Here is a 133,115-nt window from a genome sequence, read left to right as displayed (position 1 = left end):
ACAGGATGGCAGCTGTCAAAAAACATAGGAGACAACAGGTGTTGGAAGGATGCGGAGAAAGGAGGAACTTGTGCACTGTTAGTGGGAAAGTAAAAAGCTACAGCCACTGTGGAAAATGGTACGGTGCTCCTCAAAAAACTATAAGTACCATGTGATCCAGCAATTCCTCTCCTAGGCACGTACCAAAAAGAATTGAAAGCAGAGGTTCAAAGATTTATCTGTACACTCATGTTCACAGCAGCCAAATCATGGAAGCAGCCCAAGCGTCCATCGATGAATGAACGGATAAGCAAGATGAGGTCCATCCCTATGATGCAATATTATTCAGCCTTTAAAACGAAGGCAGGTCCTGACACAGGCTACAACACAGATGAGCCTTGAGGACATTATGCTGAGCCAGTCTCGAAGAGACAAGTACCGTGTGATTCCACTTACAGGAGGTTCCTAGAGGAGTCGAATTCGCAGAGACAGAGAGCAGGCGGTGGGTGCGGGGAGGCGGGTGGGAGAGTTCCTGCTTAGGGGGCCGAGTGTGTTTTGCAAGATAAGAGGCTCTGCAAACGGACAGGGTGATGGCTGTACAGCGATGAGATGTGTTTAGTGCCAGAGAACCACGCACTTAGAAATGGTTACAGTGGTTCAGCACCCATGTATGAGTCAAACTCACCAGGAGGCGGGCATAGAAGGAATGCACTTCAGCATAACAAAGGCCACGCGTGGCCGCCCACAGCTAACATCACACCAGAGGTGAGAAGCTGAGAGCATCTCCTCTGAGATGAGGAACAAGACAAGGGTGCCCACTCTCACCACTTCTAGCCAACATGGCACCGGAAGTCCTCGCCGCAGCAAGCAGACGGGAGAAAGAAAGGGAAGTTCTCCTGATTGGAAAGGAGGGGTTGAAACTGTCACTACCTGCGGATGACACGGCGTGACACTGTACGTAGGGAGCCCTAAAGATTGCACTAAAAACCTAGCAGAAGCACTAAATAAATCCAGTGAATTTGCGGGGTGTAAGATTAGCATACTGAAATCTGTTGCATTTTACACACTAACAACAAACCGCCAGAAAGTGAAGGTAAGAGAACAACCCATTTACAATTGCATCAAAAAGAATAAAATACCCAGGAATGTACTTAACTAAGGAGGTCAAAACCTGTACTCAGAAAACTGTCAGACACTGTTGGAAGGAACTGAGGATGACACGGACAGATGGAAAGACACATCATGCTCATGGACTGGAAGAACTAATATTATTAAAATGCCCGCGCTCCCCAAGGCAGTCCACGCCGTCAATGCAGTCCCTACCATATGCCAATGGCATTTTTTACAGAACTGAAGCAAATACTCCTAAAATTTGTATAGAACTACAAAACACTCTGAATAATCAAAGCAACCTTGAGAAAGAGGAACAGAGCTGTAGGTCTCCCATTCCTTGACTTGAAACTATGCCACAAATCTGCAGCCATCAAAGCAGTGTGGGGCTGGCCAGACGCAGGCACAGTGCTCCGGGCTGCAGAACAGTGGCCAGAGACAAGCCCACACCCTCGCGGTCCCTTAGTCTGTGACAGAGGAGGCAAGAACACACGATGGAGAAGCGACAGTCTCTTCAGTGGCGGTGCTGGGAAACGGGACAGCTGCCTGTAAAGGAATCAGACTGGACTACATTCTCTCACCATATCCAAAAATACACTCAAAGTGAACTAAAGGCTTAAATGTAAGACCTAACACTATAAAAATCCTAGAAGAAAACATAGCAGAATGCTCTTGGACATCGGTCTTAGCCATATGTTTTTCATCTTTCTCCTCAGTCAAGGGAAGCAAAAGCAAAAATAAACAAATGGGACTACGTCAAACAAAAAAGCTTGTGCTCAGCAAAGGACGCCGTCAACCAGGCGCAAAGGCAGCGTGCTGACCGGGAGAAGGACCCCGCAAAGCTGCGGCAGGCAAGGGGTCGGTGTCGGACACACGAGAGCTCGTGCAATGCGGTACGAGAAGCAGCCAGTCTGGCTTAAAGGGGAGCAGAGGCGCATGAAAAGACCCTCAGCACCGCCGACCATCAGGGAAGCGCAAACCAGCAGCACAGTGGGACCCCACTCACAGCCTTCAGAGCGGCCCCCCAGCACTCCAAGGTGGCTGCCCCCTCGGGCCACCCCCACGCGCTCCCTCCTCCGCGCCCGCAGAGCCTCTGGTTCCTCCAGGTCCTCCTCCGCTCCTGCCTCCTCCTTGCTGACAGCTCCCTCCACGCCCCAGCCGTCCTTTCCGGGGGCTCCTTCTCTGAGCCCCTGGGTCTTCCCAGGGCCAGGTCCCTGAGCCTGGGCGCTGAGCCCTGCAGGCTGGCTGGGTGGGGGTAGAGACCAGGAAATTCCTGAAATCTGGGCACTGCTGCGTCCCCAGGAAACCCTGCCCATAGCAGCCGCCATCTGCTGTTACAAGATGCAAAAACGTAATTTCTTTTTCCACTTAAAAGTGAAATGGGTTAGGACAAGAAATTGTGCAGAAGGAAGTACAGCTGAGGGTGCTGGCACGTGGCTTTTTCTCAGACACCGCTACTCGGAAAATGCCTGTTGGTCTTCAAGGATGACCTTGAGACCGGCTGGGCTGGGCAGGGGTCAGCCTCGGGTGGCCCTGGACAGCCCCTCCTGCCTAGAGTGAGCCGGGTGGAACCACCTCAGTGCTGCAATGGGCCAGCGGACAGAGAGGGTGCTGGGCCCAGGACTCACGCTCCCCGGAGTCAGAGACCACGTGGTCAAGAGCATCTATGGAGCACCTGCTGAATGCATCCTTTGCTTCCTGCACTTGGTGGGTGGTGCAGGGGAGAAGGCGTGGCCATGCCCTGAGCCCCTCAGGGACCTACCAGACGCAGGGGCCTGTTGGGAGCTCTGACAGTCCAGTGGCTGGTCTGTGCTGGCTGTGGCCCTACTCCAGACGCCTCCTCCCTCAGCCCCCCAGCCCAGGAGCTGGAGAAAGCAGCTCAGCTCTGTCCGCTCCGCCAGCCGGAGCCAGACAGCTGGGGCTGGGACTCCCTCCTTGACATTCAGAGCTGCTAATTTTTCATTGCAGGGTGGGTTTGACATTTGCATTGGAATCAGTCTGTGTTAACTTCCTCCCTGAGGCTGGTGCAGAGGCCAGATCCTCCTGGCTGCCCACACCGCCTTGAGGAGGCTCAGGCCCCACCACCCAGGTGCTGCAGGTCACCCGGAAGCTCCGGCCTCCACCCAGCCCTGCCCCCGCCCTGAGCTCAGGACACGGCTGCCCGTCCTTCTCTGGCCGTGCTCCAGGGCGGCCTCCTGCTTCAGGGCCCCACTGAGCCCTGGTCCTGGGGCCGTCTCCCCTGGCGAAGCCCGAACACACCCGCTCACCATTGCCGCAGCGCGCAACCCCCTTAGGTCAGAGGTGGCTCCATTCTTTCCTCCCCAGCCCAGCGTCAGCACGAGGCAGGCGTCCCCACAGCCCCCAGTGCAGCCCACCGAGGTGCGGGTCCCTGCAGTGCCTCGGCCTGCACGCTCCACCACCCTCCCCAGGGTTCTGCAGTGCACACACCGGGAGCAGAATGGGTGCCTGCCAACTCCCGGGCGCGGAGGTCTCCCCTGTCTGGGAGCAGGAGCCAGCTGGACGCTGGAGGCTGAGGCTGTGGGTGTGCTCGGGGGAGCCCCTCTGGGCCTCAGGAGACTTCCCCTGGAGGCACCCAGCCCCATGCCAGCCTCGCCTCTCTCCAGGCAGGCGGAGAGTGGGGCTGGGGTCTCTGGCTTGGGGTTGGAGGGAGAGGGCTGCCTAAGGAGAGGGAATTAGGTGGGTGCAGAGCAGGGCTGCCCGAAGGCCTTGCAGGTGGGGGTAGGCTGGGACGGAGCCCTCTGCTGAGGGGCCAAGACCGGGACACCCCTCCCCGAGACCCCAGTCCAAGACAAGTCCGCCTGCTGGAGTTAGCTCTCTATTTGCCACTTGGCCTGGGCTCCCAGGTCCCCGCACCCCCTCCCCATTTAGGGGAGGAAACCGAGCTCTGGGAAGCCAAGTAACCTGGCTGGAGGAGGCCCCGGGAGACGGCAGGGTGGGTCTGAGCGGCCCTGCCCTTGAGCCCGGTTCCCCTGACTTCCCGGAGGGCCGCCCCAGCGGTGTGGTGGGGCAGATTGTTTTCCGGAAGAATGTGTCTGTGGGGTCTGAGGGGGTTCCCGGCAGGCCTATGCCTGTCTCGGGGCTGTGGGTCTCTGCCTTTGGCCAGCCAGGCCATCCCTCAGGACCCAGAACTTGAAGTCAGCAGAGCGGGGGAGGTGGAGGAGCCCAGCTGGGGTTGTGCGAGGGGCCTCGGGGCCCGGAACCACCCCCTTCCCCGCTGTCCCCCTCCTCCAAGGGCCAGACTCCGCGCCGATGCCGCCTGCGTTCCTCCGTCTGCGGCTGGGAGACCCACCCCCGGGCTGGAGGGAACCTGAGATGCCTCCCCTGTGCGGTGCTGACGGGCACCCCAGGCTGTAGCCTCCTCAGGGAAGGGGTCCCTGTCAGAAGGGAGGAGGGGCTGGTCTGGAGCCCCCAGCCCAGAGCCTCCCTACGAGAATGCTCAGAGCCCAGGAACCATGGTTGTTTACGTCATGTGAGCCGGCAAGACAGGGGTCATCCAGGGACGGCCACACCACCTGCCACGTGCTCCTCGCACGCGGGACACTGGCCTCTGGAGCCCAGCCAGGGCCACACGGGGCCCCCAGGAGGCAGCTCTAGCCGACAGCCAGCACCAGCACTGACCTGTGAGTGAGGCCTTCAGACGCCCCCAGCCCCGGGGAGGCCCGGATGCCAGGGGCAGAGACCTGTGCCCCCTGGGTCCTGTCCGGAAGCTTGGTCCTTCAGAAACAGGGCAGATGATAAACAGCGTCATCGTTTTCAGCCATAGGTTTTGGGGCAACTTGTGCAGCAGAGGATGCACAAGCACACATCGCAGGGCGTGCAGGATGCGGACCCCACCAGACAGATCTGCGGTTATGTCACCACTTGGGGAGTGAGCCACGGCACAGCGAGGTGGCCGGGCCGACTGCGAGGGGGGCCCCGTGGCCAGACCCCTGGCCAGGCAGGCACCCACCGTCTGCTGGGACCATGTCCAGTAGTGGCCGGACATCCCCCCAGGGCCGAAGGGGGCATGGCTGCAGAGGACACGAAAATAAATGATTTCTGTCAGACAGCAGGAAGGGATCAGGTGAATATTTCCTGTGCTTTTAAAAAAATTTGGATGCGAGAGGCCTCTGCTCTTCAGACAGCCCTGGGGGCACTGACAGGGCCGGTGATGTGGAAACCGGCAGGCAGGCCACAGCGCTAAGCCCTGCCTGTCACCCACCCACTCCCCAGGGCCGGGAATCGGGTGTTTCTGGCTGCAGGGCCCTCCTTGAAGGGAGTTTCCAGGTCAAGGGCAGACTGGACATCCCGGTGGGAGGGGCCTACCTGGGTGACAGCTAACGTGGTGGCCTGGGCCAAGGGTCCAGCTGCCCATTTTCCCACATGACTTGGGGGCCAGGGCTCAGATCACAGGGGTCTCTCAGGTCCCGGAGACCCTCACTGCTGGGGATTGCCTTCCCTGTGAGCAGATGGCGGATTCCTGGTCCTGCCCAGCCCCTTCTGTCCCATGTCACCCGGGGCTGGCGGGAGTCAGGTCCCTGGGGGGGCCGTGCTGCCCTCCCCCTGCAGACAGGGCCTGAGCTCAGACCAGGAGGGAGTCCCAGCCCCGGGACAGCCGCCCTCCCATCTTGACAAGGCCGGGAGGGCCCATCTCTGGTTCACTCACCTTCCTTCCAAGGGCCCCACTGACTCTGCCCAACACATGCTCTTCAGCACAAGGGCACAGAACACCTGGGGGGCTGGAGCCCCATTTTAAAGATCAAATAGAGGACCACCACCGCCACCACCCACCCCGGGGCCACCAGCACCCGGGAGGTGTCCAGCAGGAGGTGCTGTGGGGCGGCGCGCTCCCAGTTCTGCTGGGGGCTTGGTGCTGCCTGGGGTGGGCTGGGTCAGCGTCTCCCACCAGCAGCCCTTCCAGAGGGAGCATGTCTGCAGCTGCCTTTCCCAGGAGGGGAGGACGAGCCCCAAGAGCCTAGTGGGAAAACCCGTCTTCCTCCCTGACTTGACACTGACTTCTGCTCCACTGGCGTCCAACCTGAGCCAGACCACCGCTCGGGAGGAGAGGACACGGGGTCTCGTTGCAGGGCCGCCCCCAACAGAGGGTGCTCCCCAGGTCAGCCCTCCCCTTGGCGAGGGGGAGCCCCCTCCACACTGTCATCCCCCAGGAAGCACCTGTCCTGTCCGGCCTTGCAGGGGAACCTTCCCTGGCTCACCAGGCAAGGCTTGAAGGGGAGGGGCTGGTGCACGGAGCAGGGCCCCTGGGGTCACGCAGGAGGCGAGGGCAGGGGCTGGGGGGGGCCGGCTGCTCCCTCTCCGTCTCCTGGTCTCTCTGAACTGAGCCATCCGTCCACGGAGGCCAGGCCAGGCCAGACGCTCTGACTGCTGGGGTCACGTCTCTGTGTCTGCCTTTCTCTTCTGTCTCTGGTGACCGTCAGGGCCACTGTGGAAATGAGGATGACTCCCTTCCCGAGACACAAATGAGTTCGAGACTCGGCTCGGACGACCCAAAATACGGCGTTTCATGTCCAGAGGGCCACCGTCCCACCAGCCCCAGTGTCCCGGGCCGGGGGTTGTGGGGGGACAGGTGGCTCCCTTTCTTGTTCCCCAAGTCAGGCAAATTCCAGCAACTTCTGTGGGCCGAGAAATGTGCATCAGAAACACTGATTTCACTACCAAAAATTGAAATGCAGAACCTGGTGTGTCTGAGATGACACTTGTTATGCAAAAGCCTGAGGGAAGAGCCCCCACGAGCTTTCCGGTTGCCGTGGTCGTGGGCCCAGCAGGACGGAGGCCCCTGGCTGGATAACAGCTGTGCGTGTCCCATCTAGGACCTGGGCGGCCCCTCTGCGGAGATTTGCTGCCCCCCGCGGCCCGGCCTCTCTGCTGGGCCCTGGGTCTCTCCCAGGTGCTGGAAGACTGTGCGCCTTGCGTGCCTTGCCGCGAGGGGGCGCCTGCCAGACAGAAAATCAGCTGCTTCAGAAGGTTTTGGGCACCAGGGCCGACACTGCCCCCAGCAGGGGCGGGAGGCCTCCCACTCCCCATTTACCGGCAACCTCCCCAGGCTCCAAGCAGCAGGAGGGAGCAGATGCGGGAGGCTCCTGCCTTGACCCTACAGGGACTCGGGGTGAGAAGAGGGCAAGGGAGGGCTGAGGCCGGCCGAGCACCTGGCCTTCCTCTCCCGGACACGCCCTGCTGGGACACTTCTCATCGGTGTCTTCTGTCTCCTAGAGGCGGGACGTGGTTTTCACCAGTCAGCAGGACCCCCTCTCACACTGTAGCTGAAAGGGAAGGTTTCCTCTCTCTGGGCCTCAGTCTCCCCATCTTCCAGGCGGCTCTGGAATGACTGAGGTCACGGACCTGAGGTAGGAGGCGCAGCTCCGTGTCTGCAGGAGGCACGTTTGGTTCATAGTGCGCCCCTCAACTGCCTGCTCTTGTGAGCTGTCCAGGTCAGGGCCTGCGCCTTCAAAGAGCTCACGGTCTGATGAGATGTGACCAGCAGAGCCACCCGCTGGTTGCTATGGAGACACACTCGGGCTGGGGGCTGGGGGATGGGCCGGGGAGGGTCTCAGATGAGCTGCTGAAAGATGAATGAGTTTTTGAGCCCAGCAGGGCGAGGAGGGGGCGGGGGAGAGTGTCCCTCTGGGATGGAGGAGAAAACCCCACACACGAGGTCACTCAGCTTGGCCCTCACCAGGCACCTCCTTCGTAAAAACCTCAGCAAAGCTGTCGTCTTTGGGCTCAGGCCACGCTGTCTTCTCCCTGGTCTATGTGTGTGGACAGAGCCGCGGTGATGCCTGGTCACCTGCCACCTCCCACGTGGAACTCTGCACAGACGCCTGCGCTGGAGAAGCATGGGTGCCCCGGCTGCCAGCGAGGCCACACGCTGAAGCGTCCAGGTGCCAGGCTCCCTACCCACCCCCGAGAGCGTCCTCCGCGGCCCCAGGCCTGCTGCCGGGGTGCACCGGGCGGGCCTCCGCGCGAGCACACGAGCTCCCTGCACTCGAGGTGCTTCGTTACCCTGCCGAAGCCCTGCCAGCTCACCCCGGGCCAGTGGGGCAGGGCCCTTTCAGGCGCAGCCTCATGGAGCGCCCTGCCACATCCTGGCCTGCGCGGGCCCCTGGCAGACGCCAGGGAAGAGGCAGCCGTCCCGCTGTAGTTGGAGCAGAGACTCTCATCACGGCGGCCTCAGCCCACAGGTCGAAGGTGGGGAACGCACCTCCCCAGGAACAGCCTGGGGTCATCTCGCAGGACTGCCGTGGTAACGGGCAGGGGGAGCCCGCACCTGCCCCTGGCCCTGCCCACCACCTGGTTTCAAAAGGCAAGCATCCTTTGTAGCTTTGCCCTGTTTAAAGGGGGCAGGGCCCCAGAGCACCTGGACAGGGCTGTGGTGGTCTGGGGGAGAGCCTGGGAGGGGCCTCTTTGTGCTCAAGTGGACCGTTTGTAAGCTCTGTGGGCTGGGACCCTGCGGAGACACCCCCGGGCCGGTGCCCTCCCTGCCAGGACCCCAGCTCCCTGATGTCTGTCCAGCCCCCCCGGGCCCGGGGCCTGTCCCCAGGGCTGCGCTCCGTCTGCTCCCCGGACACAGTGCACTCGCAGACTGTGGAGGGTGACTGAACGTTCCCACCGAAGGTGCCGCCTCTGACCTTCCCGTGTTGTCCTTCTCTGCCCTGACCCATCAGCTTTAAATCATAACAGTGCGAGAGGAGCCAGACCCCCAGGCCTTCGCGGGCAAGGTCACCCAAGGTTGCCTCCTCCAGGCCAGGCCCCGGGCCTCCTTACTCTGGGCGGGGGCGGTGTCCTCCCAAGATCCGAGTCTCGGGAGGTTAGGGTGATGCTCACGCCATCCCATCCAATGCGGAGCTGGGCGGGCTGGGGGCCCGCGATAGAAGCGGGGCTGAGATGGGGCCTGGGCGGGGCCCCAGGCCAGCACTGCCTCCTCTGCCGGCCCTTGCAGAACGCATGGGGAAGCTGGCTGGGTGGAACACCCAAATTTCACATTTTGAGGACCGCTTCTAAGGGGGGGGGGGACATGAGGAGGGGTGGCTGAGAGCGCAGCGCAGGTGCTGGCGGATGTGTGGGGACCAGAGCCTGGAGCCCTCCTTGGACCCTGGAGAAGTCTTGGCCTGGGGGCCCCAGGAGTCCTAGGCCCATGATGTGCCTCCTGGATCCGGGGCAGAACCAGACCCACTGTTATCACAGCCTCAACGTCCAGCCCCTTCCGAGGGGACTCCGTGGCCCCACGGCCCCAGCTCTGCATTCCCATTAGCATGGGTGGCATGCAGACCACAGCCGGGGCGGGGGTCACGAGGAGCTCAGCAGGGTGGCAGCTCTGAGACGTCTGGTCGAAGGAAAGCGCTGATTTCTTCAGTCAGGATCCACAAACGTGTTTGACCAAAGGTCGCTCGTCCAGAAAGGCCCCCCCTAGCCGCCTGTGGGTGTCTGGCTCACGCAGTCCTGCACCTGGGCTGGTTCTGACGCTGTTCCTGCTAAGGGTGACGCTGGGTGGATGGCAGGACCCTGGGGGGGCACCGGCTGCAGAGCACGCAGGGTGAGTCGAGGGCTAAGCACAGCTTTCAGCCCAGGCTGCTAATGAGGGAGCTCAGCCTGGGTTACCTTTCTCTGAGGGCTGGACTCGAACCTGGGCCTCGGGGACAGTGGTCTCGGCTATGGTGCTGACGTCTCTCCCTTGGCACCACCCTGGGTGTTTCCTTTAAATCTGTATCTCCCAGGCTCCACCTCTGGCCCACGGGTGGTCTGTGGGGTGAGGCCCAGGAGCTGGTCTTTCCTCCTGGGCTCAAAACATGTGGCCTGCAGTGCCCACCTGTGTCCATCTGAGCTGGCCTGGGGGGTGGGTCCCCAGCGGAGAGGCAGGCGGGGAGAAGTGGGACCAGAGCGGCCTGGAGTGGGGCGCCCTGCTCAGCCTCTGGTTGTGTCCGGGTGGGGAGGCAGGGGCTGCTGTGACCTAATGCCCTAACTGTGCACGGCTGAGGATTCAGCTCCAAGGAGAGGGTGGGCTGCCAGGGAGGAGGGGTGTGGCCTGCCCTGGGGCCCCGCCCCTACCCCACCCTTGCCCTGGCAGCACCTGCTCCAGGTCTGCTTCCTTGGGCGGAAGTTTGACTTGGAGGAGGACAGACAGGGAGCTCCTCCTCTGGGGAGGCCTGGGCCTGAGCTCTTGGGCTCAGAAACCCACCTCCAGCCTGCACCTCCCACCTGCAGGGCTCTGGGTCTCTCCACGTCCTTCAGGTGTGCAGCCTGAGAACCTGGCGACCCCTAATTCCAGGGAACAGGGGGATGGACACGTGGCGGGCCCTTCCTCTGGACCTGAATTTTGAAAGGTCTTTTGGCTTTAACAAGCAAAACTGTGGATTCGCCCGACCCTTGAGGTTCTAAGTTCTGGAGCCTGGCGAGCCCTCCCTCCCCTGCTGTGGTCACCACTGAAAGGCCAGCCATGGGCCTGCGGTGATGCCTCCACTGGAAGCTGAAAGGATTTGCCCAAAGTGGGGAGGGCAGGCCTCTCCCTGAGCCCTGGACCTTGTGGTGGCCTCGGCCTTTAGACCCCAGGCTCTCCCTGGCGGAGCCCCTGCCCAGCCTGTCCAGCCCTTGGCTAGCGTCTGCCCAGCCTGTCCCTCATCTCCCTGGAGTCGCTCTCAGGCCTGATTCTGAAGACGGGCTCTTTTCAGTTTCCCTCTCCCCCACCAGGCTGCGCCCACAGAGAGGGAGGCAGCAACAGGGGTCTCCGGGAGGGAGTGGGGCTGCACGTGCTGGCAGGAGCAGAGGACAGACAGGGACATGTACGTGCCTCCAGACAGGCCTATCCAGATGCGGTCAGTGGCTTCAGTGAGCCAGTGCGGGTCAGCAGCGGGCAGAGATGAGACAGCAAGAAGGCCTCAGGAGATGGTGGCTGGGACGCAGTGCTTCCTGCACGGGCGCAGCTGAGGTCGGGTCTGCAGCAGGAGGAGGCTGCTGGGGCGGGGGCCATGCTTGAGGGTCTGGGGACCTGGGGCTGCTCTGGGAGGCAGATCTCGCTGGAGGATGGACGAGGGCTGCGGTCAGCACGTGGCTGTGGTCTCCTCGCCCGTGACCTTAAAGGTAGATGCACCCCTCTCAGCCCAAGCAGGGTCTGCGGAAATGGGGTGCAGGCCCCACTGGATGGGGTGTGGGGATGAGGGGCTGTCAGGGCCGTTGGAGGAGAGGCTGCCTGGCCAGTGGGGTCAGAGAGTGCTCGGGCTCACCTCACCATGAGCTCTGCCCATGCTGGTCACTCCATGAAGGTGACCATCAGGGAAGCAGGGGGTTGCGGGGTGACTCCCTGATTCCAGGCCCAGGGTGTGTGGAGACAGACCCTGGCCCAACTGTACAACTGCTATCTGACCGTCCCTCCTGGGCCGGAGGAGCCCAGCAGTGATGTGAGACGCCATGTCCTGGACCTGGGGGGACCCCGGCGGTACCCCCCTCACCCGGCCTGCATCACAGTGGCAGCCGCCTGAGGGCAAAGGTGCGGGGCCTGCATCTTCCAGCTTCCACGGGGGCCTGCCATGTTCCAGGAGGGGTTTGCTGGGTGGAGTGGGATGTTTGCAGGGCAATGGCTCCCTGGGTTCCTGGCGGCCAGATGGCAGCCTGTTCTGAGGGTCCTGCATTCCTGCTGTGTGGCCAGCTCACCTCAGCTCCGGCGCCCGTGAGGCTGTTTTTACAGAGACGGATGCTGCTGCTCTGAGTGAGGTCAGGACGGGGGCTTTCAAACCTTCCAGACCTTCCAAACCTGCATCACTCTGCAGCACCTCCGCACAGGTGGGGAGTCTAGGGCAGGCTCCCTCCTGCCTCCTGGTGCCCCAGCCCCCTGCCCCTGGAAGGAGCCTGCAGGCATGGCAGCAGGAAGGGCCAGCACAGGGCTCGTGGGGGCAGGGGCGACCCTCCCCCAGGGCAGATTCTGAGAACCAGGTCCCAGGTACGTGCGGTCCATGCCGCGCTCGGCGCTGGTTGCTGGAGTAGAAGGAGCCGCCGAGCCCCTCAGTGGTGGAGACGCTGTCCCGTGGGGCTGGGCCAAACAAGGATGCAACCCCCTACCCCCATAAAGCGCCACAGCCAAATCTATGTTTTCGATGCTGAGAAAACGTATTTAAACTCTGCAAACGGACGTCAGGGTAATTATCTCCACCCGGGACTGGGACAAGGTCCAGGGCCTCCCTGAGAACAGGCCAGGGACGTGTCAAGTGCTGGAGAGAATGAGCTGGAATGGGGTGCTGGCACCAGGACAGCCCAGATACTGGCCCTGCCCAGGCACGGGGAGTGAGGCTGAGGCAGCCCCCGCCCGCCACGTCTCGAGGGACTGGGAGGAAAAGGAAGGTCGCGGAGAGGGGGCAGAAAGTGGAGGGACTGGAGCCTGCAAGGCAAGCTGGGTTGGCTTAATTCGAGATAACTGGGAAGCCGCTGCGAATACTCATGAGCCTGCAGCCTTGCCCAGGTAGCGGGGGCCGGGCTGGCGCTGCTGTGTTGGCTCCCGCCTCCTGGGCTTTGGAACTGAAAGGAGCTATTTGCAGACGTGCCTTTGTCAACAGGAAGCAGAGCTGGGTCCCCCGAGCCCTCCCGAGCATTCAGCCCCTGACACATCCTGGGAGGACGGTGAGCTGGGGCAGCACAAGGCTTGACTGACAGGGACATGGGATTCTGGGAAAAGGGGTGTCGAGGAGCTGTGACGCTGTGGAGGGCCTTGGACTCGGGGTCCGGTGGCCCGGCCCCCTCCTTGGCCGAATGACCCCAGCTGTGTCTTTGTGGGAGTGACAGGGTAATAGGGACACCCTGGATGTGGTCACCATTGATCTGGTACAGCAGACATTAGAACATGCAGTAAATTGATAAGCACCCAACGCTGCAAATGAGCCCCCTTTCTCCCCACCTCTCCAGCCCTGAAGAGATGGGCTCAGAGGCCCGGAGGAGCAGTGCTCCTCCCCTCCCCCGCAGGGCGGAGGGCAGACCGCACAGGCACCTGTGTTGGGTCTAAACCAGCTGGTGGTCAGTAAGGGCCGAGACCTGGAGTCCTGCAGAGCCTCCAGGACCTGGTAGAGGTGCATCTCGAGCGCCTGGGTGTCCCACGAGGACAGGGTCAGCAGCCTCCTCCATGGGTGTCCTCCAGCCAGCACGGGGAGCGGCGCCCTGGTTTGCTGAAGGCTCCTGAGCTGCAGGCCATGGTGCAGGAGCGGCCTCCCCCGCAGGGTGGAGGACACCGAGCACGCCTGAGGAGGGCCTGCCCCACACGCTTCCCCAGGAGGGTGCTGATTTGAACGTCCAGCCGCTGGCTCAGGGAGCCTCCACTCTCTGGAATCAGCCCTGGGCCTGGGGACTGGAGTGCCTGTCGCAGTGCCCCCTTCCCGGGATGCAGGCGGGCTGCTGGATGTCCAGGTTCTGCCTTCCCTGCCGGGTTCCCTCCTGGGCAGGACAGCTGGCCACAGAGACGGGGCTGGAACTGGGCAGAGCAGGCCAGGTCCAGGGCCACAGAAGGCGTGAACTCAGCCTGTTCGCTCCTCCCTCAGTGGGGCCAGTTTCTGAGGCACAAGGGCTGATTTCCACCCCCAGGAGGGGCTCCTCCATGCCCTGGAGGTCCCTGGGCAGCGGCCAAGAGTGGTCTGAGCAGGACAGCCTGGATGCCTGCCCAGTGCCTCCTCCGGGATGTCCTGCAGCCACCTGCCTTGAGGGGCTCTAGATCTGGTGGGGGAGACGGACACCCGACCAGAGATTTCAGGCCAGCCTCCCCACATGCACTGCTGTGCTCACAGAGGGCGGGTCCCAGGGTGTCGGGGTTGCCAGCGTCAGGTTGTCCAGACGTGTGGGCACCCAAACAGGAGCAGCAGCTTGGGGCCCGGCCGCATCCTGCAGGAGGAGCCCTGGGAAGGTACTGGCACTGGCTCAGGGGCGCCTGGCCGGCCGCAGGGTCTCCCGTCTCTGCAGGGGTCAGGTTCAGGGACCCCGAGGGAGGGTGAGGTGACTCAGAGGTGAAGGAGAAAGAGGAGGACTTTCCAGGGGGGCTCAGCATTCCCCTTGGAAGGTCACTAAGTCCCCCACTGGTACTGCCCTCCGTCCACAGAAGAGCAACTCAGCATGGCCCTGTCCTCCCTCTCTGACCCCTCCTCTGAGGGACGCTGACCCTCTGGTCTTCCAGGCTGGAGCCATATTGATCCTCCAGATGGCCGGAGGGCTCAGGTGGCCAGCTGGCTGGGACAAAGGGCTTTTCTGTGCCCAAGGCCTGTCCGGACATAATTCTTCACAAACAGCCTAACGTCTGCCTCTGGGGCGGCTGCCAGAGGGGCCGGCAGGCGTCCGGAGACCTGCTGCTCTGGTGCTGGGTTAGGCCACGGGGGGCGGAGCCCCGTGTGGGGGTCCTCAGTCCCCGAATTGGGAGGGATGCCCTGGGACACTCTGCAGGCCCTGGGGCAGGTGGCAGGGCCCACAGGTAGCAAGGAGAAGGCCCTGTGTCTGCACCGCAGCTGGCCTGGCCCCGGGGGCCCTGAACTGGGACTCTGGGCACCTGAGTTGTGACCCCTCTGGGACTCTGGGCACCTGAGTTGTGACCCCTCTTCTAGCTCTCAGCTTTTGGCACAGGACCCTCCCCTGAGAGATAAGCTATTGTCAAGAGGTTATTGAGAGTAATTTTAGCAGCAGATGCCAGAAACCAGCCAGCCCCCCAACACACCCACCCCATGACCTGGGACAGTTACTACCTCATGTAACAGCTAGGGAAATGGAGGCTCAGAGAGGTGCTGCTGGCAGGGCCACCTAGGCGCCCACGTGCTGGCTGGGCCAGTGGAAGGAAGACCTGGGAACAGACTCGAGGGCCAGGGAGCTCACCTCCCCAGCCGCTTCCTCACCCTGCAGAGCGTTTTGCCCTCCTCAGGAGCGTGTTTACAGATAATTAACTGGTGAGCAGAGGTGGGGGGCGGGGCGGAGGCGCGTGGAGCTGTGAAAATGGAGGCCGGCCAGAGGCAGATCAATACCTTCTAAAAAGGTGCTGCCTGGTGTCGGAGGACAAAGCCCCGCTGTGGCTGGGTGCTCTTGACGTTCGGGGAGCAGGGCTGAGCCCCAGCCAGACTGGCTCCAGGTGGGGGGGCCCTGCACAGCCCTGGCAGGAAGGGCCCCTGTGAGCAGCCCTGGCTGTAGACAGCACATTCCTCCAGGCCAGGGCTGTGGGACGTCAAGGACGCTGGCCAGGAGGAAAGCTGCTGGGGCAGCAGGCCCTGAGCTTGGCACAGCACAGCTCCGGTTCATGGCTTAAGTCTAGACCTTGGAGGATGAATTGCCAGTGACTTGGGGAGGGCCAGCTCTTTGCTTCCTCTGAGCTACTGTCCACTCTCCCTCCCCCTGCAAGCAAAGCATTTGATGATTTTTAGATCGCGAGGCCTCGCAGCCACCCTCTCCCCCACCCACCCCTCATCGCAGCATCTCTGTGGCCACCAGCTGGGCAGCAGGGACATCTATATAAGGGGCCTGGCTGGAAGCATCTGCAAATGGGGAACGACCAGCACACGTCCTCTTTGGAGAAATGGCCCCAGTTCTCACATTCCTCCTGCACTTGGTGGCTCTCAAAACTTTTGCTAAAAGAAATGGGCAAAGACAGGAACTCAAAGATGGGCTTCCTCCCAAGAGGCCCAGGGAAGGCATTTGGTTGCAGGAGGCTGGAGTGGTGGAGCGGGGGAGCTGTCCGTGGTGCTGAGAGCAGGGAGGCCGCTGGGAGATCTGGGAGGGGGCCAGCCTGGGTAGGTGGCCCAGGAGTCCTCTGGCCCAGGACAATACTTGTTCCCATGTAGTGGTCAGGGTGACCTGAGGACTAGACACAGTGCTTCTCCCTTGGGGCCTCACTGGTAGTGTGTGCTGGACCAGGACTCCTGCTGAGGGATTCGATCCCAAGGCCAGGCCAGGATCTTCCTAACAGCCCCAGAGAGAGGGCAGCCTGAGCCAGCCTGGGGCTCGGGGGTGGCGGGGTCCCCTGAGCATGGGGTGGGGGGTCCCACCACAGGACCGGCTGAGGGTGTGCTTCAGGGGTGGGCATGACCCCCGACCCAAGGGAGGGTAGGGTGGTCCTGCCAGGCCCAGGGAGGCAACAGCACTAAATTCGCTCCAGCTCCATTCCTGACGGATGATGGGAAAGGATGAGGAGGAAGTGACAGCCTCTGAAACCTCCCCAGGTCCCACCGTCCATGCCCTTGCTGACCCAGCATGGCTGTCACTCCTCCCTCCTAGGTAGCATCTGCCTAAGGCCCAGGGCCAGCCCCAAACATCTGGGCCTCTCAGCCTGAGGGTGTGGGGTTCGGTGGCCGTGTGGGAGGGGCACAGGCAGGACCCCTGTGCCTGGCCGGCTGGGCTCACAGCCCTGCTCCTGGGCTCACGTGGGTCACTGAAGCCCCAATGGGCCCTGGTGCTGAGGAGCCCCCTCGGGTCCCCTCCCAGGCCCACCCTGCTGCCTCTTCCAGGTCTGCCTCCTGACGCCCCCACCCCAGCCTAAGCTCCCACCTTTGATTCAAATCCCCGGTTATCCCGACAACTGGTTACCATGGAAATGTCCTTGGGACAGGGTGGAGGGTGGAGAGGGCAGCGAGGGAGAGGGAGGCCGGTCCTGCTGAGATGAATTTCCGTTTCAGCCAGCGGCCTGGCATTGGCGGGGTTGGGGGCGTGGGGGGAGGGAGGCGGGCTGGGGGGCGTGTGGGGAGGGGTCTTCAAGGAGCCTGTTCCACCTCTCCTCGGCCCCCACCCAAGGTCTCCTCAGAGGACATCAGCCCTGCCACAAAGGCTCCAGGACTCAGCACGGGAACATGGAGGGGCTGCCCCCTAAAGCTTGTCTCCTTTGTGAATTGGGGGTTTTCCTTTCCTCTGAAGCAGCAGTTTCCGGAGCAGCCAGAGGGAGGGGCTTAGTGACCTGGAGTAAGAATCTAATTCAGTGGCTACAGTGATTATTAGGTTCCTGCAAAGAGTATTCTTCAGCCGGGCGCAGGTGGGGAGGGACGACCATGCAAATTAATTAATCTTGCTGCATTAGCAAATCTGCAGGGAAGGCCAAACAAGTCAGGACAGATGTGTGTGAGCGTGTGCTCTGCTGTGTCCGCAGGAGCCTCCAGCGCTGGTGCTAACCCCAGCCTGGCCTCTAGCGCCAGGAGACACGGGGAGGCAGGGCTCTCTGGCTGAACTCTCCTGTGGGAACAGCTGTTGAGAGCCATCTTCTCGACTGTCACTGTGACCAGAGTGCAGGGAAGGGAGGCAGGTGGACCTGGCCTGTGAGCGGGTGCAGGCTCCTGCTGAGAGCCCTGTTCAGACACTGTCCCAGGGAAATGCCAGCACCCGGCCCAGGCCAGGACCCCAGGGTCCCAGCCCTGCCAGGACTGGGGGCCTGGCCTGATCCTCTGTATGAGTCCTTGGGCCAACTCAGCTCTCAGTCTAAGGCCTCCTGCCTTGGGCTTGCGCGGAGGGGGGCCTCGGCCGGGGCTGAATAGTCCCTGAGGTGGGGGTGCCAAAGTCTGGGACTTAAGCAGACTCCCCAGGTGATTCCCTGTGCAGGGCTATGAGTGGACATCCATAGTCCCCCGGGGCTGAATTCCTGTATGCCCCTTCCTCCAGGAAGCCTTCACAGGTTGGCCCCCTCTCTCCTCTTACTCCAGCCTTTAACATTGGCAGGAGGGCCCAGGTTTAACAAGTCCCGAGAGATGAGCCTGGAGGCAGAGGTATGAGGGAGCATCCCCATTTGGAATGTGTGGAGAATGCCACAGGGTGATGGGATTGCCTTATCACAGCCAGTGACAACTGTTCATACCTCGTCTTCCTAGCTCCCCAGAGAAGGTAATGCTGACCTCCGCTTCACGGAGACGCTGAGATCCTTGGAGGAAGCTCCAGATGGGACCTGGAATGTGATCGGCCTTTATCACTAGGAGAAGAATGTCAAATCCATCCAGCCGACCAGCAAGCCAGGTGCCATCCTGCTCTGGGACAGCGCAGAGCAGGGGCCCTCTCATCACGACAGACAGAGAACCCCTCAGGGAGTCACCAGGGCTCATCCCCTTGCCTGGTCCCTTCCCTGCCAGGGCCCTTGGCAGGTTCTGGACCTCATGTGGCAAGGGCCCTGGGGAAGACAGGCTTTTGCCTGCTGCGTGGGGAGGAGTGGTCCAGGAGAGACGCGGGGGTCGGGGTTGCCCTCCTCACCCCCCTGCACCCACTGAGCCGTGGGCAGGGCCTGTTCACCAGCTCATGGTTCAGTCCAACTTTTCAGCTTAGAGGACTTCTGGCTCCTGGTACTTATCTGGCTCAGGGAAAGGGCTTAAGAATGTGAGGAGCTCAGGATCTGGCACCGGGGTAGGGGTGAAAAGAAGGAGGGAGTGAGAGGGGGACTGCCTGCAGAAGTAGGTCACAGACCAGAGCAGGCTCTGTGCCTGTGGGGTGGTCCAAGAGAGGGCCAGGGGCTGGGGCCCTGTGGTCTAGTGGTCTTCCCCAGGGCAGGCCTCCTGGCTCCAGGAAAGGGCAGACTGTAGAGTGGCACCAGGTTAAATCTGTAGAGGCACAGGCCAGGACATGCTCTCCCTCAGTCTGGAGGGGTCAGGGTGCAGACCCTGAGGCCAGACGGCCCAGCTGGAACCCCGGTACTAAATGCATCACCTTGGCAGGTGGCATAACCCCTCTGTCCGTCCATTTCCTCATTGGGCCCCATGGGTAACAAAAGAGCCCACCTCACAGGGATGCTGTGGGAGCTGCATCCACGTGGCTCAATGGCCTGGGCCAGCAACTTGGACAGGGAGTGACCCACCTTCACTGTTGAGACTGGGCACTGCTCAGGACCAAGCATTTTGAAAGCTCTATTTGTAGGTACCTCCAAGAGTGGACAGAGAGCTCCTGTGAGCAGAGCCCTAGAGGCCTCAGAGCGATTGTGTGTGAGGTGTGATGAGCTAGACCTGGGGCCAGAGTGCAGGAGCACTGGAGGAGGGGCAGGGAGGTGGGGAGGGGCAGGGAGATGGGGGGCAGGGAGATGGGGAGGAGAGGGAGATGGGGAGGGCAGGGAGATGGGGGCAGGGAGAAGGAGGCAGGGAGATGGGGAGGGCAGGGAGATGGGGAGGGGAAGGGAGATGGGAGGGGGAGGGAGATGGGGAGAAGGGAGATGGGAGGGGAATAGAGGTGGAGTGAAGGGAGATGAGGGGGGCAGGGGAGATGGGGAGAGACCAGCTGGGAGGGCCAGGAGCTGGGGAGACAAGGAGGGGCAGGGGCATCGCTGATGGAAGCTGCTGAGGAGGCGATGGCTCCAGCCCCTGCTTCTCTACCCGCATTCCAGACCCGAAGTCTCCCTTTTGGGCTTGGTCCCCCTGCAGAGCTCCCCACCGGAGGCGCGCAGGGATGGTTGCGAGTGCCACGTTCCCGCCGAGTGGCGCCCTGTGAGCACCGCAGACTGTGGCTCCATCCGCACAAAGCTGCCCCTCCCGCCCCCTCCTCTGAGCACCTGCTGCTCGGTCAGCGGCTACCTCGACCCACCTGAGGGCGGAGCCCCTGCCAGGGCACCGCGCGCGGCTGATACTGTTCAAGACTAGTCCGGAGGCGCCGCGGGTCTATCCTCCAGTCACCTGGGCCCGAGGCCTTCCGCGGCCGCCCCTCAGCTGCTGCCCACCGCGCGTGGGATGGGGTCTGCGCTCACGCTGGCGCAGCCCACCGGCTCGCAGGCTGCGCAGAGGTGGGGGCAGCGGACCCTGGCCCAGGCCAGACCCGGAGGCAGCAAGAGGCGGCTTCGCCCTGGGCGGGGGGGTTAGGGTCCTCCCTTGCCCAGGAAAGGTGGGCCGCGGGGCCTAGGCTCCCCTGGACGCTTCCCGGTGGTCCGCCGGGAACAGGCTGATAGCGGGTGGGCTCTGTCCTAAAGGCCTCGCTGGAGAAGACCATGAGGGACTGGTAATTTCCAAATTGCAAAGCCGGGTGGGGGTGACGAAGTTAACCAGACCGTTGCAGGAGCCCCGCCCCGCTCCCGGAGTCCCTCGGTGTTCGTCCTCCCTCCCGGAAGGTGGCGGGGCGCGGGGCTGGGGCGGGGGTCAGTGTCTCCGGATCCTCAAACCACTCCGCGCTGGGATCCCCCAGCAGCACGCAGTGATTACGTGGTCCCCGCCCATGGCTCGGGCACGTCCCCAGCCTAGGGAGGTCGAAGGAAACTTTGCCCTGCGCGGGCCAAGCGCAGCCTCCGCGCCCCGTCTCGGCTCGCGGTCCGTCCCCCCTCCTCCTCCCCTCCGGTCCTCGCCCTCCCTCCTGCTCCCTCCTCCTTTCCCTCCTCCCCCTCCTCCTCGCCGGCTGGAGGCGGGCAGGTCCGGGCGGGGCCGCGCCGCTGAGCCCACAGCCCCTCGCTCCTGGCCGGGCAGCCGCCGCCGCGCCAGGCAGGAGGAGCGGCCGAGCCAGGCCCGGCGGACGGAGCGGCCCGCGCGGCCCGGGGGACATGAAGTTGGGCGCGCACGGAGCTCGGGGAGCCCCACGCAGGGGCGCGAGGTAGCCGGGAGCCGTCCGCATGTAGAGCCGGCTCCGTGCGCCATGGAGCTCGGGGGACCGGGGGCGCCGCCGCTGCCTCTGCCGCCGCCGCTGCTGCTGCTTCTGGGGGCCTGCCTTCTGCCCGGTGAGTTTCGGGGCACAGAACGGACGCCTTTTTGCCCCGTTCAGGGCGGCCTCAGACCTCTGGAGCCAGAGGAAGGGAGGCTCCTGGCTGCGGTCCCAAGCTGCGGGTGCGCGCAATGGGGCAGCCACAGACGCTCCCCCAGCCTAGACGCAGACTCCTGGGGCATGGGCTGACCCAGGCAGGGAAGGAATTAACTCGCTTGTGAATTCAGGGAGAGGGGTTTGGGTGGATGTGGGGGGATGCTGTTTCAGGAGATGGACCCAGAAGATCCAACTTGGATGGGGAGTGGTGGGGCCTATCTTGCCCCCGCCCCAATTTATCCATTCTGCCAATTTCTCCTGAAGACTCCCCCATGCCTGCTCCCCCCGCCCCTGGTTTGGGGGATCAGCCTCGCGGCTTCTGCCCTTAGCAGGGTCCCACCTGCACCTTTTCTGCTCCCCAGGCTCACTGGGACAGGGGAAGTTCCAGCCTCCCTCCCCCATCCCCTGGGAGGCCGCCTTGCTATTTAGGGTTAGTGGAGGAAATTTAACCCTCCCGCTCCCCAGTGAGGAGTGGGCCGCACCTCCTACCAGAGGGACCAGGAAGAACAAGGTGGGACTTGGGGCTGGGAGTGAGGGGTCTTGGGGCTCTGGGACTGACCCCAGGGGTGCTTGTGAACCCCTCCTCAGGTCCTGTCTGCAATTCACAGGTGAGCAAGTTGGAGTTCAGAGGAGCAGGGAAGCTGGGGTCTCCCGTCCCCTTCCTCTAACCCTCTCCATGCAGTGGCCCCAGTGCAGGTGCCCAGGACAACAGGAAGTCCTCAGATGACAGATTGGCTGATGGGCTGGACTGAGTGAGGGGGGCCTCCCCTAGGTTTACTCCAGACCTGGTCATCACAGGCAGGCTGTGTGTCTGTCCAGGAACACAGATGCCAGATTCACTGCCAGAGTCTGCACTTGAAATGCCCCTTAGGTGTCAAGGCACGGTTCTTCCTTGGTGATAGCTTGGGGTTTCTGCAGCCACAGGCACCAGACTCTCTGCGGCTGGACCCTCCCTCCCCTTCCTCCATCGCCCTGCCTGGGCCTGCCCCTGCTACCCTCCATCCCCTTGTGCCCTGTGGGTATCCCCACCTTGTGCTTTGAGGCGAGGTTCTCAGCACTCTGCTAGCAGCTGGAGATACAGCCCTTCCCTCTGCAATCACAGTATGATGGGGAGACTTCCGAATCAGCCCTTATCTCATCAATTGTTTGCTTTCATGGTGAGAGGCAGTGTGCTAGGAAGGCTTCTCTGGGGAAGTGACACTTACAAACCCAGGGGGTAGAGGAGAGACTGAGGCTGGAAATAGGGCAGCATGTGCAAAGGTCCTGAGGTAGGAGGAATGTGTAGTGAGGACGTGGAAGTAGGCCCAGGTGCTGAGCATGGCCTGGCAGGAGGCAAGAGAGGGCAGCCTGGATGGCCACTGTCCCCTGCTCCTGAGCTGCTTGTCCCTGCAGTGAGCAGCCACGTGGAGACCCGGGCCCAAGCAGAGGAACGGCTGCTGAAGAAACTCTTCTTTGGATACAACAAGTGGTCCCGGCCCGTGGCCAACATCTCGGATGTAGTTCTTGTCCACTTCGGCCTGTCCATCGCACAGCTTATTGACGTGGTAGGTGCCGGGTGGGGTGGGGGGCGCTCTGAGCCTCGGCCGTCACACTCAGCGACAGAGGGGAGGGCCAGCCTGAAGGAGCACTTGTGCCTGGGAGGAGGCGGGCCTGGAGGTGGCCTGCGGGCCGGGGGAGCCTCGATGAGCCACGAGGGCTGCCATCAGTTTTGCACACTGGCCGCGTGTGTCCTGGCCCTGCCTGAGTCCAGCACCCACACTGAGAAAGTCAGGAGGCAAGGCAGGTTCTGTGCCACCTGATCCCAGGCCCCAGGCCCTGCCCTGTCCTCCCTTCTATGTAGAAAAGCTCAAAGTGCTGGATTTGCAGCATTGGGTCAGGGCTGTCACCTTCAGAAGCAAAGAGCAGAAAACATGTCTGTGGGGCGGTGAAAGGCAGGACTGTGGTGGCTTCTGTGCAAGTTGTGGCACCGGGTGGGGCAGCAGGGACTCTGAGGTGCCATGGCAGGACCCTGACCCTGGCCTGGTTCAGGAGGTCCCCACTTGCACTGGTCTGCGATGGGGGGTCCTGTCGAGTCTTGGACAGGTGGTTTGTCGGGGAGGTGTTTACCTTCCTGGCTGGGGACCAAGGAGGCTGCTGGGAGGAGGCCAGGAGTCTGGCCTCCAAGTGGCCGTGGCTATGGAGGGGCTGGGGCACCATGAGGGGGCCCATCCTGTGGGACTGACTGGGTGGTGGCTGCACAGCCTGGGGCAGGGTCCCAAGGGCCTTGGGGACTGGGCTCCTGCCTGGTGGGGAGAGCTGGTTGGGGGCTGGGCTCACGGGCCACAGAGGAGGTCGGAGGCCGGCTCGGCTTCAGGTGGGGTTTCCACACTAGGATCCTGGGCAGGAGCTGGAACTTGTAGGTATCTCCAAATGCCCACCCACTCCCTGCCAGAAGCCCAGCCCCGGCAGGTTCAGCGAGCGGGGAGTTTGGAGTCTGGAGGCCCTGGTTCCGAGCTAGTGCTGGACGTGCTAGGTGACCCTAGGGGCCCTGGTCTTCTCACCTATAAAATGGAATGTGTGACAGCTCCATCCTGAGCCGGCAACTTCTGAGGGGCTTTGGGAGGTGGGAGGGGCTGTAGCCATTTTCACACGGACAGAAAGGGCCGGACGTGGGCCCCATTAGCAGAGAGACCAGGTCAGGCACCCGGTCCTGGCCTGTGCCCTCAGGCCTCCTGGAATCAGGCCTCAGATGCTTCCTGTAGAAGACTCCTGGCTGGAGTGCAGCCAGAAGGGAACACAGGGTGGCAGGGGCCCCAAGCCGCTGCATTTGCAAACACCAATACCAGAGGCGGCTGCGGCTCAATGTTCCGGGTCACCTGCCTCACGGCCTGGCCTCCTGCCTCAGCTCCCGGGGCTGTCCCATCCCCCACCCCCACAGGGCTGCGTCTCCCCAGTTTGCCCAGGAGGGGCTGAGCCTGGAGCACTGCAGCTCTGAGACACCTGAGGTCCCCACCAAGGCCGTGTGGCAGCGCCGGGCCGGACGGGAGCCACTCCCAGGCTGTGCTGTCTGCAGCCAAGCTGGCCAAGGATATGCCTGCTCACACGTGTGCCGGCTGTTTGCAGAAGGGGGTGCCTCCCACTAGGCTGCTTTCTGTCCGCTAAGGTATTTGCTGCAGGTCCAGTGGCGAGCGCTTGTGTGAGTTCACGCCTGCAGGGGAGGCTGGGATCCCCAGCGCTCTGGGGCCCTGGGCTGATGTTTCATGCGCCTGAACATACCAGAGGGCACTTCACACGGGTGCCTTGGGGAACAGCTGCATAGGACGGGCTGACATTCGGGGAAGGAGGCCAGGCCCTGCCACCTTGAAGCTTGTTCTGAGCCTGGGGGCGGGAGATGGGCAGGGCAGGGCAGGGCAGGCTGCCTCCAGAGGGAAGGGCAGGGCCGTGGTGGTGCGGGCCACTCTGCAGGGCTGCACAGCCTGGGTCCTTGGACGTCGTGTCTGGGCCCTGCTCAGGTCACACAGATCCTCAGCATCCTCTGGGTGGCCTGTCTCAGACAGCCCCAAGGGAGAGGAGGACCAAGGGCAGTGGTCCCTGCCTGACCTGGCTGACTGGGGGCATGAGGGAGAGGCTCCCAGGCCTGTACCTTTGGGTGCAAGCCCCCACCCCCAACCCTAGTCTAGGTGCTGGGCACTTTTCTTGCTTGACCATCCTTGGGTTCTTTGGCCTAAGCAGTCCTCCGATGGCCTGTGTGTGCCTGGTCTGGGGCGGATGAGGGAAAAGCCTGGACCACTGGCGAGTGGGAGGAACTTTGTGCAGGCGGGGCTCACAGCACCTGCCCCCAGTTGGGACGGAGTGCTGCAGGTGGGCAGGGCAGCGCTAGTGCCTGGGAAGTGCTCGCTTTCCTTCTGGAAAGGTTTCAGGGGGCCTTGTCCTCACAGTCCCAAGTCCCCTCAGGACCTGCCATCCTGGGCTTGCTTGTCTCCAGAGACGAGGCCCTCACTCCTTCCCAAGGTCGTCCACTCCCCACATTCAGCCATGGACTGTCCTTGTGGGTGTGGAAACTTGGCCAGAGAGATGTGCCCCATCTGTCCCCAAGGGATCACCACCTCCCTTCTCCTTCGTGTCCTAGGATGAGAAGAACCAGATGATGACAACGAACGTGTGGGTAAAGCAGGTGAGTGAGGGGGCCCCACGCCCTGCCCTCTCCTCTCCCCCACCTCTCTCCCCATCCTGCCCCTCCCCTCCCCCCGCTCCCACCCCTCCCCGTCACTGCCCAGGCTCTCCCCCCTCCCCCAGGAGTGGCATGACTATAAGCTGCGCTGGGACCCTGCCGACTATGAGAACGTGACCTCCATCCGCATCCCCTCTGAGCTCATCTGGAGGCCGGACATCGTCCTGTACAACAAGTGAGCTGGGGGCCTTAGGGAGTGCGGGTGGCCAGTGCCAGTCTCCCGTAGGGCAGGTCCACCAAGGCCGGTGTGAGCAAGAGGCCGGCAGCATGTTTGGGCCCTGCCTTGAGCCAAGGCTGAGGTCAGGCTCCAGAGGAGGAAGAGGGAGCGAAGGAAGGTGTTGGGGGCAGGGGTGGCCCATCGGCAGGCACGCTAGGGAGGAGACGGGGCTCAAGGGCAGCGTGGGCGCCTGGGGCTCCGTCCCGGCCCAGGCCAGCCCGGGGCCTCCGTCGCTTTCTGGGGAGAAGGGATCTGAGCCCCTCCCTGGCTGACTACAGGCCCCGCAGATGCTGCCCTTCGGGCTGGAGTTGGTTTCAGCATCACTGCCTGGCTGGCAAGATGGCCCCGTGCACACACCCCTCACTGAGTCCTGGAACACAGGTCGGGAGGTGCAGGAGCTCCAGAAAGGAGAGAGGGAGCCCCCAGCATGGCTGCCCCTCCTGGCGCACTGCCCCCAGTCCTTCCGCCACCCCTCCGCTGCTGCTTGCACCCTCCCTGCACAGACGTCACCAGAAGTCCCCAAACCCCGGCTCATCGCACTCAGCAAACAGCCTCTGTCTGGGCCATGCGTGTGTCCCCAGCTCCGGGGAAGCTGAGCTGAAATCTGGTCGTCTGGGGGATGTTTCTGCGCTGGGGAGCCAGGGTTTCATGGGCATGGCCGTAGCAGACGGTGGGCTCGCCCGGCTGGCACCCTTGACCTTGTCCTTCCCCGGGACCCTCATGGGGTCCCTGACCTCAGGGCCGCCTGACGTCCCCCTGTGTCCCCGTGTCTCTGCTGTGTCATCGCTGGGACAGCTCCTCTGAGCTGAATCCACACCGGCAGATTCAGGCCCGGCCCAGGCCTTGGCGGCTTGCACCGCACATACAAATAAAGCAAATGGAAGCCCTTGGTTCCCTCCGGTCCCAGCCATCTGCCCACAGCCCGCTGCCCCCACCAAGACCCTGCAAAGCCCTGCACAAAGCCCCTCTCAGGCCCCCAGGGTCAGACCTGACCTACAAAACGCTGCTGTTTGATTAAGAACGATTGGGCTCCTTCCCAACTTAATTGATTCCAGCCATGGCAGCAGGAAGAGCAGCCGCGTGCGAGGGGGACGGTTTGTGGGGCAGCACGAAGGCGCGAAGGGGGCCCAGCTCGGTGAGTGGAAGGTGGGGCGGGCTCTCTGTGCTCCCTCTGCAGGCCGCCTGGGCCGACCCTGAACCCTGGAGTCCTCCAGTTCCCCCTGCCCCGTCCCCCTGGGGTTCACACTCAGCTCCCCCAGCTCCCCGTGCCCCAGGACCTAGCATCCTGGGCTAAGTCAGGCCAGAGGCCGTGCTGTCCACTGGGGGGCTCCCCTACGTTGGCCCCTCGGGCTGGGGATCTTATGTGGATGGGCATCTCTGGAGCAGGAACCTGGACTGCCCAGGACCGGGTCCTCCTTTCCCGCCCGTGCTGGCCACAGCTCCTGTGGTAGGTCCGGAACAGGCTCACAGTCGGGCCGTTCCATCCTGACGTCCACGCCCCCTGGGCTTTCCGGGGGCACAGCCCTGCTGGGAGTGGGATGTGGGACCAGGCAGTGTGGAGAGGTGCTTTGTCTCCGCTGGCATGGTAGAAGCAGCTGCGGGAAGAGGAACGAGGACTGATGCGGTGGTGACAACATCCCTCGGGGAGAGCTGCTCCTTCCTGGGGCTCTGCCAGGCGGCTGGCTCCCTAGTACAGAGCGAAAGGCCAGCTCCGGGCCCTTCTGAGGACCTCCTGGGGCCAGATGCACCCTCAGCACATGTCGTGGAGACAAAGAAGCGTGATGACCAGCGTCCAGTGCCTCAGTCCTGGGACCAGCTGTCTGCGGGGATGTCCTGGGGGGACGAGAGGAGGTCTCCAGGCCACGTTTCAGAGCCGAAGCTGGCAGGGGGATGGCTGTCGCCTCCGTGTGTCTGTGGGCACCACACCCGGAGTGGACAGCTCAGTCTTTATGGGGAAACTGAGGCTGACAGAGTGCCCCTCCCCGCCCCCCAAGGTCCAGGTTACACCCACTCAGGACCCAGACTGGGGGCCAGGCGCATCCAGTGCAAAGGAGAGAGTGGCCCCCTTCTGGAGCAAACGGGACTCTTGGGGAGCTGTGTGTGGGTGTCCCTGTGTCCCCACAGGCTGGCTGCCTCCCCTCTCATTGTGCTGTGGCCCTCCCCTCTGTGGACATCTTTGGTGAAGAAAACTGAGGTGGATGGCACTGTCAGGGAGGCCCAGCACCAGGGCTGCGGGCTGGGTGTTCTGCCCGCAGCAGGAGGGCCGGGGACAGCACCCCTCACCCTGCCGCCCACCCCGGCCTGTGGACAAGGCCCCCGGGCTGAGGGGGAGGCAGGAGGGCTGACGGCCTGGAATGTGATGGGTGGTGTCCATGTCCCACTCAGGAGGCCTGGCCTGGTCTTTGCCTTGTCGGGCCCCAGAGTTCTCACCTGTGCAGGAAGGGGGGTCCTTCCTGCCTCAGGTTCAGGGAAGGGTCAGTGGGGGAAGGCGCTGAGTGCTCAGCGTCACTGGCACGCACGGTCTGAAGCAGGAGAAGGTGGCCAGATAGGTCTCACTCCAACTTTGGCCCAGCCCCGAGTGACCGCAGGGGATGAGGCATTCTGAGTGCTGCCCGGGGGCCACTTGTGCGTCTGGAGCTCTCGACATGGCTGCTTCAGCCCAGATGACCACTGTCATCACCAGCAGCAAGCGTGGGTGTCGAGTATGGTGTGGATGGCGGAGACAGTCCCCGCCGTATGTCGGCCCCGGCGCAGGGGTGACAGCCGAGGTGGGCCGCAGGCCCAGCCCAGCCCCACCCCACCCCCGGCAGAGCCACCGGGAGGTGGGGGTGCACTTGCGGCAGGCGGGGATGTCTCACCACGCTCTCTCTCCTACCCAGCGCGGACGGGGACTTTGCTGTCACCCACCTGACCAAGGCCCACCTCTTCCACGACGGGCGGGTGCAATGGGCGCCGCCCGCCATCTACAAGAGCTCCTGCAGCATCGACGTCACCTTCTTCCCCTTCGACCAGCAGAACTGCAAGATGAAGTTCGGCTCCTGGTCGTACGACAAGGCCAAGATCGACCTGGTGCAGACGGAGCAGATGGTGGACCTGAAGGACTACTGGGAGAGCGGCGAGTGGGCCATCGTCAACGCCACCGGCACCTACAACACCAAGAAGTATGACTGCTGCGCGGAGGTCTACGCGGACGTGACCTACTACTTCGTCATCCGCCGCCTGCCGCTCTTCTACACGGTCAACCTCATCATCCCCTGCCTGCTCATCTCCTGCCTCACCGTGCTCGTCTTCTACCTGCCGTCCGAGTGCGGTGAGAAGATCACGCTCTGCATCTCCGTGCTGCTCTCGCTCACCGTCTTCCTGCTGCTCATCACCGAGATCATCCCGTCCACCTCGCTGGTCATCCCGCTCATCGGTGAGTACCTGCTCTTCACCATGATCTTCGTCACACTCTCCATCGTCATCACGGTCTTCGTGCTCAACGTGCACCACCGCTCCCCGCGCACGCACACCATGCCCGCCTGGGTCCGCCGCGTTTTCCTGGACGTCGTGCCGCGCCTGCTCCTCATGAAGCGGCCATCCGTGGTCAAGGACAACTGCCGGCGGCTCATTGAGTCCATGCACAAGGCGGCCAGTGCCTCACGCTTCTGGCCGGAGCCCCAAGGGCAGGCCCACCTCGAAAGCAGGGGCCCCTCCCCCTCCCCGTCTTGTGGCCCAGACCAGCCAGTCAAGCCCCAGCCGGCCTGCCAGTCGCCCTCGGACCAGGTCCCCACTCTGCAGCCTTCAGAGGCTGGGACAGCTAGCCCCTGCCCTTCGCCTCGGCCCTGCCGCCCACCCACCAGCACCCAGGCCCCAGGGCTCATCAAGGCCAGGTCCCTGAGCGTCCAGCACATGTCCAGCCCCAACGAAGCAGCAGAGGGCGGCATACGGTGCCGGTCTCGGAGCATCCAGTACTGTGTTCCCCTAGAGGATGCCGTCTCCCGGGGCGACCGCCTGGTGGACAGCTCCCCCATCTCTGTGACAAAGGCCCCCTCAAAGACCCCCTCAGCCAAGCTCCTGCCCCCAGACCAGGCCTCCCCCTGCAAATGCAAGTGCAGGAAGGAGCCGGCGGGGACCCCAAAAGCCACACTCAAGGCCCCCAGCACTAGAGTGCCGCCCCCGCCCCCACCCCTGTCGCCAGCCCTGATGCGGGCGGTCGAGGGTGTCCAGTACATCGCAGACCACCTGAAGGCAGAAGATACGGACTTCTCGGTAAGTTCCTGGCACAGCTGTGTTGGAAGGGCCCCCGATGCCCTGTCCACTCCAGAGGAGGGAGTGGCTGGGAAAATCCCAGAATCCGGGGCCCAGACCCGGCTGCTCAACCTGGGGGCCCTGGGTTGCCTGTTCCCTCCTCCCTGAGCCTCTGATGCCTGCTGGGGGTCCCTGCAGTGCCCAGTGGCTGGCAGAGAGCAGAGTGCCTCTCGGGGTGTTCCCTTCAGGCTTCAGGGTGCAGGGAAGCTGCAGGCAGGGGTGGGGGCCCCCAGCCCCATCTGTACCTGGTGAGCACCTCCGTCTGGCCTTGCTGAGTGCCCTGCCCCATGGGCCCCTGGGGAGGGACTTGGAGGTGTCTGGGGTTGGGGTGAGAGGAGATGGCATGGGATTGAGCAGCCTCTGTGGCTCGGCGGAAGGAGAGGAGGGTTCAGGCCTGGGACCTGTCCCTCTGGCCAGCACCCCACACCCCTCCGAACCAAGCTGGGGAGAGGGAGTGTGGGATCCAGGTGGGCGTGTGAGGGGGGTGCTCAGATGCGGCCTAGGCTCCGAGACCCCGAGGCCCAGGCTGTGCCAGCCACGTCTCGGGGTGCCTGCGAGGGTGAGTCCAGGCTGCTGGCTGAGCCTCAGTTCAGGGCACAGCCGGCGGAGGGGGAGGGCAGGGCAGCACTCAGGCGGGTGGGGTGGGCACTGGTCAGTCTGCGTGGTCAGTGCTGGCTGCTCAGCCTGAGCATTGGTCGTGGTGCACCAACCTCGCCCCGCGTCCGCCTCCTCCTGCCCTGTGACATGGGCCCCTGGTGGGTGTGACACTGCTGTCCCTTCCCCCACCCTGGTCCCTTTGCCGCCTCGGAGACCAGCCCGTGAGTGCTTACTGGGCCCGGTGATCCTGGGGACTGTGTGTCCTGTGGCTGAGCCCCCCAGCAGTGAGCCGGTCTCCCAGTCGCCCCCTGAAGCCCAGGGGGTTCCTGGAAGGTTCCTCCTGGAGACTCGGGCTCTGGGGCTGCTTTACTGCCAGCTCAGAAACCGGGAGAGCTCTGACTCTGACGTGCAGGCCTCGGGGGCTGCTGAGCAGAGACGACGCCTTTGCGGTGCCACCAGGATCCTGGAGGAGCCAGTGGTCCTCAGCACAGGGCCGGCTCCTCGCCCCCAGACCCCTCCACCCTCATGGTGGCCTGGCAGTCGCGACCCGGTTCTGGTTCCTCGTGTTGTTGCCGGGCTCCGGGGAGCGATGTGGACTTCATAAGAGCCCACCTGGGATCAGGGCGGCGCAGCTTTGTCTGCGAGCCGCTCATTCTCAGAGGGGAGGTTTGAAAGGCAGAGCTGAGGAGACGCCGCGGGGCTGCTTCCTGGAACAGAGGGTCCCGGCGCTCGCTCCCTTATAAGTGACCCCGTTTGCTCTCGTTCTTGAGAACAAACACGGCCCTTTCAGCTTTGGCTTAAAACCACCATGATGTCTCTGATTACTTTAAAAAATCAGGGCAGAAAACAGCAGCGAACAGTCCTCTCCCTCGATGCCCCTAAAATGGGAGAGCTGGGCCTGCCGGTCCCCAAGCCAGTCTGACTCATCAGTGTCCGGCTGGCCCAAGCCAGGGGGCTGCGTCCTTTCTGGTCATTCAAGTGCCAACAGCTGCCCACCCAGGACCCGCCTGTGGCCTGGCCAAGCCACCTTGACCTCCCTAAGCCTTTGTCCTGGGGCTCCCCAGGGGGAGACCAGGACCCGCTCCCCCAGCGTAGACACGTAACAGTGTCCAGCACCGCTCTGGACCCCAGTGTCCCCATCTGTAGGCAGGACAGTGAGGCCACCTTCCTCATTGTGTCCAAGGGAGCAACTGCAGGTAACACGGTCATCATGTTTCACATGTGCTCCCAGTGCCCCTCCCCACCCTGGCCTCAGTGCCGGCTCCCACTGTAGCCCGGGGGCCCCTCCCTTGCCCCTCTGTGGACCCTCCCCCGGCAGCTCCAGCTCAGAACCTGCTCCCAGCACAGGGCTGTGTGGCTCTCACGTGTGACCCTCACCCTCAAGGGGCTTTAGGAGCAGAGCTGAGAGACCCCACTAAGCCATGAGGGGCCTCGGGCCACATGAGCAGCCTGCCCGAGTGCTGCCCCTGCAGCAGTGGGGCAAGTAGGGGGCAGTCAGGCCTCAGCTGTCTCTTGCCGGACGCTGCCCCCCACGGAGCCCACGCTGGGGCTCTTGTGAGAGGTCAGGCCTGTTACCCAGGATGTACCTGCACAGCCAGGGGATGTGGGCGCCCTTGTCACCTGCCCCATCTGCACGTGGGGGTGTGCTCATGGTCTCCACGGTGCCCGGCTCTAGCAAACCCAGAGTGCATCTCACCATGAAACATCCTGGTGTTCCTCCAGAGGCACTCCCATGGCTACCTCCCTGGAGTTGACACCTGTCAGGCAGGTGAGGTCAAGTGGGGCCATGATGCCGGACCCCTGTCTCCCACGGTGGCCCTGCTGCCCGCCCCCTGTGGAGGGTGTTGACTCCTGCAGCCCAGAGTGTTTCTGAAGCCAGACTTCATCTGGACACATCATTTCTCTGTGCCCCCTCCCCACCCATCAGCTCACACAGGTGTGCCTGCAACCCTGGTGACCTTGGTGGCAAGGATAGAAGCAGGTTCTAGAAGCTTCTCACTGCAGCCTGGAGTGACTGGGTGTGTCTCTCCACAGGTGAAGGAGGATTGGAAGTATGTGGCCATGGTCATCGACCGCATCTTCCTCTGGGTGTTCGTCATCGTCTGTCTGCTGGGGACTGCTGGCCTCTTCCTGCCGCCCTGGCTGGCCGGCATGATCTAGGGGCCAGAGGCCGGGCGTGGCCCAGGCATCTGCAGGACACGGGCAGCGTCTGCGGACAGCTCACTGGGGCTGTGCCTGCCTCTCTGTGGGACTCCCTGAGGTGTGGTCCCCTGTGGGACGGTCTTGGAAGGAGCTGCCTCCGGGGGACCTGCCCCAGGTGGGAAAGGGCCTGCGAGGCAGTGTCACTGCTTGTCTTATTAAAGCTTACCTGGAGCATGGCAACACGACGGCCTTCTGCCCAGGACCTGCGTCTGACTGTCCTCGGCAAACGTCCCAGCAGCCCCGACTGTCCCTGGACCATGACCGTGGCCCCCCTTGGCCCCCAGGCCCCAGGCACTGAGCCAGGCCTAGCTGCTTCCCACCCGGGTCCTGCTGGGTCCTGCTCTTTCCGACTCCAGAGACAAATCAGCAAATATGCGAATCTCATTTTCCGGGGGGGGGGTCCAAGCACAGGTTTGATCTTGGTTGGTTCTGAGTAAATTAGTGAGAACCCGGATTTTGTGCCCAGGGGCCCTTGGGGAATGGAGTCGTTAGCCCTGGTCCCACTTGGAGGGATTTGGGTGGCAGGTCTCCCGTGGGTGAGGGACCCTTGGCCCCTGGAGCCCAGACACCTGCCTTATAGGGGTTCTGGGGGTCTTAGGCAAACACTTTGCAGGGGCCTGCTGATGCCCCCAGATCCTCTGTGGGCCCTGGTAGCTTGTGGGGGACCCAGAGGCATGTCCAGAACTGGGTCTCCCTTGGTACCTCCCATGGGTTCCCCTCTGCTCACAGCCCGGGGACCCCTCTGGGCACAGAAGTAGGAAGGACTTCCCTGACACAGTGGCCACGGGGAGCCTGGGGATCCCCGAGGACAACTTGCCTGGGCTGACTTGGGAGCCCCCTGGAGTGTGGTCCCTGGGAGTGGGGGTACCCTCCACAGGCCTCCCGGCCTCAGACTTGTCCTCCCAGGGACAGCACAGGCTGAGCACCGGGGGGCACCCACAGCGTCCCCTGTGATCCTGGGAGAACACTGGCCCTGAGGTGGTGTGGGGGTGGTCTGTGCTGCCCCACCCCTGCTCTCCCGATTCTTTGGAACCTTCAGGCTCCAGGTGCCAGGCAGCGGTGGGGCAGGAAAGTGCAGGCCCTCCCCCAGGAGCAACATCTGGGTGGAGAGAGTGCCCCCACTCCATGCCCCTCAAGGAATCACTCCTCTTATGATGGTCAAACTCCCACCTCTCCAGACCCATCGGTCAGAGGTGTGGCTGGCAGGTTGGAGCCCAGCCTGGCGGTCCTCGTTCTTCCTGCCTAGACAGTGCCCGGGTCCCAAGGTGCCTGGGAGAATTGAATGAATAATTGAGTGACGCTCAGCCCAGCACAGACCAAGTGCCTAACTGAACGGTGCTGCAGAGGTCCAGCCAGACGGCAATGCTGGTTGGAGGAGACGGGCTAGGGGGCTGCTGTCCTCACCCCATCGCCTGTGACGGCTGGACTGGCCCCATCTGTTGAGCTGTGATCAGCACCTGCCTCCTGGAGGCCATCTGGGGCCCCAGTCACAGGATGCTGGGGACAGCCCAGGAGGGGAGTTCACCAGAACCCAGTGACTGGGCAGTAGCCGGACACTGGGCCCCCGAGGACTCAGGTGGGACGCAGATTCCAGATGTAAGCACCTCAATCCTGCTTACGTAAGCAGGTCCAGCACCAGATGTGGGGCAGCTGTGGGGGTGCCTGGGGGGGCCAGCTCAGATGTGGGGCAGCTGTGGGAGTGCCTGGGGGGGACAGCTCAGATGTGGGACAGCTGTGGGGGGGCCTGGGGGGAGCCAGCATCAGATGTGGGGCAGCTGTGGGAGTGCCTGGGGGGGCCAGTTCAGATGTGGGGCAGCTGTGGGAGTGCCTGGGGAGGCCAGCTCAGATGTGGGGCAGCTGTGGGGGGGCCTGGGGGGGCCAGCTCAGATGTGGGACAGCTGTGGTGGGGGCTGGGGGGGCCAGCTCAGACGTGGGGCAGCTGTGGGGGGGCCTGGGGGGCCAGCACCAGACGTGGGGCAGCTGTGAGGGGGCTGGGGGGGCCCAGCTCAGACGTGGGGCAGCTGTGGGGGGCCTTGGGGGGGCCCAGCTCAGATACTCTCTTCTGGATCTGGAGAGACTGGGAGCCCAGAACTTCCCCTTTCTTGTTTTCATTTTTCTTTTTTTAAGAGACAGAAACAAGTCAGAAAACCCCCCAGCGCACAGAGCACTGACATTCCCACCACATTAACCACGAGCACTGTTTTGGGATATTTGCTCCCAGGGGTCTTTTGATTGAGGTAAATAAAATTCACTGATGACAGACTACCTGGTCTTAGGCCCTCAGATCAGTGAGTTTCACTAAGTTTGACGCCTGGGTCCCCGCCCCCCAGAGCTGGCAGCCCTGCCACCCCGTGCTCCGATGTCCCCCCAGAGGTGGGCACCGCCCGGCCCTGACCCTGGTGTGAATGGAAGCCCTGTGGCCCTGCCGGTCCTGGGCGCGGTGTGGTGCAGACCCACCGCGACCTTGTCTCCATCCGTAGACGCTGTCTGTCACCCTTGGCTGCCATGCCGCGTTCTGTCCTGGATAATCTAAACCACGTCTGTCTGTCTGTCTGTCGCCTGTGCTGGCCTCTGTCCGGTCACTCTGACCCGAGCCGCCGCACGCAGGTCTCCGTGGGCCTTCTCGTTTCTCTGCGTTGACCATGTTTCATTTCTGCTCCTTGTGGTGCCTCGACCTCCGGGAGGCCTTCCAGACTCCCTTACTCTCATGCCAAGCCCGCATTTCCTGTCCTGATCACCCAGGGCCAGGTGCCACGCAGCGAGGAGCAGCCCCTGCACCCCAAGGCCTCCTGGAATGACCCCCACTAGCCAGTCCCGGGCTGCCCCCAGCTCAGCACTGCCTCTCCTCAGGAACCCCAGGAGAGGCTCTGGCCTGGGCCCCCCCTCACTGCCTCCGCCCCCGCCCCGGCCCTGCAGAGAACTGCACATCATTCCCCCTTTCTGCAGAAAACCCCCCCTCCTTTCTAAGAGGATCCTGGGTGCTGCGTGACTGGCCTTCTCAGACTTCCGGGGCCTCAGATCCCATTCCCACCGCGTCCGTTTCAGAAGCAGTTCTGCCGGGTGTAAAATTTGAGCTCTTTCCCCCAACACTGGGGTCATGTCCTCCCGTCCTCCGACGTCGAGGGTCTTGCTCTTCTGTGGACAAGGTTTTAAAGAATCTCCCCATTGACTTCGCTCGTTTCGCGTCAGTGACTCTAAGGGTTCGTTCTAAAAGCCGGTCCCACCTGGCTCTCTGAGCCCTTCAGTCGGGGATCTTAAATATTTCTCTAAGTCTCTGATCTTGGAAAAGCTCTCATTTCAACGTGCTGACCCCTTCGTCGACTGTTTCTGTCTGCTCTGAGCCCCTTGTTCGGAGGCAAGGCTTCCGTTTCTATGTTTAGCCTTCCCCGAGCCTCCGGGGGCTTCTCCCACCTTATCCGACAGCCCGGCCGAGGCTGAGCCCGTGAGCACTGAGCCTGCCTCCTTGACCCGCTCCCGTTTTCCTGCCATGTCTCCTCCCACCTGTCCATTTCGGCTTCGTGTTCTCACCCTCCATCCTTCCTCCGTGAGGATATTGTGATTTTTAAGTTAACGGACCAAAGGAGCCTGCACCCTCCTCTCTCTCCGGCGTCCTGTTGGGCCGGGCGTCTGTCTCATTTTCCCCTGTTGACTCATCTCCCAATGCCAGGATGTGCTGTGCGTGTGGATGTGTGGGGCCGTGTGTGCACGCACAGGGAGATGCACGCGTGTGTGTGCATGTGAGGAGAGATTCGGGAGGGACGTTTACTGTCCTGTAAGGGCTTCCTGTAGACAGCTGTGCAGGCAGCTGAGGGCGCAGGTCAGACTGTAAAGGGCCAGGGCCCGGGGGGTCTCTCTCCAGCACCCTGAGCCCCCAGGCCGGGCTGCTGGGCAGGGCGTTGGGAGCCAGTGCCCGCTCCTGCCTGTCTCCCTTCCCACAACGGCGGCTCTCGGGACAGGTGTCACCTGCCGCCTGTACCAGACACTCCCCAGCTCCTGCGCCGTCTCATCGGCCCCTCGCTGGCCATCCGGACAGGGGCTCTCAGCAGGGTCCATGCCCTCCTGCTGCCACCCTCAGCGGCCCCGCTTGGCCTTGGAGACGCACGGGGCTCAGTCCTGGGATGGCCCCAGCCTGTTTCCCTCCTAGGGGCACCAGCACCGCAGCATCCACTCACCCCTGAGAGGGTGGCCCCCACGTGTCTGCCGTGTGAACCCCACACTCGCCAGCTCACCTGGCCCCTCCCCTGCACTGCCTGGCTGATCGAGGGCACCTGGACCTGCTGTCCCCTCACCTTGCCAGGGCTTGGCCCTGCCCGCCCCTTCCAAGCCGTCGTCTCCCCAGTCCGGCTCCCTCCCTCTCAGAGGACGCTAGACGAGGTCCCACTCCCCGGCACCCTGTGGTCTGTTCTACAGGCTGTTTCAACAGATGCCAGGACACAGCAGCCCCTGCTCGGAACCCGGGCAGGGGCTTCCAGTCGCTCTGAGGACAAAACCCAGACCCCCATCACAGGCCCACCCCAAGCTCCAGCGGGCTGCCCCGTCCCCAGCCTGCGCTCGGCTTCCTCCGTCCTCCCAGCCCGGCCCTGCCCAGAACGTCCCATGGTCCCCTACTCTGTTCCTTCTCTGCACCACAGTCACCTCAGGGCCTTCATTGGCCACTGTGTTTGAAGGCGCCCCCGCACCAAATTCTAGTGTTTAGAAAACGACTCGACGTTGAATTGGCCACAGCAGGTGCCGCCCCAGGGCCCAGAGCTGGCGAGACTCCCAGGGGGACCGGCTGGCCAAGGCAGTGGTCACTGCACCAACTGTGGCACCGGGCTGGTGGGCGGGTGCAGGGCGGGGCCGGGTGTTCGGGGGTCGCCGTGAGCCTGAGCACTGGGGGGAGAGCCGGATGCCACGACGCTAGGGGAGGGGCCGCCCACGATGGTCACGTCAGCCTCTGAGGGTGGGTCGGGCACGTCCTCAAAGCCCACTCCTACCCAGGTGACGCAAAGAGGCCAAGGACCCCTGAGCAGGGTCGGAGCTCCGGAGGGACCAGGCAGCACGACCCGGGGCCTCACAGGAAGGGGGTGAGCCCTAAGGTAGCAGGGAGGCCGTGCAGGACAGAGCGGCTCCTGAGCGACGAGGGCGGGGAGCCTGGGACAGGGACGAATGGATGTGGGGCCCAGGAATGCGCAGCCGCTGCCCGTGACAAGCATTCTGGTTTATCTGAACAGGAAACTGAACAGAGCGAAGGTCTCCTCTCCCTCCCCTCCAGGTTTCTCCAGCCGCTCTTGGTGTCCCTGATCCAGGGGGAAGTGCGGGCTCACTTCGGACAGCACAGGGTCCATCCTGTCAGGAGAAAAGGGTGGACAGGTCTGGGGGAGGCAGTGGACAGCTGACATTGTCAGGACGCACCTGCCCAGCATGGTGGACCAGACCCAGGCGTGTCCACATGAAATGTCCCCTCAGGGCACCGCCCCCTCATGCCCCCCGCCCAGGTCCGCACACCAGCCTGGGCCAGGTGTCTGCTGTGGTGCACACCTGCTGCACCCTCCCTACTGTGCTGACCCCCGATCAGGGCCTCCCTGGGTTCCCACTGGGCCAGCTCAGCCTCTTGGACCCAACTGGAGTCCTGCCGGGCTCCCCTGAGGCCATGAGCCTCACACGCCCCGCTGCTGCCCCAACCCCCGCTGCTTTGTCCGAACCGGCACCGTCTGTCCTTACTGAGCAACCCCCCTCACTCCTCCTGCAGGCGGGGCTCACCCATTCCTGCCGGGGGTCCCTGAGGCTCACTCCCAGCCCATCTGACCGACGGCTCCAGGCTCAGCCAAGGGGAAGGAGGGATGTGCTAGGACCCACGGTGCAGGTGGCCAAGGTTTCCTCTCTCAGGGGCCCTGTTCTGATCCCAGGGGAAGATGGGTCCTGAACCTCCTAGGGCCAGCCTTCGGGTCGGGGCTGAAAGCTAGGGGACAGGGGTCTCTGGCCTCAAACAGGCATCAGTCATTGTCTTGGAGGTGGGGGGCAGGAGAGGGGGCTATGTGGGCGCCACGAAAGCACCTGGGCACAGCGAGGGGGCGGTTCTGGCAAAGGCAGTATCTGCGGGACGCTGGCGGGCGCTGATGGACGGGGACCCTCTCCCCACAGAGGCACAGCCCCCGGCAGGGCAAGAGGGGGCCCTCGAATCTCCCCTGCTGCCCCCCACCCCTATCCTCACCCCATCCCGGCCCTCCATGCGGAGCTGTCCTCCTGGCCGGCCGGCCACAGTCCCACTCCAACCCATCTCCTTTCTCCCCCATCGAGGCCACGAGGCCCGTCTCCCCTAATCGGCCTCTCCATCCACCTCAGCTTCCGAGCTGTGAGCAGCACCGCAGCCCTACTCAGACGGATGGACTCAGGACAAGGTCACTGGTCATCCCAGCCAAGGAGGGGGGCGGAGCAGGGAAGGCAGGGGCGGACTGGGCGGGGTAGTGTCCCTAGCCCAGGCTTCCCAGGAGAAGGGGCCACTTTGAGGACCCCAGGAAGCCAGGCAGCTCCGGCTCCGTGTGGGCTCATGGGCCTGTCTCCCCACCTGGAGCCTGGGAGGGCAGGAGGCCTGGTGCAGGGGCTGCCTTGGGCCACACGGAGCAGCCAACCCCTGGACTGGGGGAAGGGCAGCAGTCCCCGCAGACCCCTCCCCAGGGGGCCAGCACCTCTGTCCTCAGGGAGCTGGGCCTCACTATGCGAGCACGGGGGGCCTGGCGCCCTTGTGGATGTGGGAGTGGAGCTTCAGCACGTGTGCTGGTGGGGGAAGGCGGTCAGCAGGAGGTGGGGAGACCCTCCCTCCCTCTCTGGCACATGGCCCAGAATGGCCTCGTGAGGCTGGGTATGCGCATGACCAGGTGCCAGGGAGGACGGAGCTGGCAGGGGTGGGGGGCATGGGAGGCTCTGGGGTCCCCATGAGGAGGCTGGGGCACTCACTCTGGATGGCAGACTCGCAGGCCTGGCCCACGAGCTGGTAGATGGTGGCCAGGGACTGTGGCTCGCCCTGCAAGGGAAGACGGACCACATGGCGAGGTCTCAGCCACCATGGGGGTCAGTGCCTCCCTGGGCCTGGGCCCCAGACACCCCACACTCACCTTCTCTCCTCGCTCGCCCTTGGGCCCCGGCAGCCCCTGAGTGGGAGAAAAGGAGAAATGCCTGGACCCCACTGCCGCCCCCCACCAGACCTCATGCCCAGCTCTGTCTGGGCCGGGTGAAGGCCTCGTGCCAGAACTAATCCAGGGACTCCTCAGTGGGCAGAGGACCCACCTCTCCTGCTTCCAGAAGGAGGCAGCCAGGCCTGTTCCGGCTTCCCTGCCCCCCGGGCCCCACCTTCCTCCACCTGCTGCAGGCCCCCTCCCCGCAGCCTGCAGGCCCAGGCCTGCCCCCAAGCCCCCCAGGCCCAAGCTCCACTCCTGCCGGACCTTGCCTGTCCTGGGCCTGGCAGGGGGCAGCCCTGGGCTCTCTCTGCCCTGAGCTTTCTGCCCGTCCTGGTTTCAAAGCTGCTGGCCATGGGAGGTCCCCAAGGGGTCAGTGGGGACAAGTCCGCACACGTTTGTCCCCCACTTCCAGCTGGCTGGCTGGCTGGGTAGAGAGGGGACTTACCGTGGGCCCCACGGCCCCAGGGGGGCCTCGCTCCCCACCGCTGCCCCTGGCCCCCGCCGTGCCTGGGAGACCCTGCAGAGATGGGTGTAGGGCTTGGCTGCAGCCCCCACGAGTCTCGCCCCCTCCCTCTACGTACCCCCAGCCCTGGACCCAGAGCAGACCCCTTAGCTTGTCCCCAGCCTCCCCAGACTGTGCCCCATACCCACCCAGCAGGCCCTGTGCTCCCCACCCTGTGCCCAGGGCTCCCCCCGCCCGCCCACCCACTGGCGCTGATTCTGCACTGAAATGTCCTGACTGCCGGCTCTACACGAGCTGTCCAGGTGTGACTGAAGCTCAGGCCCCAGGTGGCCTCTGGCAGGAGGGGCAGCCCAGCCCCCCAGTACCCAGAGGCCAATGCCCAGAGGTCTCTTCTGGGTCTGGGCTGCTGGTCCTGGGCCCCCGCTCAGAGCAGCTCCCGGGGACTGAGCTCAGCATATCAGGGACGCAGGCCTTGGAGGCAAGGTGCTTCTGAACGGGGGCAGTGCCCACAGCCCTCCAGCAGGGGGGCCCTAGGCTGCCGGTGGGTGTCTGGAGGGAGAAGGGGGCCCAGGCCACGTCCGGCAGCCAGACTCACTTGTCTGCCCTGCCCACCCTGCCCAGGCCCAACTGGGAGCCCAGGCACCTTCCTGCCGCGGGGAAGTGGGGTGCAGGCATGACCAGGGGCTGCACCAGCCCGCCCCAGTGCGGGGCAGTGGCTGCTGTGCTGCCGGGCACAGGACACTCCCACGCCCAGCAGAGCCCAAGAAGACCCCAGCCCGCGAGATAGAGAGGCCGCCCTGGGTCGCTGCGCTCCGTTCAGCCCCAAAGAACCCTGGGGGATGTGGGTGGGGTGGGCGGGTTCACAGAGGAGGCAGTGCCTACCCTAGGGCCAGGGGGTCCAGGCAGGCCAGATGTCCCCTCCAGGCCTCTCATTCCCTGAGGGCAAAGGAAGGGACAGGCTGGGTGGGGGCACGTAGCCTGTGCACCCCTCCCACGGTGACCCCCCCGACCCACACCTGGGAGGGGTACACACTTGTGCCTAGATCTGAGAACAGAAGAGGCCGGCCCATCTCAGGGCCAGCCCCTCCCTCGGGCGGGGCCACACCTGGCCCCAGTCCACCTGGGTGGCGCTCCCTTCCCCTGGCCAGGCCACTGCGGGGGCAGGACGGGGAGTGAGTCGGGTGAGGGGCAGAGGAGGAAGATCCCCACAGCCTCTGTCCCGAGACCGTCTCCCACCTTTGGTCCCTGGATGCCAACCTTCCCGGGGGTGCCCTGGAGGCCGGGGTGGCCCTGGAATAGAACAGAGGTGGCCAGCCAGGCTGGGGCCAAGGTCAGCAGAGGAGGAGGCCCTGTCCCCAGACCTGGGTCCCGAGCACACGGCCCACATGCCCCGAGCCTGGTCTGACCCACTACCTGCAAGCCGGGGAGTCCATGGTCCCCCTTTTCTCCTTTGACCCCTGGTGGACCCTGGAGGGGAAGATGGACTGGGCAGCAAGAGGACGGGAGAAGAGTGGGGAGGGGGCTGGGGGTAGGCCACACCTACCATGGGTCCCTGGATGGTTCGGCCCTGGGTGCCTGGTGACCCCTGCTGACCTCCAGGACCCTCAGGTCCCATCTGTCCAGGTGGCCCGGGATCTCCCTGGAGGTGGGGTGGGGGTGGGGCTGGGGCTGAGAAGGCACGTGGCCCCTCCTGCAGCCCCTCTTTCGATCCTGCCAGTCGAAGCCCTACCAGCCTGAGGCCCGAGGCCACCCAGGGGCCTTCACCCTCGCTGGCCACCCCAGGAGGGGTCCTGCTACGACCCCGCTCTGTATTTATAGACACCGGAACATTCTGCCGAACTTCTAAGGGACAGATAACACGAATGCCATTTAAACTGCTCGAGGGGGAGGGTATAGCCCAGTGGTGGAGCGTGTGCTTAACATACACGAGGTCCTGGGTTCGATCCCAGTGCCTCCATTAAAAAATAAATTAAAAATAAATAAATAAACCTAATAACCACCGCCCAAAAAACACACTGCTTGATTTGCGGGTTTCAAATAATTGCTGTGAATTAAGCGTATAGGTGAACCTGATCCTACGAGGACAACCACAGGCTTTCCCGGCGGTGACTGTCCGTGCGGAAGCCCTACGCAAGGCGTGAGCGCGGGAAGCCTGCAGCCCGCTCGGCGGCGGGAGGCGCTCGAGGGCCGCGCTGGCTTCTGCTGGAGCAGGAGTGGCTCAGCACCCGGGAGGCCCTGAGCTCAGTCACCAGACTAACAGCTCCAGGAGAGAAGTGATTTGGTCACGTCCCAGCAGTTGAGGAGGCAAGAAGTCTGATCTAATATCCGTTCTTGCATTTGTGAATCTCCTAATCAGGTAAGACCGGGACTTGACCATGGATAATGTGTCTGCCTCCCGGTACCACGCTCCACCGGCAAGCCCTAGAGCATTTCCATGAAGTCAAGGTGAGCACATCCACTGTGACCGTGGTTCTTTGACAAGACTCTGGAGTGTCAGCAACACCAGAAAAATGAACGGGAGTAGTAAAAATCGGAAAGGAGACAGTGAAGTGATGTTTTGCAGGTGATGTAAATTTGAACCAGGAAATTCCCAGAAAACCATCTGAAAATAAAAAACTATTGCAAGTAAGATAATTGAACAAGAAGCTGGGGCACAGAAACAATACACAGAGAGAACGAGGATTTAGGGCAGAAGATGGCGGAGCCGGACGCCAGGAACCGCCTCCCACGCTGACAACAGCCGGCGGGCAGAACCTGGCCCGTCTGTGCGGACGCGGCGGTCTGCGGAAAGCGCGCCGCGTGGAAGACTGCGTTGGAAATGGGGGGGCGGGGGCGCTGTGAGTAAGTGGGACAGATGACGGGGCAGTGGTCTGGGGAGGCTGGAGGGTGGGGTCGTCCTCGGCACCTTAAACACAATAAATTTAGCTGAACCCACATTGCTGTGTTTGAAGGTTCTAGAAACAAGAGGAGAAACCACAAGGAGGTGCACACCCTCAGACTAAGAGAGACCTTTTATAATGGTGCAAAAGCCAAAAGCCTTAGAAATAGACCACGCATTGAGCAAAGAAGGCGGTTTTAAAGTCCGCACGGAGACACACGTGGTAAACCAGGTCAGAGGGCAACAGGGTAAATGCAGCCGCGACTCAGGGCACAGATATTTCCACGAAATGTACAGCTCCCCACAAATGAATAGGAAAGCAACCCAGCGAGCAGGGGGTGGAGGACGCATGTCCAGCAAGAGAGTGGCAGCAGCCATCAAAGGGGCTGGAGCTGCTGGACGGAGAAACGGGCGAAGGCAGAGGATGCCCATCACGGCCAGCCCGCCCACACACGATTCGCAGGGTGGGGCCGTGCAGGGGGCACCGCATCCCGCCTGGGGTTGGGCTGCGTGGGGCCCCACTCCTGCATCCAGGCCCCCAGGACCCCCATGACTTACCCTGGGCCCTGGGAAGCCCTGCTCTCCTGGGGCTCCATTCCTCCCGGGGAGGCCCTGCAGGTGTACAAGCAGGGCTGAGCCCAGCACCCCCCGCCCAAGACCAGGGTGCACATCAGCCCCCCCAGCAATGCCCTGGACTCCAGCCCCCACCTTTAGGTGGAGAAGAGGCAGGGGGTTCGGGGTGAGGGTTTCCTGGTCCCCCCACTACCCACAGTGGCTGGTCACGGCACATGCTCCGGCCTGGGCAGGTCTGGGTTCCTGCCCTGGCCCCTCTCTGGTGAGGTCTGTCAATCACGAGTGGAAGCCTCAGGGTTGTCAGAGGGTCTGGACCTGCCCCACAGCCCAGAGCGCCAGAACAGAGGCTGTGACTCCCGGCCAGCCCAGGACCAGTGCGGTGCTGCAGACCGCTGGGCCTTCCCAGTGGGGAGACGTGGGCTCAAACAGCAGAGAGGGCCCGGCTGGGGAGAGGGAGGCCAGTGGGAAGGAGGGGGTTAGCCAGGAGGGGAGCTGTGGGCCGGGGTGGACAAGATGGCCAGGAGACGTGGGAGGGGGCCACCCTCATCACTATCAGCTGCCCGATGTTGCCAGGAGACCCTGGTCACCCCGGGACAGGAGCTGTGAACTCACCGGAGGTCCCTGGGGGCCCGGGGGCCCAGGGGTCTGCAAGGAACAGGTGCAAGCAGAAGGAAAGGCGGGGCAGGACTCTCCATCCTTCTGGAAGAAAGAGACCCCTGCCATTAAACAGACCCCTCCCCTGGGCTTTTGTACAACCCTGAGCTCTAGGGTATCCACAGACACCGGGGACCAAGGGATCTCCAAACCCACCCCTGGGAGGCTGGGGTGAGGGGTGGGAACAAGGCCCTGGGTGCCCGCCCCCAGGCTGCCTGGCACAGGCCCTGGACAGGACTCCCTCTCTCACTCCCTCGTAGGCCCCTAGCGTGGCCAAGCCCAGTGTGAGCACATGGGGGAGTCAGTGAGGACTCGTGCCCACACCTGTGCCCACAGAAACGGTCAGTGGGCCTGAGTACATGGCAGTGGCCGCTCCCGCAGCTGGGGGCTTCCTGGCCCCAGGATACCCATCCAGCCACGCTAGCTTAGGCACCAGGCCAGGGGCCATCTCCTCCAGGAAGCCTGCCCTGATTTCTCCCAGAGCTGCAATGACCTGGATGGTCCTTCTACCCCCAGACTTTTTTGTCCTCAGTGGCCACTTCCTCGCCTACCGAAGCTGGGAGCTCGCAGCACCTGTCCTCCTCCGCCCAGGAGTCGCTGCACACGATCTGCAGCAACTGGAGCTGGAACTACAGAGAGAGAAAGGGCAGGGTCAGCCGGGCAGTGAGTGGAGGGGGCTCCCCGGCCCCCGACTGACTAGGCTCGGCGGGACGGGGCCCAGGCTCACCGAGGCCGAGCTGCTCCGGGGCCCCCGGGCCTTGGCCAATCTCCCCAGTGTGACGAAGCCGGCAGCGGGCAGGCTGCCGGCCTCCCCGATGGGCCTCTCAGCCACCTTCTGGCAGTCCACGTAGAGCCTGACCTTCGAGTGGCCCACGGCCACGTGCACCTGGGAGATACCACGGTAGGTCCCCCGCCGCCCCGGCAGGACAGGCTCCCCTCCGTGCCCACAAGGCCAGGGCCGTGGCTGGGAGGAGGGACATGACCATCCTGGGGCCTAGGGTCAGGATCCTGACTGCACCCCGTCTTGTGGGACCCCCTTGCTGGGCCTCGGTTTCCCCTCTGTAAAATGGACCAAATGACACCCACCACAGGCCCCTCCCAGGGACTCAAGGGACCCAGGAAGAGGAGTGGATGCTCTTTGACCCTGATTAAGGTGAGGATGTCCAGGGCAGAGTGGACTGCAGGGGCAGAGGCTCTCAAGGAAAGTTCTATCATTCTGGGTGAGCCATGGTGACAGGGGCAGCCTGTGTCCTGCAGAGCCATGGGGTGGGGGTCTGTCCCAGAATGTGGGAGCCGAGAGGGTCTTAGGCCGGGGAGGGACGTGCTGTGGTTCTTCTGGGAACTTCCAGGACCTTGTGGAAGCTCCCAAAGAATATTCTTCTCACTTCAGGCAGGTCGAAGGTGACCTCCTGCAAGGTGGCCCTGGGGTCACGGTTGAAGTAGGTCAGCGACTTTCTGCCGGCTGAGGAGGGGCAAAGAACACGTGAGACCCCTGGGTAGAAGGTGGGGGGGACCCTTCCAGGCCTGCCCAGAGTGGAACAGGGTGAGGGGGTTACGGCCCCACGAAGGGCGTGCAAAGCCTCGCATGCCCCAAACCTCAGAGGCCATGCTGCGGAAGCAGCCCCTGCTTTCTGGGGCGACCTGGGTCCACTGCTCCCCCTCCCAACTGACCATCCAGCAGGACCCCCAGGACGGGCTGGAAGTCCTCGGCCGCCACCTGCCACAACGCGAAGGCCTCTCGGGGCGTCTCGGGGAGCAGGCGCAGAAGGAAGACCACCGTGTGCTCCGGGGGGAGGGCGGCCGGGTGGATGTCACTGTCGGGGCACAGGGAGGGGCAGCTGCAGGCCCAAGAGGAGGCCGGACCCTCGGGGCTGCCGAGCGGGTCCTCAGGGCCAGGCTGGGCCTCTCCTGCCTCCGCTTCCCCGGGAGTAACGCGGGGAGCGCAAGGGTCAGAGCTCCCCTCCCGGGGCTGTCGGGACCCCTGGGGTGGCACGCAGCCCTAAGCCCTGAGCCCCAGGAGGGATGGGAGGCCGTCCCACCACAGCCAGCATCCACGACAATCTATCCTTCAGTGGGTGGGGCAGGTGCAGGTCAAGGGGTCTGGAGCCGGAGGTCTCTGAGCCTGTCTCCCGGGGGTCAGGAGCGCACAAGCCCTTGAGAGCAGCTCACTGGGTGAGTGGTGGGGGTCTGTGCTGGTGCCATGCGCCCCCCGGGTCATTGGAGTCACCCCAAAAAATTGTTCCTAAAGGCCTACAGCCTCCCTGCTTTGCTCCTGGGATAATTAAGAGCCTGCAAAACCCAGCACAGAAGCGATCTTGAAATTTTTTAAGCAAACAGACCCCAGGGCCTTGGCACATGTTGCTGCTTTACCCGAGTGCCCTCCCCTCCCCCATTCTCTCTCTAGTGGCTCCTACCCTCTGCCACCTCCTGGGGAGCCTTCCTGACCCAGGGAGGGACCCTCCTACTCTTAGCAGCCCCAGGTTGCATTCGCGGCAGGTATCGTGATGGGGGTACTCCTGTGCGGGGTGACACACCTGGAGGGAGTGACCACACCTGTGCTGGGTGACACACCTGCAGGACCGTCAGCGCCCACCTCTGGGGCTGTGAACTCCGCAAAGACAAACAGGAAGCACCCATGAGCACTGTGAGGCCCTGGGAGAGCCCCACTCACAGGAGAGGGACGATCGCGGAGAGTCTCTGCAGCGTTTAGCGAGCGCGCAGGGTCTGCTGCGAGGGTGGAGCCAGGCCAGGGGCAGAGGCCGCGGAAGCAAAACCTCAGGGTTCCTGGCAATCAGAGCGACCCACCCGGGCAAAGACCCCAGACCGAGGCTTGGGAGGGAGGAGGGGCCACCGAGGAAGAGGCAGGCCTCAGGCCCCTGCACAAAAAGTAAACCTTGCAAACCAGCCTAAAAGGAAATCAGAACGGGAGCAGATCGTGGGGAACACTCGCAGCAAAGCTCGGGCAAAGGAACAGGACGCCAGCCTGGGCCACACCTGCCACACTGTGTCACGCCGCGTCCGTGGGGAGGCAGCCGGCTGCATGAACCGCCCTGAGTCTTAGTCGTGTGGGGTGGGCTCTGTAGACTTACATGTTTCTCACTTTTCAAATTTCTATTTTAAAGCATGTGATTTACCTTTGCAACTTCAAACATCTTAACTTAGGGAAAAATTATGCTGTGCATGTGGAAGTTCCGATCTGTGATTAAAGACGCCTCTCTGTACACAGAGTGGGGTGGCTCTTAGATGCGGGGTCGTCAAACAAGCCTTTCCGGTGGTTCGTCACTGAGCACAGTGACTCAGGCTATTTGCAGGTTTGTGGAATCAAACTAAAGCACACGGGAGGTAGGAGGTCTCACAAGAGACAGAGCTGGTGGCCCCCGCCCAGAAGTCTGCAGGTCTGATCAATCCCCGGGCCACATGGGGAAAAGGACCCCTGTGGCCTCATTCTGCCCACGTGAGATTGATTCATTTGTGGGACTCAGGTTCCCCTGTGCCAGGAGAGTCTGCCTGGCTGGCTCTGGGGGCGGAGCTGCTGGGCCTGGGGCTCCCTCTCCCACAAACCCCCAGGAGGGTGCCCTCCCACGCTGCTCCAGTCACAGCCCCCCACCCCCACCCCCGCCACCCCACCTGGCCCGGCGAGTCAGCTGAGCGTCCTTGAAGAGCGTGAAGGTCCTGGTCGGGCCAAACGCCGAGGGCTCCATGGCCAGACCGCGGATGGAGGCGTATTCCTTCTCCACTAGGCCGAAGGCCGCCATCAGGTCAAAGCCTGGGGGAGCCGGTGTTCCCGAGGGACAGTCAGAGACAGGGAGTTGGGGGGCCGGAGGCAAGAGCCCAGGTGTGGGTGAGAGGAGACAGCGGGAGCAGCAGCAAGAGGAAGATGCGAGGGAGCAGAGGGGCCCTCCGGTGCGGGGCGGGGGGCAGTAGGGACCTCAGGGGCCTGGTCTCCCACCCTCTCCACCCTGACCTGGGGAAGGACACGCAGGCAGCACCGTCCTGCCCCTTAGGTTGCCCCGGCCTCGGCCTCCCCACAACCCTCAGTGTCCGGACCTCCCCGACCCGGCAGAGTCACAGCCACAGCAGAGCTAAGTCCAGCACCCACTGCGACTTAGCGGGCCAAAGTGGCCATGACTTTGGCGACATGGAATCTCCTGTTACTGGCTCAGTGGCCAAGGCCCTGAGCAGGCAGGCGTGGACGACCTCACCTACCCTGCTGCCCAGCCTCGAGCAGGCCCTGCCCTGCGGCCTGGTCTGAGCAGCTGCAGCCCTATCACTCGCTGGAGGTCCCGCGGGAGATGCAGCCCTCGAGCTGGGCCGCCCTCCCTGCAGCCCACCCTTGCCCCCAGCCAATCTCCCTGACAGCGCAGGGGCGCACACGTCAGCCTTCTCTCTGGGGAGGGCCTCTGGCCCGCAGGCACTAAAGACGCTCTGTGACCCCAGGCTTCGCCCCTCGCCCCGCCAAGCCCCTGGTCCTCAGACGCTCACGGAGGCCACCCTGGGCCTGGAGCCCCGAGCGCGGCCTCTGCCCTCCACATCCAGGCTGTGACCTTGGACAAGTGGCCCTGGACAGGCCCCAGTCACCTCCACTGTGAAGCAGGAAAAAGGCACCAGCCAACCTCAAGGGGCCTTCCTGGAAAAGTGTCAGCCCCGCCTGCCTGCCGCCCTCTCATGATCCCCCAGCCCCTCTCCCAGGCCATCCTCCCCAACAAGGACCCGGCGGAGGAAGAACGGGTCGGGGCTGGAGAGCAGCCATCGCAAAGGGCAGGACCTACCTGGGAGGGAGCCGTCAGGGTGGAGGGCCGGGCAGGCTGCTGAGAGGGGCGGTAGTCAGGGTCAGTGGACCGGGCCTCGGCCTCCACCTGGGGAGGGGCCCCTTGTGGCTGGGCGCCCTGCCTCTGGCTGCAGGTGGGTTGGAGATGTTCCCTGTCGGCACCCACTTGCAGGCCTGTTGTTCCACAGCTCAGGGACCGGGAAGGGACAGAGATGGGTCCTGCTGTCTCAGGTTCTACTCCCGGGAGACAGCACCTGGCTGGGGCACTCCCACAGGGCACTGAACCCCGGGAGAGTACCAGCCACCCTGATGCGCCCCATGCGGCAGGGCCAGAGAGATGCCAGGGTGTGGGGACGTGCCGACTGTGCACCGCTGCCCTGGGGCTGGAGTGGCTAGCTGGCTTGCTCCACTGGCAGGCCAGCAGGTGGGCGCTCGGAAGGTTCGTGGGCAAGTGAGGGCAGGGACCGGGGCCCTCGGAGCGGGAAGCAGCTCTGCCCTTGGACAAGAAGGGTGCTGAGCCTTGACAGCTGTCCTCTGGGTACTGAGGCCCCCATCCCCAGAGGCATTCAAGCCAAAGCTAGGCGACCGCACGCAGGAGACTCAGAGGGAAGCTGGGGCGGTCAGGCTGATCAGCCGGCCTGTGAGGATCCTCTGCTCTGAGGGTCTGATTGTCCAGGAAAACCAGCATGAACAACAAAACAAAAGCCAAGTTCCCTCTAAGCTGGGTCCTGGCACGCGGGTGGCAGGACCCCAGGGATGACCTTTAACACCGAGGGCCCTGGGCTCCGCTGCGGCCAGTCTGTGATCTGCACCCGGCCTCCCAGCTCCTGAGGCTGGGCGTCTGCCCCACTCTTCCTGGACACAGATCCAGGGGAACTCCGGCCTGTCCCCAGCTTCGGGCATCTGTAGGCCAGGCTGCAGCTGAGGCCCCTTGGGGGCGCCCGGTTGGCCCGCTGTGACCTCAGCCCTGGGGTTGGCGTTGGCATTCTACTTGTGGGCAGGGTCTTGCGTGAAAACCCTGACTCTCCTCCCCTAAGCTCTGCAGCGCCGGCCTGTGTGCGGGGAGAGATAGGCCCATGTGTCCTGCTGAGTGGCCCTGTGGGTTCGGGCTCCTGGGGGCCTGCCAGGGTCTCAGGCCTGGCTGGGGTCTGCCGGGGCCTGGGGTCTTGGTGCCCACCCACCTGTCCGGCCCACGGCAGACACTGCCACACTCTCCCCGGCTCCATAGATGGCCGAGACCAGGACCCTGTACTTGGTGGCTGCCAGCAGGTCGGGAAGCGTCACCTGGCTCCTGGGTCCTGGAACAGAGATCTGGGGGGGGGGTCACGGTCACCCGAGCTGCCCCTCCCGAGCGACTTTGCTCATTTGGGCATCTCGGCTCCCCGTCCGTGTGTCCTGCCATGGGAGGGTGGCCCCTCAACAGAGAGGGTGGGACGTGTCTCCCCCATGGCCCAGGCCCTGGGGGCCTGTGGGGGCGTTGGCTTCTGGGCTCTACCCAGACCCACCGATTTCTCTGGTCCTGAGCCTGAGGCTAGTGTGTAGGTGAGCCGGTAGTGGAGGACGTGGCTGCTCGGGGGCGTCCAGCTGACTCGCAGGCTGTTGGGCGACTCAGAGGCCAGGGCCAGGTCAGAGGGCGGGCTCTGGCTGACTAGGGGAGAGCACAGGGTGGGGCCTCAGACGGCAACATGCTCCCCACTGCTCTGCACCTCACCCACCACCCTCCCACTCCACAGCCCCTGCCATGCCAGCCACGCCATGCCAGACACACCATGCTGCCCCGTGGCCTTGGCACAGGCAGGGCCACCACGCCAGCTCTGGGACCGTCTTGGGCCCTGCGTCACCTCTGGTGACTTGGACCCTCGGCCACTCCAGGGATGCCTGTCTGGAGGGCTCAGGAAAGCCCCATGACCCAAGCAGTAAGGCCACAGGGTCAGGGACTGGGGAACTGCCTGTCGGCGGTCCTGGGCCCACAGGGCAGGGTGTCTCAGCAGAGCAGGGGTCACTTACGGGGGCTGTAGCGGAGGGACACGGGGTCGCTGCGGGCCCCGTCCCTGTAGTAGGCCAGGAGGGCGATCTCATACTCCGAGTGCCTCCCCAGGCCAGGCAGGACGGCTGTGGCCAGGTTCCCTGGGACAGAGATCTGTGGAGAGGAGAGACCAGGGGTCCACCCTGGGGACTGGTCCTCACACTGGGGCCTGGCCCACAGGCCAGGGGTGGGCAGATGTCCCATGGTGCAGCACTGGGGTCTGAGCTGGTGGGGGAGGGTTCCCCCCACACCTCATGGGCCTTCCCATCTCCCAGGGGCGTCCACTTGATCTGGTAGACCAGCACGCCAGATGCCGCTGCGGCCGCCCACTCCAGCCGGACTTTGTCCCCAGGGAGCTCGGTCACCGACAGCTGGCTTGGGCTGGGGACTTTCCCTGGAAGAGGGAGGAGGCAAGGGAGACCGCCTGTCCCCACGAGGCCGTGCCCACGTCCCCCCTTTCCCAGGACAGGCTGCCGGGTGGGCACTGGCCCTGCTCCCCGGAGGTGCCCTGGGGACCCTGCACCCAATCGTCGCACCTGTCGGGGTACCTGGCTCAGCCCTACGCAGAGCAGACACCAAGCATAAGTGTTGATTTGAAATGTCCATGGGAGTGGAGGGAGGTGGCCTGGAGACCCCATCCCCACCTCTGCCACTCACGTGTGGTCAGGTGGCCGGTCAGTGTGGAGGAGCTGCCCCTGGGGTAGAGGCAGGTGACGCGGACTGTGTAGGTGGTAGAGGAGGAGAGCGGGCCCAGAGTGGCCCAGGTGGCGTTCCCAGGGACCTCCGTCTACAAGGGGTTAGGGACATGGGCAGCTGGGGCGGGGCAGCCCCTGCCAGAGGGAGACCCAGGCCTGGGACCTGCTGGCCTGGACTGCCACGTGGCCACCTGCCCACCCACTCTCAGCCCCACAAGCTGGCATTTTCAGCTCTCACGACGCCATGCGCCCCCGCACGCCTGTCACAGCTGTCACCTGCGAGTATCTGTACGATTCCTTGCTTCATGCCTGTCCCCACCCTCCCTCCAAGGCTGAGGCCCACCAGGGCCGGGTGGTGTCACCCTACCCCCATGCCCCCTGCCCCGGGCCGAGGCTGGGCCTGCGGAGGTGCAGCCACACCCACTGACCCTGAATGCAAGGACGGGGGCCGGGAGGCTGGGGGCACTGGGCCCCCACGGCCAATTCATACCCCACCCCCGGCACTGCAGGACAGCAGGCTCCCAGCAGGGCCCACTCTCACCTGTCCTGAGTGGCCACCCTTGCTGGAGACATAGCTGACCCTGAACAGGCGCACAGGTCTCTGGATGCCTTCCCAGGACACGCGGGCCGAGTCGTGGCTCACATCCGAGAAGTCCAGGTGTCTTGGGGCGCCCAGGGTGGCTGCAGAGCACATGAGGCCTCAGGGACCTCCCCAGGCATATGGGGAAGGGCGGGCGATGGCCAGGGCTGCTGGGGCTACCAGAGGGCTTGGGGGACCCCACCCCGCAGCAGGTTCAAGGGTGGGGAACCAGAACGCGGCCTCAGCCTGCAAGGTCAGGGCACTCACGAGTCCTGGCGCGGATGCCCTGGGCCTCACTGGTCTCTGCCCCTCGCAGGCTCTGCACCCAGATGTCATAGTCCCTGCCCGGGTCCAGGCCGTCCAGAAGCACCCCCGGCTGCCCCACCCGCACCTGCAGGGGTGGGCACTCATGCTGGCCCTCCCTGTGCTCCCCCAACCCGGCTGCCCAGCCCGGCTCTCCCGCCTCCCCAGCCCCTCTGCCTCGCACCTCTCTTGCCTCCTCCTCACCCTTGGGGGAGGCAGGTGAGCAGCGCACTAGGTACTGGGCGGCCCCAGCCGAGGGCTGCCAGGCGAGGCGGATGGTTCTGGGCGTCACTGCAGCAAGGGTCAGTGCCCGGGGTGGGGGCAGGGGTGCTGGGGGAGAGGCAGAAAGCAGACCCATGAACCAGCAGGACAAAGGAGCTCAGGAAACACCGGCCAGGTGTGTCTTGATGCAGACGCAGAGCCGGGGGTGGGGGTCAGGGTGCACACAGATGCTGTAAGTCCCTGTCCCAGGTTCGCACCGGGCCAGCTTCTGGCTCCCAGCTCTGGGGACACAGGCCACCTTGTGGGTTTCTGTTAAGCCACGTGCCCTGAGGGTGGGAAGGAGGGCTGTGGCCTCTAGGGGTTGGACAGCCGGGGAGAAGCCAGACACTGAAGGCCACACACTGTATGATCCCATTTCCTCGGAAGGCCCAGACGTGGCAAATCTCCAGCGACAGAAAGCAGCTCGGGGCTGACAGGGGCTGTGGGGGAGGGGGAGGACCGAGGGTGACCACTAAGGGTGCAGGGTTTCTGTTTAAGGTGACGGAAGTCAAAGGGGACTGTGGAGATAGGAGCACAATGCTGTGAATGTATGGAAAACCACTGACTTGGACACTTTAAACGGGTGAGCTGTGGGCTGTGTGTCTCAGTAAAGCTGCTAAGTGGGGGGCGGTGGGGCTCATGGCAGTCCCCTGGGCGCCTGCCGACCGGGCCGGGCGGAAGCTCCAACAGTGTGAGAAGCAACAGTGATGGGTCCCAGCTGTGGTTGGGGTGATGACAAAAACGACATCACTTGTGCTCAGAAGAGGAGACAGAGGGTCAGAGAGGCACAGCGACTCAGCCTCGGTCACACAGCAAGCAGGGGGTGGTGCCCCCACCCCAGGGTTAAGACCGCCCTTGCTGGTGCCAGGCTCCGAGGGAGGCTGCAGGTAGGGGGCACTGCAGAGCCCGGGTCTGTTCCTCCCCACCTGTGGTCACCAGGCCCTGCAGGCCCTCGCCGACTCCGGCCTTGTAGACAGGGAGCACGGAGACCAGGTACTCTGTGCTGGAGGTCAGGTTGTGCAGCTCTGTGGACAAGGCGGGCCCCTCCACCACCACCTAGAACAGGAGTCGCAGTGGGTGGGCAGGGAGGGGTGCAGGGGTGCAGGCTCGGGCAGGGCTGGATCAGTCCTCGCTCCCTGCAGGGCTGTGTCCCTGGCTCCTCCTGGACACAGACGTGACACAGGCGTGAGCACTCACCCCACTCCCACCATCTGGGGGCTCATGGAACCAGTTTGGTAGCCCCCCCCTTCCTCCTCCACGTTGGCTTTGTCACGTGTGGGCCTCCCTCCAGCCCTGTCTGTGCAGGGCCACCTCTCACCTCCCTGGGGGTGCCGCCCTTGGAAGGCTGCCACACAATCAGATACTTGAGGGGTGGCTGTGGGGCTGGGGTCCAGGACAGGTGGACGCTGGAGGAGGTCACCTGGGTCAGGACCAGGCTGGTGGGAGTGGAAAGGGGGTCCAGGGCCAGAGTGGCTGCTGCTGGTGTAACTGTGGGAGGGGAGGTATTGGCAAGGCCGCCAGTGGACAGCAGGCATTGTGGCTCTGCCTGCTCCCTCTGGCGGCCACTTCCAGGAAGGACAGTTGTCCCTGGGTGGTGAGAGATGGGAGAGCCAGCAGGAGGGCTCGGAGTTCCTTACAGGAGCTGCAGTCCCCCGTCCCTCTGCCCCGAGCAGCCTGGCAGGGCCCGGGCGGCTGCAGCCAGTGGGGGTGACCCTGCCCCCGCGTCACCACCCTCCTGCTTATCTGAGCCCCCGCGCTCACCGGACCCCCTGCGCGGGCTCCTGCCCTGGATTTTTTGGCAGATCAGCCGGCTGAGCAGGCCGGCCAGCGTGCCGAGCTGGGGAAAGTCCTGCACATTGTGGACAGTGATGTCCAGCGGCGGGGATGCCAGGAGCCTCAGCTCAGCCTCATCGGCGTTCTTCACACCTGCCGCGGGGTGGGGGTGGGGTGAGCCCACTCAGCGCCCTTATCCGGGGTGCAGTGGGATCACTGGACCCTGCCCGGCCACCCAGTGGGCCAGGGCTCCTTCCCGAGCCACAGACCCCAGACCCCACAGGGCCCAGAACTGGGTCGCCCGGCGGTGTCCTGGTGAGAGAGGCAAGTGCAAACGTGGGCTCGACCCAGAAGGCCCCTCACAGGCTGTGCCGTGCCCACAGGGGTCTCCGTGGGGTTTGGGGCCAGGAGGGAGGTCAGTGTGTTTTCCTGGGGGCCCAGCACAGGGGCACTGGGGAGGGTCTCTGCTCCCAGGAATCCCCGCCCTTGAGTCTGGAGTTCCCTTCTCAAGGGACAAAGTTAACAACTGGCCGGTAAAGGGAGTAGCATGAGGTCCCCGAGGGGTGCTAGGCACCTACGGTGCAGCGAGGCGGGCCCATGTGGATGGGTGGGGTGCGGAGACATCTACAGAAGATGCTGCCAACTGGCTGCCTCATCGGGAACAGCCATGCTGCCCACGCCAGCTTCTGGGGCTGCCGTCCCAGCGCCCAGGGATCAGGCCCTCAGGCAGGGACTCGCCCTCCCCATTTGCAGACCCAAGGCTGAGGCTGAGGCTCAGAGGCCACAAGACCCACAGCCCCAAAGCCACCCCCTGGGCGAACGCCCGCGGAGCCCGGGGGCTGCTCACCCACAGCAAAGACGTCAACACCCAGGCCCTTGAGGACGTGGCCAGCAGTGCGGGCGTCATCCTGGGACTTGCCATCCGTCACCAGAATCACCAGCTTGACCACCTCTGGACGGAGACCTGCTGCGGGCTGCAGGTTCTGCTCCAGCACGTGGGTCAGGGCCAGGCCTTGGGTGCAGTGAGAACAACGTGGGGGTGGCTCCAAGTGCCCTCCTTGCCTGTCTGTGGCATCTGCACCAGCCAGTGGTCCCCGTGCTCGCCCCCTCGCCCCATGTCAGTCCTGGCCCCTCCAGGCTGCTGGGACCTGGAGGGCAGGGACACCGCCTCTCCTTCTGTCATGGGAGCCACGAGGCCCAGGAGCAGTGCCTGCACCTGCTGCTTGACCAGCCGGCATCAGTCCCAGAGCAGCGAGGCCCCAGGACCGGGACAGGGAGGGGCTGCTTTCAGCAGGCCACCCGCAAACCACTGGTGGCTGCCCCCAGGAGCCTCTGCCGATCAGAGGAGCCACTCAGTTTCAGCAGGACTGCCCAGCACCTACGTTCACCAGGGATAAATGAGGGTGGATTTGCCCTTAGGGAAGGCGTGGATAGGAGCTTGAGCCCAGTTCACACCTGTTTCCAAATCTGGGAGGGGAGCGAGGGAGGGTGACTGCCAGCCCACGAGGGGCTTGAGGACAAAGACCCGTGCGGACCCCAGGGCGGGGCCGGGCCAGGCAGACCTGTGAACGTGTTTCCCCCTCTGTAGCGGAGACTGTGGACGGCCGCCAGGACCTTCTCCTTGGTGCCAAAGGTGTTCAAGTCCCACTCGGTCCAGGGGGCTCCGCTGTACTGAGTCAGGCCTGGGAGGGGAGGGTCCCAGCGGCACTGTCAGGCTGCGTGCGAGGGGAGGTCCAGCGCGGTCTGCTGGCACACAGCCTCGCCAGGTCACCAGGGAGGGCACATTTGCAAAGCCCCATCTTCCACACAGCAGTGTCCCCCCGGAAGCCAGCTGTCCTGCCGGTGCACGTGGAGAGCCCTCCCTGCCTGGCTGGTGGGGGAACTTAGCCTTGGCTCCCAGAGGCTGCATCTCCTCTCCCACTTCTCACTCCTTCTCCGAGGCATCGCCTGTGCTGGGGGCTGGGGCTGGTGGGGAACTGTGAGGACCACCTCTGGGTGGGCCACAGGGCAGGGCTGAGACCCACCTACTTGGACTTTGTCCAGCCCGATTTCAAAGGGCTCGATGACACTGGCCAGGAAGTCTTTGACCTGCTGGAAGTGACTGTGGCCGATACTCCAGGACCCATCCACCAGGAAGATCATGTCCGCGGGCATGGGGGGTGTGCAGCGGAACCGGGCACCAGCTGGGGTGGGAGCGGAGGGAGGTGAGGTGCTGGGCAAGGCTGTTGCAGCTACAGGACCTGGAACAGCTCCGGGCTGGTCTCTAGCCCCTGGGAGCTCCTTCTCTGCGGTGGGTGGAGGGGCATTGGCCTCAAATGAGGTGGGCAGCTGAGTGTTGGGGGAGAGGACCTAAGGTCTCTCCAGACTCAGAAGAGCCCACATGAACCACAGCCCATCATCTCAGCCCGTCCAAGCCCCCTAAAGATGGCTAGTGGGTCACCCAGTTGCCCTGGCACCTCTGGCCTCCATCACCCTGGGCAGTGCTGTTCACTGTGTGGATGTCAATGCAGGGGTCCACCTTCCTCACCCAGCCGACACCCAGGTCCAGCTGGCAGAGGCTGCCCAAGGGGGTGCCAAATGAGGTGGACGGGGTCAGCACCGTGGACAGCTCCAGGCAGGGCTGGGGGCTGTCCATTCTACCAGCTCTGGGCTGAGGCCTCACTGTCTGGGGTTGGGGCCTGTCCTGACGACCAGGAGCTCCTTGGACACAGAGCCACACCTCTTGACCTGGGGGTCCCTGAGTTTTGCAGATGGTGCTTCCAGGCTGAGCCCCAGAGTCAGGTCAGACCCCGCCTGGAGCTCCTGGGTAAGGTACGTGTGGTGAGACCCCCATCTAATCGGGGAGGCAGGCCCTGGCCTTAAGGTGCTGCACTGCAGGGGAGCCCATCCTGGCAGACCCAAAGTCCACTGGGAGACAGCGGGGGTCCCCACCTGAGGAGGAATGTGCCCGTCTAAGGAAGGAGGTGCCTCCGTCCATTTCAAATCTGATGGGGAGACAAAATCGGAGACATCTCAGTTCTGGAGGGGGAGGCACAGCACTGCCTGCAGGGCCTCATGGGAACGCCACCTGCCTGCCCGCAGTCCCGCGGAGGCCGGCACCCTGGCTGTCTTACCTGGCTCCTCTCTCCCTCCAGCTGAGGCCCTGGCGTAGTTCTGCCCTTCCGGGTCTGGTGGGGGCTGAGCAGGGGCCTTTCCAGCGGGGCTCCTGGGTGGGTGCTGCCCTTCTCCAGGCACTCCTGGGGGGATGGATAACAGCTGCATCGCCTCTCACCTGCCACACCCAAGCTGGGGGACACCTAAGGGGGTGAGGGTGGTGGGACCAGGCACTGAGGCCCCAGGGACTCCTCCAGCAGATGGCCTGCCTCAGTGGGCTAGTGAACCCAGGAGGTTGGAGGTGAGCTTAAGTAAAGCAAGAAAGCGTGAGGTCAGAGGGAGGAAGAACTTCCTGGCCACATGGAGAGAAACCCCGAGAAGCTGGCCCACCTGTCCTCATTCAACTTCGACTCACCAAATGTGGGCAGATCTTGGCTTGGGGCCAAGGCCAACCAGGGTTCCAGGTCTAGGCTCCCCACGTGGGAGGGGGTGGGCTCCAGGGCTGCCCCCGCTGGCCTCCTGCCGCTCCTGCTCATGGAGTTACTCTTCAAATCTTCAACTGCAGAAAGATGCGAGGGTCTGTCAGGACCCCACCACCCAGGGAGGGAACAGAGGCCTGGGGACGGCACCCACAGCACACCCCGCAAGGGCTTGTCCTGGCTCCTGGGCGGCTGCCAGGACTCAAGCCCCAGCCTGGGGGCTCCCAGCCCAGAGGTGCTGCCAGGGCTCAGCTCCGCCCCCTCCTCTGCCCAAACACGTGCACCCCCAGAGGACGGACTTACTCACAAACTCCCTCCGAGCCAGCAGGGTGTTCCCTGAGCCGGTGAGCTCGAAGATTTGCACGCTGTAGCCTTTGGAGGGGCTCAGGCCCCCCACCGTGGCCTTGGGGGTCTTGGTTGTCAGCATCACCTCCTGCTCTGGGTCCCCTGGGGTGGGGGTGGGGAGAGCTGTCAAGGCCGCCGAGCCGGACAGTCTGTGTGCACGTGTGTGTGCCTGTCAGGGAGTGGTGAAGTCCTCCTGGCTCCCCCCACCCCAGCTCCTCCCCTCGGGGCAGAGGAGGGAAGAAGAGGAGAGGCCTTTGCTCCTCCCTCTAGGACCTGATGGGAGGGAGCAGCACTCCTGGGCAATTAACTGAGGAAGAATGCATCTGCAGCAGCAAAGTAGTGTGTCCTTTACCAAGCCTCCCCAGAGGGATTTACCCACTGCGAGCACCCATAAGCCCTCCAGATGCCCCAGCGCAACAGTCCTGGGGCCACCACGAAGGTGTGACGATGCAGGCTGCACAGGGAGAGAGGCCGATGGCTGGAGGAGCTGGGCCCCCACCCGCCAGGGCCAGCACCTGGAGGACACGCGAGGTCTGGGCTGGGCTTCCGCTCTGGCGCCGGCAACACCCCCTCTTGCTGAGAGTCGGGAAACTAGGTGGCGTTTCTGCACAGAATCCCTCGAAGGCCGAGCGCGCTAACCGGGTGGCGATTCGGAGCAAAGAGGCCAGCCCCACCCCCGGCCCACGTGCACGCCAGGGTGGGCTGTGGACTGAACATTTGCATCCGCCAGGTTCACAGGCTGACATCCTAACCCCCAAGGCGACCCGTCAGGAGGTAGCCCCCGGGAGGGGATGAGGTCATGAGGGTGGAGCCCTCACGAGGCGGCCAGCGCCCTGATGAGAGGGGCCCTGAGAGCTCCCTCGCTGCTTCTGCCGCACAAGGAGAGAGCGAGGAGAGCACCGTCTGTGAACCAGGAGGAGAGCCCTCCAAGAACCCGGCTGCGCTGGCGCCCGGGCCTCGGGCGTCCAGCCTCCTGGACGGCGGGAAACCAATGTCATTCAACTTTTGCAGCTGCAGCCTGTAGTCCCTTGTCGGAGAGCCTGAACAGGTGAAGACAGGGTGTCTGGGAGAGAGCCCCGGGCCAGCGGCCTTGACGGGCTTGGAGGCTTAAGGGGCAAGAAGGGCCTGGGGCCCTCTGAGGGTGTGAATCCTTGGCCCATGCCCACCCCACCCCCCAATTCTTTGGGTAGAGACACTGAAGAGCTACACCCAGGAGCTAGGATTCGTGAGGACAGATTGGGTCTTGAAGGGACTGGACCCCAGCTTCAAACAATCTTAACTTCTAAGATGGAGTGAAGATGACCCAGGTTGTCATCTGTCAGAAACAACCACAAATTGTTTCTGAAGGAAGACAATGTCACACGAGGCCATACACTATTCCTATAGGTTTTCACAGTGTCTGCAACAACAAATAACCAGGTGTACAAGGGAGCACGACGGCATGGTTGAAAGTTAAAAGGAACCTTAGACAAGAGAAAGGGACCCGCAGATTTCCCAGATAATGGAGTTACGAGACTTCAAAATGACCAAGCCTATGAATTTGGATATCAAACTACGAAAACAAACCAATGAAAAAGAAATTCTGGAGTGGAAAAACCAAGTGCAAATTTCCAAATGGGAATTCTAGAATGGAGAAACACAAAAACTGAAGCTAGAAATTCTGAGAATGACTTAACAGCTTGTTACAAACAAATGAGGGGGCAAGCAGGGGAAGGCGTTTCAGAGTGAGACAAAAAAGTAAGGCTGGAGAGAGAAAGGGACTGAAAATACTGGAGAAGGCGTAAGGGGCACCGATGCAGTGACAAGACCCCCATCGTGTAGCCCCACGGGGAGACGGGGAGAGTGGGAGCAAGCACAGCTTGAGGAGATCAGCTAAGGGGGTTTCCAGAACTGCAGGGCGTCAGACCTGGGTCCCGGAAGTCCGACGGGTCTGAAGCAACATGAGAGACACGCACACGCACGCACACCAGACTAAATGGGCTGGAAACTGCAGCAGAGGGAAAAGTCTTAAAGGCAGGGATTAGGGAAAAGAGGAAGCAAGACGTCTCATCTAAGGGGGCAGCAACTGGGCTGGCAACCGAATTCTCAAGAGGAACGGTAGGAACCGAAAGACAATAAAAGGGGTCTTCAAGGTGCTGAAGGGAAGTTCCAATCAAAATTCTATACCCAGCAACGACATCCTTCAAGAACGAAGGTGGAATACAGACACTTAGGAAAAAAACAAACCCCCCAAAACAGAACCTGCAGCCAGGAGACCCTTACTCAAGGAAACGTTTCAGGCAGAAAGAAGACAGCCCCAGAAGGAGAGGCACTGGAAGGAGCAAAGGGCAACGAAGGGGTAAATACACGAGCTGGTCTGAATTAACATCAAATTGAGCAACTGAAAAAATGGAAATGCTTTATGAGATTTGCTGTAGGTTACGGAGGAGCACGCATGAGTCAGGGCGGGCACCGCTGTGCGGCGTCTGTGCAGGGACAGCTACGGAGCTGTCATGATGCTACATGCTAATAAACCGAGGGCGGTGCTGCGGCCCCTGTCCGCCACACGAGCAAAGGGGACACGGAATGCGGAAAGTGCCCACTCCTCTCACAGCTGCCAATCCGTGGTAACTCCACACGAGAAAAGAGGCAACAGACACCGTGCACCTCCAGCAAGGGCGCAGTGGGACAGGAACCACTCACAAACGATTCCTGTCCACAGAATACAATCAAACCCGGATCTGATCAAACTCCGGGACCTAACTGCCAATCTACGGGGCAGAACGGGGGACAGGAGCAATTTAAAAGGCACCACGGGGATGCCGTCAGCAAGACGTAGGGCGTGCAAGTCCTCCAGGATGAATGATCTTTTTTTTTCCACAAACAAGTGCTGAGGAAAAGGAGGGGAGAGGACACTGTTCTGGATGGAACATTACCTGAGACGTGGGAACCAGTACAGTGTGAGGCACAGTGCGAGGGCCCTGCAGGGACCCCCGTGCAAGGAAGTCAATTGTAAAAGACATTTACCTGGCAAGCTGGATGATTTTTAACACACAGAATATTTAATGATAGTCTTGAAGTATTTTCATTCTTCAGGCATGCTAGCAGTACTGGAGTTATTTTTCATCCCTTCTTTTTTTAGAGAAACAAACTGAAATGTTTATAGGCAGAAGTATGTGCTGTCTGGGACTTGCTCAAGATAACACAACCTAAGGAAGGTGCTGGGGGAGAGGCGCAGCGCGGCCCCGCCGCGTGCTGGGGGAGAGAGGCACAGCGCAGCCCCGCCGCGAGCTGGCAGCTGTTGGAGCTTAATCCCGGGCGCACGAGGCTGCATCACACTGAACTCTCTTCTTCCGCGTGTTTTAAAATTGTTCTAGAAAAATTCAGTTCCAAAGAAGACAGGAGAGGAAGAAGTTATAACTAGTGGAACAAAAACAAAACAAATAGAAAGATAGTAGATTTAAATCCAAATGTATCAGAAATGTCATTAAATGTAAACGGGGAAATGTTTTGACAAAAAGGGAAAGACTGTATCACTGGATAAAAACAACAGTAATTCTGTGCTTCTGAGAAGCAGTGTCTGAAGTGAAAGACTGGAGGAAGGTCAAGGAGAGGAACGGGGCACGGCATCCAGTGCAAACGCTTCCTGCTGGAGCAATACTGACCTTACGGAAAGCAGAACGTAAGAAAAAATGGCCGCAGGGAGGTAATGAGGAGTACCTTGTCACAGAAGAGGTTCAGTCTACTAGGAAGGCACGACCGTTCTACATTTGTATGCACCTAATAACAGAGCTTCGACACGAAGATTAGTGAGACGCCGGAAGAAGGCGTATCTACAGTCACGCTGGGGATTTAAAATACTTCTCACAGCAATTGATGGGTAAGTAGATACATACGCAAAACGTCAGTAACAATGTAAAAGACAAGAAAAATAAACAAAGGTGGCTTAGCTAAAATGCTAGGGAAACCACAGCCAGGTCAGGCTGGGGCTCTTCTCGGGGCAGCGCCAGGCCAGTGAGCCCGGCGGGGCCTCTCCCCCCGGGGACTGAGCGCAGGTTCGCATCGTGCATCTGGCCAACGCGGGCGGCCACACGCCCGTGACTGGGGGCTCGCCTGCAGGTGTCACACCTCAGTTTTGGAAAGGGTTTAATACTCGCAGCCCTCACCCTGTCTGGAGGTCTGTGCTGAGCCACCAGGCGTCTCTGCTGCCGTCCTATAAGACGTGGGCCGCTCGCGCTGGGCACTGGCAGAGTCCTGGCAGCTCTAAGCTGGAGCAGGGTCCTTGACCGAACGCCCCTGCGTGTGCCAGGTGTGGGGACACAGCTATGGGGACTCCCTAGGCCCTGTCCTCCTGCCATGATTTCCCCCAGTTAGCAGGGAAGATGGACAGGAGGGAGGGCAGACTCACAGAGGAGCCAGCCACTGCAGCCCCCATGGTGACCGCTGTGGTCTGCACGGAGGGGAGGCCCAGGCCCTACCTGCCATGGGCTTCACCCGCACCAGGAAGCCGAGGCTGCGCCCCTCCGACTCCCTCCACGTCATCTGTAGCCGGTCCTCAGGCAGCACCACCAGCTTCAGGCGGCCGCTCGCTGGGGAAACAGGACAGGGCGGCCAGGATGACCTCTGGGGCCCACACCAACCAGCTGTGGGGAGCTGGGAGAGGTGTGAGGGGCCCGTCCTGACCGTCTGCGGAGGCTGTGGCCCCACGGAGGGCTCAGTTGGGTGGGGCTGGGCAAGAGGAGGCCCCACCTGGGGCTGAAGGGGGACCCGGTTTCTGAGGGCTCTGAGGCACTGGGGCCACCTGGCAGCTCCAGGGAGGGGAGACTGCTCCTTCCAAGGAGGCCCCCGCCTGCCCCTAGGGGTGTCCCCCCAGCCCCTAGAGAGAGGCTCAGGTTAGCATCTGGGAGTGGCAGTAACTGCCCCCGGAGATGCAGGCGCTGCGCCAACACAGCAGCTGCCTCCCCACCCGGGTTCCTCTGCCTGAGCCTGGCAGCGGGAGGAGCAGCTGTGCGGCCGCAGATCCCAGCTGCCAAGGTCACGGTTGGGTTACACAGCCCATGAGGATACGGTGCCCTGGGGTGGGCGCCCTGGGTGTGGAGAGCCCTGAGTGTGGGGGTGCACTCTGGTGGGTGTGCTGGGCGGGGTGGTCTCGGTGTGGAGAGCCCTGAGTGTGGGGGTGCACTCTGGTGGGTGCACTGGGGGGGGTGCCCTGGGTGTGGAGAGCCCTGAGTGTGGGGCTGCACTCTGGTGGGTGCGCTGGGGGGGGCGCCCTGGGTGTGGAGAGCCCTGAGTGTGGGGGTGCACTCTGGTGGGTGTGCTGGGCGGGGTGGTCTCGGTGTGGAGAGCCCTGAGTGTGGGGGTGCACTCTGGTGGGTGCGCTGGGGGGGGTGCCCTGGGTGTGGAGAGCCCTGAGTGTGGGGCTGCACTCTGGTGGGTGCGCTGGGGGGGGCGCCCTGGGTGTGGAGAGCCCTGAGTGTGGGGGTGCACTCTGGTGGGTGCCCTGGGGGGGCGCCCTGGGTGTGGAGAGCCCTGAGTGTGGGGGTGCACTCTGGTGGGTGCCCTGGGGGGGGCTCCCTGGGTGTGGAGAGCCCTGAGTGTGGGGCTGCACTCTGGTGGGTGCACTGGGCGGGGTGCTCTGGGTGTGGAGAGCCCTGAGTGTGGGGGTGCACTCTGGTGGGTGCCCTGGAGGGGGCGCCCTGGGCGTGGAGAGCCCTGAGTGTGGGGCTGCACTCTGGTGGGTGCGCTGGGGTGGGCGCCCTGGGTGTGGAGAGCCCTGAGTGTGGGGGTGCACTCTGGTGGGTGCCCTGGGGGGGGTGCCCTGGGTGTGGAGAGCCCTGAGTGTGGGGGTGCACTCTGGTGGGTGCGCTGGGGTGGGCGCCCTGGGTGTGGAGAGCCCTGAGTGTGGGGGTGCACTCTGGTGGGTGCCCTGGGGGGGGCGCCCTGGGTGTGGAGAGCCCTGAGTGTGGGGGTGCACTCTGGTGGGTGCGCTGGGGGGGGCGCCCTGGGTGTGGAGAGCCCTGAGTGTGGGGCTGCACTCTGGTGGGTGCGCTGGGGGGGGGCGCCCTGGGTGTGGAGAGCCCTGAGTGTGGGGGTGCACTCTGGTGGGTGCCCTGGGGGGGGCTCCCTGGGTGTGGAGAGCCCTGAGTGTGGGGCTGCACTCTGGTGGGTGCACTGGGCGGGGTGCTCTGGGTGTGGAGAGCCCTGAGTGTGGGGGTGCACTCTGGTGGGTGCCCTGGGCGGGGTGCTCTGGGTGTGGAGAGCCCTGAGTGTGGGGCTGCACTCTGGTGGGTGCACTGGGCGGGGTGCTCTGGGTGTGGAGAGCCCTGAGTGTGGGGGTGCACTCTGGTGGGTGCCCTGGGGGGGGCGCCCTGGGTGTGGAGAGCCCTGAGTGTGGGGGTGCACTCTGGTGGGTGCGCTGGGGGGGGCGCCCTGGGTGTGGAGATCCCTGAGTGTGGGGGTGCACTCTGGTGGGTGCCCTGGGGGGGGCGCCCTGGGTGTGGAGAGCCCTGAGTGTGGGGGTGCACTCTGGTGGGTGCGCTGGGGGGGGCGCCCTGGGTGTGGAGAGCCCTGAGTGTGGGGGTGCACTCTGGTGGGTGCCCTGGAGGGGGCGCCCTGGGTGTGGAGAGCCCTGAGTGTGGGGCTGCACTCTGGTGGGTGCGCTGGGGGGGGCGCCCTGGGTGTGGAGAGCCCTGAGTGTGGGGGTGCACTCTGGTGGGTGCCCTGGGGGGGGCTCCCTGGGTGTGGAGAGCCCTGAGTGTGGGGGTGCACTCTGGTGGGTGCGCTGGGGGGGGCTCCCTGGGTGTGGAGAGCCCTGAGTGTGGGGGTGCACTCTGGTGGGTGCGCTGGGGGGGGCGCCCTGGGTGTGGAGAGCCCTGAGTGTGGGGGTGCACTCTGGTGGGTGCGCTGGGGGGGGCGCCCTGGGTGTGGAGAGCCCTGAGTGTGGGGGTGCACTCTGGTGGGTGCGCTGGGGGGGGCGCCCTGGGTGTGGAGAGCCCTGAGTGTGGGAGTGCACTCTGGTGGGTGCCCTGGGGGGGGCTCCCTGGGTGTGGAGAGCCCTGAGTGTGGGGGTGCACTCTGGTGGGTGCGCTGGGGGGGGCGCCCTGGGTGTGGAGAGCCCTGAGTGTGGGGCTGCACTCTGGTGGGTGCACTGGGCGGGGTGCTCTGGGTGTGGAGAGCCCTGAGTGTGGGGGTGCACTCTGGTGGGTGCCCTGGAGGGGGCGCCCTGGGTGTGGAGAGCCCTGAGTGTGGGGCTGCACTCTGGTGGGTGCGCTGGGCGGGGCGCCCTGGGTGTGGAGAGCCCTGAGTGTGGGGGTGCACTCTGGTGGGTGCGCTGGGGTGGGCGCCCTGGGTGTGGAGAGCCCTGAGTGTGGGGGTGCACTCTGGTGGGTGCGCTGGGGGGGGCGCCCTGGGTGTGGAGAGCCCTGAGTGTGGGGGTGCACTCTGGTGGGTGCGCTGGGGGGGCGCCCTGGGTGTGGAGAGCCCTGAGTGTGGGGGTGCACTCTGGTGGGTGCCCTGGGGGGGGCTCCCTGGGTGTGGAGAGCCCTGAGTGTGGGGCTGCACTCTGGTGGGTGCGCTGGGGGGGGCGCCCTGGGTGTGGAGAGCCCTGAGTGTGGGGCTGCACTCTGGTGGGTGCACTGGGCGGGGTGCCCTGGCCGTCCTAGGAGGAGGAAGGGGCAGTGGAGGCCTGGGGCCCCAGGCACAGCCTGACCTCCAGGGGACGCTTCCGGGAGCTCGTTGGTGGGGGTGCTATTTTTGGAAAACGGGGAGAGACAGGCTTCTTCCGGCTGCCCCTCTGAAGTCGGGGGCACAGGGGAAGCGCAGGGCTGGCGGGAGCCCACAGAGGCACAATGAGGGCTTCAGAGCTGGAGGCAGCTGAGCCGGTCTCCGGATGGGTCTCCGGATGGGCCTCTGCTCCCTGGAGCACGGGCTGAAAGGCAGGAATGTCTCGGGGGTGGGAGCTTTGAAAAGTCACTTGTGAGCAGGGAGCCCAGCTCATGAGGAGCCTCTGTCTCGTTGCACCCCTCACGTCTTGGGGGAGGCTTTCCAGGCTGCCCTCTGGGTCCACAGGTCGGGGCCTTGGTGGGGCACTGGGGAGACAGCCGGAGGGCTGGCAGTGGGAGGCACCCACCCAGGAGCTCCTCCCCCACCACCCTCAGGGAAGGGCAGCCTGGACATGGAGCCTGCACCCCCCGCCCCCCCAGCTCACCCAGAGCCTGGGGGACCGTGTGCTGTCTGGACTCAAGCGTCTGTGAGGCCCCTTAGTGGCTTAGCCCCCTGGGAGACCCTGTCAGAGTCCTGAGGACCCAGGGCCCCACCCACTCAGCCATCACCAACCTGCCTGCAAAAGCAAAAACAGGAAGACAGGCCACCAGGAAGAGGGGGCTGGCAGACCCTGGGCTCCAGGCTGGTGGCTGCGTGATGCCCCCTGCCGCCCTCGCGAGGCCGCTTGAGCCGCATCCACGAAGCACAGCTGCATCGGCAAGGGGCATGGTCCCCCACCCTCGTCGCCCGTGGGAGCCAGGCGCACGCCAGGGACACGGCCAGCGGGGCGGAGGAGGCTCCCTGAGTGACCAGAGCCTTGGACGCCACCTCCCAGAGTCAGTCCAAGCAGCCTTCCTCCTCGGGTTCGGGGAGTTACAAACGACACTGCAATGCCCGTTACCCCAAAAGGACACCCAAGAGGGAGTGGTCAGATTGAAGCACCCCTTGCTGGATGCGGTGCAGCCGCACAAGGGGTACGGGGATCTGGGGTGATGGTGGCAGCCAGCATCTCAGGGCTCCCCTCGGGGCTGGGGGTCACTTTTTACTCTAAATTCTAATGTTTGAAAATCTCACTTTGAAAACATGTCTGTGGAATGACTTTCCAAAAAAAAATACATGTAAGAGGGCATTAAATGCACAGTGTGTTGATAACTGTTAAAAAACAAAACGGAAAACACAAAAAAGCCCCAAGCCAAAGGTCAAGCCACAGCTGAGGGTGGGGCTGTGGGCAGAGGGGCCGTCCTGCCTCCTGGCTCTGCTCGCAGGGCACCTGTCCCTGCCAGGGACTCAGGACAGAGGGAAGCCAGTCCCACTGTGGGGCCTCCGCCCCGAGCAGGAGCGCCCTGCGGGTCAGCTGGGGTGGGGGGCTGGGCGGGCAGGTGGGTGTCTGGTGGGGTCCACAGTCCCAGGAAGCCCCCTGCCCGTGTCCTTACCTTGACCCTGGCCAAGTCCCATGGCAGCCCCCAGCAACAGCCAGAGGCTGACCCCGAGGGAGGGGTGCACACAGTCACTCATGGTGCGTGGCCTGCGGGAAGAAGAAAGGCTGCTCAGCTATCCGTTGGTCCCTCCATTTGTCCACCCATCTGTCCATCGCCTCCTGACCTTGAAGCCAGAGCATCTTCACCTGCGGCCCTGTGGGCAGGGAGGCTCAGCCCATGCCTCAGGGCCTGCAGCCACCAGCCCTGCTGTCCACCTGGGCAGGAGCTTCCTGGATTGAGAGGTCAGCTGCCCTCCTGCCCCCCGAGACAGGGCAGCCCAGTCAGTTTCTGTGTCGTGCCCTGGGACATTCTCTACGGGCCAACAAGGGGCCCTGGTTGCCGCTCTGGTCACTTAATTGTCATTAGACCAGACTACGGTGGGCACTGTCAGGGTTGGGGGTCTGGGGAGGAAACCGAGGCAGGGACTGGGACTCCAGTTTGAGCAGGACCCCCAGCGTGCTGGCCCCAGAGCCGGCCTACCAGCGAGTGGTGGGGAGAAGCCCTGAAGCGGGGTTGGGACCTCAGGGCCTCTGCGCCTCTGCTGACAGCAGAAGGGACACGCAGCGCAGGCTCTCAGGGCCCCGGACACCCCCAGGGCAGCCAAGGTTGTGGGGGTCCTCAGGGCTGTGGAGGGGCTCTCTGGGCACCCCAGGTCCTTGGCCCTCCTGATTCACATTCTGAAGCCAGACCCCTCCTCTCCCCAGAAACCCGGTGAGACCCCTTCCAGGGACATGGAGGCCAGTGCTGGGAGCAGGACTCCTCTCTGCCCCGTAGCCCGGGGGTCAGACCCCAGCCCCACTCTGACTGTGCCTCTGGTCCTGCTGCCCCCTCCCCAGGAGCTCCACTCCCCCCTAACCTTTCTAGGAGGTCAAGGTCATCCTCAGATCACAGACCTGGGCACATCCCCGGTGGCCCCGGCCCCCAGATGAGTCACCAACCTGCTCCCGTCCGAGAGCCCTCGGTCTCGCGCACTCCCGTCCAGCCAGGTCCTGCTGCAGCCACAGGGAGGCCGCAGCTTATGAGGCCCTTGCCCACCGACGTCACTGCCTGGCCCACCCCCGGCCCACCCCTCCCCCACTCTCCACTCTTCCCATCTGCTGGCCAGGACGTTCCCCTGAGCTGGGGGCATGGGCGCCCCAGGGAGAAGAACCCCGTGACGCTGCAGGGCAGGGACGCAAGGCAGCAAGGGGTCAACACCTTCAACCCTCACGCCACAGGGTCTGTCCTAAAGAGGCTCACAGGGGAGGCGCCTCATGGACAAGGGCACCACAAGTGGCCCCATGCAGCACACTGTGGGAGATGGGCCTGGGGTCTCTGGCAGCCTGGGGGGCGGCCTGGAGCAGCACCTGGACCCTGGGAGTCAAACTAGACCCCAACCCCCCCACTCACCCATCATCGCCTCCAGGACCCAGGACCCCAAACCAGAGCCACACGTAGGTCTCTCCAATGACCCAGCCCACACTGGCCCCCAGGAAGCCTCCTCTGCACTGGCCACTTCTCCACAAGCCCCTCCCCAGTCTGCGAGGGCCTGCCAAGCAAGGCCTCTCCCCAAGCCTCCCCACCTGACCGGACAGCCCCAGGCTGGGACCGGTGACCAGTGCTAGGGGGTGCCCAGCTGGGCCCCAGGGCCTGCCCTGACCAGACCCACTCTACCCGAACCTGGACCTGACAGGCCCCCTCTCTCGGGTAGCCAGTGTGTGTCGGGGGGTGCTGAGCGCTGTGTGCCGAGGCTGCCAGGGCCACTCTGACCCTGCTCTGAGTTCAGCTTCTGGGGGCAGAGATGCTCTGGGGGAGACGGGTCCGGCACAGGACACTCAGGATGCACAGGACAGTCGGGGATGTGATATTCGCTGGAGACTGTGAGGGGTCGTGGGTAAAGGTCGGGGCTGGATGCTGCCGGAGGGGTGGGCACTTTTGCTCCTCCCCCAGACCCCTAGCAACCAGGTGGGGCTGCAGGACCCAGTCAGCTCCACAGCCTTGCACCAGGTGTCCTGTGTCCCGCCCCAGCCCTGCCCTGTCATCCTGCCTGGCGGTCAATGCTCCTGACCTGAGCATCTCAAGTAAGGGAGGTCTGAGACTTGTGGCCCGAGAGCTGCTCAAGCCTGTGAACTCATGGCTGGATGCTATGGATGCCACAGTGCTGGTGGATGCCTTGCACTGGGTGCTGGGTGCTGGGGTCCTGGGACCACACCCTGACACATAGGTGGGCCCTGCAGACCCAAGCAGAAGCCAGCAGAGGGCACCTGGTCTAGCGGCTACAACTAACACCATCAATCCACGTCCATGGCTCACAGGCACGCAGGACACTCATGTGCATGTCCACACGCTCCAAGGAACTGCCCTCCACTCACGTGAGCCAGTCAGCAAGTGCCCTTGGCTGGACCCCATCTGGTCCCCCACCCACGTGCCCGCCCAGGAGTCTCTGAACCCGACAGGTGCTCTGTGCCCGCGAGCACCCGAGGCCTTGCAGCCGACCTAGCGGGGTCAGGGCTCGGCCAGGGCGTGAGCTGCCCTGGGTCACAGCTGAGAAAGGACAGGTTAGAGCCAGGCAGGCCCCTCGCTGGGAGTTCTGGAAGTGGCACAGCCGTGGCGTCCTGGCTGGTGAAAGTCTCCCATCATGGCCCTCATCCCAGCGTCCAGGTGGGAACCCCGAGCAGAGGCCCCACTTCCCCCAGCCCCAGCGGTGGGGAGGGACCCCAGGAGCTCCAGTTCTGAGCGCCTGGGCAGCCAACCCTCAGTACTGAGCCGTGCCTCAGTGCAGCTGCCGCCAGCCCCACCCCGTGCAACCTGGCGGCTGGGGTCAGCACGCAGCACGGCTGGTGGGACCGGAGTAGGTGCAGAGGGTGGGGTGCCCACCACCCAGGAATCCCAACCCACACGGTCCCCAGGAAGCTCTGCTCCCCGTCTTCCTGCAGGGCTGGCTCAGGGCGTGGGGCCCCAGGAGGGCTGCCAGCATCTGCACTTACAGGCATAGGGCCCACGGGGCAGGGCTACCTGGCTGGGAGGAACTTTTGGACAGGGTGGCAGCGAAAGTGGACACATGTAAAGGGGGCAGCCAGGAAAAACAGGCCGTCCCTGGTTGCATGAAAGTTCTGGACAAGGGACCTAAGCTGACCAGGGGCTGCCCTGAAGTGTCTGCTGATCAGTCCTGGTGCCTTGGCCAAGTCTGGGGCAAACAGGGAGTGGAGACTGGCCAGGAGGCCCAGTCTGGGTGGGCAGCACACACAGCTTGGGGGCCGAGGGCAGCTCCACGGCTGATGGGTGAGCTGCCTGGAGAGATGGAGGCCAGCCTGGCCTGTACAAGCCAGGTGGGGTGGGGGTGGTGACTGGGATCAGCCAAGAACAGGTTCCAGCACTGTCCCACCCAGAACCACACCCAGCCCAGACCGGCCTCCGCACCCAGACCCAACCACCTTCACCTGTTCAGTCTGGGCCCACCTGCCCCAAAGTGCTGCCCCGGACAGAACAACACGGAAGACCGACCCGGAGACACAGCCTCAGGTCCAGAACCTCCAGCGGTCTCTAACCCGCACACCTGGCCTGGTCCCTGCCTGCACCTTTGTTGGGAGTTCAGCCAGACCACTCTGTGTTCCTGGGTGTTTTTATGGTGACGTCAGCGCCTCTGTGCGGGGTGGGGGGGGACTGGACAGTCAAACCACCACATCCCAGCACTCCTGAAGTGGGCCTGGGGAGCAGAGATTCCCACTCTGCCCCAGTCCCTGCACTTGGTGGTGAAGAGGGCCCCAGGGCAGAGGGCAGCTTACTCCCAGCTTAACGTGGACTCTGGGGCAGGGCCTCCTGGACCAGAACCAACAGAACAAATGCCCCTGAAGCCTGCAGCGGGATGGGCCACACCCCCCCACCAGGACAGGCGCTGACCCGAGGGACGCCACAGTGGCACCACGTCAGCCCGATGGGGATGCTCACCTTGCGCCTGGCTCCCCTGAGCTCCCCAGCTCTGGGCCCGACTGGCCAAATGCGGCCCTGGCTTTTGGCCTGACCTCTGACCTCAGATCCAGGTCAACTACTGGCTCAGTGACTGAGATCCTCAGAGTCAGCCAGAGGCACGCGTGGACATCCTGAAGGGAGCGCTATGGACGGCAGGGCTGTCCCACCCTGGCCCCTCTGTCAGCCCCCACCTCAGGGACATACTGCAGGCCTGACACACAAGCCCTCACGCGGGAGAGGGGCCCATTGGGCAGGGCCGTGGCCACCAGAGTGGGGCAGGGATGGGGACGTCCTGCACAAATCCCAAAGGACTCAGGTCTGCGCAGCACCAGGTCAAAGCCCGGCTCACAGACGGGAGGGTCAGCAGAGGCAGGTGTGGGACAGGGCACCGACCACGGCCTCATGCCTCACGAGGTCATCAGAGCTGATGGGTGGACCAGGCACCTGTCAGTGCCAGGCCCCAAGAACAGGGGGGCCGACACACAGGGGCCAAAGTCAGCTGGGCCCTAGGCTGACAGAGATCCAAACTGTGGAGGAGACAGTGGGGGGGCAGGGGTCCAGCATCTCAGGCGCAGCCAACGCCAGCAGGGCTGGGGCTGCGAGGAAGGCTGAGGCCCAAGAGCACCACCAGACTGGCTGGTGCTTCGAAGTACCGATGCGCCCCGCCCCAGAGCACCCTGGATGCCCACGGGCCTCCCTGTGGGCGCCAAGTCCCGGCACTGAGGCCTGGCAAGTGGACACTCGTGGAGGGCTGACGGCAGGTGGGCGGCAGTGCAGACCCTGGCCCGCGAGGCACAGGCCGCACCAAGACAGGACTTAGGAGTGGAGTGCAGGAGAGGGGTGATGGCAGCTCCAGAGCGTCCTCAGGAGGAAAAAAGCCAGCACCAACAGAAAGCCAGGATGCGTCGGGGGAGACAAGCCTCAGCCACTGACGCGTGGCCACACGTGCCACCAGGAAGGATGTTTATTACTGAGCGCGTGGGGGGACGGCAGGGTGCAGCCGGCTCCCCGCAGCAGCATGGACCCCTGCCCTCAACAGTGCCCAGCCCAGGTGCCCAGGGCTGCCGAGAATCCAGGAGAGTGGGCACAGGGACACACGACCGGCAGGCACGGCCCAGGGGCCCGCCCGAGGCTGCCTTCCACAGCACTGGCTGCAGGGCTGGGGCCTACCAGTCCTGGTTGTCCCAGACCTCGTCCGCCGTGGGTGGCGCAGCCTTCCTGGTGGCCTTGGCCGCGCCCTCCCTGGTGGCCTTGGCTGCGCCCTCCCCGCCGCCCCACCAGGCCTCCCAGCCATCGCCACTGTCGCTGTTCTTGTTGTTGGACGCGGAGCCCGAGCCCCACACGTCCCAACTGTCCGAGCTCCTCTTGTCGGCTGAGGCGTCCGCGCATGTCCAGCTGTCGCTGCTCGGGGACCGGTGTGCCTTGGCGGGGTCAGCGGTCCCAAAGGCCTCCCAGAAGCTCTGATCAATGGTGTTCTGGGAGTTGTCCCCACCGCTGTTCTGGTAGCTCTGGCCCTCCGGGAGTCTGTGACAGAGAAGGGGCCTCTGAGTGGCTCTCACAAAAGCAGAAAAGCTGCTGCAGGGGCCCTGAGCCGCCTGGCTTTCTCCCCGCTTCTCCCCAGAGACGGCTCAAGGCCGAGTCTGAGATCCCACCCAGGATGCTCGGCCAGCACCAGGCGGGGTCGTGGAGCTGTTGTTCTCGCTCCAAAGCAGAGGAGACCCAGCTACAGAGCTGAAATCCGGGAAACACGCAGATCTTGGTTTTCTGCGATGATTAAGGGCAAAAGAAAACCCAGAGACCTGGCCTCGGCATCGTGAAGGGTCAGCTCCGGATGGAAAACCCCTCACCAGAACTGCAGCTGCACGGTCCCACAGCGGGCGACCAAGCAAGCACTGCGGCACCCTGCCTGCTGGCAAGGGGGACGCTCCTCGGCCCCAGGGCAGGCCGTCGGCACCGCCAAGGCAGTTGCGGCCACGGCTCTGGCTCAGCCCCTGGCCATCTCCCCCATCAGATCCCAGGCTCCCCCTGGGGTCAGAGAACCAGAAAGCCAGGCAGACTGGGATTCCAGCAGGAAGGCCCGGGCACAGCCTCGAGCGGGCCAGTGAGCGCTCCAGACCCCAGGAGGTGGGATCAGAGCCCAGCCGCCCCTCGTCTCCACACCCAGTTCCCCGCCTGAGACCCTCCCTCCCTCTCCAGCCCTGGGCAGCGGCAGCTCCTGCCAGGTCCAAGGAAGAGCTTCAGAGTAAGAGGTCAAGGGCTTGGGGGGCCTCTGCCCTGTGACCTCTGAATCCCTGGGGGTGACACATCTGCCTCCCAGAGACCCCCAAGGAAGAATACCAGAAAAGGGGGGCTTACATCAGGACGAGAGGCCCGGCATACCTGTCCGAGGCGTCCTCCACTTTCCCAGAAAAAAAGGTGGTGACGTCCCGCCATCCCCTAGTGCCAACCCCCTGGACCTGTAAGGAGACATGGGGCAGCTCAGCCACGGCTCTGGCGCCGAGAGCACAGTGTCTAAAGACCTGGAATTCGCGCCCATTCACCCGGGACGGAGTCTCCCGGGGCAGGCGGGACACCCGTCGTGCGCACAGCGAGAGGCTGTGGCCCCAGCAGGTGGCTGCGAGGCTCCCTGGGCGGACGGCCGCCCCACGCAGAGCCTCGTGCTGGGAAGCAGACAGACGCGCTGCCCACTGTGGCTCTAAGGCAGAGAAGGTGGGCAGGCCGCCCCGGCACACTCACCGGGGAGAGGTCGGCAGCAGCAAGACAAGGACAGAAAGAAAGGAAGCAACAGGTTAGTGGCTGTAACAGGTGCCCGTCCAGCTGTTTCCAGATTCCTCGAGCCACCGGCACCGGAGCATCTACCTGACCTTCCTCGTGTCCCAGAGGCCACGCAGGCCGCAGACACCATCCGGGGCAAGAAGCGCCCGGGCCCTTCCTGCTCGCGGTTCCCGGCACCCTGGAATATGGAGACTGGCTTCCAGCTATGCCCAAGTGTCAGGCGGGGCTGCCCTACCTTGGATGCCAACTGAGAGAACCCACTGGACACATCATCAAAAATCTTTCCCTCCTTCACCTGGTGGATTGAAACAGTGCCGTCAGCTGAGGGGCAGAGGCCCGCTGCCCGCCCCTGACAGAGGACACGCCCGCTGGCGCCTGCTCACGGAACTTGCCTCCACGCCACGCTGCTCCTCCCCAGAAGTGAGAGGAAGTGGGGTTGCCAGGCCATAGCCCAGGCTGGTCTAACTCGAACTTTCCCCGGGTGGTCTCGACGCCACCCACAACCTTCTGAGGACAGGCTGGCCCTGTCCCCTAAGTCCCAGCCCCCCAAAGCCTCTCTCAGCCCATCCGGGTCTCCTCTGAGCACTTTGGCCAGGACGAGAAGCCAGGGGGCACACCCAGCCACACGGGACAGGGCTCTCCCCGACCCAGCAGCAGAGGGCAAGGCCAGGCGCTGCTAATGCTGGGGATGAACCCACAAGTACAGGGCGCCGGGAACACGGGGCACCCTCAGGAGTCCACACCCCGGAGCAAAGCCCCCGCACCAGCCACCCCCAAAAAGCCCACGGGAGCTGCAAGGAGCACGTGGTGGAGCACCGTGGGTCGTGGCATTACCTTCTCCTGGGCGGGTTTGAGGACACTGTCGTTCAGACTATGCCCCAACTCCGACGCCTGTCAGAAGAAAAGACTTCATGAGATCAAGTGAGCTTGGCGGCAGGTCCATCCCAGGACACAGCAGCACGGTCACTGCGAGCTCTGCGCACAGATAGGAAGCAGCGGCCAGCGAGCAGCCCGGCAGCACACGACGCACCAGGCTCTCACGGCGGGTGGCGCCTGGGCAGATGCGTGCAGGCCAGAGGCTGCCGCCCTTGGCCCACCTGCTCTGGGAAGGGGCCGGGACGGCGGCGAGCCCCTGGGAGCCTACACCATCCAGCAGCCACCTCCAGGGTCTCCCCATTGGAGCCCACGTGACCCATCCCGTGAGAACAGCCCGTGTGCCGACAACGACCCCCAACCGGGACACAGACGGGCAGGTCCCGAGCCCACCTGCCCTCCAGGGCCCTGCCGGAGCCTGGAGAAAAGGGGGTGGGGGGAATGAGCCCGGCCGGCAGCTCAGGTCGGGGTGGGCAGGACCGGGGGAGGCAACACAGTGTGGGGCCCTGGCCACTTGGACAGGACTCCTTTGGATAATTTCGCTGAAAATAATTAAACCACAAAGTGAAAATCTCGCCAAGAAGCTCCAAGCACCCGGGCCCCTCAGCCCCGGCAGCAGCAGCAGCCCCAAGTCCTGGGTCGGTCTCATGTCTCCTGCCCACGACACGGGTGCCCGAGCGCCGCGGACAGATCAGGCGGAAATCGGCAGCAGATCAGAGCGCAAGCACACGGAAGCACCGACACGGGCCACAGCGCGGACGTTGGGGAGCAGAGCTCGTGCCACGTGGATGGGGGCATGCAGCGGTAGGGACGGCCTTACCAGCTCGGGCTGCTGCTTGGAACCCCAGAACTTTACCCAGGCAGCACGCGGAGACGACGGAGAGAGAGAGAGAGCAAGGCGGTGGCAGCAGCGTTGGCAACAAGAGGACGCACCCTGGCAGGGCCCCATGGCGCCCCCAGTCCTGGCTCTGCAAGTCCAGGGCCACGCAAGTGGGTGGTTCAGGAGCCCGAGGTAGGGGCTCAGAGAAGGTTCCCAGGCGGGGGCTGGGACCCCTCCTCAGGGTGCGAGGGGCCCATGTGGCCCTGGGCTCCTGGGACAGCCTCTGTGGCTGCCCCTCCTGAGTCCTGACCCCCAGTGCCGGAGGACGGGCCGGCCTGAGCCTGGCACCACATGTGGACCATGGGGGCTGCACACCAAGATTTGGAAAGATGAACACCAGGACCCAAGACACCATCCACAAGAAGAGAGGGTGCTAACTGGGGACAAGGACCTGTCTCTGCGGGACTCAGCCCCAGTGTCCTACAGGAGGCCCCGGGTCACCCCGCCTGGGGCTGCCCAGACACAGCAGAGCCTCAGCCACACTGAGCCTTCTCTCCCCATCCCGGGGCCACCGCCTGCTCCCTCCCTATGAGGCAAACGGTACAGCGGCCCACAGCTGCCAGGTACAGGTGACGACTTTGGCCCCACAGACCCTAAGCAGGTACAGCCTTACTCCACCTGCTAAACCCACAGGCACCTGAAGAGACCCCTGTGACATGGGAGCTTGGGAGACAAGTCCACATGTGTGGGCCTGCCCGAGCTGCCTGCAGGAGTGTCCCGGCCCCGAGCACACAGGGAGGGCAGGCCGGCCGGGAGCCTCACACACCAACATGGAGGCCTCCCTCGTTACCTTCTGACTTGCGTGGGATCCGAATTTCGTAGCCTGAAAGAAAACAGAGAGACGCCTGGTGTCTGGTCTACTGTCCTGATGCTGACCACTGGGGCTGCCGCTCCCTGGGGTACAGACAGGTGATCAGTCCCAGGCCTGTCTCCCGATGGCCACGAGGCCCTGTGCTCACCCCACAGCAGCGCTATGGGGCCCTCAGAGATGCACACGATTTCAGCTCCCCCCGGGAGGCCATCAGGGCAGGGGGGCCCGTGCAGCACCCGGTGTGAGGGAGCAGGGCTAACGCTGACCTCCCCAGTCCAGGATGCAGGGGCCCACAGGCCTCCCACAAGCCCAGTCCACTCAGGCCTCTCACCTTGGCCCGGCACCCGGGCCACTCTCAAAACAAGCAGGCCTGGACCCCCCGCCGCAGCGCCCTTGGGAGACAAGACCTCAGAGAAAACAGGCAGAGGTGACTCAGGAGCATGGGTGGCGCTGCCCGACGCCGGGCACAGTGGCCCCTGGGGCACACCCGAGATGTGCCCCAGACTCTACTCCAACCCCAGGGTTCCCACTGGCTGGCTGGGCAGCTGTGCTCTGGCCTTCAGAAACTCCTGTCCTGGGCTCCCTTGGGCCCGTGTGCCCTGGGTCAGCCTGCCAGGCAGCCTTCTAGCCCTGCTCCGCGCTCCCCTCCTCGCACCTCTCCTGTCACCACCACGCCATGCTGGCTGCAGTCTCCCCTCCAGGATGACATCCTCGTACAGGTTTCTGGCCTGATCTTCCCGCCCAGCTCTCGCCCAGGTCACTGCCCAGTGTCCACTCATCTGTCCTGACAAAATCCCCAGTCATCCCTCGCCTTAGGCCAAGGAGCAGGCAAGGCTGGGAGTGGAAACTCGGACTGCCTACACTGCACTGGAGACCCGGGAGCTGACACTCGGGGGGTTGCAGGGCCAATACTGCTTCACCGGGGCGAGTGGAGGCCACCCTGTCACCTCTTTCTCCTGGAACCAACCAGGCCCTGCCAGCGACTCCTCTGCAGCCAGCACAAGACCCACTATTACAGCAAAGAAGCTCCGTGGGGCCTTGAGGACCCGCCCAGTCTCAGGGCACCAGCCAAGGGCAGGGCAGGGGCCACTCACCAGGCTTCCTGGGGCAGACGGATGTGCGGCCCGAGCCCCTTCAGGACCCTCCGTCCTCCCCAGCCCTCCAGCCCGCGTGGCTGTGCTGTGGGACAGGCTACTTACACCCTCCTTAGCTGCCGAGGCGAACCTGCTGGCTCCGGTGGTGAAACTGCTCCAGCCCTGAGAGGAAGCAACATGGAAGGTGCTCTTCTGACCCACACCACCTGCCTCGCACACAGCTGGACGCTGTGGGACCGTCCCCACCCCACACGTGGCTGGACCAGGAGGGCTGGAGGGCGGGGCCCCAGGGTGGAGCCCCCACCACTGAGGTGAGCCGGCTCCTCCCACTGCCTGGCCCACCGGCCCCTCTGATGGGAGACACAAATACACTGCGGTCCTGGGAGGGTGTTTCCAGAAGACAATCTCCTCACAGCAGGCTTCAGGCCAACAACCCACAAAGAGCGCCCGGGAGAGCAACGCTGGGGGCGCCAGCGCTCCCCCAGGAGCCCCCAGATCCAGCTACAGGCGCTTCAGGGGCAAATGGGGCCTAAATATTTTCTGAGTGAGATGCCCGTTCATTTGGGGGACAGACACATGTGGTTCAAGGAGCGTACGCAGTGGTGATGGCGACCTCCCATGGCCCAAGTCTGGACCCCATCCTTGGGCTCCGTCCAGAGGCTCTGTGCTCACACAGCCTGGGACCAGCCCAGCCTCCAGTCCCCTACAGGCCCCCCAGCCCTCAACCCCATCCTCTCAGCACACAGAGCACGTCCGTCTTTCTGTGCACAGCGTCCAGAGACGCTTGGGAGGGCTGCAGTTACCAGAGTTGTAGACCAGGTCGTGACAAATAGAACGTGTTTTAAAAAGGAAGTTTCTCTGGAAAATTATGGTGTGACCTAGAGTGGCCGAGGGTGGGGGGAAGGCCCACGTGTGACCAGGAGCCACCTCCAGACGGTGGCCCAGCCTGTGCGGCTGAGCTTGTCACCTCTGCCACCGACAGAGCCACAGAGTGACACCCAGAACCAAAGTGGCCCAGGGAGGCTCTCCACACGGGGCATTAGTTCTCTGGAGGAAACGCACCTCATTAAATCCAAACTACGTGTCTTGCAGCTGGAGTAACGGAACTGAGCAAGCCGCGCTCCAGGAAGCGTCAGCGGAGGAAAGGGGGAGGGGCCCGAAGGGGACGGGAGCCGCGCCCGCTGCGGGAGGCCCCCCGGGCGCACACGGGTGGCACGGGGCAGCACAGCGTCCTCACCGAGTACAGGGACGACATGGCGCTGTTGAGGAAGTCGTCCTCTCTCTTCTGAGGTGGCGCGGTGTTCCCAAAGCCCACATAGCGGGTCTCCTGGGCCCTGGAGGGGGCACAAGCAGCAGCCGTGATGCTCCTGAGAGCCGTGGGGTGGGGGCGCCCGGACCCGACGGAGCCCCTGGAGGGCGTGCAGGTGTGCCCACGGCCCTCCGCGTGGGGGTCAGGCTTTCCTGCGCTCGGGGACGGGGCCCCCCTGCTGCACTTGGCCTGAGAATCTCAGCGAGACCCGGAGCTGACGGCCAGCGACCGCAGGGAGCGTCACAGTGGCTCAACCCGACAGCTCTGGGGACCTACTTTCATTTGTTCCTCTTAAGTGTTCCTAGAAGTGATCGTCTCTAAGGGGTTTCTCTCCACTCAAGCCCCTACTCGAACCCAGGCTGGCCAGTGAGGCCTGCCGACTCCGCACCTGTGAAGCAGCAGCAGTGCCCACCCTCACCAGGGCAGCGCTGCCCCGAGGGACCAAACCCTCCACAGCTGGGTCCATGCAGGCCCCCAGCCCCCCAGCGCCCCCCGAGGCCTGACCCTCGACAGGAGCCGTCGCTCAGCCAGTCTTCGGAAGCCTTGTCGGAGGCAGCGGTGGAGCTCTGCGGCTGGCCAGGGGCTCTGAAACGGAGTCAGAAGTCGGTGAGACCAACAGGGCAGGCACACGTGGCAGGAGCTATGGTCGTGGAGGTGCTGCCACGCCCACCTGATGACACCCAGCTCCTCTGAAGCACTAGCACCTGGGCTGAGCCGGCCTCCACCTCTGAGCAGAGGAGGCAAGGAGCAAGAGGAGGTTGAGGCAGCCTGGCGGGCAGGCTCCCCAGCGGCTCCACGCCTGCCTGCGTCCACAGGGAGGCCAGAGGGACCGAGGCCAAAGGAAGCACATTGGCAGTGGTCTGGAGACATCCCGACGGGACTCCTGCCACAGGAGGAGGACTGCAGGGCAACCCTGGTGTAAACAGGGAGCCTCTCCTGATGCCAACCCCCCAGAACACGAGTCTCCTATGTGCCAGAGGACCCGAGACACCTCCATGGGGTCAGCCCGCCCTGCGTTCCTGTGCCCTGGGGAGGTGGGCAAGCCTCAGACCAGACCACCAGCCAGGCAGATTCCTCCAGAGCTGCTGAGTGTCGTGGGCACAAACCTGGAGACTCTACGCTGAGGAACCGGGGACGGTATGCTCTACCTTGAACATGCCCTTAATGGTTGAGTTTTTACTGGAAGTTTAAATATGGAACTTAAAAAGTTGGTTTTCCCTCTGCCTTTAGAACAGCTGACAATCGAATCGTTGCCACAATAGCACGGGGACCCTGAGCCACAGTCAGGGTCAGGGCCAGGCTGACAGCAGCACCCTCCAGCCAGCAGGCCAGAGAAGTTACCGGTGGGCAGTGGACAGCAGTGCCCTGGGCTGAGGTGGGGTCCAGTTCTGGGCAGGCGATGACTCCAGAGACCATTCTCTACCTTCGGCCAGGGTGGCCACCTGCCAAGGGGACGCGGGAACCGTCGGGGCAGCCGTGGGCGCACCTGCTCTAGCGCCCCCGTGCCCCTCACGCAGCCACTTTGGCTCAGCCACGGGCTAGGGGCCCACCCAGTCTAAACGCTGAGACCAGGCCTCACGACAGACAGAGCACGAGTGAGTTCTTGGTCAGTGTGGCTCCAACCGCAAATGCCTGGGGCCCCACTCTCTGCCCCCTAAATGATGGGCGTCCCCTGGCTGCGACGAGATGGGGCCGCAGGTCCTGTCTGCCTGGGGCTGCACACAGCCCCCGTGGCGTGTCAGGAGCCTCTACTCCCAGAACCGCGGCAGCAGCCGACGGGCCTGCAGGCCTGTCCTCACCTTGTCCCTGAAAAGGGCGGCGGCCTTGCTGCTGTACTTCTCCTGCAGGGACCACTGGGGGTCATAGTCCTCCTGAGACTCCAGGAACTCTCGGAATTTAGCGTTCCCACCGGCTTTCATCTTCTCCAGCTCCACGTCCTTCCACTTGTCCATAGTGACGGAACGGACGAAGCTGCACACCAGAGGGTCAGCCTCATCACCAGCACGGGGCATCCTCGAGCCCCCAACAGTCTTGAATTGTGCACTGTGGTCCCGTGGAGCTGGCCGGTGAGGGGCCCGCCCCGGCCCGTCTCCCCACCCAGGCCCGTTCCCTGGCCCATCACCCCGTCCCGGCCTGTCTCCCCGACCTGGCTCACGGCGCAGCAGGAGTAGGCGGGCACTGACCTGAGGTGCACCCCGAGCCCGCGGTGCTTCCCCGAGCACTCCAGGCAGATCCAGATGCCGTAGGTCACACTCACCCACTGAGGGTTGAATGCCCCGCACTCAAAACACACCTGCAGGGAGGGCCACAGGCAGCTCACCCAGTGGCTCAGGGCAGGGCCCGATGGGTGGCCCCAAGAGGCACAGAGGGAGGCTGGCTGAGAGACCAACCATGCGTGACAGGCTGCAAGCAACTTCTGAGAGGTTCGTGAGGCCCACCCGAGAAAAGCAGACGCTTACGTTGTTCTCATCTTGCACCCGGACTTCTTTAAGGACTTTCCTGGTTCTCGGGCTGGCCATGGCGCTGCAAAGGAGAGAACAAACTCCTAAAACTCACAGGTAGGTCACTTTACGAGAAAATCAACTGTCAGTGCAAAAAAGCTGCTTAGAAGCTACAGGGTAACAGGGCTACGGGCCGCAGGAGTCCGTTCTCCACACTCTAAGTCAAGAGCAGTGTGGATGCTCCCAGGCCAACAGTGCCACGGTTATTAGGAGCGAGAGTAATTACTGGCATCTGCTCTGCCTGAGCCTCACGGACGTCAAGATTGCACAATTTACAGAAGGCCTGTCTCCTAGGAACATTCACAGCAAGCAGTGGTCCTTACAAGACGTGCTCAGATTGTCCATGAAACCTGACTTCCCATTTTCAGGGCAATATGGCAGACGTGGGCTGGCGGCATCCGAACACAGGCAGCCGCGTTCTCTGCGGCCACATCTTCCCTCCACCTCCCAGGCCTGATGCAGCGAGGCTCTTGGCCTGGGGTGGAAGCAGTGGCATGTGGAGAGGCTGGCAGATGGAAGGTCCATAGGTAGGTCCTCCCTGGGGCCATCTGAGGGAAGGAGGTGACAGACAGCATGCCCACAGCAGGGCAAGGACAGTGGCCTATGGACCAGGAGACCTGCCACCATGCCTCAAAGGGAACCTGTCGGGTCCTGGGGCTGAAGAGGAAAGCTGTTCATTTCTTTATAGATCATCTAGCTTTTACAAAGTTCAAGCTCAACTGGTGGCCCGTTTAATCCATGACCAGGAAAGTTGACAGAGTAAGACTCAAGCAGAGGGAGGGGAGGGGGCCAAGCATGGCGCTGGACACAGTCCATCCCACCTCTCCTGCACACACCACTGACCCTGGGCCTCAGCTTGTCCTGCGCTCATGAGTGGAACCTGCAAGCTGTCTGACCGCCCACAGCAGCACGCGTCTTCCCAAGAACACACGAGCCTCGTTAAGTGGCAGAGCCACCCGCATGCACCGCTGCTGGACATTCCCACCCTCGGATGCTGCTCTCTACCCACTGCGCCTGTGAGGCGGCGGCTCCGGCCAGCTTCCCTGTGACGGTACAGTGAGCTCTGTGCAGGTGCAGCATCACAGACCCAGAAGGTCTGTCTGGTATTCCATCTGTCACCTTCAGTTACTTTCCAAGGGGACCCTGCCTGTCCACACAGCCACACTTCCTGAATCTGGAACTCCAGAACTCCTGATGCTCAAGGGCCCACTTTTCAGCTTAAGTTGAAAATAAACACCTGTTTTCCGTTATCGATGGAAACAAAACCAAGAGTTCACCCAAGGTTCCCTTCTGCTCTGTACTTCTCTGCTGCCCGAGATGGTCTCCTGACCTCGAAGGCAAACATCTAAATGCAAAATCCTGCCCAGGACTTGGTGCCTGGACCAACCTATACAGCTCCACTCACCCCTGGCTCGAAGGCAGAGACGGGTGGACACTGGGGCCTGTGCTCTTCCCAGGGAACTGTGTCTGCCCAAAGGCTCCTATTCTGGCCAACTGGACACAAGCAAACAAAAGCCCGAACAGGGGTGAGCCTGCCCTGAATTTCTAATAGTGCAAAATAAGGCAGAGTGAGTGTCTGCAGAACTACTATGGGAAATATGTGAAAAATAAATGACTTGGTTCAGATCTCAAAGGACTCCCCTAGGTGACTGGTTTTGGATATGAGAATCCTTTAGTTCTGGGAAATGCTAAACTTAAGACATAAGAACAAACACTTAACTTTCAAAACCATAGTTCATCTTGAAAAATAACCCAAGAACTTCTGTTTTAATGCTTGAAACCCAGATGGTAAAACAGAGCTTTCTGAAAGCAGGCGTGATTTCAATAAACATTGAACCAAATGAGGACTTTTTCTCAGTTCACGAAGGAAGCCACTTGTCAGACTGCAGAACACTGCTTGTTAAGCTGGGACTTCCTCAACGTCTGAGATTAAAAGCGATGACTTCAGGACACTGCTCAGTCCCCAGGGCTGTCACACAGGCCACAGGGCAGAAATCACACCCGTCTTTCTCAGAAACCACCTGAAGCACTCAAAGCACCTGTGTTTACGAACAACCCTTTCTCATTCTAAAGCACGGGTACTTCTGAACTTCAGCAAGGCAGGTCATGGAGGGCACACCAAAGCAAAGTGAAATGCTAATTCTCCCCTGGGCCAGTATCACAGCCCCGCTTTGCCGGATCACACACAGCACCGCGAGATGAGGCCTGCGCTGAGTGAGCACAGCCAACTCACATGGCTGGTGGGCAACGAAGCCGTTTAACAGGGCAGACAGGGAGCCTGGTTCTCCTACCTGAATGCACCTAAGCTGAAGGGGAATTTTAAAATCCCTTCCTGGTTTCCCCTCCCTCTGCCAAGACGACCACCCGCGGCAGAGGGTGAGGAGGAAAAAGACTTAAGGCCGCGGAGGCTGTCGATTCTGATTAGACTAGCCTCTAGGGCACCGGTGGGCACAACCCTTCAATGGAAGCCCCCTGAGAACTCAGACCGGATCTGACTGAACCTGTGTCCACACCAGGTCCTGGGTCCGAAGGAGGGGACAGGCGTCAGGACCGGCTCTTCCCCCTAGAGTAGGTGCGAGCGGGCGGGCGGGGGTCCGGGCGGGGGCGGCCGCCGGGCGGGGCGGTGGACTAGCCCCGGGGGGAGCCGAGGCCTCGGGGCCTCGGCGGCGCGCTTACCGGGCAGGTGGGCTCGCTCCTGCGCGCCGGGGTCCGGGCGGGGTCGGCAGCGCCCCGAACTGCACCGAGGACGCGGGCCGACCGCCCACCTCGACGCCACCCGCTTCCGGCTACGTAGCGCCTCGCAAGGCTTGACGGGAAGCCGGGGCGGGCCGGCGGGGGAGGGACTTCCGCCCGCCCGCAGGGCCGGAAGTGAGGCCCCGCCCCCGTTGCCATGGGGACGCGTCCTCCTTTGGGCTGCTGTGTCAGAGCTGGTTGTCAAGCGGGGACCGCGATGGTCTGGACACCGCCAGCCATGCTCACTGGGGTGTACCGTCAGGATCCGGACGGGAGACTGACGGCCTGATCAGATTAGGACGATTCATGGGGGGTCATTTACAAAGGCGCTGATTAGGAGGGTGTGGGCGGGTTTAGAGACGTCACAGGAATTCTGCGAGAGCCCAGGGCTGGAGGAGCACAGCTGTGACGTCAACACGCTCCAAAGAAAAGGGGGAGGCGAGGTTCCCGGACTCTGGAAGGAAAGAGTCCTCAGGACCGCCACCCAGAGGAGCTGTCATCTTTGGTTGAGGGCATGGCCAGCCCAAGGTGACCGAGCAGAGGAAGCCATAGGGGTAAATGCCGGTCTCTGTGGCCTCTCAGACTCTCATCTCCCGATTTTTCTCCCACTGGCCAAGCCCATCGGTGCAGTCCGAGGCGGAGAAGGGTAGGGAGTGGACACGGAGGGTGGCTGGACTGGTGGAGCGAGAGCATCACGTAATGCAGATGATGCAAGCAGGCTGCAAAGCAGGGCGAGCACCAGAATCCCTGATAGGCGGAATTCGGCGGTAGAAAGAGAACTGCCGAGAGCAGTGACCTCTGGGGATATAATCGCAAGTGATCTGGGTTTTGTTTTTACTTCGGGCTTTTCCATGTATTTCACATATTCTTCATTGATCTGTGTAACTTTTGGAGTGATCGAGTATAACCATGTTTCCCGAGGTATCATTTACATTCAGTAATTTTCATTCAACGAATTTTGACAAATGCCTACCCCAAGGTAACCTCCACCATGATCAAGTATAGAACACGTCCATCAGAGGCAACCACTGTTCTGATTTTTATCCCCATATCTCAGTTTGCTTGTTCTAGAACTGCATATAAATAGATTTATGCAATAAGTAATGTTTCAAAGGACTTCTTTCACTTTGCATAATATTTTCAAGGTTCATCCATCCACATTCATCAAGCGTGTACCAGCATTTCGTTCTTTCTTATTGCTGAATAGTGTTCCATTAAGTGAGTATAGCGCTTTGTTTCTACAGTCACATGCTAGACACTGGAGTTGTTTCTGAATCTCGGCCATTGTGCATAAAACTGCCCTGAAATTCACGTGCAAGCCTTTTTATGAGCATACTTTTTATTTCTCTTGCATAATTGCCTAGAAGTAATTGCTGGGTGATGGGGTTTGTGTTGAACTAAGAAATTGCCAAACAATCTTCATAATGATTGTACCATTTTATATCCACCAGCAGTGTGGGAGTTCCAATTGCTCCAAGTCTTTGTCAACACTTGGCATTGTCAGTCTTTTTGTTGCAGCCAGTCTAGCGGGAACAACATGGTATCTCATTGCAGTTTCATTGGCATTTCCCTTCATTGTTGGTTGAAAGCTGCCCTGGGTGCTCATCTTAGTTTCCCAGCACTGTGCCCAGCTCACCATGTGCACCCTCCTGCAGCCTGGGGAAACCCTCAGGAAGGAGTCAGCAGTTCTTGCAGCCAGAAGCCGCTGGCATTCCCAGAAATGAGGGCAGAAGTGATGTGGACAGGGCACCAACAGGGTCCACGCAGGGGCAACGTGAGACAGTGTCGTTTCAGCATAAGATCCTGTGCTTGGGACTATGTAGGCTCCACAAGTTCAGAGAGTGAGAGCCCTGTGCTGGGTTCCTTCCAGTAGGCTCCCTGGAGGAGGTGGGCTGTGAAGGATGAGATGTTGAAAGGGCAGGGCAGAGCGGTAGCCAACATTTGGCACTAGCTAGAGCAAGCAACAAGTTGAGGCTGAATTTTCAGTTTTCTGATCATAAAGCTAAAAGGTCAACCCCCACTCCACCCCTGGCTCTGGGACACATGGGGCTAGGTTCACCTCCAGAGTGAGGCCCAGGTCCCCAAAGACAAGAGCAGGGGGGTGGCCCTTCCAAGGACAGGGCAAGCTGCCACCTCACAGCCTCTGCAGCACCCCTGCCTCCCTCTGACATCTCATGGCTCGTACAGTGAGCAAACAGCAGAGGATAAAATGCTCACTGACAGCAGCAGAATCTGGGCAATGAAGTGGTGAATGGCAGAACATGTAGCTGCAAATTGAAAACGTTTTATTACCCCATCTAAAATATTTAGATAATTTGTTTTCTTTTAGAACCACCAGCAGTCCATTAATTTCCAGTTACAGTAATGTGATCATCTTTGTGGTTACCTCCCTGGGGCTTCTGCAGTTCTCCATATGAATAAAACCAAAGAGACTATGAGGACAGCAAAGTGAAAACCTGAGTCAATGACTCTGAGGGGCTGGGTGGCTCCTGGTGCCGGCCCAGGCCACACAAGCTCATCTGCAGGGTAGCCATAGGCCTGTTTCCTGGACTCAGTTTCCCTATCTGTGAAAGGAGGGCTCTGATCCTCCTTTTCAGGCCAGGGACCTCGCCTCCTGCCCCCTGGGAGAAGTCGGGCCCTGGGCCCAATTAGGAAGATCTTGTCTAAACTGCACAACAAAGCACGGTCTTTCTGATATGAAGCCATCGTTCAGATGAAGAAACAAAGGCCCAGAGCAGTTAAGTAATTTCCCCAAGGTCAGAAAGGCAGTGAGTATGGAGCTGAGGTTTGCACCCAGCTTCTGTACCATCCTCTTCAGAGTAGAAGGAGGGTGTGGGGAGCTGGGGGTGTGAAGGCCAGGGATGGGCAATGGTGTCTCTGATCTGACCCAGCCCCAGTCTCAGAGGTCAGGTTCATTCCCAACATGTGGAAGTAATGGACAAATTGGGTAAGTCTGTGAGCACCGGTCATCAGTGGTCCTGTCTGGGCCTCACAACCCGGTCAGCTGGGTCCCAGGGTTCAGCCAGCTGCCAGCAGGGGTGGCAGAGCCTAAAGAAGCAGCTGAGGCTACACAGGGCAGGTGAGGGCCATGTGTGTACACTTGTGTGGGTTCTGGTCTGGGCTCTGCCCTGCCCCAACCCCGGCACTCAGGCCCTCCCAACCCGGTGTTCTCTGCTCTCCTTTCCTTGTGGAAATCCTGCTCATTCCTCAGGGTCCACCTCCCTGCAGCCCAGCCTGCACTGCCCTGCCCTGTGGCCTGGGAATTGCTGAAGGTCCTGCCCACGGCCTTGACCTCTCCAGTCACTGAGTGTGCCCCGCAGGGTCTCACACAGAGCAGCTCAGGGTAGATTCCTGCGGCCCAGCTGCCCGGTCCTGCTTTGCCACCAAGACCCCAGCAGGCTCCAGCCAGGATGGGTGAGAACGGGCCGCATGTGGACAGACATCCCCTGCAGGGCCTCACGCAGCCGGACGGACACAGCCTAATGCCCCAGGACGTGGTGCGCAGCCCTTGGGTCCAGGGCAGGCCCCTCCAGAGGGGACCGTGGCTAGCAGCTCGGGACGACCTGCCGAGACCAGCCTCCTGATCAGCACTTTCCCTGGCCCTTGCTCGGCAGGCAGCTGGCTCCCTGGGCACCTTCTCCTCGCCTGTCTTTATCGCAGACACTCTTCCCAGCTGCGGGGTCATATTACGGGTTCCCTGCCTGGCGCCTGCTGTCACCGCTATCCTCATCATTGCCAGGATTTTGCTGCGCCGTCTCAGTCAGACCGGACATCTGTGTACAGCCAGCTCTCCGCGTTCACGTGAGCGTTTCCGTGGTGTAGACGCCTGGCAGCGGAGGTGCTGGGTAAACTCTGGTGGATTCTGTCAGGTCGTTTCCACAGCCTCTGGACCAGATGCCCTGATGTGGGCGCCGCATTTCTCACGACCCCTCGGGGCTCAGTGTTACCAGCGGCTCCTTGGTGCCACTGCTGCTGTGGTTTTCATTTCGTTAACAGTGGTGGAGCTGGGCATATGTGGACGTCCCCCCATGTCGTTCCCTCCATGTTTCTGTCCTCCATTGACTACCTTCCACCGCCAGTGCCTTCCTGAAGTGGCTCCATCCTGCACCCAAGAAAAGGGCGTAGGGTTGGCTCAGGCCTGCCCAGGCTCTGGCCTGTTGGGTGGGGGGATGTGGCCCCATGGGGAGAAGGGCCTGGGTGGCCCCGGCCCCATCTGACCCTGCTGCTGCCCCAGGTGATGCTCAGGAAGAACTGGGCCCCGGGATGAAGGAGATGGAAGAAATGTCAGAACATGGCCCCACCTTCTGTGGGCTGTGCATCGTGACAGAGCACAGCGGTTCAGGAATCCTGAGCCGTCGCCCCACCCTAAAACAACCCAGGAACTAGAAGCTGCCAACACTTGCCCACACAGCTAGGGCGTCCCAGCCAAGAATGTGTTGAGACAGGGCCAGCTTTTCACACCGCAGGCCTGAGGGCTCAGATCCTGGGCTATGACAGTAAGATCCACACAGCCCCTGCCTTAGCCCTCCCACACCCATCTTAGTCAGGAATCTTTCCGGATTCTAGTCATTAGAGACAGAAAACCCAACCCCAACTGGCTTAAAAAACAAAGGAAATTATGGTCTCTTGTGGTGAAAAGTCCAGAAGTCCAGGCTTTCAGGTGACGCTTGATCCAGCGGCTCAGCGATGTTGCGGAGAACCAGGTTTCTCATCATACCTTTGCTCTGCTGTTTCGTTTTCATGCTAACATCCCAACATGCAGCTCCAAAGCTGTATGCTCCCTGGTCTGCATGCAGCGGCAGGAAGTGGCTTTGCTTCAGCATCCCTGCCAAACGCCAGAGAGTCACCAGCCTGGGTCATGTGTCCACTTCTAGGCCAACAGGGGCAGGGGATGCACTGACCTGTGGCATCTCAGCCCTGGGCTCCAGCCCTGGAGCTCAAGGGGAGGCGAGTTCCCCAGGATGGGTCGCAATGGAGCCAGGATTTCAAGGGTCTGCAGTTCAGCAGGGCATGACTGCATCCACTCTGTCCACTCTGAAGGACCAGGAAACCAGAATCTCTGGTCCCGGGAAACGTGGAGGCACTGCCTCCGGGAAATCATAGGCCAGGTGTCCTGGGCTCCCTGAGGTTCAGATGCACAAGCTCTTCCACACAAGAAAGGCGCCCTGAGGCTGTTGCTGAGGGGGACTGGCCTTTCAGGATGGAGGTGTGGGTGCTGGCTCCTCCACAAAGGGGCTCCTCCTCTTTGCTTTTCTGCTGTGCACTGGAGGCGGCCCAGTGCATCTTCTTCCAAGGGAAGAACAGAACTGACAAGGCCTGCAGCTGGGCTGCCTCCTGGTCCGGAGCAAGGGCTCCGGCGGCCCCCTCTGTGCAGTTCCAGGGGTCAAGGCTTCTGTTCTTCCAGGAATGTTTGTGGATAGTTGGAAACTTCTCTCAGTCTCATCCGAAAACATTTGTGCACATGGCAGTTCCTGTCTCTCCTGGTGCACAGGGATGTCGAGAGGTCTGGACGGAGCGGAGGTTCCTCCAGCCGCTGTGAGCTGACCCTGCACAGACCAGGGATCGGGGTCTTTGCCTGTTTTTTTGCCACAGGGAGGGTGGGTGGAGGTGGCGGCAGGGGGCTGGGAGCCCCCCAAAACTCAGCCTGGCCTCTCCAAGTGTAGTGTCGAGTGGTGGCCTCCAGAGGACACGCTCCTAATGCCTGGAATCTGTGAACAGAAACTTGTTTAGGAAAAGGGTCTTCGCAGTTGTGACTGGGTTAAGGGCCTCGAGTGAGACTGTCCCGGATTACCTGGGTCAGCCCTAAAGGCCATCACCCGTGTCTTACAAGAGACAGCAGAGGACAGACAGAGAAAGGGGCCACGTGAAGATGGAGGCAGAGATGGGCGTGATGTGGCCACAAGCCCAGGGACGCCTGGAGTCCCCAGAGCTGGAAGTCGAGGATGGTCTGGAGCCTCTGGAAGGAGGTGACCCTGCCTGCAGACACCTTGATTTTGGTCTCTGGCCTCCAGAACCTCAGAGAAAACATTTCTGATGATTTAAGCCCTCCCCCTGCCCCCAGTTTGTAGTGAACTGTTATGGCTGCCACAGCAAATGAATGACTGGGTGCATTAAGGAAGCACACACAGAGCCCTGCCCTGCAGCCCTGCCTGGAGGCCTTCCCTGGGAAAGACCCCTCCAACCTAGGGGGAAACAGTCCCATACTCGGAGTGCCCGTTTTCACTGTCTGGAAACCAGGGACACTTTCCCCTGACTGTGCCGGTTCGGTCCGCAGACCCCAGAGCAGGGCTTCCTCCCGACTTGCTGTCGGTGCTCAGACGCGGGTGGTGCGAGCACTCCTGACCTCGCCTTGCTGACTTGGCATTGTTGCCTGGTGTCAGGCTGCCATCCGTCCCCCAGCCCCTTGGACGTTCTGTTGGGGGCCTGGAGAGAGCCCACCCCTGTTCTCTGGTCTTGACTCACAGCACTGCCGTTTCTGCTGTCCTGAATCCGGAGGCGGGTGTGGGTACCTCTGATCAGTGACTTCCTGTCTGGGAGTCTACGTCAAATGCGGATTTGGCACCATTCAGCTCTCAGGAACCATGAACACTCAGCAAGAAGGAATGTGAAACGAGGTGTTATGTAAAACCCTACAGCCCAGGGATGACCCAGCCATAGACTTGCTGTCCGTAAAGTGGGCAACTCTGCACTCCGGGGCAGGAGTAGGGGGGAACCCCTCGTCCCGTCCACAGCAGCTTGCCTGCCCCGGGTATATGGACACCATCGACCCCACGCAGAGCCCCACATGTGAGAGGTCAGTGTCCGAGCTGCTCTGATTGATCCCTGACCCCTCCACCAGGACGTGTACTTCTGGAACAGGTGACGCTCAGGAGGCCGCCAGGAGGTGCCAGAAGGGGAGGCTAGCGGGGCTCCCCCCTCCCCTGGCATCAGTTTTCAGGAGTGGATGGCCCACGATGACTCCTTTCGCTTGGCGTTTTCAGTGTTCGGCCGAGGCACAGCGCATATCCGAAGCTTGATTCCTTCTTGGAGCCAAGGGACAGTCCCTCAGCGGCTGGACCACATTTTAGGTGTATCCACCCAGTTGGGGACACTTGGGTTGTTTCCGCTTTGGGCTATCAGAAACGCTGGTGCTGAAACGCTTGTGCACACGGTTTTATGACGGAATTTCAGCTTCTTTCGGGAAAATATCCAGGAATAGAAGTGCTGGGTCCTACGGTAACCTCGCATTTAACCTCTGAGGGTCCGCCGGGCGGTTTTCCACCGCGGCCGCGCTGTCTTGCGCCCTCTCTAGCAGGGTGTCAGGGTTCTGGTGTCTCTGAGTCCTGGCCAAGGCTTGCTGTGTCTGTCTGTGGGTTCCAACCGTCCTAGTGGGTGTGAAGTGGTCTCTCGCGGTTTTGAACGGCACTCCTCTTTTCTGGCGCTTGTTGGAAACTACAACCATTCAGTCTGGCTTCGGTCTGCAGACAGCGCAGTGGCAGCCATCGCCCACGCGTCCCAGCACAGGTGGGCAAATGCGTGCAGGGGAGACGTTTACTCTGCTCCACTCCAGGACTGTCAGTTGGCGACGCGATCCCCGTCCCGCCCCCTTGATCTATGCCATTCGGAGCAGGTGCAGGGCTTTCTATAAAATCGAGGCCACCTGGACAAGAGTGAGGGTGGTCCCAAGGGAAGTTCGTCCTTCTCTGGATACGTCTTTGACCGTCATGACTGGCAGGAGTGTCGCTGGGCTGGCGTCTGGTGGGAAGAGCCCAGGGCTGCGGCCAGACCCCCTCCCCCACAGCAGTCACAGGCCCACACCTCACGATGCTGCCGTTAAAGAGATCCCCTTGCCATCTGCTCCTTCACTGAGTCATTTCTCATGAACACCCTCCTGGGGAGTCCTGCCACTTTCACTCAGCTCACTGTGAAGGTCAAGACGTGCAAGGAAGGTCAAAGACCTTGGGCAGTGAGTCCAAGTTTTTCCCAGGAGGGGGGTCTCTTCAGGCCTGCTGAGTCATCATGCCAGGGACTGGATGTCACTCTGGGGGGCTTCAGAGGCCCCTCCTGCTCCCCTGGCCCAGCCCCACTATGGCTGTCCTGAGTGGTCTCCGGGGCCCTCCTCGTGCCCCACGGGTGTCCTGTTCCCTTCCATCGACAAACAGCCTGAGGACCCCCTCCCAGCTCACCAGACCTTTCCTCCCACCCCTTCTGTTTGCCAGGGTCTGGGAGCTGCCTCCCCAAGTAGAGCCTGGGTTAGGCATCTGGTGCGGCTTCATCCCCAATTCGCTGAAGACCTTAGGAGGACTTGACCTTGCTCCTCCATCAAACGTACCAATGAACTTGGCTTCTCCCGCTTCCAGGGACTGCAGGACAGTCAGCCAAAACCTCGCATGGGAAAACTCTGGCTAGTCTGTGAAATCACATGAGCGAGGTCAGGAACTGAGCTTGCCATGGGAAACTGGTCTCAGGTCCCTCCTGCGTGAAGGGGGTAGCTGATAGCGGGGCAGCCAGATCTCCAAGGACCCGATGTCCAGTGCCCATCTTCACTGCAGGGCTGGGACCTGGCCCTGGACCCCTGGAGCCAAGAACAATGGCCCAAAGCTGAAATGCAATGCTCTGTGCCCTCTCCCCCCACCCACTGCCACTCTGTTAGGTCCTGGCCAGGACCACGTCCTGCCTCCCAGCACAAGAGTCACTTGGTCACGGCCTACCCTGATCTAGACCCCAGTGGCTCCCTATGACCAACAGAATAAAGTCCAAGCTAGTCTGTGCGCAAACTGCTGGGCCCCACCCTACCTGCCTCCCCTCTCACCATCTGCCCCACACCTTGTCAGTCCCACCTCTGCACCTTTGCACATTGGGGTCCTGGCCCAGTCCTCCCCCCACTAAATGCAGGACCATTGCCCCAGGGCTGCCTGCAACCCAAGGTCTCCCAGGTCCCTCTCTTCCCCTCAGGCCTGACCCTGGCCTGGCCCCTCAAAGAGCAGACCTGGCCTGCAGGTCCCCCCACATTGCCTGGGCAGGTGAACTCCTGGTAGGCCAGCTCACCCCTCCTCCTACTCCTGGGTCCTCACCCCCAGGAGGGGGACATCTGAGCTGGTCCAGGAGGCCTCAGGAATACGGTGTGCCTGAGCCCCACCAGGAAGGAGGCTGATTGGGTAGGTCACTCGAAGACCCAGGGCAAGCACAGGAGGTGCCTGGCAGGAGAGTGTCATGGGGTTTTCCTGGACTCTGCGGAGTGGCTTTGCAGCAGCTTTGGGTCTGTCTCTGGGCCACAGGCTGCCCCTCATTGCTCCACACAGCCTGAGGAGTCGTGCCATCGCCCCTTTAAGAAAGGGTTCCTCGCCCCCTCCCCAGCTGGCGAGAAGCCCCTCGGAGGCTTCCAGTCCAGTCCTGGGTTGTGGGAGAAAGACGAGGCGCAGCTGTTATTCCGAGGGGCGGAGCTGGGCCGAGGGCAGCCCGAGGAGGGGGCTAGCCGGCACTGGCCCAGGGCCAAGGGCCGGCGAGGGGAGGACGGGGGGACGGAGGGGTGTGCCTGGTGCGACCTGGCCAGAGGCGCTCTCAAATCTATGGGGCGGGGTCGGGGGCCGCCAGGGACTGAAGGGACCAGGGATCTAGGGCAGAGCCGGCAGGGCCGGGAATGGGGGTGGTCTGCAGGGTGGGGCGGGGCCGAGGGGCCGGGGCGGGCGGGGCGCTGCGCGGCGGGGAGGGGCCGGAGGCGGGGGACAGGAATTGGGGGGGCTGCGCTGCGAGGGCTGCGGGCCGAGGCGTTGGGCATCCCGCGCGCGGGTGGCTCCTGGTTCAGACTGGCAGAGGCGACGCCCGCGAGCCGGGCAGACATCATGGGCTGCTGCTCTGGCCGCTGCGCGCTCATCTTCCTCTGCACTTTCCAGCTGGTGAGTGGCGACCCCTCCTCGGGACCCGCAGTCCCTGCGCAATGGGGGATCCGGGCGCCGTCCCCCGACCCCAGCCCTGCCCGCTGGGTCCGCGCCTGCCTCTGGAGGCTCCGGACTGGGCACAGCTCGGACCCGAGAGCTTCTGCGGCCGAAGTTTCCGGCAGCTGCCAGGGGCGTGGGAAGCCAGCGCCCTGTGCGCGACCCCGACGGCCCCTCGGTGCAACCCCGGGCGCCCCACAGCGTGTGCGCGCGCGCGCGGATCTCGGGGGCAGCCGCGGGGCCCCAAGCGGCTGGGCAGGTGCTGGGGAGCTGCTGGAATTGGCTGGCGAGGAACAAAAGCCTTCAGGCCCGGGCGCCTAGCCCGCGATCTCCAAGTCCTGTGCGCGCGGCGGGGAAGGGGCACCGGTGTCCACGCGTGACAGAAAGTGTGTGTGGCCCCAAGTGTGCACGCAAGGAGCGTGTACCAGGGGTGTGTGTGTGTGTGTGTCTTGGGGTGTGGGGTGTGTGAGGCCCGCCCTGCCGGCCCCTGGCCCCTCCCAAGCCGGTGGAGGAGGTGGCCCCTCCCCTTTTGCCCTGGCCGGGGGAAATGGGGAATGGAGAAGAGGCGGGTGCCTGGGGCTGCGTTTCTGTCTCTTGTGTCCGGGATTAACTGGGCCCCCTGGGTACAGTGCTTTGTCAAAGAACTTGGACATCCCTTGGCCAAGTTTTCTCCTGCCCTTAGAGCTCCGGGGACTCCGAGTAGTTCTCATTCCTAGAGCGCTGGAGTAGAGGCCCAGGGCTGGGGAGGAGATGCTGATAGGTTCCTGGGACTCTGGTCTTAAAAGGGAAATGCTGCTTTGTGGAAGGGTGCTGGGTGTGCGCCTGGCTCAGCTGGCAGGGTGTTTCCTCCTGACCTAGAGGGGGCTGATGGGGAGGAGGAAGGGCTTGCTTCAGAGATGTTGTGAGTAGGAAGTCCTCTTGCACCCATGGCTGTGCCAGGATTGGGGTCCTATCCTTTGCCTGGGGGCAGGGCTGGCATGGGGCTGAGAAGCACAGGCTTGTATGTCCTGTTTGGAGGAAGGAAGGAGTACTGGAGCTGCCCTGCGAGCTGAGTGCTGCGGAAGCATGGGGGGCAGGCCGATGGGGAGCCTGGAGGAAGGTGGGTGGTCTGCAGGGTTTTGCTGGACAGATAAGGTGGAGGGAGAGCCTGGGCTCTGCAGCAGGCTGTGAGGCCTGAGGACTTTGCGCTGGCAATAGGGAGCTATTGCAAGCCTTGGAGCAGAGGTGTCACTCACTGTCTTTGGGTGGGAGGGCTCCCTCTGTGGCCAGAATCCGTCCTGGGGATGGGGCTGGGGGACAGGGAAGGGAAGAAGGGATCATGGATAGGAGGACAGGAGGAGCCCCGGCTGACGGGGAGCTTTGCAGTCTGGAGGCTTGCAGCTGGCTGGCCGTGTCCGGGCATCAGGAAGCGGAGTTGCTTCGGCGGTGGCATGACTTTGGCTTCTGTGGGTTGAGTTTGGTGTGAGGGATGCACCTGAGGGCGACCGTGGGCTGAGATTCAGAGCAGCAGAAACAGCTGCAGCTGCAGTGGGTGAGGGAGGAGGCCCCAGGGCTTGGGGGGTCATGCTGGGCCGTGTTGCCTGTCTGGCCAGCAGAGGACAGGGAATGGTGCACAGGTGGGCCTGGCACAGGCTGCTGGGACTCTGACTACAGCTGATGCGGGGTGGTTCTCCAGGCTGGAGGGCAGCAGGGTTTCCCTGGATGGGGCTTCTCGCAGACTCTTTGGTCTCAGCCAGGTGAGCCTGAGGGCAGAACAGAGCTGTGTCCCCGTGCTGTCAGTGGCCAGAGCTGAAAGGCAGCAGGGACTACAAAAAAGCCTTTTGTCCTGGCTGTCCACCCGCCCCTGCTCTGCCCAGTGGAGGGGCCAGCGTAGTGGGAAGAGGTTTGACACCCTCTCCGCTCTGTCACCGTGTGTGGGGCTGGGGAGCCGAGGGGGAGGCTGTGGGCGGGGTGGTCCTTGGCTTGCTTTCCTGTTTTTGACAAGTGTGAGAGTTTTCTCCTTACCCAGCTATGGGACAAAGGCCCGACCATCCTGGGGCCTTCTCCCTGAAGAATAGCTTGACCTTTGCCCACGCTTTCCCGGGCTGTGCCCCAGGTGTTGACAGAAGCCAGGGCTTAGCGAGGGGCTTGGGGTGGGCAGGCGGCCACTGAGGCACCTCAGGGTGCTGAGCCTTCCAGTGCTTTGGCTTCAGAATGAAAAGATGTCCCACAGGCCTCCACCTGTGCTGGCCAGCCTGCCAGCGCAGGGTCTCTCTTCTGTGAGCAGACCCTGGGGACCCCCTCAGACTTAGTGGTTAGCAGGGATGCACATCCTGTCCGGCCAGGAGCTTCAGTCATCCCAAAAGAATGCAGCCCCCTACCCAGGTCAGGAGGCTCAGGACAGACCCCGGTCAGTCCCTGCTGGCCCCTTGATTTACGTCTGGTGAGACCCTGAGCTGAGAAGCCAGCTAAGATGTGCCTGGACCCCTACACAGGGACATCATGAGGTAACACTGGTTGTGGCTTAGAGCCCTGAGCGTTGCAGCCTGTTTGCAGCCACAGCCAGCTCACACCCCACCCCCCGGCCCTGGGGCCCAGCCGGCTCACAGCCCCTGGCCCTGGGGCACACCAGCGCACACGCCCCCGGCCCTGGGGCCCAGCCGGCTCACAACCCCCAGCCCTGGGGCGCAGCCATCTCACAGCCCTCGTCCCTGGGGCCCAGCTGGCTCACAGCCCCCGGCCCCGGAGCCCAGACCAGACAGTGGCTGGAGCCCTTGCCTTGGCCCAGAGCTTGACTTGTCAAGGTCCTCCCTGCCGTGTGAATGTCTGGCCTGGTCTGTCCAGGGGCATGGAGGTTGTTGGGCAGCCCTCTGTCCTGTGCCTGCTGACGGGGGTGGGGGAGCTCTGAGAATCAGCGCCAAGGACCCCTCTGAGGAGCTCCCAACTCCTCCCCCTGCTTCCTGGCACATAATTACCACTCTCTTTCTGTGCCATGTGTGGGGACTTTGTTGGGGCTGCAGTTAGGGATCAAGTTTAGCGGTGGGAACTTGGGCACGTGGGGGCCTGTAACCCACAGCTACGTCTCTGCTGTCACTCCCGGGTGTGTCTGCGGCCCTGAACTGGCCCCTCTTCGCCATCCCCAGCCTGTTAGCACCCTCCAACCTTTGTCCCTTTCCTAGAAAGCCACCGAGCAGGACTGTCGCTGAGGTTCGCGACCTTGGGGGTGAAGGACACAGGGCTGTGATCAGGGAGGCTGCAGCCTGACGGCGTCCACCTCAGGCATGGAGGGGAGGCGCTCTGCCCCGTGGCTGGGAGCCTCCTCCTCGCGACTCACAGGGGGACGCTGTCCCGGTGGGAACACCAGGGCAGTTCCTGATGTGATGCACTGCTGTGCACTTGCTCCTGCCTCCCCACCCCAGCTGTCTCCTAGGACGGACCCCAGCCCTCCAAGGGGCATGCCTGGAATGTCCCCCTCCCTGAAACCTCTTGGAAATATATGCCCCCAGCGCGGGGCCGTCCACGGCAGCTGCTTCTTGGGGGCTGGTCGGGGTCCGGAGAGGGCTCCAAGACACAGGCCAGGGTGGGGGGTGGGGGTGCGGAGCTCCCTGGCTGTGGCCAGCAGGCCGTGTGGGAGGGAGGTTGGCCCCTGCCGCCCCGTCCCTCCCTCTCCCCTCTGCTCTTGGTCGTAGCCCAGCTAGTCCTGAGGAGGGGCGTGCAGTGACCTAGCCTGCCTGGCTGTGGGAAGACTGGCGCCTCCCTCCCATGCCTGAGGCGACCTGCTGGGAGGGGCTCCCCACCCCACCCCCGGCCCTTCAGCGTCCTCCCCGCCCCAGGGCTCAGCTGGCGCCCCGTCTCCATCTCCGACTCCGCTGGCCGCTGTGCTTCGGGACGGCTCTCGCCTGCCTCTGCAGTCTGCCCAGTGGCAACGAGTGCTGGATGCGCAGTGGGCCTGTGGGGAAACCGTGGGAAGCAGCCATGGGCCCTGCTGGGTTGCTGTCCCTTCTCTGCCACCATCCTTCCAGGACGTGCTGGTCCTTTCTGCCCTTGCTGCACCAGCTTTCCTTGTCCTGAACACGGGTGGGATGGTGTCTAGGGTGCAGCGGATTCAGCTGTACTTTCTCCTAGCGTGTCGTCGGCCCACAAACGTGATGAATGAGTGGATGAAGGAATGAGCGACTGCTTCCTGAAGCCACCTGAGCTCAGAGCCAGTCTGTCTCCCTGCGTATGAAACAGCAGGTTCCTTAGGTGTCTCTGATTCCCTCGAGTTGGTCCTCTGTTGGCCATGCCTGCAGGGCTGGCGTCCACAGAGCTGAGGGGAAAGGAAGTCCTCAGAGGGGAGAAGTGCCCCAAAACGGTGAGAGAGCCCCACAGACAAGGAGGGTGCTGATCTGGGGGGCCTAGGAGCGCAGCATCTGCTCACGGCCAAGAGCACCCAGGGACCCGTGTCCCAGGCCTCCACCTTCCACTGTTTGCTGTTGGCCCTACAGCCCCCTTTGGGCAGCCCCCTGTACGCCCATTCTGCAGATGAGGAAACTGAGGACGGGCTCACTGAAGGAGGAACACCCCAGCAGTGATGCTCCCAGGCCCATCCAACTCATTTGGAGGTTTTTGTTGGAAGAGCCAGGACCGCAGTGGGTGTTGGATGGTGATGATCAGGCAGGAGAGGGGGGCCGGGGCCTCCCCCAGGGGGTCCGCCGCCCCTCACAGGCCCGCTCTGCTCCTAGGTCACTGCCCTGGAGAGGCAGGTGTTCGACTTCCTGGGCTACCAGTGGGTGCCCATCCTGGCCACCTTCGTCCACATTGTAGTGGTCATCCTGGGGCTCTTCGGCACCATCCAGTACCGGCCTCGTTATATCGTGGTGGTGAGTCCGCTGTGCTCCGGCCCTTCCCCTGCGGGCAGGTGGGTGGGAGGTCTGGCAGGGGGGTTCCAGTGACAGTTCTGTCAGGAAACCCGGAAAGGCCAGAATTTCAGCTACACACCATCTTCCCAGAACCCCAGGCTCAAACCTTCCCAAAGCCTGGATAAGTTCCAGAGTTCAGACCTGGAAATTGTGGCTTTGGGGATGGTTCTGGGAAACTGGGGTGCAGAGCACCTGCTGGGGGTTCAAGGCAGGATTGGAACCCAGTGTACGCCAGCCCCGCCCCTCCCCCCACTGCCATCCCATCTCTGGAGATGCTCAAACAATGTCCAGAAAGTTTTGCTCCAAGCGGAGCAGGATTCTCGTTCAGTGCAGATCAAAATAATTGGTCTCGACCAGGGCTTGGAGCAGACACTTCTCTGTAAAAGCCCAGATGTGGATCTCCCAAGCTTTGTGGACCATGGTCTCCGTGGAGGGTACCTGGCTCTGCACTGGCACAGCCCGGGCGTGGCTGCATCTCAGTAAAACTTGACAAAAGCAGGTGCCAGCTGGCAGCCCTCCCTTCCCTGCAGCAGACCTCAGGGGCTCTTTGGGTGGATTTTGGGGGTTCAGGCTGCTCATACCCTTGCTTATCATTGGTCCACCTGGGACGGGCCATGGGCACCTCTGGGCCAGGAGATCGGGTCCTTCCAGCTGGCTGTCCCAGCAGCCCCATCTCCTGGGCGCCCCTCTTCCCATGGGAGCAGGAGCCCGGCCACCCTCTTGGCACAGTGTATGAGGCTCCATGGCTGAGACCTGTCCCTAGGGGGCTCAGGATGATCATCCTCCAAACAGAACACCCTGGCCTCCAGACTCAGGGAGCAGAGACCCCTCTACTGCTGCAGAGGCCTCGTCCTCCAAAGGCACCGTGCCAAAGCAAGTTGGGCTCCCTCCCCTCCAAGGTCTGGGCTCACCTCCCCCTACCCTCTCTTGTCTCCCTAGTACGCTGTGTGGGCAGCCGCCTGGATCACCTGGAACATCTTCATTATCTGCTTCTACTTGGAAGTGGGAGGCCTCTCCAAGGTGAGTACGGGGGGGAACTCACGAAAGCGGCGGGGGTCTTGGCTGGCCCCGCGGGCACTGGATGTGTTTGTTTGTCTGTCGCCTGCTTCCCCCGGCCAAGGCAGAGAACGTTCATGGCTCTGTCCCCAGCACTCAGAGCACTCCTGGCCCACAGCAGTGACTCAGTGAATGTCTGGGGAAAGTGATGTGGTGGATAGATGAGGGGCTGTGGGCATTGCTGGGCAAGTGGTCACCGGCTGGAAGCAGATGCACCAAAAAAGGCTTCCTGGAAGAGGGGGCCTTGGAGCCTGGGCGGTGCCTGGAAGGAGAGTCAGGACTCGGGAAGGGGAGCAGAGCGCCCAGCTTCAGCAGAGGCATGCAGATGGAAACAGCACCGGTGTGGCCAGAGGGGACACTGTCCTCCTGCGGCTCTCTCAAATGCTGATAAAGCCCAGGGTCCCTCCTGTGGGGGGGGGCACCACGTCCAAGCCATGTGCTGCGGAAGCGCCCGTGTGAGTGGATCCTGCCTGAGCTGCTGATCTGGGCCCTTCACACAAAACACTTCAGTTCATCCTTGCACGATGCTCAGGAGTGGGATGGCAGGTGTGCGATGGGGCAGACGGCCCCTGCTCCCTGGGACCATACCTGGGGCGGCACTGAGAGAGACAGACCTTAGTTCAAATACACCTGAAACGGCAGCATTGGCTGGAGAGGTGAGGGAGGGGTCCAGGGCACTGAGAGAGCATGTCCTGGGGGTCTGGCCTGGTCAGGAAGGCCTTCCTGGAGGAAGGGCTGTGAGCCGGGGGCTGTTGGCAAGAACAGCAAGGCCTTCCCTGCAGGAGAATGGCCGAGAGGGCCTTGGTGCCCCTGCCCCCCTCTGCAGGCAGGGGAAGTGGGAGGTCTGGGCACCCACGCTGGGCTGGGGGGCCCACGCTGGGCTAGGGTGGGTGGAGGCTGACCATGTCCCTGGCACTAACCTAGCTCCACCCCCTCACCCCAGGACAGCAAGCTCCTGACTTTCAACCTCTCCCGGCACCGCTCCTGGTGGCGTGAGCATGGCCCAGGTTGTCTGCGAGAGGAGCCAGCAGCTGGCCTGGGCCCTCTAGACAGCCAGGCCCCAGTGCCAGGCATCGGCTGCACCCTGGAGCATGGCTACGTGGAGGCCCTGCACAGCACCCTGCAGATCCTGGTGGCGGTGAGCTTGGGGGAGGGGAGGAAAGGAGGGGAAGGGTGGAGGGGGCTCATCCTGCTATGGGACCAGGTCCCAGGCCTTTCCTGCACAAGGCAGGACCACCGTCCTCTGCCAGGGCTGGAAGCCCCTTCCCACCCATCCCTGCCCAAAGGTTAAGTAACCACACCCCCCCTCCCTCCTGTGTGGTCTGGGCCACCTGAGCCTCAGTGCCGCACTCTGTAAAGTGGGCTCGGAATTGACTCCAACCCCAGGGTCGGAGTGAGGATAAAACGAGGGGACAGAACTGGAGGCTCTGGTGATGCTGTGGGGTGGGGCCAGGTGGAGGGGGCCCTCTGCAGGAGGGATCAGGATGGAGGCTTCTGCAGCCCTCTCCCCACCCTGGAGGCAGCATGGGCAGGCGAGGAGCCCCGAGAGCTTCTCCACAGCCTCCTCCAAGTCAGAAGGACTGTTTCCATGTCCACCCGACAGTGGGCTGTGGAAAGGGGGGCAGAGACCTAGCCAGCTGGCACACTGGCCGCTTTCAGCTCCTGCTACGTTGAGAGTTAGGGGTGTAGATTCAGTGAATAAAAATGCATGACGCCCAGTTAAATTTAAATTTTAGATAAACAGCAAGTAAGTTTTATTGTAAGCGTGTTCCATGCCACTTTTTGGATGTACTTACTAAAAATAGTTTCATCGTGTATCTGAAGTTCAAATTTCAGTAGACATCAGGCATTTTGTCTGCAGAGAAACGATCTAATGTGGAGGGAGGGCGGAGAGTGGGCTGAGCAAGTAAGTGCCTGGCAGCTGGCCGACTCCAGGGCTCCGGCACAAGCGGTGGGCCACCAGAGGGCACTGGTCAGATCTGGGGGCTCCTGACCCCCTGGGTCGATGCCAACATGTCCCAGTGGGTGCTGGGTTTATAGGACAAAGGTTCTGTGCTGGCAGCTGACATCGGAAACTGAATTCCAAGTCGAGGGCCTCCCCTGGCACAAGACACGAGACCGTGGGGGCAGCCGTGAGAGCTTGCTGGGCTGCCCGCTCCCCCACTCTTGCAGGTCCAACAGAAACCAGACTTCAGGGCACCTGGGTGCTGCCCCTCCTTCAGGTGCTGGGACCTTCTCTCTCCCACCACGGTTTACTCGCTGAGGCAAATAGAGGGCTCCGGTTACCCCAAAACACGTGGGAACCAGGGCACATTGCTTGAAGAGAGAAAGAACCACTTGCCAAGGATACAAGTCAGAACTTCTGAAGTCACTGACAGGATTTGTGAACAGGCAACACAAATGAAACTGGAAAAGGACAAGTGATGATTCTCGCAGGGTGTTTCCATTGCGCTGTTGGTGCGCAAGCGCTGTGCACTGTTGGGGGAGACACCACTGGGGATTTCTTCAGTGAAGTTCGAGTTTCTGAATACCTGTCAGCCTCTGCTGTTTGTCCTCGGGGGTCCAGGAGCAGCAGACCCTTGGCTGCACAGGTGGGCTGGGGGAGCAGGTCCTGCAGGCGTCTGAGAGCCTCACGGAAGACTGGGCTGAATCCGGAGGAGGAGGGGAGGAGGAGGAGGAGGAGGAGAGGAGGAGGGACTGGAGGGCAGAGGAGAGGCAGTCCTCCCCCCGCCGAGGAGGAGCAGGGCGGCTGTGGAGGTTTCAGCACCGCGGCCAGCGCCCAGGGCTGCGCCCCTTCTCCCAAGAGGCGCTCCAGGCTCCTGTGCGCGGCCTCCCCCTGGGCCCACGGTGCCAGGAAAGGCTGCTTGGGAAGGCGTCTCAAGTTTGCTGTGCAACGGCAAAGAGACAGGCACAAAGGAGCCGTTGACCTGCCGCCTGGACGGACGGGCTTCCATCTCCTTCTTGGAGGCACAATGGGCCTGTTCTGTGGTGAAGAAACCAAGACACAGAGGTTAAGTGCACCCTCTGAGGTCTCGCTGACAGAGGGCCAGTCTCTCGCTCCCTCAGCCCTTTGCTCCTGCGCCAGTGGCTGCCTTCCTGTTCCCCTTCCTCCACCGGCCTCTTGTCCCCTCCCAGGCTGCGGTTGCCCCACCACCTCTCTCAGAAGACTGCTTAGCTCCTCCATGGCAGGAATCCCCATGAAACATCTTTTCTGTTTATTCCCCTGATCAGGCGAGGTCCCACCAAGACAGATGATGCATTCAGATTAGGTGAATTCCTGGGGGCTAGTGAAGGGTGGGTGCCCTGTTGGAGACCACACGGGATACCAGACTCCCTCGGGGCTGTGGCTGAGCCGTTGCCACTCTGGCCTGAGGGGACGCAGGGAGGAGTTATGGTACACCACAGAGGTCTGCAGAGCTGTGGCCCCGGGGCTGGGAGGCAGTCCTGCAGACAAGGCGCCGGGAGATATACGTCCTGCTTCTCCCCCAACCCCCTCCCTCCCCCTAGTCTCCTGCTGGGCTCCCCATTGGCCACCCCAAGCTGGAGGGTGCAGGAGCCCGTGGGTGGACCATCCACACCACGCAGGGTGGGGAATGTTGGGGGAGCGTCTGCCCGGGGCAGCTGGGGCACCTATGACCCACCACCATTGGGACCATCCTCTGTGCTACGTCCTGGAGGTCGAGACCACCACCTGGTGTGGGGGTGATCTGACAGTTGGTGATGCCCCAGAGCGTGGAGGTCTGACCTACTGGGCTTGGAGGTCAGAGGGCATGAGCTCACTGTCCTGGGCCACCTCTCAGGTTTCCAGCTTCTGTGGAAGAGGCTTCCCTCTGCAGAGCCTCCGGGATGAGCTGGGGTGGGGCAGCCCCTCCAGGGATCCTGGGAGCACAGGGGGCTGTGGGCCCCTCCTTAGCTGCCCATGCGGTGTCGAGATGCACTTTGCTGCCTGCTCCAGGCTGCTGTGTGCTGAGGGTTGGAGCCGGGCCCCCTTGTTCTCGTCAGAGAGGACGCAGTTCCACGAGGCCAGTAAACTCCACACTTGGGAGTAACTCCCCCCGTGGTTACTGCTGCCTGGGCTGTGCGAGATCGGAGGGGCCCCCTGTGGGCAGTGCCAGCCTTGCCCGTCTCAGTGGAAGCCCTTTCTCCTAGCAGCCCTGGGGCCCAGGTGTCCGCCTGCCCTCTTTCCCCTGCAGTCTGAGCATCCTCTGAGGAGCCTGGCTGAAGAATCTCTGCCGGGCCAAGCCCTTGACTCCCGCAGGGCAGCAGCCAGCCCCGTCCACTCTGCCCGCAGTCGACTGCTGGGCCAAGGCCTCCGTGTCTCTCTCCGGCACTCTCTTCCAAACCGTGCAGCTTGGCAGGCTCAAAACTTGTCTGCTGTGGCTGCCGCTAGACGCCCGCTTCCCCAGGAGGGAAACCCAATGGTTGTCTGCTTAAGGCCAGAGGCCTCAGGGAGGACAGTCCAGCTGTAACGGGGGTGTCAACGCTGGGGGCACAGTCGGCCTGGGGCCCATCCAGGCCGTGGCTACGGGTCTCTCAGGGCTTCTCTCTGCATCTCACCCCCTGTTCAAGCAGGGGCTTGTCCACTGGCCCCCTCACCCTCATGTGTCCCCCTCACCCGCAGAGGTGCTCACCCGCAGTGGGGACTCGACGCCGTTAGAACTCCAGAGCTTAGGAGGCCAATGGATCTCTCTCTTTGTTGTGTTTTACAGGCGAGGACACAGAGGCCGAGAGGGCAGTGGCCTCATAGTTAGGATGCCCTGGGGCCCACTTCCCGTGACGATGCTTCTCTGGCTCCCGGGTCCTCGCCCTGAGAATCCTCTCATGTCTTTCAGCTCCTGGGCTTCATCTGTGCCTGTTATGTGGTCAGTGTTTTCACCGAGGAGGAGGACAGCTGTAAGTGTGCGGCCGCCAGCCTCCTGCCAAAGCCCCTTAGTGAGCCGTCTGGCCCCACCAGGAAGTGGGGGAGGGAAAGGGAAGCTGAACATCGACTACAGAGGCCTGTCATGGCCCAGGCCTGAGACCTGGCCTCTTAAATGGGTCCCCGTGCCACAGAGGTCCTGGCCTGTCCTGGGCCCCCTGGCCTGGGGGACGGTCCAGCCACCTGAGAAGAGATGAGGAGGGTCCCGGGCTGCGGCACCAGGGCGCAGTGCACCCCTGCTCCCCCGGGCTGGGGGCTCCTGTGCTGCGGGCTGGCCCCCAGCGATCCCCACAGCTGTTGCAGGCGGAAGGCTGAGTTCTGACCTACAGAGGAACGTGCCCTCACTGCCCCGCTGCCCCACCAAGTGCCTCCTTACACCTGGGGCCACTTCAGGCCCCAGCTCTGGCTGGGCCTGTCTGAGAGCATTCGTACGTCCCCCCACCCATGAGCCCCCTGGACTGTGCTTTAATTTGCAGCATCAACGCTGGGGTGCTCTCGCTGGCCCTGACTGCCTCAGGCTCCAATAGGGTCTCCTGGGAAGAGGAAGACCTTGAAGAGAAGAACGAAGTCAGGGTGGGCGGGGCTGCGTGCACCTAGGGAGAGCGCCGTGGCTCCACAGGCAGAGCCTTCTCTGGGGTCGGGATCTGAATTCAGAGCCTCTGTTTCCAGAGGTCAGGTGGCCGTTGGGTAGGTGGTCCATACATCCTTCAGAGAGCAGGCTGACTCCTGGACCAGCCCCCAGATACCTTCAGTCCTTGTGTGGTGAGACCCCCAAACCGTCACTCAGCCCACAGCTGGCTGGGAAGAAACGGAAGGGGCTTCCTGTGTCAGTCGCACTAAAACGTTTCCGCGTGGGAGCCAGCCCTGGGGTTCAGAATGTGTTAGCTTTGCTCAGCAAGCCCTGGCCAGCAATGCCCTGTGCAGCCACCGCCTCGAGGTGCTGTGACTGGGAGAGCCGGGCAGCCCCCGCAGCCTCCTGAGAGCGCCAGCATCCTGAGAAGCTTTTCCCCCAGCGGGAGTCCGCCCTTCATCCTCCGGGGGCGTGAGCCTGCCGGGGCGCCACCTCGGCGCTGCCTCTCTGCCTCTGCATCCCTGCAGGGGTGTCTGTGCTTGGGGACGACCTCACTCTGCCATCTTGTCCATTGTTTGGGTTTGTTTTATTTGGGTCTTGGTTTCTTTCAGTTGATTTCATTGGTGGATTTGACCCATTTCCACTCTACCATGTCAATGAAAAGTCTTCCAGCCTCTTGTTCCAGCAGGCGTACCTGTAAGTACGGCCCCAGAGCCTGCCCCGGCTGGCCTGGCCGGTGCGGTTGGCACAGCCACCTTGGGAAGCCTCACCAGGCAGCTGTCTTTCTGTCCGTCCATCCATCACCCATCCGTCCACCCGTCTCCCACCTTCCCAAGGTCTCTTCACGCCGGCAGCAGGCCTGGACTGGGGGTGCAGAGCGCCGCACCCAGCAGGGTCTGTGGGAGTGGGAGCTGAGCTGGCTTTGTGCCGGGGACCCAGGGGGCGCTGAGAGGCCTCCTCCCGGGAGGTGACGTGGCGATTTTCCCAGGTCTCACCGTGGCAGGAAGTGTGAGGTGTTCCCTGCCATTGGAGGGTCACACTTCTTCCCTCCTGAAAAGCAGTGTCCACGGCCCTGCACTCCCCAGGCCTCAGGTCGGGGCACCTGGGCTGCTGGTCCACCTCCTCTGAAGGGACCTTTGCCACGGGCCCTGTCCCACGTGGAATCCTGAAAGCTGGGGTCGGAAGAGGCAGCTGGTGGTCCTTCTCCCGGGAGGGCTGTGCTTCCTCTGTCCCACCCCGGCCCTCAGGGACAAGCCTGCCCTTGGGGCCACACTGCAGCCACCCTCTGGGGACTCTGGCCCTCTGGGCAGCCTCCCAGCCTTTCTACCCTCTAAGTAACCCACGTCAGCCAAGGGCCGTCAGACGTAGCAGGTGTCCAGCTCCCACAGTAGGGGACCTCGCTCGGGCGCCCAAGCCAGGGCAAGGTGTGTGGGAGTTGATGGCCTGGACGCACAGGCTCTGGAAGAGCTTGCCAGGCTGGACAAGCTTCTGGGATTTCCCTCCAGCCATGGATCTGGGCGACCAGAGGGACCCAGGGCGAGCCCCTCATTCTGCTCCCAGTCTCCTGGCCCAAACCCCACTGAGGTGCCTGCGGCCAAAGTCAGCTGTGCAGGCACAAGGCCCTGAGATTTCCGTGGCAAGCCACAGTCCTGGCCAGGCCTGGCAGAAGTTCAGCCCCTCGCCCCTGGCCCTCTCCCAAAGGCCAGGAAGCCTTCCTCTTCTTGGATTTTGTCCCATTTGTTCTGGAAGGGAACAGGGTACAGCCACCCCTGCTGACCGCTGACCCCTAGGACTTTCCTTCCGGGTTCTCTGACCCTGCTCACCCCCACCTCGCCCCCACAGGCCTGCGTAAGTGAAGGAGCGCCCACCCCCTCCTGTGACCCCGCCAGCCTCAGTGACCCACTGCAGATGGTGAGCAGACGCCAGGCAGTGGAACGCACTGGGCCTTCCTGCCCCAGGGGCCCTGCAGGGGCTGAGCACCTGCCCCAGGGTCGAGTGACTGGACCTGAGCTGGTGGAAGATGGACGCAACATCAAAAAGTTTGCTGTTTCCTTTTTCTTAAAAAAAAAGAAAAAGAAAAAGACACGGAAGGAAATGTCATGCCTGGCCTCTGGCAGCACTAGGGTTGATCTCCGTCCACAGCAGGCCTGGGGCTGCTGTCCAACGAACCCCCTTCCCTGGGAGCCCTGTCCTGGGGCAGCCAGGCACCCAGACGCTGCACACGCCCGTGCTGGGGAGAGGGGCTGGCCCCGGGACTGCGAGATGGGGAAGTGTGACCCCACCATGAAGGTCAGCATGAGTCCCTGGAGACCCCCACCCGAGTGCAGGTTCCTGACTCAGTACTGTGCGCACCCAGGCCCCACCTGCCCCAGGTGCTGTGGCTGGTGGAACCCTGGGGCGGGGGCTGGGCTTGCCCAGGAGCCACAGGACAAGAGCTGCCTGGAAATGTGCTGATGAGGGGCGAGGCCTGTTCAAGCACCCCCCCCCATGAAATAGTCCTAGGGCATCCCCCAAGGTGCCCACAAGTGGATTAAAAGGAACCTGCCCTCCAGACCATGTTTCTGAGATGCAGGGGCTCGTGGGGTATTCACAAGTTCAGTTTCAGGAGTGGCCCGAGGCCAAAGAGAAGAACCAGGGAAAGTGGGGAGCGAACGGGAGGGGCAAATAGCCTGGAATGGGACAGACCGTTTGGGGCGGGGTAGTGGGGAGGGGCGGGAGGTTCTGGAACAGAGTCTGCGAAGCACTGTCCAAGGAAAACCCACACTTTATTTTGACTCTTCCAAAGCTTCCACACGTAGGCTCCCACCCCCTCCACCAAGCCGTCCACAGCTCCCTCTTCCTCGCTGGGCTGGTCAGTGCTGGACACCAGCTCAGCCATCCCCAACGGGCCGCCAAGTGGGCCAAGGGACAGGCTGAGCGAGTGGGGTGCCCTCCTGGAGTGGTACTCACAGCTCCTGGAGGGGAGGAGGTGGGAGCAGCAGCTCCAGTTGGCTTGTCCACCCAGCTGGGACCCCTCAGCCCTGAGAGGTTCCTTCCCTGCTACTTCCTCCCCGGAAGATTCTTGGGGAGATCCTGGAGCACAGAGACCCTGAGAAGGCCGTGGCTCCTGCCCCCACCTCCGTGACGCCGAAGGGCCCCCCCACACCATGCATTTCCATCAGGACTCTGCTCCCAGGTTGGGATCCCCGTGGGGTCCATGCTCAGGCAGACCCCAGCCCCCTCCCCTTGACAAGGACGGCATGTGCTCTCCATACACCCCCAAAGCTGAGCGCCCCTCGCCAGGCTGCCGCTCTCTATGCCCGGCTAGTCGGGCGGCACCATCCCTCTGAGCACTAAGAAACCCGGGCAGAGATGTGACCAGTGGGTGTGGCTTAACACGCCCAAGCAAGGTGGCAGTGGCCGCCTGGGATGCTGCGTTGAGAAGGACTCAGAGCAGGTACCCAAGCACCAGGGGGAGTGGACGGGCAACGTCTGTGGGGCCAGGGAGGTGGCGGGAGTAAGAAGTGCTGTCTCCTGCCCCACCACCTGGTCCCTGCGACGCTGGGCCACCATCAGGACCACAGGAGATGGCATGCTTGCGGTCACTGTCCAGGCCCATTCCAAAATCTCGGGGGGAGCCTGGTGGCAACTCACTCACCTGGCCTAGGACAGGAAGGTGCGCACGCAGCTGCCGATGGGGGCCCTACAGATGGGGCACAGCTGCAGGCTGGGCGCGCACTCGGCACAGGCCAGGTGGCCGCAGGGCACGAAGACAACGGCCACGGCGCGGTCCAGGCACACACGGCAGGTCCGCTCCTCCCGCAGGCGCTGCAGCTGTTCCTCTGCATCCCGCGCTCCTGGGGACTCCAGGGCCACCAGCACCCGCTGGGCCTGGGCTCCATCCGCTTCTCCACAAGGGCGACCTGTGACACCATCCCCACACCCTGACCTCAGCCCTCTGTGCTGGCAGGTGTGGGAGGCGGGCCAGACCAGGAGTGGCCGCCCCCACCGCAGGAGGCAGAAGGCCCGGCCCCACTCCCACCCTAGGCGCCCCCTCCACCTGGCTCCCTGGCTCCTTCCAACGGGGCCTCTCTTCTGGGCACGGGCAGCTCAGGCCCCAGGTGGACAGGAGCTGTGGGCAGTTAGAAGAGCCTTAAGGCCCAGGTCCCCAGGGAGGTGAGGCCTGGCCCAGAGACAGCCAGCAGCAGGCGAGGTCCAGTTCTGACTGGCAGTACAGCCCCTGCCCCTACATCTGCCCCCCGCCCCTCCCAGCGCGCCAGAATCCCGGCTCCCCCTCCACACCGGGGCGCTCTGCCTGTGCAGCGCCTCATGTGGTGCCATGGACACTGAGTGCCGGGCGCTGTGGGAGCAGTGAGGCAGGAGAGGTGGGGGCAGTGTCCAGAGAGGCGGAGGTACCTCTGGCCCCCACAGCCCGGCCCCTGTCCTCCTCCTGGAGCAGGTCGGCCACCAGCTGGGACGCGGACACGCTGGTCGGCACCGCCCGGCGGTACCTGCGCTGCAGCAGCTGCCACACTTGGCCCTGCCCGAAGCCCATCCCAAGCACGGCCTGCACGGCGGGGCACTGACTCCATGCGGGCCACTCCTGGCTGTCCCCGGCATCTGCAAGGTAGGATGAGGGGTGCTGGACCCAGGGCAGGCAGGGCCCAGGGCCTTGGGGTCCTGGGAAAGAGGCAGTGGCCTGCCACTCTGACCTGTCACCAGGGTCACCTCCACGTGAGAGCCCCTGTGGCCATCACGGCTGCTCCAGCCATGCCCAAGTCAGGGCTGTGTTCCCAGCGCCTGGATCAGAGGTGCCCCCACACAGGGAAGGTGACAGGCCTGAGACCAAAGCGGCCACAGACAGTCCTGCGACACACCAGGTGCTGCTCCCAGGGCATCACTGGACCCCGTTTAATCCCAAATGAGGTCGGCTCCATCCCATTTCACAGCTCAGAGCACTGAGGCTCAGAGAACAAGATCATGTGTTACAGGGCTGGGTGGAAGCACCGGACCTGAACCCTGGAGCCCCTCAGACCCTACCCCACTGGGTCCTGGGCACCACATGGAAAGCAGAGCTCAGCACGGCGGCTCCTCTGTGTGCTGGTGACTCTGGCCAAGTGAGCGCTTGAGGGGTGACTGGCAGACACACTGGCAAAGGCCGCCCCTCTCCACGCCCCCGTGGCCACCTTTGGGAATGGCCGTGCCCACGGTGGCCAGCTCTGTGGTCTCAGGGGATGGCTTTGGCTTCACTGGAGTCCTGGACGCACACATGGTGTCTGTGGAGCCCCCCATGAAGCCAGCTCAGACCCCTTCACTCTCGGCTGTCCTGCGGAGGCTAGGGGGTACCCGACAGCCCCAGCCACAGTGCAGGATGGAGGTGCCCAAGGGAGCAGAGCCCAGGCCGCGCACCCTGGCTCACCTGAGGGGGCGGCTGGACCTGTGTCTTCTGGCTCCTCTGATCGGTCCTGGAAGGACCAGAGAACATTTGTGGAGCAGGGTGGGAGGGACCCTTTCCGCCTGCCCCCCAAAGCCCTAAGGACAGGCAGAACTCACCCAGGAGCCTGGCGGGCGACAAGACTCCTGGACGCTGCAGACGAAGTCCCTTCCTTTTGTCCGGAGCAGGAATTCACACCTGAGGGAGCAGGTCAGGAGCCCCGTGGGCAGTGGGCCTGCCCTGTCAGAGAGCCACCCCCACCAGGTCCAGGGCAAGCCCTGCAGACCCCCTGGCGGGGATGGCGCCATCATCTACCACTCCCCCAGACTCCCCGCAGGAGGCACTTGGGGCAGCTGCGTCAGGGTCTGTTGAGCATCAAGGAAGAAACAGCGCAAGTGCCATCTGGATGGGGCCCCGTCCCTGAGACCCTACACCCCGGGACATGGCAGGGGAGGCTGGTGCACGCCCAGCCCCGGGACCCCCCCACAGAGCCAGTACCTGGGGAACCACCGGGCATGCTCCGTCCAGGGGTCATCTCCTCGTTCCCAGCTCTGCAGACCTCCGTAGCAGAAGAAGCAGCGAACCTTGTCCTGCTGGCCTGGGGTAGAGCAGAGACGCTGGCCCCTCACATGGCCGGGAGTGTCCCCCAAGGCTGGGGTTGGGGGCTCCCACTGGCCTCTGCCACCCCCTTGCCCTGCATTCTCCTTGGGATTCACTCGTGCCTGTTTTATCGCAGGGGGAATGGGGGTAACAGTGGCTGGGGCGCTTGCCAGAATCGAGGCAAATGTTCGGTGAATGTTCGGGAAGGGAATGCAACTGCTCGGTGTCTGTGCTGTTCACAGAGAGGCTGAGGGACGGGCCGCCCAGCCAGAACATCCCGTGTCACTGCAGAGCTTCGGAGACAGAACTGCCCCCCACACCTCCACCCTAGGCGTCACCTCCTCAGGATGGATTCCCAGTGACCACAAGAAGGGACTGTTTGCTGCCAGGCTTGGTTTTAGAGGCTGACACCACCCGGGGGTGGGGACCCCGCATCTCTGCCCCTGCAGCCCTCACCTCTGTCTCACCCCATGCTGTCAACAGACTCATCCTCCTAGAGCCTGTCCGTGGCCCCCAGGGGCCCTGAGGATGCCCCCCACCTCCTGCTTCTCCTTCGGCCCCCACTGTCCCACCACTGACCCCTGACACCAGGGTGCACCTGTGCTGTTCTGGCCCCTCCCCGGGTGCACTTAATCTGAAGCACGAGCCCAGGAGAGACCCTAGGGCCGGGGACAGGTGTAGAAGGGCCCTGTGGCCCTCTGCATCAGGCCAGCACCTCCCTGCCATGGGGGAGGGGCTCCGTGGAGAAGGTGGGGCCCCAGCCCAGGAGGGTCCTGGATGGCCCCAGGCCCTCAGGACTCACCCGTGTGGAAGAAGCCGGCGGCAGCCAGCAGCTCGGGCTGTACCACGCTGGTCAGCGGCCAGTCATAGAAGGAGGCCAGCCGCAGCTCCTCGGAGCCCATCCCGGGAAAGGCAGGCCTGGCAGACAAGGCCCCAGGCCCCTCTTCCTCCTCCTCCTCTGCCAGGGGACGCAGCTGGCTCAAGATCTGCCCATCCGTGTGGTCCTGGCGCTGGGTGTGGCCGCACCGAAAGTGGGGCTCACGGTGTCCCCCAGTAGGGCTGCCGCCAGCTACCCAGTGGCTCGGCTCCGGGCCACAGTACTGACATTTGCCCCTGTTCTCCAGCCCCATGGAGAAAACAGCAGTCTTGACCAGTTCTGCAGCAGCGATGGGGCCCCTGGACAGCCAGTCCTGGAATGTGCCCAGCCAGCCCGCCTCGGGGCTCCTGATCGCTGGGCCCTGCCCGTAAACAGCCGTGGCCTTTGCCTCCAACAGCTGGGCAATGGGGCAGGCACGGTCCTGTCCACCAGGTGCCCCAGGTCGGGGAGAAGCCAGGGGCTGGGAGGGCCCCTGGGGCCTACCACCTTCTGGAAGGGTCCAGTGTGACAGCCTGTGTCACATGCTCCCTGCAATGGGAGGTGTCATGAGGCTCCTGGGCAGGGGCCTCAGCGGGTGGGGCCGCTGTCGGGGCTGCAGCCCTCACTCCACTCTTCAGGGGAAGGTGGTGTCTTGGTACAAGGGGAGGGGCCGGAGCACAAAGACCACTCCCGAGGCAGCAGAGGGCTGGTCCTGGCTCCGGGACCTCCGGGGAGGGGAGGGGAGGAGGGGTGGGCTTTGCTGTCGGTCAGCTCTGAGTTCCTGGGCCAGGCGCCAGGGGGCCTCTGAAAGCAGAAGGTTCCAGGTCGCCTGAGCCAGGCAGTCAGTGCCGCCCAGGAGGGGAGGGCAGCCTCCTCTACAGGGACGACACAGGGCAGCCAAGGCGGTCACGTGGGCGGTGGGAGCCATGTCTGCTGTGGTTCTCTGTGGGGTCCTGAGAGCCTGGGCCAGAGTGTCATAACGTTTGGTGGAAATCAAGCGAGAGGGGTGGAGGAAGGGGGAAGGATGGGTTTTATTTTACTCCCCCTTAGAGAAGGATGCTCTGCACTGCCCCATCTCCACTCTGAGTAGAGCTCTCCAGAGCAGACCCTGAAATCAAGGCCAGGGTGTAAGAACTTTATTTGGGGGTCACTGCAGGAAGCAGCAGGAGGCCGTGGGCAACGTGCCGATGCTGGGTGTGTTCCAGAGGGGTTCTTGCCATGGGCTCCCCTCCTGGGGGCCTCAGAGCCTGTGCACCCCTACCCACTGGGCCCAGTTCCCTGGCTCTGGGCAAGTGGCCAGCAGGCTGAAGAGTCACGGGCAGAGCCACAAGGGGCCAGCAGAGGGCGCCTGGGGAGAGTGAGAGCCAGGGCAGATCCAATCCTGGGCTCCTCCCACCCAAGGGCTGAGGCTGGACCTCCAGACCTTAACCCAGCTATGGGCCTGCATGCAGCCATCCGGACCACAGCTTCAGGGCTGTCTTCCCAGCCCAGTCCACATCACCGGGGCTTATTAAATCAGACGATTTCCTGGGCATGCGTGGCCCCAGGCCTGGGCAGGAAGATCGGCTTGTCCCTGCAGATGATTCAGCACAGCTGAGCCTGGCTCCTTCCTGCCCTTCTCCAAGCCCAGGCGCCCCTTGAGGCAGAGCTGGGAGGCTGGGGGTGGGTGGAAGACATGACATGGGGCTTGACGTTGGAGGAGGGAAGGCTGAACGGTGGCCTTCTTGTCTCAGTCCTGCAGAGCCTGGAATGTTCACTGACAGGACAGACCACCTCATCTGGAGACGTAAGAGGTCACATCTCCAGCCCCAGATCCCAGCCCAGGGCTCCAGGGGATTGCTGGGTTCAGCTTCAGGAAGGGCTGGATCAGGGAGCTTGCTAACCATGGTCAGCAGGTAGCAGGCCTCCAGGGAAAGCTGAACTGATAGGCTGCAAGGGTAAATGGGTACTGCCTACCCCAACTCCATGTGGGCTGAGTTTGGGGGTGGGGGTGGTGAACAGATTACAGGGGCTCAAAACCTCTGTCTTTCTGCCTCTCCCTCTCTCCTTCACACTCTGTAGATTTTCAAGCTCACAAGGAGGCCCTCTTTGGGGCAGGAGGTCTCAGGCATGGGTCGAGCAGAGCTCTTGCAGACAATTGATGACCTGGCTGGGCCCCAAGCGTCCCCAGGGTGGGCATGAGGTACAGAGGAGCCATGGGAGGGTAGGGCAGACCACTCTCATGGGAGAAGAAATGAAGAAGCAGCTGAGTGTGCTGTGCAGAGGGCAGGGAAGAGTGTCACAAGCAGAGGGAACAGCAGTAGTGGAGGCTTGTCTGGTTGGTCCTCAAGGGGACTAGAGGCACAGGGAGGTGCAAGGCTGTCTAGGGCAGGTCAGGGGGACCCTGGAGCCAGTCAGGAGGTGCTAGCTGAGGTGCGAGGTGGAAGGGTGTCTTCATCTGCAGGCCCCTAGAAGCCAGCCATTGAGGGACCCATGGCCAGGGCCACCACCCCTTAGGCCCCACCCCCAGCTCCCTGCTGGGGAATCGGCACAACCTCTCTTGGGGGCAACCTGCCAGATCTAACAACATGCAGGTGGCCAATGTGAGTGCCTTCTGACCCAGGGACCCCCCTGCAGGAGCCTCCCTCCAGGGGTCCTTGCACAGCTATACAATGGAACCTGAACAGGCTGCGAGAGACCTTCTGTCTTCCACCCTGTACTTTTGAATACAAAGACGAGGTTTTTAACCACATGCCCATATGCCTTTGAAATAAGTAGAAAATCAAATCTCTTTAAATCAATGCTGGCAATGTTTAGACAATCCCATACCAGCTGGGTCCGGCAGACAGGGGGTGTCTGAAGGTGGAGGGTCCAGGATGGGGTGGGTTCTCCCTGCCATTGGACCTGCAGGGGAGGAGACCTCTGTACCCCGTGCCTGCATGGACTCAGCTCCTCCTGGAAGCTGGAGGATGGCCAAGGGTCAGGTGGGGAGGGCAGGAGCAGAGGGTTCTAGACAGTGGGAGAGCCCATGGGTCCTAGCACAGACCCTGGGGCTGGGCCATCTTTGCCCCAGAGGTTCTTGTGCTGTTCCAAAGCCTGAGCTGGTCAGTGTCATTTGAGGCCCCTACCACCCCTCCCTGTGCCAGGAACTACTCTGTCCCCAGCTTGCTGGACCCGGGCCTCCCTGTCCCAGAGAAGCTGGGCTGGAAAGGTGAGACTGGAACAGTTTTCTCTCACCTTCTTCACAGCTGGACCATGGTAGTGGTCCTCTGCAGTTACAGGAAGCTCAGCTTTAGACTCCTTGACACCAACTTCCTGTGTCCTCATGCCTGGCAGAGGAAAAGGCTTCCCCTGAGGCTGGTCTGAGGGCCTCAGCCACCAGTGCTGGGCTCACATAGTCTCTACATAGGGCTTTTGGGGTCCCATGTTTCCTGCCAGCTGGGGCCACGCTGCCCCCTGCCCTGGGCGACCCTCACTCTCCCCCTTCACTGAGATCAGTGAGGGACACTGCCAGATTTCCCAGCTGGCAGGGTGGCAGCCTGGAGGGTAGTGGGGAGGTGGTGGCTATCAGATCTGCCCCTTCCCTGGCCAGCAGGCTGGTCTGACCACACCTCCTCAGGCCTCAGTTTTGGGGGCTACTCCTTTCACTGCTCAGCCCTATAGCTCACCTCCAACTTTTTCAGTGGACATCACCTGTGATCCCTATACTGGCTGAATAGTGTCCCTCTGTTACCTGGGAATGTGATCTTATTTGAAGACAGGGTCGCTGCAGACAGAATGAAGTTAAGATGAGCTCATACTGAAGTAGGGTGGCCCTAAATCCAATGACATATGTCCTTATAAGAAGAGGAAGAGTCAATACACAACACAGTGAGAAGACCATGTGATGATGGAGACAGAGCACCAAGGACACCTGGGGCCACCAGAAACAGAGAGAGCCAGCATTCCAGGCCTCGTACCTTCAGCAGGACAAGGACAGAACACAGACCTGGGCCTTGTGAGGGTGGCACACCTGCCAGAGCTGGAAAAGAAGAAAAGACCCACTTGGAAGCCACGCTGGGAAGTAGTCGCAGGGGCCCCAGAGCCAGGAGGGACATCCAGGCTGGAACCTTGCGTGGGTTAAGGCACGGAAGTGAGTAGGAAGTGGGAACTGGGCTCCCTTCAGGAAGCTGGAGACAAGAAGGGGCTGTCCACCCCTGAACAGAGACCGAAAGACCCAAAAGGGCGCCATGCAGAGCTGAACTCTCTTTTCCTTCCCGCGGTGAAACCCGGAGTTAAGAATCTAAATGCAAGCTAGTTATAAACTGGGGAGCCCCTTGTAGATCCAAGAGTGCTTGCAAAGCCGACCTTCAGGGAGGCCCGAGCCCAGGGCTCTACCGGGACAGCTGCTGCAGAAGCCAAGGAGCCGCCCCGAGGACAGCAAAGCTCGGCGCCTGGGCGCCCCTCCGAGGGATGCCGGCGGGGCGTTTGGGCGAGCAGCAGGGTACAGTGGACTGCAGCCTGCTGTAAGTGGCTTTCGGGGTGGCTGCACTTGCTGGCTTCGCTTCTCCCGGTCCCGGGGACCAGCGCAGGGGTGCCATCGGGCCCACTACCCGAGCCAGCCAGCGGCTGCACGCGCCGAGACTCTGCAGCACCACGGCCCACGCTGCGGCTGCGCGCCCGAGGCCCAGTAGGTGCCCACCTGAGTCGCGGCCCCCGCAGCGCCATTGGACACGTCCACGTGACTTCCGGGGCTCGCCCCGCCCCTGAGCCGCCGCGCGAGACTGGGACCCGGGCGCGAGATCCGTCCCGCCGGAAGGCGCTGCGCAGGCGCGGCGCGTGGCAGCAGGTCGGCCTCCCGGCCTGCCCCGCGCGCGCTGACGTCGCGCAGCCTCGTTCCGGTCGTCGCCGCTGCTGCCGCCGCCGCCGCCGCTGCTGCCGCCGCCGCCGCCGCCGCCATTGGAATCAGCACCTGGTCAGTGCGTCCGGTCCTGCTCGCCGCCCTGCGCCCGGCCCGCTCGCGGCCCGTGCGCCCAGCAGCCGCCGCCGCCGCCCGGCCGGCCGGCGCCCGGGGAGGAGGCGGCGGGCCCGGGGCCGCGAGAGCGCGGGTGACAGACCCGGCCTCGCGGGGAGGCCCAAGCCGGCGGGCGCCCGGGCCCCGCGCCGCGCTGTTCATGAAGCATGTCGGCCACCAGCGTGGACCCCCAGGTAGCGGCCGGGGTCGCGGGCCCGGGGGCCGGAAGCCGGGAGCCAGGGTCGCGGGGCCAGGGACCGGGCCGGCGTCGCCTGTGACCGCGGGCCCTTCGGGCCGGAGCGCGCTGCCTGCCTGGGCGGGTTTCTCGTGAATAACTTTGTGTTTCCTTTTCCCGGCTTTTGTCCACTCGCACGTCCGGGCCTGCGGGGAAGCAGCGAACAAAAGGACAAGATAATAAAGGTGAGCGGAGCCGGGACGGGCCGTGCGGGCCCCAGGGCGGAGCGGGAAGCGGGGCTTGTTGAGAATCGGGCGCTCCGTGCGGAGGAAGAGCAGGGCCCGGGAGAGGCGCCCAGAACCGCCAAGTTTTTCTCGCGCAGGTTCAGGGAAATGCAACTTTAGGTTAGGATACTTGGGAGATTTAACGGGTTTAAAGTAGACTTTTCAAGAGATGAATAAACAGGTGGTTCGAGAATTCCATCTTCCTATCCTACCGCGAGATGCTTGATTTGAATGGGGGAGGGGACCCTGGCCAGGGCCTTGCCTGTCTGTGCCCCAGGTGTGGGGCTGACTCTGGGTGACTTGCCAGCCCTTGGCCCTGTAAGCTAGCTCTTACTCTAATAGCTGGAGCCCTTGTGATCTGTCTTGAGGCAGACCCCCAGGACTCATTCTTGTGAGAACTAGTGACTCTACTTTGTGTTTACTCAGAAGATTGTTTTTAACGTGTGTGTGTGTGAGTGAGAGAGAGAGTGAGAGAGTGAGTGACTCGGGTGTAAGCAGATACGGTTCATCGTGTTTTAAGATTGGAGAAGGCCCAGCACTTCCTTACCTCCCCCTTCCTTTCCTGGCTGGGCACAGTGACAGAGGAAGAGAACAGGGCAGATAACAACGCGTTCACCAACGCCTTGTTCTGTCCCACTCTCTTCCCAGCCACGCTGCCCTGCGTTTCCTGGTCTCCTCTCCTCGCAGGAACAGCTAGGCTTTGGGAAGCGCCGTTCTCTGTGTGGTACGCGTGGGTCTCAGACCACATCATCTTTACCAAAACCTGGCTACGAGTGCCTCACGTTATTTTGTCTGCACCTCTGTCTTGTCAGCGTTTACCAAATCGCAGTTAATTTTTGTCAGAAAGGTAGCTTAAGTTATTGAAAGTTGTGCATCATCTTTGTAATTAGTTGTGTAAGTACCAATTTTGTAATGACTGTTTTTAAGTAGAAGCAACGACTACTAGGAATGGATGGAGATAAGCCTTATTACCTTTAATTTTCATGCTTAAAAGTAACTTTTTGAAATTTAAATGTAGCATTTTGCAATCTCTCGTTCTAGTACAAAATGGTTCTTTGCATCAGAAGGACACAGTTCATGACAATGACTTTGAGCCCTACCTTTCTGGACAGTCAAACCAGGTGAGTTTATCTTTCTTAACGCGTATTTTTCCATTAGTTTTGTGACACAAGTTTAATACCGTAAATCTGACTTTTATTATCCTAAACAGCAAAGAAGCGGAGTATAAAATGCTGTAAACGACGTCCTACTGAGGCTGGCATTCGACCGAAGTTGTAGTTGGCCTCAGCATTGGCGGGTAGTGATACACTGCGTTTGACAGAGTGGAGGTGTGCATGGTTTTCTGAAGGTGTCCGGTGACTTTGTGTTAGCTCTGGACAATGGGAAGGAGCAGGACTCTCGAGCGAGACTCTGGCCCTGGGTTCTTCACTCCAGTGATGACTGTGTGACACTGCCTCAGTGGCTTGCCCTCTCTGTGCCTGCTTCCTTTTCTGTAGGACAGTTCACAGTGGCTCCTGATAGATCTGGGGAGGCTGAGACTAGACAGTTTGTGTAAAGCTCAGGGTGGTACCTGGGTAAGTCAGTGCCACCTGGTTTTCTTAGGTATTTCAAGGTCTCTCAACATTGGCACTAAGGATGTTTTGGACTGAAACAGACTTTGTTTTGGGGGCTGTGCTGTGCATTGTCAGATATTTGGCAGCCTCCCTGGCCTTCATTCATGAGATGCCACTAGTACCCCCTCCCCTGCCCCCTAATCACACGGTCTGGTTTTGGGACAACCAAAGATGTCTCGGCAAATGTCTCTGGGAGGCTGAATAGCCCTGGTTAAGACCACTTGGCTGGTTGGATTTAGGTTTAAGCCTAGTGTCTACTGCTTTTAAAGTGTACTGTGCATGTTTGCTTTAGTGTCAAACCAGGTTCTGCCTCTTCCTGTGGCGTAAAGCTACTCAGCCTCTTTTCTTGCTAGTCTGCCCCTCTCTGAAGTGTCTTAGAACTTTTCTTCACCCTCCTCTTTCTTGCTGCACTTGGCAAGTCAGCAGCTGAGGGACCTGAGAGACCCTGTACAGAGGGGCCCCGAGAACCCACCCTCCTGGGCAGGATGAGGGCTGCACAGTAGAACTGGCTGCTCAGTGATGGGCGGTCAGCTGGAGGTAGTGACCAGGAAGTTTAGTGGACTTACTTTGTTGACCATCTTATTTCTCTTATGTGTTGGGCCTAAAAGTGTTACATGTTTAGCCTTATGTTTACAAGGCAGGAGCTTTCGTTACTCCAGAGGAGTTCCTTCCAGACAGAGTGGGTGATTTTCTGATATCAGAAGAGGGCCGGCTATCCCCCGGGAGCCGTGTGGAAAGACCCTACAGGTTGGTGCTGTCAGTGAACAGCCTGAAAATGGCCCCTTCCTCCCGGATGTTAGATGTGCAGTTTTCAGCAAGATCAGTTCACACGGTGAACCTGCTGAGAAGGCCCTTGATTGAGAACAGACTGTCCGTAAATGCCCGACTGCTGGAGGGCACAGGAAGCCTGTGACCGCCAGGGCTCTTGGATCCTCGTCGTCTCGTGGATGAGGAACCTGAGGGCCGGTGCCTCGTGCCAGGCGTGCAGCCAGGCTCTCTGGGTCCTGTGTCTGCCTCTCCTTTCTTCACGTGAGCAATGATGCAGTCAGGAGTCACTGGGGATGGTTGCTGCCTCTCCACGTGGACTCTGCCGGCGGAGGTTTAGGAAGGTGCTCAGACTGAGGATGTGCTGTGATGTCCAGCCTGACTGCTGGTGCGTGAGCTGGAGCAGTGGTGGCGTGGCCAGCAGCGGGAAGCGCGCAGCCCTGTTTGCGCCAGGTTCTGCTGAGGTGGTGCTGCCGCCAGGTGGACCGTGGCGAGAGGGCCCACTTGTGTACACAATCCTCCCTCACGGAGCCAGCGCCTCCGTCAGCTCTGCGATGCTCATCTGTCAGAACTCAGGTGTGGTTTCTAGTAGCCTCTTGGAGACACTGTGGCTTTCTGATTTGTGAAGCCTTGGTATTGAAGATGACTTGGAAAGCATTTAGAAGCAGGCCGTCTAAGTTCAGTTGGTTAATGGTAATGCTCTGTAATGGGACTGTTGTGCTCGGGTGGCTGGTCCTTCCCTCAGGAAGGCTGGGGCCACTGCTCCCGGTGTGCGTGTCCCTTCCTGGGGCTCCTGGGGCAGCACACGTTGGTCAGCTTTCCTGAAGCAGCGGGGTCCGGGTGGGGGCCCGGGGTGAGGGCGCTGGGTGGGGCTCTGCCGCTGCTGGGTCCTCCTGACTTTGTCCTCAGGGCCTGCCTCCTTTCCAGTCCTGTTTTGTTTTGTTTTTTCCCCCCGAAAGGACCCAGAAAAGTTCCTCTTCTGAGTTGTTGCAGGTGTGCCAGCCAACTGCCAGGCCGGGAGGGAACCAACGGGGCGCCTGCATCTACACTGGAGGCACTCGGCTGTCGATGGACCTGTCAGTGTGCCTGGTCACACCTGCCCGGTACAGAAGGGATAAAAGCGAACTTTTTATTCCTCCTTAACAATTCTGTCTTGCTTGGAGTGTAACGAGAAACACTCACTGTACGAGAGCGCTCTGTGAAGGTACTTGTTTCGGGTCCCGGCGCTGGCCGTCTGTAACCAGAGGAAGCTGAGCTGCTGGTCGAGTCTTGACCTATTGTGTGCAGAACCACCGGAAGTGCTGGGCACGTGTTTTAACACTTGAGGGCGCCGCGTGGCATCTCTTGGAGACCTGGTGTACAGTGTCTCTCAGATGTTGTCTTGTGTGCATTGGAGTTTGTGCCTCTTTACTCTCTTTGCAAGAAGCTTCTGCCTGGCATCCCTGGCAGGGCCCTCCTTGAAAACTGTGCCGTGTGCAGGGACCCTAACCCACCTGTATTGTGAAAGCTGTCAGCAGGTGTTCTGTCAGGTTTTGGGTGGTTTTTTCACCCAGCAGCACAAAGCTGGGCTAAATCGATACCTTTTCTTGGTGTTGGGGCCACTGTGAAGAGTCTGGGAGGAAGTTGGCATGTGACTTACCGCTCCTCGGCGGCTCTGGTGGGCCAGTGAGCCCGGGCAGCGAGGAGTGCCTGGTCAAGTGGGCACTGGCTGAACATCCGTTTCCTGTAGCTGCATCTGAGAGCCAGGGACGTCCTAAAACACAAGGATGGTGCACACAGTAGGGGCTTCCATCTGAAATGCAGCTAACAGTGCCCGAAGAGCGGTGACAGACCTCTTTGTGAGGTCACTCAGAACTGCTCGCCGAGGCAGGAAGCAGATGCAGGACTCCGAGGGGGGAACCAGCTGCACCCCCAGGCCTCTCCCCGGAGCCTGTGTCACTCACTTTGTCACCACTCCTCACTGCCCTAGGTGCTTTTCCTCTTTTACATAATTTATGATAGTCACTCCCCTCCCCCAAGTAAATGCTGCTCTGCAGACTCCAGAAGTGTTCTCTTTGCCTTGAGGTTCTGAAGGGTCCTTCCTGTTTTTCCTTCCATTGCCTCCTCTTGGTCACCTTAATGGCTGAGTCACTTTACTGTTTGTGAAACTTAAAGCATTTGAGTAATTTTGGAATTATTCCTTCTAAGAAAGCTGGGTTTAGGAAGCAGACATTTCAAGTTTAAAATAGATGGTTCTGGTTGTTGAGACTGAAAGGTTGTTTTTGATGTGGGTGAGTGTTGGTAAGTATAACAAACACTTAATGATAGGACAGGCTTACGGCTTTATTGTCTTTTACTGTTTGTTCTTCGAAGAAAGTGACCTCGGAGTAACTGTCACGACTGCTTGAACTTACTTGGTTTGGAGGGCACGTTTTGCCTGTCACGTCTGCCTTGGCCTAGGGGTGCAACGCTTGGGGCTGTGTTCCCTGCAGTCAGCAGACGTTTTGGCGTGAAGACCTGCCGCCTCCCTTCTCTGAGGCCCTAAGTTGTGCAAAGGCGGTAACTAGAAGCCTCGTGCGGTCAGGGCGATGGCTTTGTTGTTTTACCTGCATTGTCCTTGAAAGAATTTTTTCCTGTGCTGCTCCTTTCACAAGACCCACGACCCACCTGCGCAGAGGCCTGAAGGCGTGGAATTTGTTTCCATCCCTTTGGCTTCTGCACCTGCATCCCTAGCAGGTGAACCCACGCACTCTAGCTGGGCCTTGCGGCTCTCGCAGGAGCCAGGCTGGACAGTGTTTGAGCTACTGTGCTGAGTGTTTTGAGAGCCTGAGGCCAGGACCGGTGGCTTCCGAGGGGCTGCCTGTGATCACGAGCGGCCCAACTCTGCAGTGCCATTGGCGGGCTCACGTAGAGTTCACGTTTGAAACAAGTATAGTTTTAGTTTTGCTGTAAGTTGAGGCCAGAACAGTCACCGCCACCCCCACCCCGTGCTGCAGATGGCCTGGAACCACCTGGAACCACACCCTCAAGGCAGCGAGGAGGGGAGGTGGTGCGGTGCAGACCACAGTGCTCGGGGAACACCTCCAAGTTCTCCTGCTGCAGAAGGAGCTCTGCTGGGTCACTTGCTGCCTTGCTTTCGGAGTTTTGCAGGAAATATGGCAGAGGTGGTAGGAACTGTGCTGCCAGCAGGGTGGGGATGCAGGTGGGCTAGGGTCCCTGCACAAAGCCTGCTGTGTGCTGGCGGCCTGGTGGGGCCAGACAGCGTGGACCGGGCTGGTATGGAGCCCAGCCCTCTAGGTAGCCCTCACCACCAGCCTGCTTGGCCGCTCCTCTCCCAGATGCCGCCCTGCCTGGCCTTACCCCAGGGCTGGACGCAGGGTCCCGGTGATGCTGGCTGGCTTGTCTCCTCTTTCCCTTGGATAGTCCTGGCTGGAGGCGGCCAAGAGCCACCTGTCCACACAGTGGTGCTGGGGTGACCGGGATGGTGGACTTGTCCATTAGTGGCGGGACTTGGGACGGATGTGAGGGGAGTTCAGGGCTGAGCATGACACACGAGAGCTCGCGTCCTGGGTTGCGTCCTGTCGTGGCTCAGGTTTACGTGTAGGTCAGAGTGAGGCGCTGGGTCTTTCGGGGAGCACAGTGCTGTGGCCCCGCTGCTGCCACTCTGGTTTGTCCAGGTGGTTCAAATGCCGTGCAGCCCCTGGTCCTCTCTTCTCCCCAGGGCCTTCCTTGCATGCGAGGGAAGTGCGTTGATGCCAGGAGGGCCAGGCTGGCAGGAGGAGGGCTCCGAGTCAGAGGCCTGAGCCCCTGGGCCCGCCCCTCCTAACACATCCCCCAGTAGTCCGCTCTCCTCTGCTGCCTCTCCAGTGGGCCCAGGTTGGGCGGAGGCAGGCTGACCGAGAGGTTACGTTAAAGGGGCCAGGATCACTGAGGTCCTTTCCCTTGCATGTCCGTCCTGTTTCTTGTATCCCGGAGAATCTCAAGGGCTTGTGTTAACAGGCAAACTGCTACCATTGCATTTGAAAAGGTGGTTCTAGAATAATCTGCTGTCAAGTGGAGCAGCTGATGGGGAGGAGATCTGAGTCCTGAGGCCTCGAGTGCCCCAGGATGGGCAGGGAGCCAGGAGGTGGCCGTGCAGACCAGCAGTGTCAGTGCTGTCTCGGGACATGCCTGGGGACTGGCCTGACCTCCCCAGGGTCTTCTGGGGGATCCGGAGAGTGCCTGCCCGTTCTCATTGCCCATAAGCAGAGCTGCTTTCCTCTTGGTGTCCTGGACCCTCCCTGGCTGCCTTCGCCCGGCTCCCTGCCTGGACACCAGCCACCCTCTGCGGACAGGGTGGCAGGTGCTCTCTCCTGAACATGGGCGCGGGGTTAGGGAAAGAGTTTAAAGCCGCTGCTTTCCACGTAGAACTTTCTGGCTGCTCGGGGGACGTGGAGAGGGGCCGCGAGCGGCGTCACAGGCTGGAGGGCTCCACGTCTGCCCTGCTTTGTTTCCCTCGCAGCCCTCCCGCTCCCAGTCCCCGGTCTGACCGGCAGCCCCGGGTGAGTCTCCCTGAGCAGCCACCTCCCAGAACTGCTGGCTGCAGCTCTAAATCTGGCAGAAGTGAGGGAGGCGCTGCGGCCTCAGGGTCCAGCGCTAAGAAACTCCTCCTGGAGCTTCCAGCTGCTGCACGGAGGTGGCTTCTCAGTGAGGGGCCCGGGTGAGGCGGGGGCTCCTGTGGTCCAGAGAACAGAGCGGGACACTCACTGGGCAAAGGGGCTGGACCAGCCGGGGCCTCCTCCATCACCTGGCCCGCTCCGAGAGCCCCAGGCCATGCCCAGGAAACGGTGGGGACTGAGGAGGTGAGACCCTGGAACTCAGAGGCAGGCCATCAGGAAAGGCCTGTGGAAGGGGCCTCGGGAATGGCCCTGGGTGGGTGGCAGGGGTCCTGTGGGTGGAGAGTGGGAAGGGGTGTCTAGATGCATAACTGCTGAACTTGAAGTCAGCCTGCAGGGTAAACGCCTGCAGTGCTGAACGTCCTGACTGCTGTGAGGAGTCTGCGGCTCTTCTAAAGCCTCCCCCGTCCTCCTGGGCTGCCCGTGCTGCCCGTGCTCCTCATGAGCTTTGCTGCCAGCGGGGCAGAAGGTAGCTCCTCACTCTAGGTCCGTTTAAACGGGTCTCTTCTTGAAGGTCAAGTGGGGACGTGGGGTGCTGAGTAGATTGCTGTCACCTGACTTGAATCCATGTCATTGCAAGTGATATTCTGTGTTTGGAGGTGACCAGCTGGACTGTCCCTGACCTCACCCTCACCTGTCCTTTCTGGGCTCCTGTTGCAGGTGGGGCTTGTGCAGGACAGGCCTGGTTTCCCATCAGCCTGCACTTAGGCAGGAGCAGTTGGCGTTCCGGTGTCTCCTCGGTGTTGGGACAGCATCTAACGCGGCTCGTGCTTGTTTCTGCAGAGTAACAGTTACCCCTCCATGGCCGATCCCTACCTGTCCAGCTATTACCCGCCATCCATCGGATTTCCCTACTCCCTCAACGAGGCGCCCTGGTCTAGCGGAGGGGACCCTCCCATCCCGTACCTCACCACCTACGGACAGCTCAGTAATGGAGACCATCATTTTATGCACGATGCTGTTTTTGGGCAGCCTGGGGGCCTGGGGAACAATATCTATCAGCACAGGTTTAATTTTTTCCCCGAAAACCCTGCCTTCTCAGCCTGGGGGACGAGCGGGTCTCAGGGGCAGCAGGCTCAGAGTTCTGCTTATGGAAACAGCTACACCTACCCGCCAAGCTCCCTGGGCGGCACGATTGTGGACGGACAGACAGGCTTTCACAGTGACACCCTCAACAAGGCCCCTGGAATGAACAGCCTGGAGCAAGGCATGGTGGGCCTGAAGATTGGGGACGTCACCACCTCTGCGGTCAAGACGGTGGGGTCAGTGGTCAGCAGCGTGGCGATGACGGGCATACTTTCTGGCAGTGGTGGGACGAACGTGAGCCTGCCGGTGTCGAAGCCGGCCTCATGGGCTGCTATCGCCAGCAAGCCCGCGAAGCCACAGCCGAAAGCGAAGGCCAAGGGCGGCCCTGCGGTGGGGGGTGCACTGCCCCCTCCTCCCATAAAGCATAACATGGACATTGGCACCTGGGATAACAAGGGGCCTGGGCCCAAGGCCCCGGCTGCCCAGCAGGCGCCGGTCCCCCAGGTGGCCCCCCAGCCGACTGGGCAGCCTCTTCCCGCTCAGCACCCCCCTCTGGCACAGCCGCAGTACCAGAGCCCCCAGCAGCCTCCCCAAACCCGCTGGGTCGCCCCTCGCAACCGGAACGCTGCGTTCGGGCCGAGTGGAGGGACAGGCGGCGACAGTAACTCCCTCGGGAACACGCAGCCCAGCTCTGCCCTGGGCGCGGAGTCCCACCCAGTCCTGGAGAAGCTGAAGGCGGCCCACAGCTACAACCCCCGGGAGTTCGACTGGAACCTGCGGAGCGGCCGCGTGTTCATCATCAAGAGCTACTCGGAGGACGACGTGCACCGCTCCATCAAGTACTCCATCTGGTGCAGCACCGAGCACGGCAACAAGCGCCTGGACAGCGCCTTCCGCGCCCTGGGCAGCCGGGGGCCCGTCTACCTGCTGTTCAGCGTCAACGGCAGCGGGCACTTCTGCGGGGTGGCCGAGATGAAGTCGCCCGTGGACTACGGCACAAGCGCCGGGGTTTGGTCCCAGGACAAGTGGAAGGGCAAGTTCGACGTGAAGTGGATCTTTGTCAAGGACGTGCCCAACAGCCAGCTCCGGCACATCCGGCTGGAGAACAACGACCACAAGCCGGTCACCAACTCCCGCGACACCCAGGAGGTGCCCCTGGAGAAGGCGAGGCAGGTGCTGAAGATCATCGCCGCCTACAGGCACACCACCTCCATCTTCGACGACTTCTCGCACTATGAGAAGCGCCAGGAGGAGGAGGAGGTGGTGCGCAAGGTGGGTCTGGGTCCCGGGAGGGCGTGCGCGGCCTCGGCGGCGATGGGCAGGCCCGCTTGGATGTCACCACGTAACTTGGGATCCCTTGCCATGCTCACAGAACTCGATTGGGCCCACTCATTTTTGTGGGGAAAAGACAAGTTTGTCATTTATTGCCAGTTACTGCGATTCTCTGTTTTAGCTCTTGGGTATGAAATTGAACTACTGAATTTACAGGGACAGAACAGAGAGCGTCGCTAGTGAAACTTGAGGTCCCCAGCCGCAAGAAGCGGGCTCGCTGTGTGTGGTTTGTCGTAAATGCTGTGACTGCTGGGTTGTGAAGCTGTGATGTGCTGAGGGATGATTTTCTGCCCCTAACCAGGTTGGTGTTTTGAGGAGCTATTGTCCTGAAATGTGCATCGTGGCGGTTGGAGCCTTCGGTGCCCACGCTGGTGTGTCCGGGATCGGGAGTGAGGGAGGTGGCTGTGGTCACGGGAGCCATGGTGCTTCTGGCTTTGAGCTGCCCCTCCAGTGGGCTGGAGGGAGATGGGCCGTGCCACCAAGATGTTCCAGTTGACAAGCAGGGTTGTCCTCTGTCGCTTTGCTGTGCGACTTCACTGGGCGCTGCTCCTCCCCCCTTGTGGCGGGGACGCTGTGGAAGCAGGTGAGTGGCCGGGGGCAGGATGCCTTTGTCCGCAGCTGACAGTGTTCGATTAAGTCCTGTTCCTGAGAGTGGCAGAGAGGAGCCTGCCCTGTTGCTGCCCTGGTGGAGCCTCAGAGGTCCCAGGAGTCTGGTTTCCAGGGAGGGCTAGGGTGTGTCCTTCACTCTGATGGGCACGGACGCCCTCATGATCCCGCGCTTGTCTGTCCTGGAGACTCTCAGGTCACCCTTTTGTTCATCATCTGGAGTTTGACTCCATTGTTTTCAATGATTGGAAGTGCTTAAAATCGGGCCTTGTTGAGAGGCCAGGCGTACTTGCCGCTTTGCAGGCGCGCTGGCCGTCCTACACCTGGGCTGTCTGCCTGAAGGCGCACTGTTGCTTTGGGGAAGCACCAGGTCTTGTGGCAGCTGGGTCAGACCGAGCCCCAGAAGCCTGTGGTTTTCAAGTCTAGAAACAGTCACTCCTTAGGGCGCTTAAAATAGTGCAGGTTTCCATTGACAGTGGGAGTGAGCTGAGAGTTCCTCGGACAGCTCGATTGGCCACGGCCCAGGGCCACTCCGCGGAAAGCCGGGTGAAGACAGAGGGTTAGGGGTGAGCCCTTGCTGGCGTGTTTGTTGTTGAGTGTCCCTCTCAGGAAGGAACTCTGCTTCCCATGTGGTTCAGCTGTTTTGAGAAGAGCACGTCTCACAGTTGGAGGAGTGGAGGTGGTTTAGCAGTCAGGGTGCTCAGCCCGGGAGGCTGCCTGTCTGAGCTTGAAGGAGAGGTTGCCATCTGCTCTCCGGGGGTAGAGGGCAGTGCCTGTGACTTTTTTTTTTAGGAGAATGTAAAATATAGAGTTCTTAATTTTTCCAGTGTTTGGAGTTCAGGGTAGGGAGGAAATGTTATAGTTGTTAGAGGAGTGACCATAGGTGGCCCTGCGGCGAGCCGTGTCCTGGGTGACGACGCTGAGGGTGGGGGTTGGTGTCGCATTTCCCTGAAGACACGTCTAGTCCGTTCGCAGCAGAGGAGAGGCTTTCACTTGCATTGTGCGTTACACGAGTGGCAGTCCTGAGTGTCAGGAGATGAGTCATCGCCAGTCCGCGAGCGGTGCCCCCATCCTGGAGGGGCCAGAGGGAGCCGGACTCGGTGTGTCTCCTGCGAGTCAGCTGCGGCTGCGGCCCGACTAACGAACAAGAAGGCTGGAGGGTGTGGGGAGGACTGAGCGCTGGTCACAGGCTGGTCCTGCACGCGCTGGGATGGGTGGTCCTCCTGATGTAAGAACAGACTGGCCAGGGGAGCCTTCCTTGCACAGGTGTCTGTCGCTGGTAGGTGGTTATCAGAGGCCAGGTCCCACGCCCAGACCCCAGGGCCTGGAGCTGCCGTGGCGTGGCGGTCCCAGCAGGGAGCTCAGGTCTAGACCTGCGGCCGCGGCCCTTGGGCTTTGGGGGAATTTGTGTGCACGGCATGTTGGCCCGGCATGTTCAACCCCTCTCCTTTCTTTTCACAGGAACGGCAGAACCGGAACCGACAGTGAGGCTCAGAGGGGTTCTCGCAGGTCTGCGGGGTGCGGCCCGGGCGGAGGGGCGTCTTGGTGCTGTCTCCGGCGGGGCTCCTGCCGGCCTCTCCTGCAGGCTCCACTGCTCATGTCTTACCTTCTTCGTGGTTTATTTTTGCCCAGATGGCTCTGCGTTTGTTTGTATTTTTTCTATGTATTAGAATGTTGGAAACTCACTCAGTAAAGGAGTGTTTCTGTCAGCTTGTCAGTCAGACTGCCCTAATGTGAAATGTAAGTATCCTTAAAAACAAAAATCTAATACATCCCAAAGATTTATTATTATTATTTCTTTTCGGTGAAAATTATGTTCTTATTCTTACACTCAGCCATTTCACATTTCTGTACGAGACTCAGTTCTTGCCCCTTGTGCTTTACAGCGAGCGTGAGAAACCACGAGCCATCTGCCGAGCTCCGCTGACGCGCTGCTCTCAAGATGCCGGGGTCAGCGGGCTGCGGCTCACTTTGTTTGGCTGGTTTGCCATCATTTTATCTTTGTTACCTATTATCAACGTAAAATGCCAGTCTGTCCGTTTGATTTCCACTAGGCAGAAGGACACATTTTAGTTGTTCAGATTTGGTGAACGTGCTGTTTCCTTGGGGCCCCTGCCTCCTACGGCCTTGCGTGCCCGGAGGGGCCGCTGTGCTCCTGGGCGGGCAGTGGTGACAGGCCCGGGCCTGGAGGGGCTCCTCACTTTTCTCCGTGGAGCGTCCTGACGCCGTTTCATGTTTTTATACCAGTAATGCTGAGCTTTAAATGTCAGGTCTGGTAGGACAGACGGTGTGACAGGTGATGCCGCCGATTGTAAATTTCACCGTGTATGTCTAATTTTTTTTCCTGAATGGATAAAAAAACAAAAAAAGTCTTCTAGAAATTGAATTTGCCGTCATGTTTTGTGGACTAAGGGGCTGCTGAAGAGCTCGCCACAGGAGCTGGAGTCGGAGTGTGAGAGCCGTGCACATGCCTGCCCCACACGTGCCGCGCGCACGCACCCACGCGGAGGGCCACCCACCCAGTGCGCAGGTGCTGTCTGCGAGCTGCTCGCTCTGCGGGCCCTCGGGGCTGGGCGCTCGCTCTCGCGGAGCTGCCGCTGCCTGTGAGGGGTCCGGGCAGCGTCGGGGAGCCTCGCCTCTCGGAGAGCACAGGCCTGCCAATCGCCTGTTCGGCACGGCTGGCGCCGTCTCACTCTTCCGCCCTGCCTTACGGGCTGGCGACAGTTTAACTGCAGAGCCGCTGAAGCGTCCCTTTGCAGAAGCGTGGGTGTCGGAGTCTCCCTGCCGTCACCTCCCAAGTGCTTGATGGTCGGGCTGCCTTGAGGAGGCGGTGGCTCCCGGCTCGAGATGTGGTCGCCCGGCCAGTGCCCTGACAGATGTTACCACCTCTTCCTGCGAGTCAGGGCAGCAGAGAGGGTTGGGGCCAGTTACCGGGAGTAGAGGCTGTGGCGGGTCAGTTACTGGCCGGCCTGGGTTCCTGGCCCGTAAGTGTTGCCTGGTCTGCAGGCTCCCCTGCCCCGCCAGCTCGCTTGCTGTCCTGGTGCTCGGGGCGTCTGGGAAGGAAGGGCTGTTGGGGGTCACAGTGTGGGAGGGGAGCTGGACCTCACGCCACCTTCAGCGTGTGTCAGGTTTGGCTCATGAAGGGCTGCTGCCCGTCAGTCTTTCCCCCTTAAGCCAGCCAGTTGGCTACCTTTCTCCCTCTGCCCTGCTCCAAAGCACAGTACTTCCAGATTCTTAAACTCCATGTGGGTTGGCAGCCCAGTGTTCTTGTGGGGTGGTCCCTCTGGCTCTAGAAGTTTCCTCAGAGGGTCTGACTGGGGGAGCACACAGCATCCTGACAGCTGCCCAGGGCCTCCCTGGGTGGTTCGCAGGGGGCTCCTCTGCACCGGCTGTTAAACTGTGGGCGAGCAGGAGGCCGGAGAGAGGCTGCTTGGCCTTCAGGGGCGCCTCCCTCAGTGAGGACCCTGTCCTCGGACTCTGAAGGGGGAGGCAGCCCAAGCCGAGGACCGTGAGCGGGTGCCAGCCTTGTCTCTGGTCCCCGACATCTTCCCAGGGGTGTCGCAGCCGCTGGACGAGGCCCCGGGACCCCTGAGCTGCTGTGTGGAGCCCTCGCTGCTCCCCTCTGCGGGCTCCCGCATGAGCCTCATACACTTGTTTCTTCTGCATCCCTGGGTTGCTTTTGAGATTTGCACGTGCAATTTCTTTTTCGAAACCAGTGTGTTGTAAAAAGAATTTGAACAGCTGCCCTGCACCATCTCTTCACGTAGTAACTGTTCCTGTGGATGAGTCACGTGGGGAAATGTCTTAAGCTAAAAGGTTACTTGGTGGACTATCTTTTCTCTGTTTATCTATATTTACCGGAAGGGACCCGCCGGGGAGGGTCCAAGTGAAGATGTGACGGGGAGAGGGGCCATACAGAGGGAGGCCACTTGAACCCTCCTCTCCTGGCAGCGCGCGCAGGTGGAGTGTCTGCCCGCAGCACCCACTGTGCTGCAGGGAGAGCCGGTCAGGGCCCAGGCTTCACCCCAACAAGAGGCCCTCCCAAAGGGCCCGGTGCCCGACCTGCTGGCCCTGTGGCGGCGTAGGGCGCAGGGCCGCTGTGGCTGCAGAGCCGGGAGATGCAGGAACATCTCCAGGTGAAGGACAGCGTGACCTTTGACCACTGGCAGCCCGGGGGTTGGCTTCTGATGTGGCCAGGCTGCCCTCTGCTCCCCAGGGGCGTCCGGGAGGGGAAGGGAGCTGAGGGGGTGGTGGGTGGCCCCTGTTGTGAAGGCAGGGGCATGTCACCTCAGACCTGCTGAACTGGCTCCTGCCTGGAAATGGAGGGCTTCTGAAGGCTGGCGGGGAAGGGGGGCCTGGTCAGGCCAAGTCTTGGCCACACCAGGGGTCCAGGGTGAGCATTGCCCCTCCTGCCCCCCCCAGGTGTCGGTTCTGCTCCATCTCCACCCGGCAGGAGAACCCCCAAGCTGTCCCTCCTGTCAGGTTGGGTTGGTGGTAGCCACGGCCGACCCCGGGGCCAGGGGGACGTGTTGGAAAGTGTGGCTGGTGTTTCTTGATCTAGGCGGGGGGTGGGGGGGCGTCAGGAGGGCCAGCTCATCAAGGACATCTGGTCCCTGGGTGGGGCTTCTCCACAGGGTCAGGGAGAGCCTTCCTCCCCCTTGCTCTTTGGGGGTGCCTGCCATATCCCAGGGATAGGGTTTAGGCACCTGGAGATGGGGTAGGTACCTGGTGCCACGAGTAGGGACTTGTCCCAGGTCCGGGAAAGGTGCTTACAGGTGTATTCTAGGTGGTTAGGACGGGGGTGGGGGCTGGCGAGGAATCCACGTTCTCAAACTTTTTATTTGGAAGTAATACCAAATTTACAGTAAAACTACAAGAATAAGAATAGTACAGGAGGGTACCTTTACCCACATTTGCTCATGGTTAACATTTTGCCCCATTTCCTTGGTTATTTGTTTGCTGTGTGTACATGGGTGTGTGTGGAGCGTGGGGGCGTGTGGGTGTGCCCCTGTGACTTGT

General features: G+C 62.3%; 6 protein-coding genes across 16 annotated transcripts; 3 read left to right on the top strand and 3 right to left on the bottom strand.

The window, feature by feature from the left end:
• The first annotated feature begins 20,613 nt into the window (after window positions 1-20,613).
• Window positions 20,614-32,254, top strand: CHRNA4 (cholinergic receptor nicotinic alpha 4 subunit). 2 transcript variants are annotated; one of them, XM_031687622.2, is made up of 6 exons: window positions 20,614-20,695; window positions 22,168-22,319; window positions 24,884-24,928; window positions 25,051-25,160; window positions 28,082-29,453; window positions 32,124-32,254. In XM_031687622.2, exons 1-6 carry the CDS (start codon window positions 20,614-20,616, stop codon window positions 32,247-32,249), a joined length of 1,887 nt encoding a protein of 628 aa, XP_031543482.2. In that variant the 3' UTR covers window positions 32,250-32,254. The 2 variants fall into 2 exon arrangements, with proteins under 2 accessions (XP_031543482.2, XP_072799715.1); XM_072943614.1 differs by lacking the exons at window positions 20,614-20,695; window positions 22,168-22,319; window positions 24,884-24,928; window positions 25,051-25,160 and adding an exon at window positions 26,265-26,337 and having other exon boundaries at window positions 28,218-29,453; window positions 32,124-32,249.
• Window positions 32,255-37,081: 4,827 nt separating this feature from the next.
• COL20A1 (collagen type XX alpha 1 chain) lies at window positions 37,082-67,594 on the bottom strand. The gene is made up of 33 exons (XM_072943537.1): window positions 67,513-67,594; window positions 62,797-62,907; window positions 58,298-58,441; window positions 57,943-58,074; window positions 56,447-56,617; window positions 55,985-56,104; window positions 55,270-55,434; window positions 54,411-54,575; window positions 53,968-54,125; window positions 53,576-53,705; window positions 52,573-52,718; window positions 52,353-52,476; window positions 52,047-52,186; window positions 51,468-51,597; window positions 51,062-51,204; window positions 50,792-50,924; window positions 50,290-50,432; window positions 49,966-50,095; window positions 48,786-48,821; window positions 47,644-47,782; window positions 45,688-45,830; window positions 45,369-45,478; window positions 44,744-44,902; window positions 44,568-44,645; window positions 43,975-44,061; window positions 43,348-43,401; window positions 41,325-41,378; window positions 41,148-41,201; window positions 40,794-40,847; window positions 39,894-39,965; window positions 39,386-39,421; window positions 39,228-39,294; window positions 37,082-37,263 (listed from the first exon to the last, which is right to left on the bottom strand). Exons 1-33 carry the CDS (start codon window positions 67,592-67,594, stop codon window positions 37,082-37,084), a joined length of 3,792 nt encoding a protein of 1,263 aa, XP_072799638.1.
• Window positions 67,595-72,438: 4,844 nt separating this feature from the next.
• ARFGAP1 (ARF GTPase activating protein 1) lies at window positions 72,439-84,557 on the bottom strand. Of its 5 annotated transcripts, none has more exons than XM_072944568.1 (13): window positions 84,425-84,557; window positions 81,707-81,770; window positions 81,431-81,540; window positions 81,047-81,218; window positions 80,589-80,689; window positions 79,752-79,832; window positions 79,176-79,272; window positions 78,044-78,100; window positions 76,824-76,856; window positions 75,115-75,171; window positions 74,516-74,575; window positions 73,885-73,961; window positions 72,439-73,029 (listed from the first exon to the last, which is right to left on the bottom strand). In XM_072944568.1, exons 2-13 carry the CDS (start codon window positions 81,764-81,766, stop codon window positions 72,672-72,674), a joined length of 1,263 nt encoding a protein of 420 aa, XP_072800669.1. In that variant the 5' UTR covers window positions 81,767-81,770; window positions 84,425-84,557; the 3' UTR covers window positions 72,439-72,671. The 5 variants fall into 5 exon arrangements, with proteins under 5 accessions (XP_072800669.1, XP_072800671.1, XP_072800670.1 ...); XM_072944570.1 differs by having other exon boundaries at window positions 73,885-73,955; XM_072944569.1 differs by lacking the exon at window positions 84,425-84,557 and adding an exon at window positions 84,250-84,323.
• A 9,630-nt stretch (window positions 84,558-94,187) lies between these two features.
• NKAIN4 (sodium/potassium transporting ATPase interacting 4) lies at window positions 94,188-108,371 on the top strand. 2 transcript variants are annotated; one of them, XR_012061550.1, is made up of 8 exons: window positions 94,188-94,356; window positions 99,099-99,236; window positions 100,215-100,295; window positions 101,275-101,469; window positions 105,164-105,224; window positions 105,941-106,011; window positions 106,432-106,516; window positions 107,663-108,371. XR_012061550.1 is itself a non-coding variant. In XM_072943613.1 (7 exons), the coding sequence occupies exons 1-7, from the start codon at window positions 94,303-94,305 to the stop codon at window positions 107,670-107,672; spliced, it is 624 nt and encodes a 207-aa protein (XP_072799714.1). In that variant the 5' UTR covers window positions 94,188-94,302; the 3' UTR covers window positions 107,673-108,371. The 2 variants fall into 2 exon arrangements, 1 of the variants encoding a protein (XP_072799714.1); XM_072943613.1 differs by lacking the exon at window positions 105,941-106,011.
• Window positions 108,372-108,566: 195 nt separating this feature from the next.
• Window positions 108,567-117,364, bottom strand: BIRC7 (baculoviral IAP repeat containing 7). 3 transcript variants are annotated; one of them, XM_072944567.1, is made up of 11 exons: window positions 117,016-117,323; window positions 116,628-116,689; window positions 115,906-115,997; window positions 112,636-114,345; window positions 111,732-111,831; window positions 111,353-111,431; window positions 111,219-111,264; window positions 110,216-110,419; window positions 109,860-109,931; window positions 109,458-109,722; window positions 108,567-108,774 (listed from the first exon to the last, which is right to left on the bottom strand). In XM_072944567.1, exons 4-10 carry the CDS (start codon window positions 112,961-112,963, stop codon window positions 109,463-109,465), a joined length of 1,089 nt encoding a protein of 362 aa, XP_072800668.1. In that variant the 5' UTR covers window positions 112,964-114,345; window positions 115,906-115,997; window positions 116,628-116,689; window positions 117,016-117,323; the 3' UTR covers window positions 108,567-108,774; window positions 109,458-109,462. The 3 variants fall into 3 exon arrangements, with proteins under 3 accessions (XP_072800668.1, XP_072800667.1, XP_072800666.1); XM_072944566.1 differs by lacking the exons at window positions 115,906-115,997; window positions 117,016-117,323 and adding an exon at window positions 117,350-117,364 and having other exon boundaries at window positions 112,636-114,467; XM_072944565.1 differs by lacking the exon at window positions 115,906-115,997 and having other exon boundaries at window positions 112,636-114,467.
• Window positions 117,365-117,529: 165 nt separating this feature from the next.
• Window positions 117,530-130,482, top strand: YTHDF1 (YTH N6-methyladenosine RNA binding protein F1). Of its 3 annotated transcripts, XM_072944564.1 has the most exons (6): window positions 117,530-117,855; window positions 118,057-118,081; window positions 119,162-119,241; window positions 124,979-125,018; window positions 125,916-127,430; window positions 129,558-130,482. In XM_072944564.1, exons 3-6 carry the CDS (start codon window positions 119,168-119,170, stop codon window positions 129,582-129,584), a joined length of 1,656 nt encoding a protein of 551 aa, XP_072800665.1. In that variant the 5' UTR covers window positions 117,530-117,855; window positions 118,057-118,081; window positions 119,162-119,167; the 3' UTR covers window positions 129,585-130,482. The 3 variants fall into 3 exon arrangements, with proteins under 3 accessions (XP_072800665.1, XP_072800664.1, XP_072800663.1); XM_072944563.1 differs by lacking the exon at window positions 124,979-125,018; XM_072944562.1 differs by lacking the exon at window positions 124,979-125,018 and having other exon boundaries at window positions 118,054-118,081.
• Window positions 130,483-133,115: the final 2,633 nt, after the last annotated feature.

This window comes from Vicugna pacos, chromosome 19 (assembly GCF_048564905.1).
Source record: "Vicugna pacos chromosome 19, VicPac4, whole genome shotgun sequence".
Classification (NCBI taxonomy): Eukaryota; Metazoa; Chordata; class Mammalia; order Artiodactyla; family Camelidae; genus Vicugna; species Vicugna pacos.
Note: the sequence above shows the minus strand (reverse complement) of the source record. Positions and strands in the feature narration are given on the sequence as shown.

What these genes read in the sequence shown, in the direction of transcription:
- CHRNA4 (XM_031687622.2), top strand. Translation starts at nt 20,614, where the DNA reads ATGGAGCTCGGGGGACCGGGGGCGCCGCCGCTGCCTCTGCCGCCGCCG. An exon ending in GACATCGTCCTGTACAACAA is followed by an intron (nt 25,161 to 28,081) that starts GTGAGCTGGGGG and finishes TCTCCTACCCAG; the next exon opens with CGCGGACGGGGACTTTGCTG. An exon ending in CAGAAGATACGGACTTCTCG is followed by an intron (nt 29,454 to 32,123) that starts GTAAGTTCCTGG and finishes GTCTCTCCACAG; the next exon opens with GTGAAGGAGGATTGGAAGTA.
- COL20A1 (XM_072943537.1), bottom strand. Translation starts at nt 67,594, where the DNA reads ATGAGTGACTGTGTGCACCCCTCCCTCGGGGTCAGCCTCTGGCTGTTG. An exon ending in GGCTCGGAGGGAGTTTGTGA is followed by an intron (nt 58,075 to 58,297) that starts GTAAGTCCGTCC and finishes ATCTTTCTGCAG; the next exon opens with TTGAAGATTTGAAGAGTAAC. An exon ending in GGGCATCCGCGCCAGGACTC is followed by an intron (nt 52,187 to 52,352) that starts GTGAGTGCCCTG and finishes TGTGCTCTGCAG; the next exon opens with CCACCCTGGGCGCCCCAAGA.
- ARFGAP1 (XM_072944568.1), bottom strand. Translation starts at nt 81,766, where the DNA reads ATGGCCAGCCCGAGAACCAGGAAAGTCCTTAAAGAAGTCCGGGTGCAA. An exon ending in AGCGACGGCTCCTGTCGAGG is followed by an intron (nt 79,273 to 79,751) that starts GTCAGGCCTCGG and finishes TGCCCCCTCCAG; the next exon opens with GGCCCAGGAGACCCGCTATG. An exon ending in CCTCGGCAGCTAAGGAGGGT is followed by an intron (nt 76,857 to 78,043) that starts GTAAGTAGCCTG and finishes GTTTTCTTTCAG; the next exon opens with GCTACGAAATTCGGATCCCA.
- NKAIN4 (XM_072943613.1), top strand. Translation starts at nt 94,303, where the DNA reads ATGGGCTGCTGCTCTGGCCGCTGCGCGCTCATCTTCCTCTGCACTTTC. An exon ending in TCCTCTGCACTTTCCAGCTG is followed by an intron (nt 94,357 to 99,098) that starts GTGAGTGGCGAC and finishes CTCTGCTCCTAG; the next exon opens with GTCACTGCCCTGGAGAGGCA. An exon ending in CACCGAGGAGGAGGACAGCT is followed by an intron (nt 105,225 to 106,431) that starts GTAAGTGTGCGG and finishes GGTTTCTTTCAG; the next exon opens with TTGATTTCATTGGTGGATTT.
- BIRC7 (XM_072944566.1), bottom strand. Translation starts at nt 112,963, where the DNA reads ATGGGGCTGGAGAACAGGGGCAAATGTCAGTACTGTGGCCCGGAGCCG. An exon ending in AGGTCCAGCCGCCCCCTCAG is followed by an intron (nt 110,420 to 111,218) that starts GTGAGCCAGGGT and finishes CCTACCTTGCAG; the next exon opens with ATGCCGGGGACAGCCAGGAG. An exon ending in CCGGGCTGTGGGGGCCAGAG is followed by an intron (nt 109,932 to 110,215) that starts GTACCTCCGCCT and finishes AACTGCCCACAG; the next exon opens with CTCCTGTCCACCTGGGGCCT.
- YTHDF1 (XM_072944562.1), top strand. Translation starts at nt 117,829, where the DNA reads ATGTCGGCCACCAGCGTGGACCCCCAG. An exon ending in CCACCAGCGTGGACCCCCAG is followed by an intron (nt 117,856 to 118,053) that starts GTAGCGGCCGGG and finishes CCTGCGGGGAAG; the next exon opens with CAGCGAACAAAAGGACAAGA. An exon ending in AGGAGGAGGTGGTGCGCAAG is followed by an intron (nt 127,431 to 129,557) that starts GTGGGTCTGGGT and finishes TTCTTTTCACAG; the next exon opens with GAACGGCAGAACCGGAACCG.